The sequence below is a fragment of the Ammospiza nelsoni genome, chromosome 1 (assembly GCF_027579445.1).
Source record: "Ammospiza nelsoni isolate bAmmNel1 chromosome 1, bAmmNel1.pri, whole genome shotgun sequence".
In the NCBI taxonomy this organism is placed as follows: Eukaryota; Metazoa; Chordata; class Aves; order Passeriformes; family Passerellidae; genus Ammospiza; species Ammospiza nelsoni.
The window spans coordinates 119,028,822-119,173,000 of NC_080633.1; the positions used below are offsets into that span (position 1 = coordinate 119,028,822).

The following is a 144,179-nucleotide window of genomic DNA, read 5'->3' on the forward strand; positions in this document are numbered from 1 at the left end:
ATTTTAAGCACTGTTTTCCTAATATAATGTTGACATATGGCTATTGTGCTCTTAATGCAGTTATTTTGTGTCTGCTGTGTTGTTGCTATCTCATCTTCTGAATTTTCTTCAGGCAATTACTGTCAGAGGCATTTAATTTCTTCTGCTACATATTAAGCAGTTGCCAACATTCCCTTCTTTTTGGTGTGGATGGGATATTTGTGAGGCCAAAGAAATATTATTGCAAGGTGTCCTAGGTATGTCTGTATATTTACAAGGCCATCTAAAAATATCCTGATCACACACCAAAGAAAGGTAGAGAAGCTTTGGAGAGAATAAAGCTGTTCTTTTGGCCTTCACATGTCATGAAGCCAGAAAAAAACACACTATGCTGCTTTCATGTCTAATATGTTGAATAGTTGCCTGTGGTTAATTGCACTGCATCGTGGAAGGTGCCACAATCAGGCAGTAGGTTTAATCCAGTTGAAAGTGATGTGAGGAAACAGATGGAAAATAACTCAGGTAACCACAGAAAGCAAGTACAAGAGCTCTAGTCATAAGTAGGCAAAATACCACATTTAACCATTTTACACAGTGAAAAAAGGAAACATCCCTGCAAGAAAAAAACAGCACAAGCTAACACACATTGTGCACTACCACGTGTTGACAATATTTTGACCTTGAGCATGCAAGACCAAAGGTACACGTGATAAACTGAGAAATGAAATAGCTGGTAGGCACAGATTTAACACAGGACAGGGGAGGGGATGTCCTTCACATTAGCTCTGGCTGGTTCACCACACACTCCACATGCAGTGATGGGGAGCAGCAGCTGCCCTGCTGCAATGCTGTCCAACATCCATCAAGGCTGCATCATCCCTGACCAGCCTGCAGTATTTATTAAAGTGCATGGCTTCTGTTGGGTTCTTGTGTCTTGTTCTAATGTCCCTTAACTCTAAACTATGAAAAAACTGCCAACAGAGTATGAGATCAGGAAGTTTTTATTCTACTAATCTTCACAGGGCTAAGTCTGAATGGTCCTCTGAGGAGCTTTTCTCTCTTTCCATTACTGTAAATAATTCACCTCACAGGCACCTAAACTGAGGACCTGCTCATCATCATCATTGTGTTGCAGTGCTTTGTTCACATTCCCATGCATGACACAACTTCATTTTCCTGTGTCTCTACTTACAGAATGGGGTGGCAAGACATCCTTCACCAGCTGCAAGTGTTCCAGAATGTTATCAGGTGATCAGCTTTGCCTTTACAGGCATGGCTCATGGTCATAATGTTTGCTTTCACAGAACAAATTGCAGATCTCTAGAAAATCAGCATCTAAATTTGTTGCAAAAACTCATTTTGAATGCAAGCTAAGTCCTATGTTTTCAGATTGTACCCCACAAATACTAAAATAAGCACTTCCTGGGGGCTGGAAAATAAACCTTGAAAAAAATATACCCTTGATTTCTCAGAGAATCAAGAGTAGATATTTGAAGAAAAAGAATGAAAGATATGTGATCTATTCCTATACTTTGTAGTTCTCCAGATTCTGTACTGAAATTCAACTAACCATTAAGTCGTAGGATAACATGCACTATTTACAACAACCTAAATATAACACTTGGTTTTACTCACAAATGCTCATACTTTTCTTTAGTGATTTCTAAAGAAATTTTATCATTTGACCATAGGTTTCACAAATGCCAGTTAGACAGACATGACAAGGGTACTGATAATGTCATAAAAGCTGCAGTTACACTTTACTTGAGCACTTAGAATAAATTGTATCTGTAGCAGCTAATCAGACAACTGGTTAGCAATTTAGAAACCAGTTTATTCATAAAATTAAATGTAGCATCAAAAACAATGCGGCAATATGACTAAGCTGTGATCATATAGGTTGAAGCATATTGGACGAGAGACCTGTTTGCAAAGTTCATGAGAATTTGTCTGTACTGCAATGTTCTATCAGCCATCATCATTATCTTGTACAGGTACCTGGTGGACAAAATAATAATCTGAACTACAGACAAACTGTTAAAATTCACAGTTGAGTGAAATGCTGATTACAGCAGCAGCCCTCTTTTCTTCTTCCTGTCACTCCCACCCTTTTGTTCTCTTCCACTTTGCTTTTCTCCTCGGAGCAGCAGAGAGTGAACAATGGCGTGGGTAACATGTGGTATATTGGCCGCATTGGCACTCATTTGCACCGAGCTGCACTCCTCCCAAACCCACTCTGCTCAGCATCCCTACTGCCACAGCACACACCTGCCTGCACAAGGCATGAGGACACCTTCTCCTCTCATGGGCTGTCGTCTTGTCTGCCCCAGCAAAGAGGAGCTGCTTTCTGCCCAGTTTGTGCGTTTGAATGACTCATTGTTTAATCAAATTGCAAGCTTACATTCCAGCCAATCTCTTTATCCCCTGAAACCAAGTTTGAATGGATCATACAGTATTCACCATAAATATTACTCTGTTCCATGACTGTATTTTTGTCTCTTAATTGAAATATTCCTTATTTTCCTTTCCTATTGAACTATTTTAAGGAATAGTTGAATGCGATTGTATTGGAAGACACATAGAGTACTGGTCAAAACAGATTTTTTTCTTCAGAATGCAAAATATACCAGCTCCAAAATAGGTTTACCTGACATGAACCTAGATTGTTGAAAATTGGCCTTTCCACCAGCTTTCATAGCCAAGTCATTATGAAAGCAGAACTCATTAAAAGTTATCCAAAGAACACTTATATGTCATGGCTGGATATAATCCTTGTGTGAGGACTACCACTACATAGACTACAAAAATGCCCACCCATCTAAAGCATCCTTTTGAGTGCCACAATGTCACTGTTGCTTGCTGAAGGAGAGGTCTCATTTATAAGGGACGTTGTCAGATCCCTTAAACCCCAGCAAACAAAACTTTGCCCAATATTTTTACTTCAAAATGTAAAGAATTACTTTAATTTTTTCACAGTTGTCTTAAAATAGGAAGCTCTGGGAGAAGAAAATAATTTCAGACAACAGCCCAGCACCTGAATGGATTACCTGATGCCATCCCCAAAACCTGGTTCACAAAATATCTGGCTCATTGGTCAGGGAAATAGGAAGTCTGTGCAGTACCTGATCTATTATTCTGAGCTGCTAAATTTTTCTTCTTATCTTTCCATCCCTGATGCATTTAAGCCAGCACAATCAGTGTGATTAAGATGTTCTAAGACAGTGCAAGTCACCTGTGAGACAACAGATACATAAAAGCAAGGGTCAGGAAAAGGAGCTGCTTTGGGGCCTGGATGGAATTGCCCCTCCATCATGCAGCAGAGTGAAAAAGCAGGTGTCTGCTTTAGGACAAGGGAAACATTAAGAAAAAGAAAAAGAAAAAAAGGAAAAAATTCAACTGGTGGGTTTCCATCTTCCTTTTGCTTTCCTGCCCCGTCACCACCAACAGAGAGATAATAAATTGAAGGACTTGGTGTTGTCAGTGAATCAGGGTCCAGCCTCCATCGGTGTCTAGAATCCAATTTGAAACCATCATGCCATTTTCCAGGTAATAGATATAAAAGTTCTGTAGGAGACAAAGCACCTGAAGTTGGATCACATCATCAGTTTTGTACTGATGAGACATTGGATGGGTTTTCTATTACATATCCAAAGAGTGAACATCTGTCTTACCAGAAAGCTTATTCAGGCTCAGCCAAAAGCTTTCATATTCAGGGATACATGTCATAATTCGAGCCTAGTGAACTGGAGATATTCTAGGGGAAGAAACATGCCAGCACAGAATATTTTAACACAGCTGAGATTGATCTAACATGGAAAGGACACTCAAAAAAAACCCAGGATTTTTGAGTTTTCTATTCCTGTTTAATTTTGAGAAATTTTTTCCCTGTAATTCTAGTCTGCTACATACACACTGGCACTTAACAGGAGATAAAGGCACTCTCAAAAAAAAAGGAACATTAAACAAAAGAACAGTAAATTTCAAAAGTATTGGCTCTCTAAAATAAAGTACGTGAGGTTTTTTTACAATGACATAACAGAAAAATTCTAACAAGATAAAGCAGACCTTCCAAGACTCAGTAAGCCTCCAGAAAATGTTTCCTTCTGGCCATCAAGGAGATCAGGCTTCAGGGAAATTTTGCTTTAAAGTACACGGGGAAAAGCAAGCTTTGATGGTGCATGCTCTGGTTTGCCTCCTGAGGGTGACCTCCTGCCTGTGCAGTGACCAACCTTCACACCACACACCTTCCCAGAACACCTAAAGTCACCTGGGGTCAATATTGCCCAATGTGACCATAAAATAGGAGCTTCCTGGAGTCACACCATGCTATAAATCAAACAACTGTTAGAAAATTTATCTTCCCAAGAAGACTTTTAGAAGACAATCCATTTTGGATGCTTAAGTATTCAGATACAAAACAAGAGGGTCCAACCTAGAAACCACTTCACACAGGCAGCACCATCAACTTTAATGCAACTATTTGCATGAGTAAGTATTTTGCAGACTCATGACTTTATTTCTTAAGTACCTTTTGTAGAAATGGCATCCTAAAGCCCCTTATAGAATTAAATAATGCTGTCCACTGTCTTGTATCTGATATAAATTATAGAAAACAGCATCATAAAGATATTGCACGGTGAATAAATTAAACCATTCAGTCGTAAGGCCAATGACCAAAGGAAAGAAAAATTAAGAGATGTAGGCAAAGGAGGAAAGATATGTTTAAAGCTCGGGTTTGAAAAGACATGGAGTTGATGAAGCAGAGAGACATATTCACACAATGGGAATGAGTACCAAGAAAAGCTTTCAGATGTCCTGATAGCCAGACAAACCAGCCACGGACAAGCTTGACTAGACACGTGGTACATGGAGGCTGTCACACATCTTCCTACACAAACAGCACTTCTCACACCTCACAAATTAATTATAGGGAGAAGCCTGGTGCTTGACTGGTCTATAACTTGTTATGTGTCTAGTTTTTCAGTTCACTGCCCTATAAAAGGCATTTATGTTAGCACAAATCCAGCAAGGCACTAGGACCACAGCTTCAACCCATAAACCAGAGACATACGGAGTGTTTCCTCAGAGAAAGAACAACATTTGTGAAGGTACTCCAAAGCCTTGTGTGCTTATGTGCAGCCATCTTGGGGTGCAGCAATCCAAGGTGCTAAACAGGTGGACAAGATTACTGCAGTCACAGCAGAAACTCCAGTCAGGTGGCATTTGCTTTGATTTTCACTTCTATCAAACTCATGGGCCATACCCACATTTGTGTTTGGGCGTCCTGTGCCACTAATTTCAGTGGACCCAAATACCTCCATGAGAACAGGTTTTATGCTTGCTCTTCAGCAAGTCATTAAAGGATTGTGAAACTCAAACCCTTCCCTATCAAGCTGGGATGTTAGCACTTGGAAACAATCAATTAGGCCAGTGAAAAGTTCCTGTAATAATACTCAGCTCTAGAGCAGTAATATCTGCCTAACATTTCCTGTGTCACATCAACCAAGAAACAAACAACCCAGTGCCAAAATTAGAAACAGTTGCCAGATAGGGCTTACTGCCCCTACAGCAGGGCAAGACACTGTCAGACCCAGAAAGAGATTCTGAAAGTTCCTTTAGAACCTGCCTGAATGTCAGTTTCACCAGAGCTGATGGAGTAAAGCTTTGTTTTTCACAGGAAGACAAAGACAAATGATTCCTTCCATCAGATGCAGAGATAAAAGGTGTATGCCCTTTTCCTGCTGTCATACTGGCTGTTTTCTCTCAAGGGGGGAGGAATCAGATTGTAAAAGACTCCTTGCACTACCTGCATCTTCACTCCAGGTCCTCTTGCCCCTGTTCCCACATGCACCTTCTCCCCATCAGTATGATGATCAATGTCCCAGAATTTCTATCCATACCACCTCCACCCAGAAGACTCCCAACCCCATCTGAATCATCTAATTATTGTTTTTTCCCTAGAAAACTTATCCTCTGAAGTTTCCACTCATGACAAACAGCTTAGGTGTGACCTGAAGAGCAGTGCTGCAGAAAAGGCCCTGGGAGTCCTGGTCAATGCCAAGCTGAATGTGAGTCAGCAGTGCCCTGACACCAGGAGGTCTTGGGGGGCATCAGGGACAGCATCACCAGTTTGGCAAGGCAGGGGATTGTCTCACTCTGTGTCACTCTGGTGTGGCCTCACCTTGAGTGCTGTGTGCAGTTTTGGGTGCCACAAGATAAAAAGACATTAAGCTATGAACGAGTGTCCAAAGGAAGGCAGTGAAGATGGTGAAGGGCCTGGAGAGGAAACCCTATGAGGAACAGCTGAGGTCACTTGGTTTGCTCAGTGTGGAGAAGAGGAGACTGAGGGGAGTCCTCACTGTGGTTTTCAGCCTCCTGAGGGAAGCAGAGGGGCAGGATGAGGCTGGTCTAGCAGACTGCCAGGTAATAACCTGGCTGCCCATGGCAGCAGGGGTGGAATTAGATGATCACTGAAGTCCCTTCCAACTCAAGCCATTCTATGATTTAAACTGGGAAACCAGTCATACTGTTAAGCTGCTTCTAAAACATCATGCTAACTTTTAATACTCTATGGAGATGACTGCTGATGAATAATATGGTCTATCCTGCTAAACAGAAAAAAAAGAAAAAAAGAGAGTTGTCTTGTTTTTGTTTGAAGACAAGAGGAAAATGTAATCTTATAGGTCCATCAGTAGAAAAGGTAGTAAGCATTTAAGTTCTCAGCTTTGGCAGACTTTTCACCTTTCCCAAGCTGAGTCATGCTGGCCTGTGTTTTCCATGGTACCTTTTTTTACATTATGAGACACCGTAGACTTTGACTCACTGAGAACTCCCAGATTCATAGAATCATAGAACTGTAGAATAATCAAGGTTGGAAGAGACCTTTAAGTTCAGCAAGTCCAACCATCAACCCAGCATTGCCTCTGTAATCACACTATTTTATCTGGAGGTACAGCCAAATCGTGAGCACTGGTTGTGAGGAGAGTCAAGTAGAGCAAAGAACTCATGAAAATGCACCTCTGCTTTTGAAAACTTGGATATTAACAACCCTTCCTCTCAGTTTTCTCCCCAGTGCAGAAATGTTGTACCTGGTCAACACACCAGGGCATAATGGAATCAAGCTTAGAAATAATATAAGACTCTTGGAAGGAGCTGCCTCAGAGGAATGATTGCTTAGCAAATTCCTCCAAGGAAAGGGAAGGGAGACATGTGATGTCTTATTGAGCTTGGCTGTTGAAGTGAGACCCCAAAGATTGCATGGTACATGGCCAAGATTGTATGGTACACAGATGTTTGCAAAACAGACACATTCTTAATATGCTCTTTAAGTCACATGGACACTCACTAATTCTTCATTAGGCTGATAATCCCTCTGCATGAAAGGACAAGGACTACAGATTTTTCCATGTAGCCTGGGAGCCATGAGGTCAGCTTTACTGAATGAATTTATCAATAGAGTTAGAGTTTCAATTTATCTAATATGTTTTTCCTAATAAGGCAGTTCCTGTTGTAATTGCTGCCGTGGAGATAAGAGGTTAATCTTTTAAGCAATGGCCCTGGACTCACCTGCTGAGAGATGATCTGGAGCTCTCCAATAAAACATTCATGGCTTCATGCCTCCTCTGCTGCACTTAAATCTATGTTAACAGTTTCCAAAAGCTGAAAAGTCAGGTCTATGCTCTGCAGTGATCAGTGGCACCACAGTTAGATATCATTGCATTCGGCTCAGTCGGATGAAAGTTCAGTCTTTGGTAGATTTAGAAGTGGGTGGAAATGACAGATGGAATTTAAGTCTTTTGTTCAAAAGCTTTGTTCTCCTCCTGCATTAGTGCAAAGAAGGTTTCTGTGATGTTTTGCTTGCTATCCAAGAGACCTGAAGCACCAACTATTTTGCTTTGTTCGCCATGGAAAATAAAATAAAAATTTTAAATAAAATAAAAATTTACTGAGTAGGTTGTGAGGAGACAAAGGGCAAAAAGGGACACATATCACTCTTTCCCTACTGAGGTGACCCTGAGAAGATTACATAGGGTAATTGCAGGATTTAGAAAACAAAGAGCTAGAAGTAACTGATAAGAATGGCAGAATTTAACAGGAATGACTCTGCCATGTAATAAAAGTTACAGTGTGTTTGAGTAGAACTTACAAACTAGTTACACCATACTATTAAATCTGGGGGACAGAGGTTGCTTTCATCTGTTAATGACAGAGTTAAGAAAAACTATGATTATCAAGGGAAAAATGGTATTCAAGTGTGAGTCATCAAGCTCCCAAAACTATTGTTTTCTTTCTGAAAAATAAAAAGCATCTCCTCCACAATGGTGATGTTACTAGTGCAGGTCAAGTACAGAATATGATTTATTGGTATCCTCTTTATTATTATTAGATGGATGTTACACTTTCAAATTGTTTTTTATAAAAGTGAGATAGTTAACAAAGATACAATGGACATAATTTTAAACTTGTGACCCAGTTAAGGTTATAGATACCTTCAATCTCGGCAAACACCAGTCTGCTGTGGGGAATCAGTAGATTGTCACCAGGTCACCACGGAATTCAGCTGAAGAAGACTCAAAAGAAGAAAAGCAAAAAATATAACAGCTGAAGGTTAAAGTCTAGTTAGCAGTGGCAAAGCCAAATACAGTCCTGGGCAATAATTTCCTCAGAAGTTGAAACAAATACCTCTTAAAAGGCCTTTTTCAAGCCACATTCAGAATAGGTTTTTTGATGTGCTTCTTCCTGAAGAAGATAGACAGGTATGGAGAAAGAATCTTGAGAACAAACAATTCAGCAGTAGACTAAAACATAAGGATTAAGATAAAGTTATCAATATTTCAATCCCTAATAGGAAAGCCTTTTGTTTCATCAATAATTTTTTCTGTGAACAAAATGGAACTTGAAAAATCCTTGAAAAATCCTACTAAAAAAAGGCACACAAGGGTTAGCATAATTTGGAAGATGCAGCATAAGTGGAGCCATACTGAATATGAAGATGAGACACATTTAGTTTAAACCTCAGAAAGGGATTTTCTCAAAGGAGGATGAAACATAATGTTTGCTATGTGCAAAACATAAAGATTGCATCACCATCCTTTTAGATACAGCATATGAACATATCTGCTGAAAGTCAAAAGTGAAAGACTCTAGGAAGCTGCCAGACCTAGGGAAAATGAATATTCTGCAAATATATTTATTTTACATGTAAAGCAAAGCAAAGAAAAATGTTGTTAAATATTTACTCATCACCCAGTAGCTTATTAATCTTTGTTGCAGCAAATACAGCTGACTATAGAGTGTGGGCAGAGATGGTCCTTACCAGTAAATAAAGCAGAAGATGCACCACCACAGCCCGGGTAAGCACAAGCCCCAGCAGGGGCAGTGACTCAGCTGCACAGGCAAACCTGGCCACTGCTCTTACATCCTCTTGCATTTGTTTTTGCTCTGTGGCTTCCTTCATCTGTCCCCCAGAGCTGTCCTGCTCTAGCAGACATCTCACAGCTATTGCTGCAGCCCCACCTCAGAATCGCTGGAGCCCATGATGACATGGACTGTATTCTGATAACCTTCAGACCCTTAATATTGAGGGCTGCAAAACCTGAAAATCAAATGCCTCGTCCTAGCCTGATGACTCAGGAGCAAAGGCTCCTCAACTGGTCTGTGGGGAATCTCTTTCAGTGATTCAGGTCACTAAATGTCTTTTTCTCCCCTTGGTCCTCTAGGTTTCCCAAACATGGAACTTTCTGCCTCCACCTGGTAGGAAACACTGGCTCCTAGCAGGTCTGCACTGGAGCTTGGTGCAGTTTCATGCCACTGCTGCTGAGAGAAGACTCAGAAGTTCAGGCACTCTTCTGATGGAGAGCAGCCACGGTGATTCCCTGCCTTTGCACAACAAAGATCCCCAAACCCAGGAAGAGGAGACTTAAAGTCTGAATTTTGCCTCAGACTGAGGGCATCAACCCCATCAAAATCCCATTTCCCTGGAATTAACTTAATTCTTAATTCTTAAAACTGTGTCCTTTTTTGTTCCCCTACACACTTCAGTGCAGGACTCACAGCACCAGAGAGCAGACAGGGAACCTGCCTGCACCATCCAGAAGAAGTCAGAGAGTTCTGATTCATGGTTGCTGTCATTCAGAGGAATTGTCATCAATTCATAAGAAAAATACCAAACCTCCTGGAGCAGGAAGCAGATGACCTTGAGAGAGTCTCCTCCTCATGGATGGCATAGAGGCATAGAAGAAAGTCCTTGATTAGCTTTTGATTTTAAAAAAAAGTAAAAAAAAAAACCACATCGCACATAGAAAAGACCACAAAATAGTTAACAGAAAGCTTCATTGGAAAATGTGCTAAGAGTTGCAGTGGGCTCTGGCAATAAAATCATGATTGGCTGTTTTCCTTGGGGATACACTGGTCTTCAAGTGTGAGTTATTCAGCAAAAGTCCAAAGGTCTATGTTATGCAAGAAGGCAGATTAGATGGTCATAGCAGCCCCTTCTGGTCTTTTGCAATTAATCTATGACATGATGTCAGAAGGTTGGTTCATCACAGCCAAAAAAAAAAGCAATTTGCTTGCTGATAAATGAAAAAGTAAATCAATTTTTAGTCCTGAGGATGGGATTCCACTGGTCCCTAGGGGCTGTTTCCCTGCTCAGGCCCTGAGCAAATGAGCAAGGGACTGTTGGACCAAACAGCATGTGCTCTTTCCAGCACCTGGATTTACTCTCTCTGTTTCCAGCAAAATCACAGCCACAAAAGGTGAATTCTGGCTTCTGAAGACGCTGATGAGTTTAGATGGGATCTTGGCTTCCAAAAGAGTACAGAATGCTCAATGATACTCAGCTAAACAAATGATGGAAATCAGGGAAGGAAAAAATGGGCTGATATTTATGCTGCAGGATCACAACCTCACTGGTCTACATTTTTCCCACTAATTTTGGGTTTTTTCCCCACTAACTTATGTTCTCCAAGTCAAGAATGGTCACTGAAAGACAGTTTTCAGAAAATTTCACTACAAAATTGTGCAGGTATTGAATAACTGACTCTCAAATACTTGCATGACACCAGGGGCAATGCTCTTCTTACCTCCAGTTCCCCAGGGAGGGAAGTAAAATGTGAGAGGATGTGGCCAAGAGACAAAAGCCAAATAAATAAAAGAGAAGGAATTGAAAGTGGAATAAACAATTCCCCCAGTCCCATACTCCTACCACCAAGTTTCACAACCCCTCAAAGGCAATTCCTTCCATTTCCAAGACTCATATAACAAATCTCCATGTAAGTTTAAATCTCCATTTAGATAGCACTGTTTTCTCTGCCCTATACTGGGATCTCACAAAGTGAGAAAACAACAGTGGTTAGAGCCTGTTCCTTTTTCAGCTGAGGAATGCCTGTAATACAAAATGGCAGAAGGAAACCAAACCACAAAATGAGTTATGCACCATCATCCTCAAAAACTGAGATTGGGTGGATTACACTGCCACTACATTCTTAATGACACCACTGCCAAGAGGATTCCTCTACAGCAAATGTAAACGTAAATTTTTCATTAATGCAGTTGCAGAAATTCTATAATTTGTTACATTTTTCAAATTTCTCATTGGTTATATTTAAGTGTATAACAGAATCATTGATGTGCACATTTGCAAAGGACAGATGCAGAGGAACTGCTCAAAAATAATGTGAAGTGGAGCCACAGTGCCTTTATTTTGTATTTGAGGCATCTTCCCAGTCAATGAACCTCTGTGGAAGATTAATGTCATTTGAACATTTATTGTGGAATATCATTCGTGCACTGTCACACTTCGCACAAATGGTGCTTCAGTCACAGTTGGGTAACACTCCAGCATATTATTTCCCAGGCATTTGAGAGTTCAGAGAATTATTGAAGGGCAAACTGTACTCATTTGGTAATAAGGCAGAGTGCAGTTGCAGTCTCCATATGAATTCAACAAATGGAATCAATGTTAATTTCATTGAACGTAGCAAAATAGTTGTGATAATAACCCCAGTGAAATCTTTCACTAGAGAAAAGAGATGAAGGATAGTGTCACAGTGTTTTGTATTATCTACACAAAGGATTCTAAAAAATATACAGAAAAAAATGGGTGTGAAAAAAAACCTTAATAATTTCTGAAAAAATATACTCACTTGGAAAATCAAAACTGTTATTTCTCCCAGTCCTTATGCTTTGATTTTAAGAATGTGCTGCAGAAGAAAGATTTAAAAAAAACCAACTGAGATTCACTTCCTATTTTTACCAACCACATCCAGCTTTGAGGAACTCTAGATGTTTCAATTTGGCATTACTGTTTGTGCAAATACGTTATAGTGATCCTGAAAGTAAACATTTCCCAAAGCCATGATTTGTTAGCACTGTCTTCACATATTACAGTCAATTAGTCAATAATTAGTCAAATAATTAAAAATATAATTATGCAATGATGTTGCCTTATTTTTAAATTAAGGACTCATTCACAAGCTGATTCCTTTTTCTGATTATATATTTCTTTGCTGCTAAGCACAAAAGTTTAAGCATGTAAGCCTCGGTTGCTTTTTTTCCCTCTTAGATTTATAACAGGATTCTGTTAATAAACAGACAAGTGCTTATTCATATGCTGTCACCAGCAAAGACACAAATGTGCAACTAAATACTTATGCATCTCCCACAGATGCAAATATATCTGTAAGAACCATCACTGATGTGTTAGAGACCTCTAGAGCTGCAGCTCTTCTCATGAAACTACAGTTGCTGATACTACCAATTATTTTATTAGAGCTATGGTTCAGGCATGCAATATCAAGCTTTAATTTAAAAAACAGAACAAACAAACAAAAAACCCTACAATAAAACAAACAAACTCAGTAACTAAAAATGAGAGGTCCCTTGCACAATTATCAAAATATCTCCAATAAACAATCATAAAATGAACAACACTCCAGCAACCACCATGGCTTCAGTATCTTTAGAAACTTGCTTGAAACAGAGGGATGTGAGCCTTTACATGTAACTTCTACATAAACATCACAGCCATGAGACAACCAAAATCAGGACTTTAGTGTATCTTTAACCATCCATTCACTTTTCTGGTTCCCATCTATCTATATCAAGGCTAAAGGACTTCCATCTTGCAAGGTCTGAAGGAGAGACTAGGATAGCTTGGAGTGAAGCAAGACACACACTCCACTCACCCTGTGTTTCTAACTTAGGAACAGAAATGTATTGCTCCATTGCTCTCCGGTGTCTATATTCACCCTCTTATCTAGCTAACTTTTGTAGTTGTGGTAATGACACACAAATTCTGAGAATTTCTTTCATCTAGGCACTCAGTTAACAGGATTGCGTGGTGCTATGCCATGCTCCATTGCAGCCACCTCCTGCCTCTTCACCTTAGGGCTGTGAAGAGACCTTATCTCTCTGCAATCTCAACTTAAAGGTTGGTGACACAATCAAAACAAACACAGGACTATTCATTAGTTCACCTGTAGATGGAAATGGAGACTTATGCAGAAGAACAGTTAAAATTTGAACAAAACACTTGCCAATCATCTCATGTCTTTAAAAATGCTATCATTTTAGCAGATGCAAACAATTCCTACCAAAAAATCATTAAGGTCGCCTTACGTTGTTCTTAAGGTCACATAAAATCACCACTATGGGCCAAGCTGTTCTGAATAAAATATCATCAACAAAAGTATCTTAATTATTGGAAGGTTAAATACTGAATCACAGAACCACAGAATGGGTCAGATTGAAAAGGACCACAGTGGGTCATCTGGTCCAACCTCTCTGCTTGAGCTGGGTCATCCCAGAGCACATGGCACAGGGTTATGATCAGATGGTTCTTGAATATGTGCAGCAAAGGGACACTCCACAACTTTTCTGGGCAATCTATTCCAGTGTACAGTCACCCACATAGTATAGAGGTTCCCAATATTCCAGTGGAACTTTCTGTGCATCAGTTTCTGCCCATTGCCTCTTGTCCTATTTCTTGGCACCACCAAGAACCTGGATCCATCCATTCCCCATTCAGACACTTGCATACACTGATGAGGACCTCTCTTTGCTGTCTCTTCCCAAGGCTGAACAGGCGCAGCCCCCTCAGCCTTTTGTCATAAGAGAGGTGCTCTAGACCCTTATTCATCTTTGTAGCCCTTCACTGGACCTGCTCCAGAAGCTCTGTGTTTTCCTTGTCCTGAGGAGGCCAGAACTGGACACAGCGCTCCAGCTGTGCCCCACCAGGGCTGAGCAGGACCATTTCAGCCACACAGGAGAGTGGGATTCTTGTGGGAATGAGGACTGAGTAAAGAGATCAAAGCTTGACTGCAGTTATGAAGGCAAGCGTGCAATTCCAGTCACACATAACATAAACTACTAAACTAAATGCATCCAATACACTATCAAAAAGATTCATTTTTGTAATATGGATGCTTTTCCGAGAAAACTCTCAACCATAATTGGTACCAAGATGTGGGCTTGGCAGGTGTATAGAAAACTTCAATTTTTGTCTCTTAATACATGGTACTAGAGATGGGAAACATTTCTGCCTTCATACAGGACCCAGATGGCAAACCGTGAAAGCTTAATTTCAAGAGCATTCAGGCTGACAGCTCTACAAGCAGCTAGCTGAATTTAACTTATGTGATTATGACACATACACAGGACTCTTCAACCAAGTGGTCCAACACTCTACCTATTAGAGGCACAGCTATGAGATCTGTGTGTGCTGCAGGAAAGCCTTTACTGTGCAGATCAGGCCTGGATTACTACGCTAGGAACCCCATGTGCACGTGCATACAGCAGATTTCCATGGTCTAGCCTGTCAACCACAGTATTGGTTCTATTTCTGCTTTTGCAAAGGGTAGTGAAGAGTCTAAACTTAAAGAGTTTTGCTTGTGTTATGACTTACTCAGCTCCACGCTGGCACACCACCTACTGACAGCCTAGCCGTGCTTTCCGTGTTTATTAAAATCCTGTCCCTATGTGAGCCCAAGACCTCTGACCCTGTGGTGTGTGGCTGTGCAAACCACAGCGGCAGCATTTGTCAAGGCTCTAAAAAGAGAAGAGTGGCCTGAGGAGAAAGGGTCTTCAGGCCACTGGTGGTATATTGATAAAAATTAATAAGCTCAACTGTTCAGCATTTCAAGCCAAGCAGTGGGAAATGAATTGTCTCCCAACCGAATGAGAAGCAAGCAGTAGGACAGCTTATCAGCAAGCAGTTAATGAGACTCTGGTACTCTGAGGATCTCTTTCATCCAGGCACAAAGTTAGCAAAAGGAGTAAAAATTGTATGGTTATATCCCATCCTGCATTTCAGGCATCTCCTCATCTCCCAGGTGCAAAATCAGTTAGGAATTCTTTTGATTCCACATTATTTTAAGGTGTTTGTGTATTTTAATGGTTGCAGATATGCAGCTGGATTGTGGTGCATTGAACATAAATGCATTAAAGCACCACCTTTTGTCCTTTCTGACATTTCTTTGTATACCACTACTGCACAGCTCCAGGAGACTGAACTTCCTGTCCCTATTTTTGGCAATATTTGACTTTTTTCAACGTATTTACTTTGATGCTCTCTAAGTAGCACACTTGAACCTCACAGGCTTTTCTAAGTAAGAGGAAACCATGACAAAACAGTTGATCCTGATAGTGAAATTAGGCATGTCTAGAGAATTCACAGCAACTAGTGAGCTCCTCTTTCTCCAGGTTGCAGCTGACAGTACATTAAGTTAACCAAGCATTCCTGAACTTAGTAATGCTGGGATTTGACAGATACTTCACATCATCCTGTCATCTTTAACACTATTTAAGGCATCCTGATCCACCAACTTTGCCTCCTTCAGCAACCCACTGGTAGCTACTCATCTCCTTGACTTCTCATGACACCTTGGTTTGGTCTGGATCTCCAGATATCAGCCCCTCTCTTTTACCTTAACTCACAAAAATATCAGAAAAGCATTATTTCTGGAATTTTCGGTGTGAGGAAGACATGAGTGATAAAAAAAGAGGGAGACACTGTCACATATCTGACTGAAGAGCTGTGTGATCATCCTCCTTTTCCTCTGCTCACAACATGAAGGGTACACAGTCACACCCACGGAATTCCTGCTCCTCAGTGCCAAGATCATCATGTGCTTGTCCCTGTTAGACACTGAATAGCCATTTAGGATAATAAAGGGAGGAATATTTCCTATGGAGGTTGCTAGTGTTGCAGTCTCTTAAAAAGATTAGTCTCTAGAAGTATCTAGTGTGTCTAATCATCTCAAGGATCAATTGGAAAGAAGATTAGGAGTCGCCTGATCCAATTAGCAAGGATTTGAGGAAGAAACAAAAAAAGTTGTAGATTAACCTTTAATAAACCCTCAGGCACAAGTCTGAGGAATGGATATTGAGGTTCTGCACAGCTGTGCAAGCATGTGCTCATTTTGGTATGTGTGGCCTTAATGGAATCACTGCTGCAAGGGGCGTTGCCCTCCACCTCTTTGGTGTGTGTACCTCAGCTGAGATGGCACAGGGCATCCAACTCCCTCTGCAGCTACATCCAGCCTGGAACGCTGTCATTAACCCCCCAGGGGGAAAACCTGATGCCTTCACTTGCCCTGCTTAGAGCTACAGGGTGAAACATTGGATGACTCCCCTAAGTCACACAGGTACAGCAGGGAGCTGGGATCATCAAACAAAAATTACTGTCCACAGCAAAGAGCTTTTCTACCTGGAGACAGAAGAAGCAATAAGAGTTAACCCTAAAGCAGTATCATAAAGACCATCAGGAAATGGGCACAAGTTTCTATTGCACAAAGGTATTTGTAGAAAAATCACCCTCTTTACTTCAGTTTTATGTGTTGCCACTAAAATTCCATGAAATCTAACTGTAACAATTAAACTTATGAAGATCCAGCAGATGTTGGATCTGTGATATTTTATAGCATTATTTTAATTGGGGAAAGAATCCAGTTTTGCTAAAATATTAATGAAAGCATGCTCATTTTGCTTCTGGATTCACAAAATGCCTCTTTTCAAAAGCTTGTTCCTGTTTCCAGTTCCCACTGTTGCTTCTTCATCTCACTAGCAAGACAGCAAGAGGCAAAAACAAAGAACTAATAGTCTTTGTGCACTGAACTGTTGAATGTTTGCTGTGAAGAGGACAACACAGAGGCTGACATGGGCATATTTTTTCCTCTATGAGTGCACCTTGGAAACATGTCCAATTGAAGCCCAATTGAATTCAGACTCCCCAAATTTCCTTTTGATTATGTCCATACTGTATGAACAAAAGTCACAGGAGACTTTCCAAGTCTGGAGCTTCGAACTGCAAACCTCATTATGGACAAAATATCCCAGAGTAAACTGGGAGGTTTTCATTTAACAACGATGTTTGACTTGCTATGAAAAGGTAAAAAAACCTCAAGTTTTGCACTCAGCCTAAGTCACAGGATCACAACCAGCTAGGCTTGCCATGGGGCCTTGCCATTTGGAACATTTCTAAAGGCCTAGAGTGAATTCTCATTTCTGGCTGACTGTCAGGAAAAGTTCTCTTTTCTGTCCCCAGAACAGAAACCTCAAATTCTGTCATTTCCATAACAAGCAATCCTGTGCCTTTTTTTTCCTGAATCACTCTGCTATATGTGCCTCTCTCCTGTTATACATCTGTTGTGGCACAAGCTCATTTCCCCACTGTCATTCTCTGAGTCAGTATTTGTACTTCTGTCTCATATTATGAAGAAAACATCTCTAGTGGCACTACATTTTAATTGGTATGAAAATATTTGGTAGCATAGTCAGTAACACCCACAACTTTCATTTATTGCTTCTCTCTCTCTATGGAATACTGATATCATCATCCACTTTTAAATGGCATTATTCAATCCCTATTTTTTATTTCACTGATGGGACTCCAAGTTTTAAGCAGTCCATTTTACTAATATGTCAGACTCTTTTCAAGGAAATAGCCTAGAGACCTGAGAAGGGAATGTAATCATGACACAAACATCAGTGAACTTTACACCAACATCTTCAGCTGCACTTACAACCAGAGCCTGACACAAGGTCAGACAGGACCATAACACAAAGCTATTCCTGAAATTTCTGTGGGCAGGTCTTCTTGGCCAGCAGCTGTGGCCACAGACCAAGCTGACTTCTCTTGGAAAGGTCCCATGAGGGAAATGACCATGTGCCCTGTTTATTTCACTGCTAGAATATCAAAGCCTCTGCACCTGCAGCAATTTTATGAAGTTGTACTTATATTTAATGTAGGGTATGATAATGAATAGGCACTGTGGGGGGCAGGAGGAAGTCTATAAACAGACTGTTGTCTATTCAGAAACATTCAGGTAACAAAAAGAGCCTTTTCAATGAGTACACACAACATTTCTCTCTCCTACACATACATGTATCCATACCCACCAAGTCAACTGATCTTCCAGAAATACATTTTAAAAGGCCCTACAACAGAAAAAAATATTTGTGTCTGCTTTCTGTCCTTTGGGATAAAAGTGCCTACATGGCATTGTGAAAAAGATCTTCTAGGTTCTAAATTAAAATTCCTTTTTGTTTCCTTCTGTACTGATTGTCTCCATAACAGTGACACTAATTTCCTGTAATTTCACAGTTAGTTCCTCTATTTTTCAGAAGCTAAACGAAACAGAGTGGAAGGGCATCGCTTTCTAAAGAAGAAACTTGGAGCTCGAATTTTGGCTGCATTAACCTGGGGTTAACTTTACGTATCCCAGCATAGCTAAAGGGTGCACACCTCTCCTTTGCCTCACTCAACCTCCCACACAGCCATGGAAGGGTGTGAACCCACAACCCCACAGGCACAGCAGCCAGGAGGCTCTCGTGGTGCCAGCACCATCCTTGCAGGGCAATCAGCTCTCCCTAGGAAAGGAGGAGCCAGGCTGCCATCCCTGCTCCCAATGAGCACAACACAGTCCAAAAGAAAAATAAACACACACAGACAAAACCTTAGCCACTTCCAGGAAACAATTTTTGTGCATCTCACTAATTCTTCATTTAGATTATTTAGATGGACGTTCTTCTAACAAGTATCACCATGAGAAACACCAAAACAGCTGAAGAAGAGAGGCACTGCTCACATTCCTGTATTTTAAAGTCAGCAAGAAGTGACAACAGTGATGGGGCGTTGGGTGAAAACCAGTTACAGCAGCCTCTGCCATGTGCTGGGCAGGTCTGAGAGCTGACCACTGCTCCTGCAAACTAAACCTACAAAGCTACAAACTCCTTGGCCATTCCTGGGGCCTGGCTCAAGCATGGGTCTGGAGGCTGAACCAAAAGGAGTGTCCCTTGCTTTGGAATCAAAGCATGGACCTAGAAGGGGGAATTTGTTTGCAAAGAACTTGGGCTGAATCCTGATTTGTGTTACATTTGGGATGAAACTAGGATTAAGTTATCCTGTACTTGCACTGCTGTCAGGTAGATCAGCTCAGGACTTCTGTCAGTCAAGCAGGTGGCACACAGAGCATAAATCTGCAGATATTTACACACAGACACACAAAACCCACTATCCATTCCATTTCATGGGTCATTAAGATCGTCTGTAGCGCTTTATATGCAGTTATGAATAAATTAATTGTAAAAAATAAACAGGTCTTTATTTAGAGACAAAACTAATTTCCAGGGTTTTTTTTAAAAAAAAAAACCCAAACAAACCCCAACAAAATAAAAAATTGAAGAAACATAACTGTGAGATCCATATGAGAACAAAGAAAGTGTAGTGCTCCATCTATGAAAACCACACGAAGTTCGGCAGAAAAGTGAAAGAATGCATTAAAACAAACAAACAAACAAATAAAAAATCCAGAGGAGTCAAAGACGGTCATACATGTTCAGCCTCGCACCCCAGCGGGGAAGGAGCCGGGGGCGCTGTGCCAGCATCCCCGGGCGGGCTGCCCGCTCTCTCGCTCCCTGTCTCCTTCCCTTCCTCCCTCCCTCGTTCCCCGTTCCCGTTCCCGCTCCCTGCCGCCTCCCGGCCATCGGCACGTCCATGCTGCCATCTAGTGCTGCCGCCCCGCTGCGCACCCGGCACCGCCCGGCACCGCCCCGGCAGAACCGCCCGGCACCGCCCCGGCACAGCCCCGTACTGCCCCGTACTGCCCCGGCATAGCCCGGTACTGCCCCGGCATAGCCCGGCACTGCCCCGGCCGAACCTCCCGGCACTGCCCAGCATAGCCCGGCACCGCCCGGTACTGCCCCGGCACCGCCCGGTACTGCCCCGTACTGCCCCGGCATAGCCCGGTACTGCCCCGGCAGAACCGCCCAGCACCGCCCCGGCATAGCCCGGCACCGCCCGGTACTGCCCCGGCATAGCCCGGTACTGCCCCGTACTGCCCCGGCATAGCCCGGTACTGCCCCGTACTGCCCCGGCAGAACCGCCCAGCACCGTCCCGGCACCGCCCCGGCACAGCCCGGCAGAACCGCAACAGGTGCGCGACCGCCGGAACCCGCAGCTCGGGTGGGAGGGACACGGGGGCGGGAGCGGGGCCGGAGAGGAGAAACGGAGCTGGTGAAGGGTCTGGAGGGGCTGAGGAAGCTGGGAGTATTTAGCCTGGGAAAAAGGAGGCACAAGGGTGACCTTATTGCTTTCTCCAGCTCCCCGAAAGAAAGTTATAGCCAGCGGAGGGGTTCAGCCTCTTGTTGCAGGCAGGCAGAGAGCATGAGAGGTCACAGTCGTAAGCTGCACTAGGGGAGCTTCTGGTTAAACATTAGGAAGAAATTCTTCAGAAAGAGAATGATTAGATATTGGAATGGGCTGCCCAGGGAGGTGCTGGAGTCACCGTTCCTGGAGGTGTTTAAGGACAGACTGGATGTGGCACTTGGCCATGGTCTGGTTGACAAGGTGGTGTTTGGTCACAGGTTAGACTCTGATCTCAGAGGATCAGAGGAGGAGCTGGGGAGGGTTTTCCCCTGACATCAGAACTTCCCTTTAAGTGCCTCTTCAGAATTTTCATAACATTTACACAGTCATCAATCACTAAGTAGCAGCTTGGGGAGTAAGGACAGAGCACCAGCTACCAAGAGCTGGTGGTAGTAGAATCCATGAGTCCTTCCTGCCTGCACTAGTGGGTTGCACAGGCAGCCACCCACACTCATGGCAGGAGGAGAGACTAATACTTCAAATGGAGAATAAAGGAGTTTCCTGATATCCCACATTTTCATTTATACAAGAATCATATAGGAGGCGAGGTGATACAGCTTCTCTTCATAATCTTCACATCCCAGAGAGAATTTTTGTGATTTTATAATATGTGTGGGGTGAGATTTACTGACAGCCCCATTGTATCTTGGCCCAGTGCTGCTCAGTCAAATCTCTCTGACTTGTTTCAAGTATTTCACTTTACCAAATCCCAAAGGAGCAGAAATTCTCAGTCCTGTTATCCTGCTTTACCTGGTTGAAAAGTGCGATGCAAAGTTATGGCAATCAAAACAGGCAAAAGAAAACAAAGCAAAACACAAACAATCCAAAAGACTCCTCTGAACGTTTCAAAACCACCAAGCCAGGAAAGCAGGAATAGGTTGCATGAAACAGCAGGATGAAGCTGAGGCCAGTGAGGAATTAGCAAAGTAAGGGTGAAAAACTTTCAACTTTCTGTTTTGTTTTTTTGATGCAAAGCCCCAATTTGTAAGGAAAGGAATTTCACAAAATCTCAATTTTCATTTAAAACAAGCATCCCTAATCCTCACAGCTGCAGAAATGATGGGGAAAAAGAACAGAACTGCACTCTAGCATACCCAAACAAGAAACAAAATGATTTGGTTTGAATCCTAGGGGAATTTCAATCCAGTTTCTGGTGGGAACTAAATTTCCATATTTAGTATTATAAGGACTGAAAGGATGAAAGACTACAATGATGACGACAACAAAAGTATTGTAATCAGAGCAAAAACAAGGAACAAAGTGTGCACTAAAAGAAGGAGGTTTGTACAAAATTAAAATACTTACTTGCTTAAGGATCTCACACTCTGTGCTGATAGACACTGCACCAAGAATGGAACTCCCAACATCCGATTTACTTTTTTCTATGAAGGGAACTGTTAATTTTAAGTGTCTGGAGTCAAAGTCCTGAAGAGCTAGAAGCTCAGGTCACAGAACCCAAACCAATTTCCCTGTTTCATGCTAGTCAAGCCAGCATTTTGCAGGATGGCCCAGCAAAGAGCACTGCACAATTTTGGTGGGTGTCCAGTTTGTTAAACAGCTCTCCCCTTGGCAGGAGACAAATTTGGTTCTTGTTTTGCCTTCTCATGTCTCACACAGAAACTTTCTTTGTGTAAACAGATACCCTCATCCACTTTTTATTATTTTATAATATTCATATTTCATAATTCTTGGGTTTAGAGAGTGGAGGCCCTTGGTTATGCTGGAATTCAGTTGCCTTGTAGGACAGTCCTAGTAGTATACTGCCCTCTGCTATGGAAAAAAGGAAAAACTCCTTTATGGAGGCCAGTTCTGGTTATGTCATAAAAGCTGGTACAAGGAGCAATCACCAGTAACTTTCTTCAGATTTTTAACTTTTGCCTGCCAGATTTAAGGGCCAGCCTCAGAAAAGTATGAAGGAAATATGTTCTTGCCAAGACACTATTATTAGAGAAAACTATTCATGGAACAGCCATTGCTTTGGGTATTACAGTGGCACTGCAAACTGCTACTGATAATTAATAAGTGGCTTATAAGAGCTTTGTCTTAGCAAAGTGAGAACACATCTCCCATGGATGAAATAAAAACATTATTACATTATTTATTCCTATCAAAGAAAGTTTCCCACTAATAGCAGTGGAAGATGTTGATCAGCTCACAGACTTCTTTAAAATCAGCTTAAGGACAACATTGCGATCACAACAGCATTATGTGGGGGCATTTTTGTCAGCATTGACAATTTTTATCCTGTACAAATGGTGGTGTTTAACAAAGACATATGTTTACACAGATGGAGGAGGGAGGTTGTAGTAATGGTGTGATTGAAAGTAAATTGGATTGGTTGAGTAACTGATGCCAGCTGCCATTTCAGCCTAGGAGTAGGTGGGTACTCGAGATGGGATGTAGTCACTGGGAACACATATTAGAAGTTTGCTGGGTACCTCTTACAATTCATTTGGGTGATCCTAAACCCGTCACTCAGCAGCCGAGAGCTGGCTCAGGGTTCAGGATTCAGAGAGGCATTTTGGGTTTGGATGTCCCTATCCTGAAGGAAGGAATGGCATTTAAGTACACGTCTCTTTAGAGGCGGGCACACAGCACATAGATGAAGGCTAAACTTAAGTATCCTTACAGCTCCCCAAAAGGAGATTTATTTAAAGACCACCCTTTCTCTCTTCTCTGATGGTGGCAGACTGTCCCACAAGCCAGAAATACAGACAACTATACTGTTGTTTAGCCAAAATAGCATGGCATTGACCTTGCAGAAGAAACACTGGCCCTAGAGCACTGATATTTTGTCTGGTCAAAAAGGGGTTTCTAAAGATAGAAGCTCAGTTTCATAATTTGGGTCTTTATGAGCTACCACTACTGGAATATTGAAGTATCTCAGAGCTAATGGGAATGACAACTACTTCCACTCATTGCCAGTCTCACGTGCGCAGAGGGTCTGCTCCTCCCCCCATCTCTGTTTACAGACCCTGCTGCAGTGTAGTGGTGTTGGGATGAGGGACAGAGAAGGACCAGGAAGGGCTGGGCTACATTCAAGCTTTTTCTTCATTTTGTGGCATTAGGGTTTTTTTTTCTCTTCCTCCTACTCAATTAATTTAAATGATGCAGGAAACTCTTACACATTCAGGGTCTTCACAAATAATAGTCAGGTGTAGCTCTCACTGTAGTTAACCAGATATCCATCCATTCTACAGACAGGTCTGCATCATGCTTCCCTATGTATATTATGAACAGTGCCTCAAAAAAGCATGTTTTAAATTTCTAAAGTTATTTTTTGTGCTTTACCCTAATAATAATAATTATAATTTCATAATAAAATCGTAAACCCTTGATACATTGAATTGCAACTGACTATTTAGCTTTACCTACATCAGGTTCATTATACTGGGGGTGATGTGTATAGAAGGCTGAAGAAAAAGGAAAACAGCACAATATGACATTCTTCACGTCTTTAGCCAGTACCACAAATATTAATTACAAACATAATATTAGAGAGGGCATGACCTCTGAGACATTCCAGGTAAAGAACTAGCCACTGCCAGCTTTTATTTACAGATTCCTACCTTTGAAGAGGGTAACACACACCTATTTGATAATCATCACTGTAAAATTATGTATCAAGAAGCTGTTTTCACAGTGAAGGCTTATATCCAAAAATCTATTTACTTTTTTTTTAGAACAAAATTTTGCAGAATGGCAGAGAATTTTTATTGTTGAAGCTATATTTATTGTTGAAGCTATAGTGAAAAAGGTTTCAAAAACCAGTCATTATTTATTTTATATTTGTTTAGCCTGTTGTAAGGTTCAGATATAACTTCATTTAAAGAGCAAGAGTGTCCTTTGTAATTTACTGTTACAAACACCAATGCATTTTATACACCAGAACATCTACACATATGGAGAAACAAAAGCAGCTACATTGACTACAACAATAAGATTGCTTCAGCAGCCTAAATGACAGAGTTAATGCTCACCTCTGTTAAATGGCTGCTATTTCCCTATTATAGTGGGTGATATATCTTCATTGTTTCAGTAATGTAGCCAACAATTGAGAGCTAAGTAGTAGCCACTCTTCACCTTCAGTAAGCTTTACAGGTATTTTATATGCAAAGGAATAGACTCCTTAAAATATGCCATTTACTACATCCCACTGAATTACAGTGTATAAACAATAATGGTTATTTGCTAAAACATTACAGCACATATTTGTTGTAGCAAAGGAGGTAAAGCCGTGAAATCCAAGGACAACATAAAAGCTTCTAGTTTTATACCAAGATGATGAACCTCAATGGCATTGTCAATATTGAATGTGGGACTTCCATACGAATAATATAGGGATTTACAATCAAAAATCCATTATGGCAGTTTAAGTTTTTATTCAGAAAAAAAATTAATCTTGCAGTAATGCATATTAAATCCTCACCTTTACACAGACTCATGTAAAGCTAAACTGGTGCTGTTCCTCTGGCCAGGAGGAGCAGCCATTTGCAGATGCAAAGTCTCTGCCCGTGAATTGCCTTCCAGCTTCCTTCCACTCCCTCCCAGCCTTCCCAAAACCAGGACTGCCTGTGCTGGATCATCTGCCTACCCTTTAAAGTTAAATACAAAACAATACACCATGGATACTTGCCCAGTGAAGGAAGCACAGGCAAAAGGTCACACCACAAAAGGGACAATGGTGTGCTGTCATTTTCTACCTGTGCTATACACAGGGGCAGGAAGGGAGTTGAACCAAAACATGCTCTTGAGAAATAATTAAAAAGAAACACCGCATTTGTATAAGATATATAATACTGTGTATATGGGGAGTCTAACATTTCTCCTTAGAGAAATGTTAAAGAATAAAACCAATTAATAACATTAATTGCTGAAAAGAGCACAAATACCATGGTCAGGGTGGTGTTTAACTCTGCTGAAATAGATCATGTTGTGCAAAGCTTTTGAAATACAATATATGCGAAGACAGCTCATTTTTAAAAAAGTTTAAAAAGGTATTTGTTACCAAAAGTTCTTTGCTACCTAGAACTTCAACGAATCAGTAAGAAATATGTTGAGATGAAAATTGGCTTTTGACCATGCCTGTCAACATCCTGATGCAGCAAATGTGTAACTCAATAAGGAGAGTTGCTTGTGACAGGTTTGACTTTCCTACTCCAGCCCAGAGAAGTTGACAGTGCAAAGGTCTCTCTTAAAAAGGGAAGTGTTTCAGTTTATTTATGAAGTGAAGCATGAACTCAGAATCCGAGACAGCTCACAAAATTTTGCACTTCCCAGGATTCCTGAGCAATTTGGGTAAACAGATTCTGTTGTGCAGTCTGTAAAATGAGGTCAGTAGAAAAACCCTTTTTTAAAGACCTTGTGTTATGTATGTTCTCATGTCTGTGGGATCTTAGGTGCAAACAGTGTGCCACTTGCTCCCTGCTAGCTCACCATGGGCTCAGGAGGGATCTCACCCTCCCTTCACTAGCAAACATCCAGAGGGGCAGCTCCCACGGAGAAGCTGACACAGCAATTCCCTGCACCGGTGGGTTAGCATGCCATGAGCCTGAAGGATCTCAGAGAGAAGAGATGTGAAACAGCAAACTGTTACCTCAAACAGTACCCCCTTATTTTCTGTATTTAAACTTAACTCAGTGTTCTGATAGGACATGAAAACAACACTCCTGTCATATGGTGGGCTTGTGGCATTCAGATTTCTCCAACAGCTACTTAAAAGACCTTTGTTATGCCAGTCAGACACAGTGCCATGCACTGCTGGCACAGAAGTGCTTTTGACGTAAGAAGTTTGGTTTCGCTTGTGATTTTATTCAGCTCCTTAGAAACAATAGAGTAGCACAAGCAGCACTGGCTGATCAATCTGAACTGTAGCCACTGGGCAAGTATTAAACACTGCAGAAATAATTTAGCTACCAAGTTCTGTATCTTGGTAGCCACAAAGAGAGAGAGCTGCTGGGAACTTGATCCACATAGCAGCCTTCGGATCCTAACATAATAAACAACTTCTACCATGACAACTGGTACAAAAATCTGTTAACAGTATGCATCTCCTCTGAGATGTGTTTGTATCTTGAGACTTTAACTGCTTTAAAGGATCTTAATTTATTCCACAGAGGAAGCTCTAACTCTTGCCATCACTTGCATAGTGCAGCATGCACATAAATGAACAGTAACTTGAAGAAACTTAATATAATTCTGATGTGGCACATGTGTCAGCTCACAGAGGTAGACTGGCTCTCCATGCGCTCTCTATATACATGCAAAGTACAGCAAATTTAAATGAGCTTTTTTCAACCCTATTTAAAATCTGCAATGCAGGCTAAACAAAGACCACTGCCTGCCTTCTGTAAACTACAAATAGAACAATTTCTTTTTCTAATAGCTTTATACTAAGCTTTAGAGCAGTCTCAACAGGCAGTCACCCCTGGGGCTAATTAGATGCTGTACCTCACTGAAGAAGTCTCCAGTTACCCCTCCACTCACTCCCTTTTGCCAAATCATGTGCTTTCAACTTTTCCTGAAGAATTACAATCAGTATCAGAGATGGGTTGAGACCTTATTCTCATCTCTATCTGTTTTCAACCCTTAATTTTACCAGACAGAGGTTGCTAACATTTTAGGAACTCTGAATAATTAGGTACAGACAAAAAACCAGGAAAGACTGTATGATCCAGGATTCCACCAAAGGGATATGGGAAGGAGTGGTGCTGCTAATTTTTATTAGGTGTGTTTTTAAACTCTGCTAGTTGACAGCTAGAACGTTGTCAGAGGCAAAAAAGCGCACCCACATTTTATTTTACATAGCAGGCAGTTACAGGAGTACTTCACGCCTGCCACTTTGCATCTGCCTAGGTAGTCAATGTTTTCTTCCAAATTAGCCCCACACAGGACCCCCCTCACCAGCATACACGGCCTGTGGCTAAACTCAGCCACATCAGCTATTTTTGTACAGAGTAAGCCATAGGTGATTTGGAGTGGGAAAGCCAGAGTATAATTTATTTCACTGTACTGCAGAATGCTTACAGTGCTTTGACAGCTGCACACAGAGGCACAGCTATGAGCCTCTATTTTGCCTCTACCTATCCCATCAGCATTTACTCTTATTATGAGGAAACATGGTAGTGATTATTCCATTATGCTGTACAGAGATAACCCTAGGACAATTCAGGAACTTCCACCATGATGTAAGCAGTAACTTCCTTGGCAACTGAGTACTTTGCAACTTGGCAATGCGATACCAATGCCACATCTCCCAGTTCAGCTTGTTTTTAGAAGCCTCTAATTTTGCAGTAATTTTTTTTTGTCATATCCCTAGGTCAGAGCAAAAGGGTTTTCTTATTCTTCATCTGACCTCTGGAAAAGTAAAAGCATAAAATTAATGAGCCTGCGTTATGACTTTCCCCCCTCCCCCCAGTTTTATCAAAGCAACTTCTCCAGAAGTGTTGATTTTTCTTAATTTCCCTAATGAAATATGACCTACATAGCATCAGTTATTAAAAAAAGCTAATGTCCAAAAAAGGCCCCTAAGAATCAATTTGAAATAATATTGTCAAGAATCATCTGCTTACCCACTTTTTACAGAAAACTTTGAAATGTAAGCATGTTCTACACACATACAAAAGACCTGCTGTGACATACAGCAAAGGAGTCACTAAAACTGGACATTTGCATTCCTCACTGTCAAACTGAAGATTAATACACTTCTAAAACCACAAGCAGCTTAAAAGAATGGCAGAACATTTAAGAAGGCACCAGATTTTCTTTAGACATTTAAAAAGGCACCAGTCACACTTTTAGTTATATTATCCTTTATTATTTTACAATGTATTTCAAAAACTTTTACAGATGCCTTAAACTGTTCTACAAGAGCTGCAATACTGTCATAAAAGCACACCTACAGACCGAATGCACAAACAAACTGTAATACCTACTGGTATTGAACCATTAATATCCAAAGGGTGTAGTCTTTTAGTAAATAGATGTGCAGTAATGCAAATGCAAACAGATGTTAATGCAGAAAAACAAAACTCTGCATTCATGGCTATAGAACAGAGGACTTTTCAAACACATTTGGTACTGTAACATTCTAGACAGCAATATGAAGAGCATTACATATTTAAAGCAATACATGCCCTGAAAAGCCTGTATTTTCAATCTGTGCGTGTAAACCTGAATCAAAAATAAACTAGATATATTAAAAAACATGAGACATCTAGTCTGCCAACAAGATTTTGGGTTTCTTTTTTTTCCTTAGAATGACAATTAACCTGGGTGGGTGACCTCTGACCTGCATTATTATCATTATTATTATTATTTTACATTATCATATCCTCAGCATTTCTGTAGTACTATGACAGCCTGTGGTTTTTTTTTATTTATTCCTTGTGCATAGGCACAGCAGAATAACTTTGATGCATTAAATTTCTTTTCTGAGTCTCCAAGTGGTAAATATGATTCATATTATAGCAAATACATTACCACAAAAAAGCACTATATAACAACATTTATAACATGTTTCAAAGTTCTCAGCTGTATTTCTCTGGTGCAACAAAGCAGGGGCACTGCAGCTTTCAAGCACTGTGTATTGAATCCTCTCAGGCACAGTGTTTACTAACAGCTCAGATATATGTTATTCTCTACCTACAGAAGTTTTGCTTTTATTATCACTTCTGCTCACAGGAATTGCTAAGACATCTTTAGACTTATACTGTCTTAAGTTACAGGGCAAAGCCAATTGTTTGCATATGTTTTTAAAGCCAAGCTGATGTATTTTCAAGGGAGTCTCATGAAAGACATTAGGAGGAAACAGCAATTGCATATCAAGATTGTTAGGGGGAAACAAACAAAAAAAAAAAGAGTCAAAATTTACGAGTGTGGCACTGTGGCAAAAGAGGCATTCTGTCCTGCTTTATACTTCAAGTTTAAAGTTTTAGTTACCATTAAATATTTCCTAACAGTAAACACCATTTCTTAATCAAATATAGTCTACATTCCTCTATTTTCTGCAGGCAGAGCTGCAAGGGGTCATCACTACGTTAGACCACAGCTTTTTCTGCTAGTCTTCCCAGCTAGCCTAAACAGCAGTCAGTGGTATTTATTAGTTATATATATGTATATATATAAGTCAGTCACACCCATCATTACAAATATGTTCTAGTTTATTTACTGTACAATGTATGTATACATATTTGTGTTTTTTCAGTCCCTTTTTTCTTATCTTAAGCACTCCAATAGTTAAGGGCAGGCTGGGAAAAAAAAATCAATATACATAAAAGGGTTACACATTTCAAGTCTGTAGTGATTCTAGTTTTAACAGCAAAAGGGGATCCTCACGCTCATGCTGTGAACACAGCTGGCAAAAACAAAGGCCAAAAAAAGAGGCAGGCTGTATTTTTCTCTGGAGTCAAAATCTAGAAAATTGAACAAAACAATGTTAGTCCAAAGGGATGTAGAAATGAAAAGGGAGTTTCATTCAATGTAGAACTGGAGCTATTAAGATTTTCTTTCACAGAGGCCCTGAGACAAGTTGAATGGATTCTCTCTACCATGTGTTTCATGTGAAGTCAAACTTAACTTAAAGCTCTAAAGGTATAGCGCAAAGATTTGGTATATAAGAGTGGACCCATTTTTAAAAAGTGAAGCAATAAAATCTACATGAAAAACTAATGAAGGAACAATTTGATTGGAGGCCTCTGTCCTTTGACCCCTGCCCTGTCAGGCTTAACGTCCAATAAAATGTAAAATGCAGCATACGTTTGCTTAATCTAAAATTTTCGCGATGATTTATTGCAAATTGCACTTGGCAGTTCACCACACCAATGGAAAACTGGCCCCCTTGTTGGTTCATTCACACAGTCTTTCAACACCAAACACAAGTCACCAGTAGAAAGATCTTGATAGAAAGTTTGCTGCTGTGCTGAGCCAACTTGCTGCACCTTCTGGGTGTGACCCAACACGAGACACTGCTTTGTCCTGCTCCTTAGTAGGGCTCTCATCTTCTGGCAAATACTCAGGTAGATCTGTGTTCTGCTCTACTTCCACTGGAGTATCTTGGAAGGGAACTAGCATCTGGTAAAACACAACAGATTAAAATGGTGTCAGATGTTGTAAAAGAATGAATCAAAGTTATAATATACATGTTTATAATACACATAATACATATGTTCAGGAGGACAGGCAAGCACATCGTGAGACTCCTCCCCATTGCCCTATAGAGCAAGAACATAAATGGAACCAACTATGCTTCGAAGACACACAAGAAGAGGTTCGGCTTACAAGGGAAGAGAAAGCATCAAGGAAATACAGACTACCTTTTAGTGTAGTAGTTGTGAAACAACAGCACATCAGCAAAACCAACCAGGAAAGCCCACCACTTTCACTGTGACCCTTTTCATATCATTATAGAGATAATCAGTTACAGTACTTCCATCCTTCTTCTGAACAATAATTTCCATGTAACTGTTCTGTGGATTCTTATCCTGACACAGGATATCCTTGAGTCCTCTTGTACTGGATGTGTAACACTCATGCTTAAAAAATTTTGCCTACGACCAGATGTTATGGGCACAGAGGAGCTGATATTGAAGATACAGCTGAGCTGTAACAATTGGTATTTAGAAAGACAGAGATCCTACCTCCTCACCACTTTCACTTTTCACAACTTGCTGTGCCTTCATAACTTTGGTTGATGCTATCGCCGTTGCCAGCGCCTACAAACACAGAGAAAAAAGCAAGAGCTCAGTGCAACAGAATGCAATAATGTGGGAATCTGGAGGGTTACAAAGCACTTACCTCTGCTTTTAAATCTGAGCGAATTCGGACCACACACCTTTGAACAGCCATTTGAAAGGTAAAACTAATAACACCTTTAATCTTCAACAAGGCTTCTTCACAAAGATTCCTTCGAGACTGAAAAACAAAGTCCCACAACTAAAAAACATACCACGTGACAATGCTCACAATTAATTGTGTTCCTGTATGTCTCAAAGCACATGGTTACAAAAGTGTGCTTGAGTAACAGAAAAACTAACACTTACATTTTAGTGCACAAATATTAGACTCTCTTACCACAAAAGAAAATTTGCTTACACTTTAGAAGTCAAAGAAGGATGGAATCAACTGTAAATAATTAGAGAAAAGTGCTGAAAAGCAAAGAATGTTTTTCTCTGTGTGATCAGCTAAACAGTCCCCTCTGGTTAAGGTCTGATTGACTGAAGTGCTCATTGATGAGTAGTTAGTGTTTAAGTTGCTATTTATCAGACACCTTGGCTCCATACTGACTGAATGCATCAAAGCAGCTGTTGTACCTTTCAGCTGCTTCATCTGTGGCAGCTCACAGACATCATGGCACAGCACACAATTGTTATTTTAAAGGGAAAATACTTGGTTGATAACCCACAGAGTGTTATGTTTAAAGCAAGTGACATCACCTACTGTGCTGTAACATTACATTGACCCGTGCTAGTTGCATCTGCTACATTACCTTAGAATGTTCCATTTTTTTCCCTTTTAATATTTGCACAACATGGTCGCAACAAAAAGAATTAAAGTATACTTGGAGAGACTGCTAGCACAGAAGGGCATAAAAAAGGATGGACTGTATCAGAAATAAACTGACAGCCTTTAAAACAGGTTTAAAATAATTACTCACTTTTTTTTTCCCTGCAAGGTTTTAAATAATTAGTTAATTCAAAGTATATTTGCATTAGTTACCAAATAATCCCTAGTGAGTATTCACATGCACAACAAGCAAATTAAATTCTTTTAATCTTGGAAGAATGAACTGAAGCAGTCTGGGGGGGTTTTTTTAGCAGTTTAGCATATATATTGAAACAATTCATTTGTGTAAGTTTATGTATTGAAACAGGTAACATTTTTGAGTTTCCCAAAAAATACCTTTGTCAGATAGGCTACCTTTACTATAGAAAGGAAATATTTGATGCAAAGATGATAGGCTGCCTTACACAAGTGAAAGTTGAAACCTACATCTGGACACAGTAAGCAACACTTTCATAGCTACTTAGCCTGAAAAAATAGATTTATACATGGGTGTGTAGCAATTCTGTGACAGCTTTTTACTCTTAAGATCCCAGGTGAATCACAGGCACCTCAGTTTAATTCGAAATGAGGCTTTCCATGATCAGAAAACTGGTGAATAATTTCTTAAAAGAAAAAACTTATTAAGGTCCACACAAACTCTGTAAAAAGCTGGCAGCTTGGCAGCCACCAGCTTTCCTGCACAGACATACTTTGCAAAACGCATTTCGCAGGCAGGTAGCCACAAACCCAGCAATAACAACCCACAAACACAACTAAACATACTTGGTATGGTTTACTACCATACTCTGCATGGTACTCCTGAAGCATGGGCACAGGCAAAATTTAGGTTATTTCCTTACACATCAAACCCTGATTACCATGCCTCTCACAAACACTACTATAATGTACAGACTAGAAAACTGACTGAGGGGCATGCCACAAACTCCTCAGCTACTGCCTTATTTTTTACCTTTATCACCAAATTTAATAACTAGATCTTAAAACACCACATTAAAGAACAAATGACTTTTCCCCTCTCTTCCTGAAACAATCAATTATCTACTATTTGAGGTTTCGAAATCCACAAGCATTTGCAGGACCTGCAACCACTCCTTGACAGTAGTTTCCATTTACAAATGTAAATGACTGAGAACACCGTGTCTAAAGCTCTGTGTTTACTCACTATGCCTCTTCAAACTCATACATGCAACCTAATATTCTCTGCTACTTATATCAGGAATAAACTATTGAAGGAAACTAAATGGCTTTTGTTGCTCACAAGCTTTAACACCCTCCCAGTCCCAACTTACCATAACACTTAAAACAGCATTACAGGGATGTTTAACTTCTGGTGAGCATCTTTTAACATTTCTTTAATCATCTGATGAAATACAGAGCTACATACACCAGCTATCTCAGTCTGTGCACAGGCAGACCTTCCTTTAACAACAAGCTAGGAAAACATGCTGGTGTGATCTACCTGCAGTGTTGCTCTCTAAAGATGAATATCTAAATACCCTATACTTTTTCACAATACCTTTACCTCAGCATTACAGAGACAAAACTTCACAAATATTGCTAAGTTCCATTTGTTGAAGAAAAACACATGCTTTTAAGATAGAACTGGACTACAAGCAAAATATCTAAACTCACGAAGTAGAAGTGGATGAAATTTCTTGCTTGGAGATACCTGTAAACAAACAAATCAACTACAAGCTTAAAAACAACAACCTATGGGACTGAATTTAAAAAATTTCACAGAGTAGCAAAGCCAATGGTGTTGACAAAGCACTGCCTTTCTAGCTAGAGCAAGTGCTGGAAGGCCAAAACGCTAAAAAATATTTGTATAAAGTGAGCTAGAGCAGCATGTTATTTCTAAAGGAATTAACGATGGTCTTGTGAAAACAGAACAGTGGGTATGCTGTTGGTAAACTGGGCCTGTGGACATGCTTACTTGGCAGAATGTAAAGCAACAAAGCAAAGGATCAGGTTTGATCATTTAAAATGGGTACAAAACTGAAAGATACAGAGTCCGGAGGGCACTTGTGGATAACGTGCTTAAACAGCCTACATGCTGTTTGGCAGCCGTAAAAAGGCAAACATGGCCCTGGGGTGTTATCTACAGGGGTATGGTAGATAAATCTGTAGAAGTTATTCTGACATTACATAAAGACTCAGTGAGACCTCATTAATTCAAATGCCATTCTGGTCACTACAGTAGAAAAGATCTCACAGACAATGAAAAGATGCAGCAAAACCAGCTCAAAGAAAATACAGCATTTCTAGATTAAGAATAATAACAAACCTCCCAGTGTCTGAAATCTCTCTTAACTAAAAGGAAACTTTTTTTAGGTAAACACACTTGTACAACCACAAGAGATCCTTAAGTGAAAAATCCTGAAGGCACTTTGTTCACTCTATTCTTTCTCAAAAAACCATCAAGAAAACTGCCTTGAAGCTTCTTTAGGTGTTCTGAGTAAGCTCAATTTATGCAATATTTTATACATATCTCACGCTTCAAAATACAATTCACAGAAATTGCTGACAATTAATGATATCACACAGGGAGCCTCACTGGGTTTCTGGGGTTAAAATAACTCTCAGTACAGCATGCCTTATTTACACAAACTCGGAAGGTTTCCTTACCGAATCATCAAGGCCATCTATATGCAAAACCACTGTCTTGGCACGCTTATTTGTGCTGCCAAGGAAAAACTGTGCTTTCCGACGACGATAATTCATCTCATTCACACTGTCCATGTCTGACATGTTGGAAGACTGAAGGATATCATAGACTTCAGAAGCCAGGAGTTTAGTCTCTCCTGGTGTAGTGGTCCTGAAAGAAAAAAAGGGACTAAGATTTCCACGTATTTGCTTTCACATTAGTACTGCAAAAAGCTATTGATTACATCCTTGCAACTGGAATATTCCACGTGGTACAGTCAAGACGTGGCAAAAATGTTAAGTGGGGAGAGCAGAAATTGGGTAAAACTATTTTCTTTTCCTGATTCTAATTTTTATGTCAATTTTTTGATTCTATGCTCATTATAAACACATCTGTTCTCAAACAACATGAACACAGTTTACATCGGTTTGACAACTACAAGCCAAACATGGCAGTGCATGGTCAGCGTTCCAGGGTTACTTTGTGTTGAGCTTTATATTTTTATAACAGAACTTCTCCAATCGCCTTGTGACATGTTTTGTTTCCCATTTTCCTTGCTACATAATAAAAATAATTTCTCTGTAGAACTGGCATCTTTCCCGAAGTTTTCTTCTCCAAATTTACTGAGCATCAGTAGCACAGCAGAAAAGCAGAAACACAAATTTTCTTGAAGAATCCAAAGGTTATTCTGGATTAGACTAAAATTTATGGTATAAATTATATGATAGCATTTTTTTAGATAGAAAAAAGTAGATAATAGACTCAACAGATATTGAATTGTTAAGATTTAATTTAAACTAATTTTAATCAGGTACTAATATAAATCTGTTGCCCAAATTCAGCCCTGTTTTAATTATGCTAGTGACTTTAAGGTTTGTGTAGAAACAAAATTACTGCATCAACTTGCAATTAATTTTAAAATGATGAATGACAGCTTTGCTGCTTTGTTTAGCAAACACTAAGTAAGTAACAAGTACCTTTAGATTTTTTTTTTCCATTTGACTTCCTTAATTACCAGCCATTAAACACATTTTCCATCCTACCATATGGACAAGAGAGAATACTAAAGCAAGCATGTTAGGAGTTCTCGGCTTGTGGGGGTCTCAGCTAGCCTTTTTTTTTACTTCTCTGCACCTTGTTTTGAACAGCACCCATTTGGAAAGGAAAATGTCAGTTCTTGAGATAATTCAGTGGATTAACAACATTCAGAGGGGGGAAAAAAAAGAAAGATAAATAAGCAGTAATAAGCAAATAACCAAGACCTAGAAAGGGAAAGCATTCCAACATATGTTCAGTTTTAAATACATGCTCATGTTCTGCTTTCCTATACTGAGAAATCGCTTATGTTAATTCACAGAAAAAAGTGCTGGGAACTCACAAAGATTTCAACTTCATCCTTCCATCATTTATTAGTTAAAGTAATAGAACTGATAATAAAGCCATGCCACGGGATGTCCTGAGGTAGTAATAAAACAGCTTTTGCTAAAGTGATAGCTTATCAAGAGATTAAGGAATTAACCCACCTATTAGTTTTCCCAATTTCTTTCAACAACAATCCTGTCAATATCAAGCGATTTACAACAGACAAGTTTTATTTTTGGTAAATTTAAATACAGCTCACTAAGCAAACTACTGAAAATGTCACTATTCCACCTACAGCACCCACTATGCAGTTGGTAAGGGGTTTTGCTTCAAAACAATTGTACTATTGCATCAGAGAGTTAAAAAAAGTCAGAAATAAAGGCATCCTTAATACTTGCCTTAATATATGTGTGTGTGTATATATATGCAAAAATATACTAACCTATGCAAAATAAAGAGAATTTAAAGCTGTCACTATGTCAGCAAATATAAAATATTCAAATGCCTGAAACAAAAAAGTCAACAGTGATTTTCATATATGTTTTATTCTCCCAACGTTATAGTTGGCACAGTTCTTGAAAACTAATGATCTGCTATTAACTGCACAACTGAAACAACCTGTTGACTTTAAAACACAAAAGTAAATTGGGTCTTATTTGACACAGTCATTCCAAGATCTTCCTAAAACAAGTCTATACTGATAAAATTTATGAGCATACACACACACACTCTCAAACAACATACTCAGATAATTTCCTGTATTTTTCCAAACAGAGGATTACCACTATCTACCACTAAGTTACCCCTATTACCTTAAAAAAAAACCAAACAAATGCAAGACTTTAATCTTATTTAAAGAGAATCAGCAATATGCAACTGACTGTGTAATAAAAAGCAGCAAGAAACTCAGACACTACACTATAGGACCAAGGACAATGGCTGCCACTTAGAAATAACAGACTGCAAAACAATCCCAAGTGAAGGTGTACACCAGTTTTACACTGCAGAAACAAAATACTATACTTCCAGCAACTCAGTTAAACAAAGATGCCCAAAATGCCTGACAAAAACTTCTACAATTTAAAATATACTAGTAAAATGAGTGAATACAAGTTTTCAGCCACCTGTTATTCTGTCATTAAAGCAATTTCTGCAACAGCTGTAAAATAACAGAAACATTTATATCTTAATATCAGATTAGATAAAAGGAAAATTTTTGTGACGAACGTGGTGAAACACTGGCACAGATTGCCCACAGAAACAGAAGATGCCCTATCTCAGGAACCGTTCAACATCAAATTGGAAAATTCAGTTGCAAATATCTCCTCTCATTGCAGGGGGTTTGGACTAGAGGATCTTTAAAGGTCCTTTCCAACCCAAACTACTCTAAGATTCTGTGATCTTTAAGGGGAAAAAATACCTATCTGGAAGCAAGTATAATAAAGCCTCTTGGTTGCAAAACCAAGGTGATGTTCAGTGGTGAGTCTGTTTCCTTACATACTATATTCCTAATAAAAACAAATACAATGAAACTGCACATAAAATGAAACCACAAAACAGTGGAAGTTTTGTTTTTTTCTAAAACTACTCTAACTCATGGGCTGTGGTTTTGTTGCCTAAAATGAGAAAATGTTGAGGGCACTGACACCAGTCCTCCCAGCACCAGTGTGTCAGCAGTTTCAGCTAACACTGCCCACAGCTGTGTGAGCCAACCTCTTGCCACCATCAGAGCAACACAAGGGAACTCTTGCTCTCTCCCACTCCAGTATGGCACTTTAGTCACCACTGAAGGTGCAGGTGCATACTATAAATTCACTGTGCAGCTAGAGCTTCTTTGAGAACACTCCATCAGTGAAAATCTCACCAAGGGACACAGTACCACCCCCATTACTGGAGGTTTTCAAGATACAGTTGGACAGGACATGAGATAGTCTCATCTAGGTCCCCTTTCCCAGGAAAGGTAGGACCAGATCATCTTCTGAGGGGCCTTCCAAGCTGGGCTGTCCTGTGATTCTATGACTAGTGTTCTCCTACCCTGCTAGGGAAATGGCAGCATCTACTTAGAGCAGAATAACACTTGGCAATAGCTGGTTACCATCTCCTTCAGAGGCGGTAGCATCTTACATTACTTCAGCAAGACTCAGAAGATGCCTGTCAGAAACTCAAGCCTTTAATTTTCACTGTCTTCCAGAATTCCTGTCATCCTAGATTGCTGCCTGTCCTTCCATCATGTTTACCCAAGGCTGGCTGTGTAAGAAGTATGAACACAGAATCCAAGTGACACGTGCTGTATCTGTCATAAGAGGATACAAGAAATAGTTCTCATTTTCTGCACTATTATTAGAAATAACTTTTTAAACATGGTCCAAGTACTGCAGAGGTTTTATTAGCATGGCAAGACATTTTTTAAAGTTTCTGCTAACCTTAAAGGACATGAAAACTAATGGCTACAACTCCAAAGGTGTGTGTGATGTGGGCAGAGTATGAATACTAGGAAAGAATGTGTAAGCAGTGTACAGCATTATGGCTGTGACTGAAGTAAACACACAACATCATAAATTATAACAGAAGGGCATGACAACCTTCCTACCACAGCTTCATCTGATGCAAAGGTAACAGAGACTTAAGTCTCCTCCTTTAGAAGAAGCACAAAGACTGAGAAAGACTAATATAGTGATTTTCCCCTTTCAGAGAAGGGCAAGACATAAATAAGTTTATAAATACATACATGAGGGCGTGAAACTGTAAAAGATAATCTTATCCTTTTTTAAGCTGTAATATTTTATGCATATTTTTTAAAATAAACGTGTGTACCTACTTGTAAATTACATACTAACTGCTGCACCAGAGGAAACATGCAACTGTAACTCTGCTCAGAGTAGAGCAGGCCCTGTGCACAAGCACAGGAACTATTACATGCCTTTCCTTAATGGCATCCATTGTGCTCTAAAGACACATTAGCCAAACATGTAACACACTACAACAGCATTTCATTACTGTGTTTCTACTGAGCTTATAACCTGGACACAGGAGGTTTCCAAATAAAAGAGGGAATTTTTCTTTACCCAAGACTCAATTACATCCCAGACTCCATTGAAAGGGGATTTATGTCATTTAATTCCAGAAGTTTCACTTCTGTAGTAATTCTGCTTTTGGATGTACTTGGTCAGTCTGCCCACTACCCACAATAAAGATGGCAAAGTTAATTGTCCATTTATAAAATTTCAAGGCTCTGATAATATCTGAACCCCTGGGAAGGTGACAGAAAAAATCTGAAGGTGGTAAGAAAGGGTGAACCCAGATTCACAAAGACAAAGTCATGCCTGAGCACCCCAGGAACCTTCTACAATGAAACAACTGGCTTCACTAGGATGGGAGAGCAAATGGCTACTGTCTGTTGACACTGGTCCTTACACAATCCCCACAGAGAAGCTGATGCAGGATGGATTGGCTGACCAGACTGAGATGGGGACTGAAAACTGGCTAGATAGCCAGGCCCAGAAGGTGGTGATCAAGGCCATGAAACCCAGCTGGAGGTCAGTATCTAGCAGTGTACAGCAGGGATCAACACCAGGTCCCATGTTCTGTTCAGTATCTTCATTAACTATCTGGGTCACAATGGACCCTTAACAAGATGTGCAGATGACACAAAACAGGAAGGAGTGACAGATACATCAGACAGCTGTGCCAGACAGACCTCAAGAGGCTGGAAAAATGGGCTGACAGGCATCTCATCACGTTCAACAAGGGAAAGTGCAAAGACCTGCATCTGGGGAAGAACAGCCCCAGGCACCACTCAGATCAGGCACAATCTCTGAGCGAGCAGCTGGAAAGGAGCTTTGCAAAGAACCTGTTCAACACAAAGATAATCATCAGCCAGCAAAGTGCCCCTGCAGCCAAGGTTACTGGTTATCCTGGGCTGCATTGGCAGGAGTGCTACCAGCAGATAAAGGGAGGTCATCCTGCCTCTTTCATCAGCAGTGCTGAGGCCTCACCTGCAGTGCTGTGGCCAGGTCTGGGTTCCCAGTACACAAGATGTATGAACACGCTGCAGAGTCCAGAAAAGGGTCAGGAAGATGATTACAGGGCTGATGAAAGAAGGGAGAGAGATCTGGGATGGTTGAGCCTAGAGAAGGCTTGGGGAGAGCTTAGCAATGCACATAAATACCCAAAAGGGTTGCAAAGACGACAAAGCCAGGACCAGAAGCAAAGGGCACAATCTGAAAAATGAGGAAACACTTTTCCACTGTGAGGGTGACTGAGCACTGGCAGAAGCTGTCCAGACAGGCTGTAGAGTCTCCATCCCTGGAGATACTCAAAAGCTTCCTGGACATGGTTCTGGGCAATGTGGTTTAGGTGCCTATGTCTGAGTAGAAGGGAGCTGGACCCATGACCTGCAGAGGTCCCTTCCAAACTCAATCACCCTGTGAGTCTGTGAACACATATCAAGAAGTCACTAAGTAAATTCAAACAGCAATATACATGGAACATACCTATTTTTTTACCTACTTGTGGATCTCTAATCTTTCAGGGTAAGAATATTTTAGCAGATAGGCTTTTTTGTAAGTAAAGCAAAAATTTATTTAATTTCCTGCCAACTATTTTCCTTACACACTGTCTTTCAAAGTGTTCTGCATGACAGCTTACATAATTCTAATGCATTTGAAAATTACAAAGACTGATTTCAGAAACTTCCTGCTCTCATATTTAGACTTAGAGTTCACTGCTCAGTCCTAAATTGTTCTATGTTAAAGCATCATGAACTAAAGGCAAGACTAAATGTAAAAAGGAAGGCATCATTCTCAAAGTCATTAGAACTTGTCATTGAGTACTGCTGATGTTTTCATCTTCCTAGAATCATCCTTGAATGCTTAAGGCTGGAAGAGGACCCTGAAGACCAACTAGTTCCAACTCTCCTGCCATGGGCAGCAACACCTTCAACTAGACCAGGGTTACTCAGAGCTGCATCCATCGTGGCCTTGAACACCTTCAGGAATGGTGCATCCACAGCTTCCCTAGGCAACCTGTTCCACCTTAAGTTATAGCAAGATCTTATTACACACAGTCATCACAGAGAAACTATGCCTTATAATAACAATTTAGAAACTTCTAATACAAAACTTAAAAATCCAATAGTTCACTGGTTCAAACATGACACTGACTTCAGGAGAACACTGCTCCCAGGTTTCTCACTCCAAATACGTAATTTCTTTGTAATTCTACTTATGCACTAACTGTGTTTAGTAAATAAGAGTATAAAGCCAAAGATGAGCTCACACAGGCAAACTAAATAAATATTTTAATCTCAAGTAACTTCATAACATAGATCAAAAAGTCAGTACATATCAGCTCACTCAGTTTACACTGTTACTCTCTGAATCTGATGTAGTTCAAGAGTATTCAATTTGTAATTTATGGACCAATCTGAGCCTGGTACTGATGGGCCTGTTTTCTCCAGGGCTGCTCATGAGCAAGAGAAATGAAGACAGACACAGAGACCATTCTCAGCTTTAAGTCTAGAATTGGGCATCACTTGCATGTCAAGGCTGACCTGTGAGGCTGTCCTGTGCAGAACCAGGAGCTGAACTCGATGGTCCTCGTGGACCCCCTCCAACTGAGGATGTTTTATGATTCTCAGGATACACAGAGAAGAACTACAGCTCATTCCCCTCCTCATGGAGAAGAGCTACAGCTCATTTGTCTAAACTGAGAAACCTCTATGAGAAAATGGCAACCAGAGGTAGCCTCTATGATAGAACTCATGGCCCAGAACTCTGTTAAGATCCAAGCAAGGAAACTGATACAGGAGAATGGTACATTTGCAGTACACCACTTACAGAACAACACTTTTCACATAGAGACTGTGTGTACTATATATATTTTCAGTTAGCATGGCTCCATAAGAAGGGAGCACGACATATAGCCTTACAAATCATGGACAAAGGCTGTGACACAGCCAAACAGAAAAGGTGGACATGCACTGGATGGCTCATCACTGAGCTCTTGCTCACTAATACTTGGGAAACCAAACAAAGGAAAGAGCAGCTCTGTAAAAACAAAAAGAAAAGTAGCTAACAGTGGTGAAGGAAAGATAAACTCTAAACACAAAATAAGGAAACAGATCTAGACATTTTAAAGTTAACTCAAGAAAAATTTCCTGTATTGACATCTCAAGAATTTTACATAGTAACGGACAGTAGAACCTTAAAATGCAGATCTGTAAAAAGAATCCACAACACAATTCAAGTGTAACGAATATGAAGAGTTTGAAGATGAAAAATATCTTCATTATCCAAGTTAAGGCTCTAATATTAGACAAGACCTTGGCAAATGCCATCCTAAATAACTTACTCATAAATTAAAAGTATCAACAACTCTCTGACATAACTTACAGAAGAATCCCAAATCACTGAACATAACAAAGAACTGAATGTAATTTTTCCTTCTAAAACATTAGTTTGAGAGACCTCATCTACAGAGTGATGCAAGTACCTTTCCAAAAAGTTAGAGAAAACCCATAATCACATAAAAGCAGATATTTTCATTTGATCCCAATCCTCCTCATACATGCAAGCACTGTCCCTATATTCTTCCCTAAGATCCTGAGTAGTGATATTTTCAACCATCATTTTATTTCCATAAACAAACTTAATTCATTACAATGCATATAGTAGCCCATATGACACAAAAAGCACAAGTAAGAATTTCATGGATTGACACAAATTCTATCACTGTTTCATCACTGTTGGGCAAGTGCATGCATGTCAGAACATTTAAAGTACATACACAGTAGAGATTTATCATTTAGTCATGGGTAACAAATGGCTAGCCAACATATACTCAGATCACTATGCTTTAAGACCACTCGTATTTGTTTCCAGGGAACAATTTCTTTTGCAATACTTTCTTCCTATACTTAAAGACAGAAGTTGTTTCCAGCAACTAAAGGGAGCAGTAAGCTGCAGAGTTGTTACATTCTGTAAGAGGGGGCTGGGAAATCACTAATCTTTGATTTTAGAAGTGAGACACAGTGATTGACATGGTTTTGATGAAAACTTTGAGCATGAATGACAACCCTAAAGAAAGAGCATGGTATTAGAGAAAAAGCAATCTGTTTCAAGACAGTTATCTGATCTAGCTGCTTTTCTGCCTGTTCTGCTCCAGTGCCAGGGCAAGATTCTTTCTTATTTCCATGAATGCTGCTCTTTCTTGTAAGCTTTTAGTGCATCCTGTGATGAGTGGGCTCACTCATAAGCAGGTGACTGCTCTCCTGACTCCTTCCAGGCAGCAGGCACGTTATTTGAAAACAACTTGAAGAGCAGCATTACTTCAGCACACACCTTCTCAGAATCCCGGTATGGCGCTACTACCATGCTACACCTCAGTTCCCTCTAGCCCCAAAAACACAGCAAAGACCAGATAATATCACAGAGCGGCTGATAAAATTATTACCACCTGCTTTCTGAAAAGAAAAAAGTCAAAATCCTGAAGAATACAGACAGCAGGATCCTTATGTTGGTCAATAACAGTATAGAAAGAATAGTAATGGATCAACAACAGGAAAAACAATTTGAAAGTGTAGAATGGGAAAAAAAAAGAGAACCTGCAGGACTGGGCAAGCTTTAAGTGACAGAATAAGCAGCAGCACCATGGATCTTCAAACCCCAAAACCAAGCAGGTGGACTGCTCAGTGAACCTAAGCCCAGCCTGAGTACAGCAGGGTTATGTGCCTACACTCCAGGGGCATCAACCACATGCTCCAAGGTGGCTGCACCACAGCAACAAGGCAAGGTCACATTTTCCTAGAATGCTCCCTAGAACTACAAGATCCCTGTCACTTGGCCAGCCTTTGCTCCCTAGAACTGCAAGATCCCTGTCACTTGGCCAGCCTTCCACACACTACTCGTGTCATAGCTGTGACAATTTGACCAGGAGACACTAAACTAAAAAACTTGTAATGAACAAGGAAATCTGATGTCTTAAGACTGATTTTGTACTTAACAAGACATACCCCACTGAAATTAGGAGTAAGGATTGGATTTCACAATGCCACTTCCAGCTCAGTTTACATCATATACCTACTGAACCTGAAGATGCACAAAAACCCCATGAAATTGCTGGAATGTCCTGAAGACTGTTGAAAACAAGCAAACAAAACAACCTAAATATTAAAAAAGTTCTAAGTAAGAGTAAAATCACAGTACAATCCCACTAACTGCTGTAAAATCAGCAACTGTGATATAATTTAAACATATAGCAATTGATTAATTACCCATACTTAACACATTTTCCTGATTCATTCTATTGTCCTCTGATCACAAGAAGTGAATGAACTTCCAAGAACGGGATAACGGATTTGAACATATGCCATATGCTTAACCCAGCTATTCATCCAATTTTGTTTAACTCTCGCTATTTATACGCTAAATGGAAAATCAACTTCTGATCTCCCACAGCTTGGTATCTACCATATGGACATACTCTACATAAAAAAAAAAAGATGCAGGGCCTGTTAACTCAACTAAACTCAAAAGGATTCATAGCAGCATTTGCTAGACAAGAGTCCACATAAAAGACAAACTCCATGTTGAAATTCACAGTAGCTGATTCCAACATCTTGCCTGCTAATGAACAGTAATAATTTCATGGATGGCAAAAATCATGTTTATTATAGGGTTCCAACAAATTGCATCAGGGCTAAAAAGAAAAAAAAAAACATCTTAAGGGCAACAACTGTCTCTGGTCCTTTACAATTAAAGATGTAAAATGTTTGCATTAAAAAGCCAGGTCTTCCTGGAGATGATGCTGTGGTGACCAGGTAGAGGCACTGGTAGTGCTGAAATCAGTCTCAGCACAGAAGCACTTTAGAAACATCTTGGAGGAAGCCAACCACTTTCTTGTATTATCAGCATGCTAACAGCACTAAGTATGTAATATAATAATAGTTGATTATAGTCTATAAGGATTTGGAAAATTCATTTCTATCTTAAAATCTCTACTGTTTATTTTAGTTTTTAAAAGTGAGGTTAATCTGATTATTTCTCTGAAATTTACAGGAGAAAAGTTTAAAAAAAAAAAAGAAAACAAAGGGTTTGAAAGCTCTAAGATTCAGGCTTCCCTGAACAAAGCCTGTATAAATAATACAAATTAAACTGCAGCAGCAACCTGTCCCAGAGGAAAAAAATGCAGGTTTAATCTGTGTAGGCATATCTATGTCTAAGCTTTGTATTTGATTAATTTGCTAATATAGTTAATATTAATTCAGTAGAGACTCAAAGTAGGTAACTATTGAAACATCTTGTTTTCCTACTCTTACACTACTTAATTATTAGCAAGGAACTGACTGTTTTATTTTTAAGTAAGCCAGTATTAACAGCTTCATTTCTAACCAAAGGGACTGTAGTCCCCATGCAAAATAGGCTGAAGCATACAACAAGGTTTAAAAGAAGTGTTGTAGGAACTTGATGATGTACTGTATAAATACAGCATGTGCTATCAATTTAAATTTGTTTCAAGTTATTAGAGAGGGCTTTCTACTGCAAAATCCAATGGAAATCCTGCCAAAAAATATCGTAGCAGGTACTGCAAAACAACAAAGTATCAGAGCATATTCCTGGATAGAAATACATCCAACTGAGAATCACATAAAATTCACTTCCTTCTGAAATAACAGCTCCATCCAGAAACTACTTATGAAGGCTGTATCATCATTAGTAAGTTCCTCTGTAGCATTTATTGCCTGTAATACCCAACTGAAACCATCTAAGTTCTAATCACACACCAGCACCTTATTATGTTTATTGATCAAGCAGCCCTCATGAAAAAAAAAAAAAAAAGACTAAAAAAAGGGTAATCCACTTATGGTTTCCTAGAAAAAAATCTCCAATTTTTTGGGATGCTTACTATGAAGGTCATCGACGAGGGACAAATACCATCTGTGGACAAGGTCACTGTAAACCAAATGTAGACATTTGACACTGGTAAGAGAAGGTGAGAAACTTCACAGTGTTAAGAATGTATCAATGCCCTTTTTGTAAGTAAATTACTGCAGCCTACAATACTGTCAATCCACACCTGCATTGGTATTAAATACTTCACCACACAATTTGTTACTTTAATTTCAAAGCACCTTAAGCCTTCTTAGCTCTTAATTTTAGTAAACATCAGTAAAAGTCAGCATACTAAAGAATCTACCTCAGCAGTTTTTCTTGTAAACTCAACAGTAACCAGAGAAGGTCACTGTATTCCTGAAATGCTTTCACCACCAGCTGATGACAAGGGTTATCGAGCATTAGAAGTGTCTGTTACCATTGGAGGCATTGCCATTACTAATCCTGACTATTCTGCCAATCCACTTAAATCTCTACCCCTCAACACAGGTACAGAACTGCCCCACAAAAAGCAAAGGAGCTGCCTTTGGCACAGCATGTCAGGCAGATCTTGAGGCACCAAGTTCAGCATTAGTATTTGTTTCCAATCCTGCACTCAGCAGTTATTTAAATATCAACTCAGATTCTATCTTTTTTAACATATAATATTGTGTCTCACTCTGTAAACCACTTCTTTTTTTAATAATCAACATTTCTGAGTTCTCTGTTTAAATATAAATTCTGCAAAAATATAAGAAGTAAATAATCTTAAATGATTTTCTAAAATATTTAACTCTCTGTTTCAGCCAATTTCTAAATAAAGAAACTGGATAAGACAGTTGAGCACAAAAGGCTTTTAAAAAGACATGGTTTTAATAAAGTTATTTTATTCTGAATAACTTTTTCTCAGTGTCTCAAAGTTCTCTATTTTTTAAATTCTGCAATACTCATCACAGTATTTTTTGCCTACACTGAAAAACAACTAGCTCATTTTTAACTGCCCAACTAATTTTTTCCCCATTTAAACAGAAAGCACTCAATTATGATTGTGGCACTCCCTCCATCAGAAAAGCAACAATAATGCCTATTTACTCAGTAGCAGGTACTGAAAATTCTCTCCCAGATTTAGGAACCCACAATTTGGTAATTGTACATAAATCACCACTGTACAACTTAGGCACCTCAATGGATAGGTAACTACTTTCATTGCTTATATTCTTAAGCCAATCATTGTAAACCAGCCAAAGGCCATGATTTTGAAGAACTTGCAGGTACTCATTATAAAAACACTGTATTAACAACTACTTACTTTGTTACCTCACTATTTGTCCATTAGTTAACATGAAATACTCAAAATGCCAAGAAAACGGAACATTTCTATCAAAGAAAAGAAGCAAAAGAAACTGATGAAATGCAAGCAAGCACTGTTGTGTCAGAGAAAGTTTTGCATCAACTGCAAGTGCTGCACAGAAACCAGCAACAGAAGTTCTGCTGTTTCACGGAGTGTGCAAATGTTTTGACGTAGCAGAGTAAAAGCTGCTCCATTGAACCAGTATGTACTGAACTGGTACTCTGAAAAGTCCATGGAAGCACAGTACCTGGATCACAGTGAGACAGACATCAGGCAGTGTAAAGCTGCCCAACCAACACTCCTGATAGAAGTGCCAGACAAGTGGAACATTGTGAGGTAAAAGCAATAGCTTGGAGAACAAAGAGCAGAACAACGCGGTATTTCTGATCGCAGTCAGAAATACTGTAATAGGAATTACACCCACATGACAGAATGAAAGAAATAGAAAACACTAAATCCCAAACTAGAGATTTACAAACACCTAAACTGTTGAGTACAAAAACAGTACTGATTGTGTAGAGCTCACTAAGCAAGTTGCATGCAAGTAGAAATGATGACTGTGCAATGTCTCTGACTGCAGAGAGGTCCTGAGACAAACAAAAAATTTTAAAAATCCCCCACTAACATGAAAAGTACATCTTGTAAGGGCACACAAGACACCCCTCTATTAGGTCATGCTTTTGTATTTTTTTGTGATCAATCTATACACGAACAGGGAGCTTATCCTAAGTTGTACCTCTCAAAACAAACCTTTAGAACAGTTATTTACATGACTGCTAATTTCTATTAACCCATGCAAATATAAACTAACAGTAGTGTTTCAACACCTAAATTGCTAGTTACATTTGAATTGCTGATGATCCAGTCTTCCACTAGTCTTACAAATTACATCCATCTTTACAAGACTTAAAACCTTATTTCCTTACCTCACAGCAGCTGTAAAATTCTCCCAGAAAGCCTATTACATCATGACTAAAGTCTAGGTTAACACCAATATTGTAACAGTAGGATTTTAACTAATGCTTTTTGTGTTTTATTTGTCATCATTTGTTCCTGTGCCAGCATCTCTACATTGAGGTCATAACCTTCTATATGGTTATTAACACTGAAATTCACTAGAGGAAACAAAGACTGCTGAACCAAAGTTATTAGGGTTTTTTTTGTTTGTTAGTTCACCACAAACAAAAACAGCAGAACTTGTACTGAGAACACTCCTAACTAACTGAGGTAGCTCACTACATTAAACCGTCTCCCCTAGATACAATCTCCTTCAAATACCAGGAAAATTTGAGAGACAAAAGGAGCCTTCAGTTATTTAGAACAAATAACATGGTATTTTTAAAGAGGACATACTGATGTCTCCCACATTTTGTAATATTTCACTGCTTTGTTTTGTTTGGGGGAAAGGGGGCAGAGAATGCTTTTTCCAAAGTAACTTCAAGAAACAATCTATTTCTAAAACTTCCACCATTCAGAAAATATACCAATAAAGACATTCTTTAAAGAAACTCAGGGTATCTAGGGGAGAGGGGAATATTAAGCTACTTTGCTTAACAATGTGAACAGAACAGCCTGCAGGCATCTTCCTGCTGTGACCTTCTATTATTAACAAACACATTGCTCCAGCAATAAAGTCACTGGAGCCCCACAGCCCAGAGATGCACCAGCAACCAAGGCTGTCACTGTATTGGGAAAAAGAACTGGAAAGGAAGGCCCAGGAAAGTTAACATGGAACAGACAGATGTGTATATTATTCTTCCTTCAGGTGATACAGCACAATTTGGAAACAGTAGCTAAACTTAAAGTTTTTGGAACCTACTGCTCACACGAAAATCCAAGGCCTAGGATAATCATATTTTTCTCCAAAAACACAACTTCTCAGTGCCGAATCACAAGTACTGCATAGTGCAAAAATAATCATGCAACAGAATCATGCTTCCCATTAGCCAATCTCAACTGTTTCTCAACTTTGACGTGTTAAAGAAACCCCACATGCCAAGGATTACAAAAACAGCATTACTAAGTGATTCAGGCAGAGAAAAATAAAATCTCCACAGTCTATAAAAAGCTGTTTCCTTCTCCTTTGCAGATCAGAATTTAAGCATTCCACTTAATAACATCAATACATTAAATATTTAGAGGTTTTTAACTGTAATTTCTCACAAAGTATTACCTTGAAGCTATATGGCAACTTCCCTTTAATCATCAGATATCCCTTTAAATACATACTTTCTACCTCCTAATTAATATATGGCCTTTGCCCTGTCTTTCTCCAACCACTCATCCTCTCACAAAAAAGAAAAAATAGTATGCCACACAACAAAAAAATTAAAAAACTGTTGTGATGCAACATCCCTACCATTTTAATTTCAACAAATACTATCTGAAATACTTGGCTTTTGCCTTTTTTCTTTGTCATATATCATAAATTTAAACTTTGCTGGTTTCAATGAATAATTAAGTTTTCAAAAAGTGCAGGTAATTAAGACTACCAAAAATTAAAATTGAGTAAGAAGTCAGCAATTATAGACTGCATGTATTTTACCAGATCTGCAAGGGACTCTAATTAAACACATATTAATTGCCCTAATCTTCTTAGGCAAGTAATAAATTGGAAGAGCTGATTAATGCACTGGATTTAGTTCAGCTTGTTAAATCTGACAACCTGGCAAAGGAAGACTATCTTGAAAAGCTCTTTTAGCTAAGTAATTGGAATTTTACTCTCAGTAATTTGCCATTCCATAATAAGAGCTATTTAGTGCATTGACTCTTCATCAGTGTTTTTTTTTTTTTAAATACATACTAGTTATACTGAAACTGTACCATTAGCTGCTCATAAAGATTATGAAAAATTATGAACTTTGACCTTTATTGTCCATCAAAAGACACTTTCACTCTGAACACAAATTAGTGTATTTCCTTGCAGGCAATAAATCCTAATTAATTTTAATTCTAGAAGCTGCTAATAACATTTTAGAAAGTCCATATGGACACATTAAGTCCTCTACACAATTCATAAAGCCAGCAACTAAACCAGTTTTCAATATTAAATTACTGCTGATGACTGCTGGAATACAGTGAAATACCAGTATTCAAAGAGCTTCAATCTCTTCTCTCTTTTTTTACCTATTTACCCAAGCACTTCTGCATGGACACATAACAAGGGAGTGTAACATTTTTGTAATATCAGCCATAAAAAAAATAAGAGAAATTTGGAAACCTCCAGGTAGATATTTTAAAGGTCTGCTATGTCTCAAATTTCACTTAAAAATAAGCAGATGTAGGTGAACAAAAGAAAAAATTCTCCCTTGCTAAAGAAAAAAGCAGCAAGTAAAGAACAGGGAACCATAAATTTTTATACTTGAAAAATGTTTTGAAGTATTCCATGAAAGCTGAAACAGCTCTTCATATGTCCTAGAAAATATGAAAGCATATAAAGTCTTTCACATGAAGAAGCTTAGAAAGTCATGCGTTCCAAATAAAGTTCAGTCAGAAAACAAATCTTAAACATAAAAATATCTAGCTGCCATCAAATTTTCATTCTGTACTCCTCAGAGCTGACATTCTCCTGTAGCTTCCAGGATCTACACTTAAATTTTGTTACTCTTCGGTTAGCAAAATCTAGTGTTCATATGCCTTGAAAATCAGTCACAGTGAACCTGAAACCTATTCTTTGTTCCTTAAGTGTACTATAACTAAAGAGTCAGCCAGACATCAGTTTTGAGCAGCAACATGATTTTCACAGCTAAGCTTTAACACTTAAAATGAGCAAAACAGCAAAAAGTTGATAATACCAGAGGACTGAGAAGTCACGGAAGAAGACATGAAGGTACTTCAAAGAACTGTCAAACTCAGATGTCCCAAATATTTCCTACTCATTGTTCACGATGCAGTGCAATTTACCACTTACCACTGAGGTCCCCAGCACAGGAGAAATTCTTCACTGTGAGGATGGTGAGGCATTGGCACAGGCTGCCCAGAGAAGCTGTGGATGCCCCATCCCTAGAAGTGCTCAAGGGCAGCTTGGATGCAGCTCTGAGCAACCTGGGTGAGTGGAAGGTGTCCCTGCCCAAGGCAGGAGGTCAGAACTGCATGATCTTTAAGGTCCCTTCCAACCCTGATCATTCTGATTCTATGGTTGGATAAACAGGTGGCACTCAATTTCAGCTCTCATCCTCAGTAGTGTTCATGAAACAAATAGTATTTTGGCATTGTGATATTGAGTTTAATTAAGTGGCACAGCCTTTTTCCATTGGTTGTGTATTACTTCAATAGAAGGGTTAGGGCTGGTGCCTAAGGCTCCCATGTACTACTAAAAGATGCCAACAGTAGAAAACCAATTCCAACCACTTTCCAGTTGATGGTATTGACCATCTAAAGATCTGTTAGACTTGTTAGCTGCACTTAGGCTATGAGAAAAAATTCCATATCTGAACTTCAGGTCTCTAACACAGAAACCTTCAAGGCTTATAAAAAGACACATGACGAGAAAAGCCCTCAAATTTCAGGATCTGCATAAATGAAAGCAAAAGAGAACTGGAATGCTAAAACACCTCCACTTCCTAGCACAGCATCAGTTCAGCACTGCTGAACATAAACTTAAGTTTGAAATATGACAATTATTCAGTTTGTGATTTGCCTGCACTCCATTTCATTGCTTGAGAAGACACACCACAGCTTTATCAGTGGCAGAATACAGTTTGTCATAAATCAGCACTGAACAGGGAAAGCCACTGAATATTATTAACTGAGAAAATGGACAGTGAGAGCTGAAAAATCCTTGTTGAAAAGGAACTATTCAGATGACAGGATGTGCGTCATCTGTCAGGAGCTAAAAGCAGGGACTACAACTTCTGGTCCAAAAGATGCTGGGTTCTGTCTCACTTGAAAGAAAGAAACAAAAACAGGAAAAGCAGAATTCTGACAGAAGTTCCTATCTTTTTTGTATCATTTATTTGCATTTTTGTACCACATTACAAAAAAAATTGAATCCCAAATTAAATTCTGAAAATAATAAAAAATATTTTAGATAGAACAATGAGTTAAATACACAGATTTTGGAAAGTACATGGGAACAGAAGAGCATGAAGTAATTTTGACCAAAGCATCCATTAATGTCTAGTTTCAGTTCAACAGACTACATCATCTTCTGGTAAACTGAAATCAATTAAAAGCTAGAACCTGCAATTTGTAAAACAAATCAAAGACAGCAGAGACCTTGATTTCTGCCCTACACACTTTCTAACAAAAAACCCCAAAACCTTATTGTGATAAAAAGAAGTCTACATTTATCTTCTCATCATTTTTCTTCCATCTTTCCCCATATTTATGCAGGCAGTACAAAACTCAACTTCAGCATTTCCTGTCAACATTAAAACCTAAAATCCTGACAAGCACATGACAAAGTCTTGTGGTTGAAGATGCTATGTATTTAAATTTTCATGATATCACACTTTCCAAATGTTACAAGCACACAAATCCAACGTATGTTCTTACTGTTGCCAAAGAGCTTTCTAGAAAAAAAAAAAAACACCTACAAGATTTCCAGTTTTCATTGACCTATCTCTCATTTTCTGCACATATCTGAACTTTGCTCTTTTGGCCCCTGAAACTGAAACCTAGAAAAAATGTTGTTAAAGAATTTTATGGTAATCTCTCAATGTTTCCCAAGTAATATTTGCAAGCTATAGAGACTGATAATGAACTGCCATTCCCCTCTCAACTTTTACAGAATGTCTCTGCACTCCAAATAGACACGTAATTCATACTAAAAGTAAGTTCTTTTTAAACACATGCTTCTGTCATTACCTAAATGTTTCAGGTCTTATTGTTATTATAAAAGTAGCAAAGACTTCTGTATAGTTCACTTAATTATGCTTGTCCTTAGAAAAGGTGAATATCTTAAGACTTAATTCCATTTTTCTCTCCATACATCATATTGGAACACCTATCATTTCAAAAGTTATAATTTTCACATTATTTTTTAAAAACTGACACATCTCTTCTAAATTTTAGTAACTTCGTTCATTTTTCTTTTTAAGACACGTTTTAAATCCTTCTGTTTTGCATAAGTGGTGAATCACAAGGTGATACTCAGGCATAATGCTGAATTCCATGCCAATAGCCTATTATCTTCAGCTTTAGCACAATTATTGAAGTACTTAAAGATAAACAGTAGTAATATTTCCTAGATCACACAGAACTTGAGTACAAATCATAATTTCTCCTCCTTCAGGTTCACACATCTAGACAAGGAGTGTCAGACAGAGGGAAATACAACAATAATCCTGTAATATCCAATAATAATCCCGAATCCTGGGCAGCATCAAAAGCAGTGTGGCCAGCAGGTTGAAGGAGGTGATTCTCCCCCTCTACTCTGCTTTCATGAGACCCCACCCAAACTGCTGAGCACAGTTCCAGTGTCCTCAACATAAGGACACAAAAATGTTGGAGCAAATCCAGAGGAGAGCCACGAAGTTGGCAAGAGGACTGGAGCACCTCCCTTACAAAGACAGGCTGAGGAAGTTGGGGCTGTGGGTAGAAACCTCATTGTAACCTTACAGTTTTTGACAGGGCCTACTGGGAAGCCAGAGAGGGACTCTTCATCAGGAACTGCAGCAATAGGACACGGTGCAATAGGTACACATTGAAAGAGGTTAGATATTAGGGAGACACTATTTACAGTGAGGGTGGTTAGGCACTGGAACAGGCTGCCCAGGGAGGCTGTGGGTGCCCCAACCCTGGCAGTGTTCAAATCCAGGCTGGATGAGGCCTTGAGCAACTTGGTCTAGTGGGGAGGGACTAGATGATCCTTAAGGTCCATTCCAACCCCCTAACAATCTATGATAATAGGACACACTGCCAAAACTGGCAGGGCTGTGAGATGAAAGAACTAGCAAAGTCAAGCCCTGTGTTTTTCCTAAAAGAAACTCATACATCTACTAGTGACAGAGATTCAACTAACATATTAAAATACTCAAAACTTTTCTACCTAAATATTTAATATACAATTCCACTTGTGTTTTACCCTATTCAAAATAATTGTTTTAAACAACATCTGAGGCATCTCAATGCAGCAACATGACTTTTCTCCACCCCCATGGAACAGCTCCTCACATCTCCAAAGTCTAGAGCTCCAACAGAGCACTACCAAACTGTGTAAAATAATCACTTTCAGATAGTTTGATGGAAAGTTAATTTCTGCTATGACAGAATCATCTTTGAAGGAGGCTGTTGGGGTTTCTTTTGAATAGTGATTCACCTCAATTAATCACATAAATTTCTGATGATTAAGTGCATCATCTCCAGTGTGCATGTACACAGAGATCTTCCAGTACTCAAGACTCAGCAGTTAGAAACCTTGAGAAAATACAACAATCACAAATTTTAAGAGACACAACCCATCTGACACCTCATACAAAGATATCAGACCACTATAAACCTCATTAATTTCTAGTCCACCTGCAAGATGTTCTCTCAACACAGAACTGCAGATACTTACTTCCAGAAATACACTGAAACAAATTCCCTACCCAAGGGTGGGGTTCAAAGAATAAATGTGGCAGATGCCAAGCAATTTCTTTAACTGCACTACTGCAAGGCAATCTTATACAATGATAGGAAGGATTTCAAGAGAACCTGAAGGAAAGGGACAAAATTTGTTATCTTGTAACAAGGCAAAGAAACTTTGTTGTTCGGCAAATGACCTGCAAATAAGTATTTCAAAATATTCAAAATAACATAAAATAAAAATCTTTAATTGCAGCCACATAATTCCAAGAAGGCAATATTAGAAACTTAGTATGCAAATTCAGGCCAAGTTGCACTTTGTACCACAACTATATGTTTACACTGTTTGGATCCAACATTCCATTGTAAACTTACTTACTTTTGTATTACATTCTGTAAGCTGAGCATCATACCCAATTCACTTTTCATCTTTTCTCTGTTGACACGGCACTCGGCCAAATAGCGGAGAGCCTGAAAGAAAGAGGAGCACAGCAGATCAGCAACACATCCAGCACATCACCAGTCCTTTCTGTTAGTGCACATCTGCAAACAGTCACAGAGGCAGGTCTAGTAGGGAGAGAAAGAATTATCACCACTATGAACATTAAAAAATATTTTATTTTTATAAATACAGAGAAAGCACAGAGTATCTAATCTATGAGAATTCGAGAGACTAGGGTTTGCTAATACCAGCTGACAGCCTAAGGGACAATTTAACAGCTCTCTACAGCTATGCAAGAAGCCTTTACAAAGATGGTCGAGCCCAACTTTCCTCTACAGCAGCAGACAAGGGGGAACAGCCACAAATTGTAGCTTGGGAAGCTCAAATCAGGTATAATAAAATGCTTTTTTTCCTCTGAAGGTAGCACAACACCGGAACAGATGACCTAGTGGAACTGCAGAATGAACGAGACAAAGCTACAACTGACCTGATTGAGTGCTGGTGACAGTCCCAAATCAAACAGGAAACTGAAGTGAATGACTTCCAGAAGTCCCTTCCAGTAAACATTTATGTGACCTGAGATCTAAAGTAATTTTTATACATGATGTTTCCAGTATAATTTCCATCAATTTTGTGGGCTACCCCAGTACTAGAAATAGAAACCTCACCACTACCAAGTTCCTACTGCCCAGAAAAGGAGTTCTAAAAGATGTATAAGCTTTTGAAGACTTTTTTGCAACTTCATCATTCCATACAGGAATAAGAACACCAGCAGCAGCAAGCTTCTTACTTACTGTGACCTAAACTGGGAAATTACACTTATTCATTGCTCAAGGTTTTGTTTACTGGACTTTCAAGGTAGGCTCTTTGCACAATTTTACACTGTTGACCTCAGTTGGTAACTGCATATTCATATGATCCTCCTAACATAACACTCTTCCAATTAAAATGTCAGTCCTTCTTTTCATGAGACATCTCTCTATTGCTTGTGCTGAGAAAGTTTTCTTAGAAGGAGCCTCCAAAGGTGTTTTACTGATGTAGGTACAAGAACTGCACTTGAAAAATCCTGCAATACACAAATACAGTGATTTATAAAATGGGGTTTGTGACACAAAGTTTAGAAGCACACCAACTCTTTATATATAGCCATGTAGTAGCTACACTGCACAGTAACAGCTTTAAAAATAACAAGCTCCTTAATCCCCTCAGAAATAGAGGACTTATCAAAAGGGCTTGCTTTTTCCAAGTCATCCTCTGCACATATCAGGTAAAATTCTCAAGATTGTTTTACTGCCTTTCAAGAAACTCTGGTTGCTGTCTGGCATGGTAAGAACCTGAGATGTGATTTTTGTTATTTCCTGATGAGGACCAGTATCAATAGTTGCAGCTTATAAATGCTGTATATCCATTTATTATTGTACTTTTCAACTATGGGGAAATACCTAAATGATATCTCTCAAGTAACTTGCATGCTATGAAACCTATCCTTGCCAGTGTAACAAGTTTCTTATTTTTATTCTGGCAATTTAATAAGGGTGCAACTCAGCTGGACAAAGAAAAACCTATTCTCTTAACTGCTAACTTTTTGAGTCACAGCTCAAATAAATCATGAGTCCAACTTAACTGACCCAACTTTTCAACACTAGGAAGTTCCCATCCCTCCTGCCTTCCACAGGAGATACAAAGGTATCCCTTCAAAGAAGTGAGATCATTTACACTTATTAAATCCAGTATACTGAAAGCATAGGGGAAGCTATTGATATGAACTTTGGCTCAGCTTCTGTTCAGCTAAACACTTACCTGGGTTAGCTTTAAGGCTCACATAGGTGAGGTCATCAACTAAGTTCAACATAATGAACAGGACTACCTGCATAGTTTAACATAAAATACACTGCTGCCAGTCTTGATAAAAAGGCATCTTTGATGGTTTTGATGTGAAATTTTAAAGTAGTTCCTTAACTTCAGGGTCCTATTTCAAAAAATTTTAGTCCAAATTTCAGAGGGGAAAAAATAGCATTATCTGTGTTACTTCTGATTTTTTAAATTTATATAATTCAAAAATTCTAACATTTGAAGTATATCATAAAGAATTTCTGAAATCAAGACTAGAGAAAACCAGAAATAGAAATATACAGAACATACATATCAATTCTTCATACAAAAAACCCGCCCTCCCTGAACAGTTCTACAACACATCAAAAAAGTTAAATATGGAACTATTATGATTCATACAGATTACAGATTATTACAATTTCAAGTACAGGAATTTCTGAGCAGTACAAGAAGAAATTTAAACTCAGCGCTGCACATCCTTTTATTAGGTACACATTTAATGGAAGAGAATTACTTTTAACTACTCCCATTCAAATGGAAGCACTTTTTGACCAACAGGATGACTACAAAAACAAAAAGACTTTTCAGAATGGAAGAATATAAAACATGAAGGCTAAAAAGTTGTCAGCAAAGACATCTAAACCTTCAGATACTAAGCAGTTCAAGAACTCATTAACACAAGGAGTCTGAATAGCAGACCAGAACATGTATCCACAGTAAACTGATCATTTCTCATGGCAGCCACATCCTGGTCTCTAAATTCTGATTGTCAATCCACTCTAACTGTGGGTTATCACTCCATGGGACAACCCATCTGCCTCCCATCCTCACCCAAGGAGATTTCCCTTCAACAAAACTTGAATACTGTCAGGGGCTGTGGAACCACACTGCAAACTGGGTTAGTGCTCATCACTCTTGACAAAACCAGTTCTTTTATGCAGAACTAGTTTTTGTAACATGATCAAGAGACTGCAAATCCCAAGCAGGCAGGGAGAATACACAGCCCAACATAACAAAGGAAGGAAAAAGACAGTGGGACAGTTCTTCCAAACAAGAACTCCTTTTAAGACCACAGCCTAAGGAAACTACACTGGGAAGAAAATCAATGCAACACGTTTCCAAGGACAGTAAACTCAAATCTACGTCCTCCTACTGAAGAAAACTACAGTGTGCCAAATGCTATGGCAAGGCTAGCCTAAAAAACAATTAGCAGGACACAAGTTTCCTTATGGGACCCCCCCCCCCCCATACACAAAAGAATCAGTCACTAAAGTAATTTCAAGAAGTCCACTAATATCCACTATGAGAGCAACACAAATGAAAACCAAAGAATTATGGCACAGATAGGTCCCAGTGATACAAAGAATAATGTACACCTGCCATGTACACATGTAAAAGCCAGAGCTCTTTGCTCTTTCATATTCTTTACAATTAAATAATGACATAATTGAAAAAAAAAGGAGCACCACATAAACTTCAGTAACTTAAAATCTTAGAATTCCAATCCAACTCTTAAAATTATTAAATTCTGACTTTTGTTTCTTCCATTTCTAAGCAAGAAATACATTTTTAAGCTAATATTACAATTCAGGATAAGAAATCAGGACTTCAGCATTTATGATTTAGAATTTGAAGAAACAGGCAAAAGCTGGAACCAATTGTATTAGATACTGATAGGTTTTGGGTTGGTTTGTTTGTTTTTAATACCATGAGGCTGTTCAAATGCTGGAAGAGTGTACCAGAGAAGTTATAGAATCTTCATCCTTCAAGGTGTTGAAGACCAAGTGAACACAACCATGAGTTGTGATCTGAGTGCACCTAATTTGGGCATGGGATTGGACTACGTTGCCTTGGCAGGTTGTTTCTAACCTAAGTTATCCTATGACTGGATTTTGATTTTTATAAAGTCAATATCAAGTCACTGTCCATATTTACCAAACTCTATGGCTTCATCTTAAAAAAGAGATTTAAGGGTCCTTACCTCCCTCCATACAAAAAGTGAAATAGCTGTATTAGGGAAAAAATGCAAAGTAAATTATTATCTTTTAAAAAAATTCCCTGGAACAATGTGTCATGTTTGAAATACATGCTTAAAAAAAAAAAAACAACACATGTAATGAATATCAACATAATATAAAACCAGGCATTATTTTTCACATTTTCACTTGTTTAAACAGTTTCATTTGTAAATTGCTTGTTTAAACGACTTACTGAACGAAGTTTAAAAATTCCCTACCAACATGGAAATTTATCTTCAGAATACTTACTAGTAAAGCTGAATGAACAACCTGAGGGTTGGGATGGTCCAAAAAGAGAATGAGACCTGGCAGGCATCCTTGATCCTGAACAATGGCCCGTCTGTTCAACGGATCAGCTGCTAGATCTCGGAGCTGATTAACCACAGACAGTGCATCAGGCTCCTCACTCATAGCAGAATTCATCTTTTCTGCACCATTCATACAAAATACCTGCTGGGAAAAAAAATTATTACTACTATCACAACATTTATCATCAATTAAAACAGAGGCAAAAAAAGCACAAAGGCAATGATTTGCTCTAAAGAAAAAGGTAAAAAAAGCCAAGGACCAGAATTCATGGAAGGTGGATGGAATTGATAAGGATCTGGGTCCTGAAATTTATAAACTGGAAATCTAAACTTCCTATGCAGAGAACAGATATATTTGGATAACAAGGTTTTTATTTGTTTCCTGTATGTCATTTCAGACTAGTCAATCTTTATGGGAGTATGATGTGTTAGTTTTTTTCTCCTTACATTAGTGAAAAATGTTTTCAATAAATCCAGTTTTCTCACAAGCCACCCTAGAAGTCCATAAACATACTTCTGTGCAAGGGTGCAAAACCAAAGTATTTTCAGAGCAGCTTTGGCAATCAAAGAATTTTACAAAAAATGAACCGCAAAAGTCAACAAAATATTAACAGTGCATCAAGAACAGCGAACATTAAACTTTATTCTTCATCCATGTATCAAATAACTAATGCAATGCCATACATTCAAAGGCAGAAAGGGCTTTGGAGGCTGGGTTTGAGCTGTTTTTTCTCCTTTTCACAAGAATCCCTCGATAAAAAGACAGCAAGCAGGTCACGCCTTGCTGCAGTCGAAGTCCAAACCACCAGATCAATTTCAAAGGAGACACGTGTTAGTGTGAGAGTATCAGATTGCAAAGTTGTTTAATAATAGCTACTTAACAGGCAACAAAAGCATAAGTTTGCTCAAAGAAAATGCTAAAATCTTGGTGCAAAAAAAAAAGTTTCTTTGTGCCTCAGAAACTCCTAAATGCTATCTGTAGTCCTGGTTATTGCCACTACCACCTCAGCCAAGTAACTTAAGGCATAAAAGTGGGAGTGAATGCATATTGTTAATTTGTTAAATCACTCACTGTCCCCCAGAATAAAGAACAAATACAATTTTTAAGCCATCACATTCTTTTAACATTATTTGCCAACATTAAATAGTTTTTCTTCACTGAAGGTTGGCCCCTGAGGAACATAAATTTATCACACTCATCAAAAACAATGCACCTAAACATACATTTAGATTATGATAATTTCTGAAATTTTCACAGGGAAAAATGCTGTTAACCTCGAAGTCAATGTTTCTCACTTCAGGAGAGTGCTAGAGTGAAAAGTACAGGCCAATGATTAGTCTCCAGACTATTTCTCTGGACTACCAGAAATAAAAAAGATATCAACTGGGAGATACAGTAGCTCAACCAATAAAAGTTTGTGTTTCCAAAGGAAAAAATTCTAATATAAAAAAACAAAACAAAACAAAACCACCAAACAAAGCCAAAGCAGCTCTGTTGAGTATTATTAACTATTTTCCATAGTACACAAAGGAACTTATTATTCAAGACTTAGAAATCAAGTCAGGAGCGGAGCTGATGCTAATCAAAGTCTCTGACTTCCAAGTCTGTGTCCCAAGCACCATATCATTCGTATTCCTGATCACCTTTTGCCTTTTTCCTTCTAACCCTCTGAAAAACCCACCCACAAAACCAGGTTTTACCCCCACCTATTCCATTAGGCTACACTCATCTGAAGGGAGCTACAAGAAAGATGGAGAGGGACATTTTACAAAGGCATATAGTGATGGGACAAGGGGCAATATCTTTAGCTGAAAGGGGGCAGGTTGGGATTAAATATTGGAATAAATTGCTGTAAGGGTGGTGAGGCACTGCAACAGGCTGCCCAGAGAAGTTGTGGTTGTCCCATCCCTGGAAGTGCTCACGGCCAGCTTGGATGGAGCTCTGAGCAAGCTCCTTGAGTGGAAGATGCCCTTGCTCAGGGTAGGGGGTTAGAACCAGATGCTCTTCCAGGGCTCTTCCAACCCAAACTATTACGTGATTCTGTTATCCTCAGACCCTTCTCCATCTCTCCTAAGCCCCAACTCCGGAGACAACTCTGAAATCCTCAGCCTTCTCCATGACCTGCAACAATCAATTCCACCAAAACTCACGCCGTCGCCCACTTCCCGGAGTTTTTTAATTAAAAAAATAGGCGGTCTTAAAAGTTATAATAAGGTATCTATAATTCAGGAGCGTGGCAGAGCAGTGAGCCAGATGCCTGCTCCTGTCTCCTCTCGTAGCTTTGAGACCAAAGCCTGACCCAGGCACCACAGCCCTGTCTGTCTGTCGCTCTCCCCCCGCTTTGTGCTCTCGCCGGGGCGGCCCTGGCCAGGAACCCGCACAGCTCCGCCGCCAGCCCTCCGCAGGCGCCCGAGGCCTCAGCCCGCCGGGGACCAGGCCCCGGGACTCCGCTCGCAGGCCCCGCGGTCGGCGGAGCCCCAGCCCCGCAGGCACCGGGCAGCGGGAGCTCCGGGATGGATCCGGCAGCAGGGGGGATCTCGGCCGCACACGCCGCCCCCTCACGGCCCTTCCCGGCGCGGCCTGTCCCCCTCCCCGGCAGGGCCGTACCGTCGCAGAAGCCGTCCCCGGGCGGACTCGCAGCTCAGCTCCGCGCCCCCATGTCCCTCGGGGCGGGGCGGCCTGCGGCGAGCGGAGCACGGGAAGAGGCTCGGGAGGAACCGCGGGCTGAGCACCGGAACGAGAGCGCCAGAACCACCCACCGGAGCCCGCTCTGACCCCGCACCGCGCCACACCGCGCGGCGCGATTGGCGCCTACCGAGGGCGGGCCCCCGCCAATCGAGGAGCTCTTTGTTCCTGGGCGGGGCGCGGGGCAGGCCGGGAGGTGTAGTCCGAGGCTTTGTCCATTTGTTTTAGATTTTTTTTTTGCAGGCCATTGTTTTTGGATTTTTTTTTTGTGAAACACGCTCCTCGCGCACGGTTACCACGAGAAGCTGGATTTACTGCTCAAATAAAGTGTACCGTGTATTGTAAAACAATGTAGTGTGAACCACACCTGATGCTGTAGGGACAGAGGATGCCCATCTCCTGCTTTGAAACCCGAAATGGGTATTCCCCATACCACGAGATACCGAAATTAGATTTAGTTTCATATCGAATCAAGGCATGGTTAAGGCTGACAAAACCTCTAAAAGCACCAGGTGCTGCATATTGATCCTTTATGATGGCTTGGGTCCACATAAAGGCAAAGCTCTTCTGTTTCCTCGTTCCTCCACATGACCCTCACACCTTATTTTAAAGTGCTTGAGGTAAAGTTCTCAGTAGTTTCTAAAGCTGAAAACACCCGCTAAGTAATGCTTAAACCAATTCAGCCCGAAGAAACTCTGAGCTCCCCTTTATCACGCCTCTGCCCCACAGCGATCCCGACTTTCCGCCCGATTCCACAGGGGTCCCGGCCCTCCTTTCCACAAGGTTTTATGGGACACAGCCAGCCCAGGAGCCACCGGCGGTGCCGCAGCCGACAGCCGCACCTCAGGGAGCCGCAGGCCGCCGGCAGCCGCGGCCGAGGGTGCGGAGCAGCCACAGCAGCCCCGCAGGCCCCACACGAGGCAAACACGGTAGCGCTGCCCCGGCGGTGACAGGGCAGGGCCGCTGCCCTTCCCCATCGCCTCAGAATGAGGGAATCAGCGAGGCTGGAAAGGACCTGTGAGGCCATCGAGTCCGACCTGTGGCCGAGCACCACCCTGTCACCTGGACCGGGGCACTGAGTGCCACATCCAGCCTTTCTTCAACACCTCTGGGCACGGTGACTCCACTGCCTCCAAGGGCAGCCCATAGCACCATTTAATAACCCGTTTTGTGAACAAATTCCTCCTGACGTCCAATCTGAACCTCCCCCGGCACAGCCTGAAGCCGTGTCCTTTATCCCGTTCGCTAATTGCGTGAGGGATGAGACCTACCCACATAGGGCAGCCTGAGCCTCGCCCGGCACAGCCTGAAGCCATGTCCTTTATCCCGTTCGCTAATTGCCAGGGGACGAGATCAACCCCCACAGGGCAGCCTGAACCTCCCCCGGCACAGCCTGAAGCCGTGTCTTCTACCCTGTTCACTGGCTGCCGGGGGGACGAGACCAGCCCCCACGAGGCAGCGGGACCAAGAGCATCCGGCCTGGCTGAGCTCCCGGTGTCCCGCCCCTATTGGCGGGTCCCGCTCACGTGACCGCGCAGGGGGCGGGGCGGGGCGGCTCCCCCTCCCGCTGCCGGCTCGGCGCCTGCCGGGTAGCGCCTCACCCCCGCTGCGCGCGCCACGTCCCGCCTCCCGCGCCCGCCGCCGGGCCCGAGATTGGCCGGGGCGGCGCCGAGCCGGCCGCCGATTGGCTGCCGGGGCAGGGTCGCGAGCGGCCGCGCGAGCAGCGGGTGAGGCAGCGCGTCGGCCGCGGCGGCGGGTGAGGCGAGGGGGGGCGGCGGCGGCAGCGGTAGTGGCGGCAGCCGCGGCTGCGGCCGGGATTTTCCTCTTCCCTTTGGGCAGCCCCTTCCTCCCTCCCTCCTGAGCAGCCCCTTCCTTCCCCCCGGGCAGCCCGTCTTGGCGTGGCCGATCCCGGGCGAGGGGCGGTGCGTGAGGGGAAGCTCGCCTGGAAACCACGTACAGGCCGCTCGGGGCGGCCCCGCCGTCCCCGGGCAGGGCAGGTGCCGGCAGGAGCGTGGAAGCGCCTCGGGGTGCTGGGCCGAAGCTTTTGTTCGTGCAGGTGAACTGCTGTGATGAGAAGGTGACAGGTCACGGGGAATAATGTAAATACAAGATCATGTGGAGATAATATGGGGAGTTCTTTAAGGACGTTTTAAAATAGAGAGTTGGCGTATAAGAGGAAAAATGAACCCTAAGGGGCATGGTGGTTTAATTTCTCTTTTCTGTAAACTTACACTGCTTGCTGTGTGCACCTTTAGTGATACTGCTGCCGTGCTCATGTTCTTCAGTAGTGGTCATAAATAAGTAACTTGCTGGGTGCGTGTTTTCCTTTTGTTTAACGAGCTGTTGAAATTCCAAATATTGAGGCTGAGTAGAGTTTGAATGCTGAAATCAATCGTAGTGCATTGATCTCTGCCTGACAGCGTCAGCAGTACTTCATTAATATTAACGTGCTGTCCTCAGAGTGCTCTGCAGCTCTTGTGAAGGCAAGACTTAAAAAGATTAAATTAATAGGAATTATGTCTTCTAATCCCCACTGGCTTTTACCTGGGTGATTAAAATGAGTCAGTCGAATCATGTGCACATCAGGTCTAAAAGTTCTGGTTACTTGTTGCTGAATGCAAATATGTGCTTTGTAGGGGTCACTAGGTAGAACATGGTTGCTGTGTGTAGGAGCTCAGCATTGTTACACAGAGAGATATCTGGGGAGAATATTGGACATTTTAAATGCTTTTTTTCAGACAAGCACCCCCTTTTGTTTCTAAGACTTACCTGCTGCTGTCTCTCAAAGCTGTAGCAGAAAGACTGACATTCTCAGCAGCTGGTGGGGAGGTCTGTCTGTCTGTCTCTCTGTCCGGCAGGGAAGTGCAGGTGTTTGGTAGTCTCTGTCACATTATACCTTGTGGTCTGTAGGTGTTGAAGGTTTCACTTACCTCTCAATGGTATCACAGTGCACTGTGCAGGTATAATCATTGCTGAGCAAAGGCTTTTGATTAAACTAGTGCTGAAACTTGGATTTTTTTTCTCTGTCCTAAGTTGACAAGATGGGATAGCATGAATGAAATCTGATTAATAGGGTTTTGCACGATCAGGTAAATATGACAAGGCTATATTTTTAACAAAGCTTTAGCAACTTCTGTTGCAAGTATGTATGATTTTCAATTCCTGCTTTAAATTTCATACCAGTACTAGCTTAGATTGTCCCTGTAGTGTTTACTGACTTTTATCTCTCCATATCTTTCCAAACAGGTGTTTCTTTTAGTACTGGGCTGCTCCATTACTTGTAGCTTCCACACCAAAAAACAGACTCCTGTTTCTGGCTTATGACCTCTGCCAAATGCATATTTACTTTGCCTGAAGCTGGTCTGTGTCAGTTTGGGCCAGAGTCTGGTCCTTTATCCAGAGATTCTTCTGCCCATTTGGCTGTTGTGATAATGGGGTGTTTCTGCTTTATCTTCCTTTATTACTTTTTAAAAAATGTTTCCTTATTAGATGGACTTGAGTCTTAGCCTAAAAGACTGGGGAGATATGCTTGCCCTAGTTCTTGCTTAAATAAGGAGGAGCCTGGTCTTTTTGCATTTTGTTTTTTATGTGGCTGGTATTCCTTTGAACCTATGCTTCTTTAAAAATTTTAAACTTCTTAAAGTTATGCCTTTTGAATTTAGAGACTACACCTTTCATTTTTCAGATTTCATACCTTTGTTTATTCTCTGTTGAGGCTAATCTGCTCCATCAATCCCATTAAGTCATTCTCTTTTATGTTTGTATGGACCTTAAGTGAATGAGAGAAATCTTCAGTAAAAAGAATATGAATATTATATTTCTTTTAAAGAGCAGGAACTCATGCTCCGAAGGGCACCTGAATAAATACAACATTGCAAAAACTCATAGAAGAATTTCAATTTGAAAGCAGTTGCATCTGATTTTCTTTTAATCTTTCATTTGTAGGACTCACTAAAAAGTCTGTCAAAGGGCTTCTGTTCATATTTACTGGATATTATACCTTATGTGTAGAGATTCCAGAGCTTTGATATTTATTTAATGAGCTTTTTGTCATTTATCAGGGGTATTATCTCTCAGCTTTGTTGACTTGCTATTTGATATGAGAGTAGGGAACAGAGCCTGCAAAAGTGGTTGGGATAAGGTGGGACAGACAAGCTTCAGGGGCTCATTTCTAAACCAAGGAATTCCTCCATAATTCCATATCAGTAAGGAAGTTCTTCAGCATTGCTAATTTCTGGGTTTCATTAAATGAACCCATGAAATTCCAACCCCTTCATGCTTTATGCAGTGAAATGTAATTCTTTGTGTTACAGCTCCATGGTAATCTTGTCTGTGAGTGCTGCTCATCCTTGTAATGGTTTGCTGAGGCAGAGCAGAAGGACCATTTTTATGGCAATATTACTATCCCTCAGGGCTCTTCATTGTAGTAATTGAGTTATGGAAATTTTTGGGGAATTAAACTGTTTTTACTGTAGGTAGCAGCAAGAAGAGAGAAGATAAATAAAGGTCAATATTTTAAAAGAGGTATTACTCTTTTTACTAAAAGCCATAAAGATTTAACTTCTGCCTCTGAAAATGGCATGTATACAGGGCATGAGAGGTGAATTTGCTAATGATTTCATTCTTGCTGTCCAGCAGTTTCTTTTGGAATGAACCCTGTCTGTTCTTGGCACACAAACCAATTGTGAAATAGTTGAGTTTTGTGAAGAAAGGTATAGTGCAACATAGTCTGAAAGAAATAAGTATGAAGTTTGCCTAGAGGTAATTCTGTGAATTCATAATCTGATAAAAATACACTGAGAAGCATTTTTCATTTAGATAGCAGATTAACTGGGGGTTGTCCAAACCTGGTGGTTTTTCTTAGAGCCACAAACTAAGGAAGCCAGTCCAGGAACTGGGTACTGCTCTGTGCTCTTACAGATTGATTTCAGTCACTTTCTTCTGCAAGAACACACAGGTCATTGGAAAGAGCAAGATGTTGATGACCCCAGTCTCAAATACTTGAAGTATTTAGGCTACAGAGGAAACAATAACTTACAAAGTGAACTATAAATACTCGTTTTACTGAAGTAGTTGTTCTGTTGAATGAATGCCCTTTGTGTTCAGTCATTAAAGCCTTGGAAGCTGGAATTATAAAGGGTCACCTTAATGTTTTAGGGCAGGATAAGTGTTTTGGACTATTTCCAATGCTTTGTGTCATCATGCTTCTTCTTTTATTCCTGGGATTTTGAATCCCATTGACCAAGTTTCTGAAATTAATTATCAGTATTTCAAGAATTGCTTTGACAAGTTTCTGAACTTTGCGAGGTGAAATTCACCAGATACTGTTGGCCTGGATGCTTATAACTTCTCAGCTCTGTCTGTATTCTGTGCTAGCACCTGTCTGTCTTACCTGCCCCTGTCAGGTGAAAACACTGAATACATTCTGACTGTCCAAATCACACACTGCTCTCTTTCCTGCTGCATCAGGGTTGTCTCTCTTGCCTCTTACTGCTAATACATGTAGGACTGTTTTATGCCTGTGAGATGGAACCCATTGTGTAGCTTGCCTCTTTTAGCTTACTACTTCATATTTACACTATTCTGTCATCCTCATGTTGTGCTACTTTTTTTCTACATCTGGTTTTGTGCTTTTAATTGGTTATCTTGTCAGTTTTTGTTGTTCTTTTACCTGTTTGCCTTTAGGTTTCTAAATTCTTGGAAACTTTCTAGACCTGCTCTGATTTCTTTGGAGGAAGTTTTAACACTCACTTTTCACCTCTGTCCAGATTGTCTTTATTGTTAGACTTGGACCTCTCATTTAATCAGGAATAAAAACATAGTTTTCTTCTCTGCCTGGAAGAAAACACGACTCTCACTTCTTTTAAACCTTTAAACCTAGGAGCTGGCTGAGAGACCAGTGTATCAGGATACAGTCATTCCTTTTAGTCCTATCACTTGCCTTTGTCAGCCAGCCCTGTCTTTGCAGTTGCTCAGCAAAACTATTACAAGTTTTGTGCTTTTTTGTACCCTAACTTTTTCTTTTGTTTGAATTTGTCTTGATGCAGCTTTCTTTTTTTCCTCCTTTGATTTCCACACTGCTTGTTGAACAAGTCTGGACTTTGGAATGAGGTGGAGTAGATCACATGTAATCACACCTTTGGAACAGGTTTCCCCCTTTAAAGGAGCATTCCTCTCTTTTGTGTCACTGCATGCTACAGTGGCAGATAGGATGCCAAATCCAGTGTGGGGCATTGTATTCTTCCTGTTCTAAGTGCACTGCAGGTGCAGTGAGATCCAGGGTCCATACAGTGGGCTGTGTAAGGGAGGAATAACAGATGCCTAAAGGAATAACAGATCAAGTAGATGGTGATGCTGCTCTAATAGACTTCTCAAGCATTCTATAAAGAAGTCTATGACTTATTTATTTACTGTGAATGAGTGTAACTTGTATTCATGGCTGTTTGGTAGCTAGCCCATTATTCTTCCCTATTGTTTTTCCTATAACAGTTGTCATTTTCATTCTAATCTCCTGGTGTAAATTAATAGTTTCTTCTAAGCTTAGTCACAAACAAAAGAAAATCCTATGATGATGAGAAGCTAATATCAACTGTCTTTTAAGGCTGTCTAAAAAAAGATAACTGTAAGATTGTACTTTTTCTGCCAAGTTTCCACAAGAGGTACATTATTACTAAGGAACTGTAAACTGTTGAAAACAATTAGTAATGGAAACAATGATGGTTTAACTGTAGGGCTTGTTTGGCTTCTCCAAACAGCAGAGCTTTTCCATCTCCTGACTTTCCATCTTCCCAAGTGCCAGTTCCTTGCTGCTGCATTGCTTTAGTCATCCCTGTCTGTATATAGAGTGGCTGCAGCAACACCATTGTTCATAGTACAAATACGTTGCTCGGGGTGGATCAACGGAGTGTTGTTTCCAGCCTGCTGCACAAAAGAAATGTAAACCCAAATCTGTGGCTTCCTTTCCTGGTTTTGGTGGCATACACTTCTCAGTGGTGTCCAGATTATGGCTGGTGTAGAATGCAGTCAAAGAAAAGGTACACTATTTTTGCTAGAGGAGCAATAAAACCATCTTGAGTCAGGTGAATGGAAGTGTATATAAACAAAATTTGAAATCTGCCTAATCTTATAAACTGCTTGAATATTTTCATGTCCTACATCTACAGTATTTAATGTAATTTTCCTGCATTAGTCATTTTTCCATCTTTCCTTTCTCTCCTTAGTTGTAGGAAAAAGGAAGGAACAACAAAGCTGTCAGAGAATGTGAGTCAGGAGAGGTGATCAGCTTTCTGCAGTCTGTTCCTGCATAGAAATGAGTTTAGATATGAGTGTGGCACTTCAGTCTCAGTGCTAATCCCCATCTGCAGGCGTTCCATAGGGCTCGATGCTCACTTAGAGTTGTTGAACGCCATCATCTGTCCAAGCTCAAGTGAGCAGTCGTTTCCCCAACTTTTTAATTGTTAACTTTACAACAGCTTAGATTTCTTTCCAGTACCTGAAGGGGACTACAAGAGAGCCAGAGAGGGACTTTTTGCAAGGGCACGTAGTGAAAGGACAGGGGCAGTAGCTTTAAAGTGAGAGAGGATAGGTTTGGGTTAGATATTATAGATACCACCATGAGGGTGCTGATGCACAGAAACAGGTTGTTGAAAAAAATTGTGGATGCCCCATTCCTGGAAGTTTTCCTGGCCAGGTTGGATGAGGCCCTGTGCAAACCTGATAGTGGAAGGTGCTCCTGCAGATGGCAGGAGGGTTGGAACTGGGTGACTTTTGAGCTCCCTTCCAACTCAGACAATTCTATGAGTCTATAAAAATAACACTACTAAAAAGTCATTGTTGCCTGTATTAAGTAGATGCCTTCTGAACACCTTTGTTTTACAGTACAAGGTATTGGTGTCATCTAATATGTCCTTTATCTAAAAATTGTTTTTTTAGGAATCTAGCAGTTTACTTCTGTACGTGTTCTACAACATGCATCTAAAATTCTTATGTGTCTCATTTCAGAACTACTATGGAACCTTGGCAGCCTTGTAGGTTTGGAAGGCTTAAATCCAAGTTCAGAAAGGCCTTTTCCAGTCCTGATGATTTGCTGGCTGAAGCGCTTAATTAGGATGGCTTTTGAACAAATTGGATTGAACATGGAATCAGTAAGTGTTTCAAACTTCCTTTATGTTTTCAGAAAATAAGGTATAGAAAGCACTATTTTGTGCTTATCTAGAAGAACTAGTGCTTATCTAGATAAGCACTAGTTTGTGCTTATCTAGAAGAACGCTTTAGGTACACTCAATACTGGGATGATTCTGCATTCCTGAGAAGTCATCAAGTTTATGACTTGAGCACTGAAATAGTGAGTAATAAATGTGTTAAAAGTACTACGCAGTTCCTTGTGGTTCCAATAAACTGTTTACTTTTTAAACATTGCTGTTCATGCTGCACTTCCGTGTGTGTTTTGAAGCTGAAGGAGAATTCCATCTTATTTCTAACAGTGATTAAAAAAATAACCTTATTGCTTGTTCTTACCTTGGAGATACAAAAGCCCCATGAAACTGAGGTGATTATACTTGTGCTACATTTTCCTCTTCTGTGCTATAGTTACCTCTTGTGGAGGTGTAACAGTACATGAGAGCAGCACAGCTGTGTTCTTTGCTGGGTAAACAGAGGAACAGGCCAGCATAGCTCTCCTCTCGGAGAATTCTATATAGAGAGTTTTCTTTGAATGCTTAGCAGAGAGAGACAGAGAACTGCTGCACATCAGCTGCTCTGTCACTGACCTTTAGGAAGCTATTTTGAGTACAAATGTTGACCTCAGTGTAGTAATCCCTGTAAGTTTTTGAAATATTTTAATGGGGAAATCCTTAACAGCTATGTGCAGTACTAAGTCAGTATTATTGTGTCTCTATTTATCAGTCTTGGGAATCTATGGAGAGCAAATTGTTTATACAGTGTTAATGAAGATTGACATCAAATATTTTAGGATTTTATTTGAATTTTGATCTGAGATTTCATGTAACTTTGAAAATTCAAAGATTGAGAATGTATTGCATTATAACAGTAGCAATTCAGCAATTTCAGCCTAAACAGGGAGAAGTTTTTAGTCTTTTTCTCCCCATTCTCTGCTTGTATGAAGCTTGTGACAGTGCAGTTACATTTCCAAATGTCACAGTGAAGCACTGATGCAATAGCAGTGTATGACTAAGTAGCATTTTGCAGACTTGCTCAGCCAGTGCTTCAAGTCAACAACAAGTTGTGTGAACTTGGTTGGAGCAGTGCTGAGACCTCAGCTCAGCTGAGCAGGGAACTGATTTTACTTGAATCCCTTGTGGCAGAGTTTGCCTGCAGTGTCATGACAATAATGTCCTGGCGTATCTTGTGGTACCAAAACTGAGTCACTCAGCATTTTGGTGCAGCAAACCACAGTTGTTGAAGAGCCCCAAGGGCATTTGGAAACCAAATATTTTTGACTGCTCGTCAGCAGCTTGGCTGTGGTCTGAGCAATATCCAAACAAGTTTTGCTGCTTTTTTAAAAGGCATTGCATTGTGTTGGTAATCGAGCATGTAGTCTAGACTGTCTTGCTGTTGTGGAAGTACTTCTGCAACTTATTAAGCCTTCCTTTGACTGGCATTATTTGTTCCAGTGCCCCATCACTTTGAGTCTTTTGCCAATGGTTCTGCTTTGATCAGAATTAGTTGTGAATAATGAGACTGTATTACTGTGGTGCTGTTTGTCAGTGACTTGTTCTTGAAGGCCACTGATCTACCTGCTGTTTGCTCAGACATGTAAACAAGCAGGTGATAGGCACAAATGTGAGGTCTTGGTTGAGGCAACCAAAATGCAGCATCAATAGACTACTCTGCATTGAAAAATTTGTGTTCAGCTTAGCAGTGTATTAAGCAAGAGAATGGGTTTTTTTTTTATAGAATGGAAAAAAATAGATCTGAGTGGATTCGTGGCGAAGTTGCAGCTCTGTTGTGAGGATGTAGCATATGTGCAGTGCATGTTTATTTTGTCAAAATTTTTACATTCCAGTAAAGCCAGAGGAAGGAAGGATAGAAGTTAGAAATAGGCATGTTTGTGTGAAGTTTGTGAAATAATCTGGGGATCAATACCATGGAACATAAACTTTCCTTTTTAATAGAACCTTCAACATCTACAAGTAGTGAAGTGATCTTTGCTTAGTGTATTAAAATATTCAGCTGTGTGTTATGCAACTCCCACAGCACCACTACAGTCATCATACAAACAATATTGGCATTGCCAATCAAAATAGCCTGGATTTTTCCTATTTTCTTTCTATTACCAGGATGTCAAGTTTGCTTGAAGCTATGATATTTGAAAAACTAAAGTCTGACTAGTAAATTCATATTTACAGCCATAATTAAACACTGGCCAAGTTTTTAAAATTACCATCCAATGTTCTAATTGTTTACTAACAATGTACCCTGTGTTAGAGTCTTCTCATTATTTTTTTTCTCTTTTGCATTGTTTTTGTTGCCTTTGCCTGTGCTGAAATCTTTCCTACTTCTCTCCAGGGTGTTTGCTTCTGTTCTGGCTCATTTTGTAGTATTCTCCTAGGATTAAACTCCCATTTTATTTCCTTTGTAAAGCTGTTGTAAATACTAAATACAACAAAAATAAGCAAATTAAATCCCTGTTGAAACAACATAGAAAAAACATAAATTGAAATAGAAACAGTTATGATGAAGCCTGGTGTGTTGAGCTGCTGTGGGCAGTTTTCTCAGAAAGTTCCTTTCTTACAACAATTTTGTCTTATTTTCTGCATTTTACTTTCCTTTGCTCCTTAATTTCACAGTTACATTTTCATATTTATTGTAGCTGATACTTACTTTCACTAAGAAGGGTAGACACTATTCCTGTTAGAAGAGCTCTTAATTAAAAAAGAAAAAAAATATTTTGAGAAATGAAGAACTGTGTGACTTCAAGGATTTTTAATGATGGAATGGCTTTTCTTGAAACCCTATAAAAAGAGGTGTCTCTGAATGTAAGTTCTTTATTGTCTCAGAAATTTGAATATTGTGTTTTTGAAGGTACTTTCAGCTCCTGAAGTCTTCTGCATTACCTGATTTACTGTTTTGGCTTTAGGCTTAATCCAGAGGCTGTCTCAACCTTAAGCAGCCCTGGCTGTACTGTGCTGATGATGTGCCAGTTTGGAGATAGAATGTAAGGAGTTCACTGGGACAGAATTCAGTGTATAAACATTATATCCTACTCCAGCATGACAGAAATTACTAAATATGTTTAGCAAAAGCATGGTATAGAAGAATTAGGGAGAGCTATTACAATATGATGCAAAACTCAATTCCCTTAACAACTGGCTTCTCTATTTTTCCCATGCAGGTGCTTTGGTCAAGCAAGCCTTATGGTTCATCTCGAAGTATTGTAAGAAAAATTGGTACTAACCTCTCTCTTATACAGTGTCCAAGAGTTCACTTTCAGGTAGGTGTTCTCAGCAATTTACAATCTGTTTCTCACTATGCTGATAAAGGGATTTGCTCATTACTAGAAGGTTTGTAAAAGTAGAATATGATAAACTAGATATAGGAGAATTACTTAACTTCTCTCTGCTTCCAGTTCAGATTTTTTTTCAAATAAGAAAGTTGAAAAAAAATTCATAAAAGAGAAAAATGATTGAAACTTATTTATATAAACAGTACTTATAAGTTAGGGTTAAGAGGCATGTAAAGATGAACAGTATTAAAAATACTTGGGAAAATAAACAGCTTTATCAGAAATCAAAAAATTAGTTACAAGAGAACACGAGTACCCTGTTTTCTTTTGTTTAAAATAGAAGGCTAGCACTGTGTAGGTGAAAGGGTGGGGTAAAGAGCAAGTGTAAAAGCTTAAGGAAGAGAAAAGCCATGCTTTCTATAATGAGTCTTTCAGGAACAGATGGGAAAGTGGAAGCTGTTACACAGAATCTCTTCAACTCTGGTGTTAGGGGTAGGGGGTGGGTATAGAATTGGAGAAATTTAGTGTTTGAAATTCAAGCTGAGAGAGGAATGTTCCGTGGGCTGAGCACGGGTGGGGAGTGTAAAGATGAATGGAGGGAATCAGCTGCTACACTTAACATATAGTAATTTCCACAGTGCTAAATTTTTCAATGTTTAAATTAATTTCTGTATCATAAATGAAATGTATGAACAATATTTAGACTTGAAATTACAGTAGATAGTTCAGATTACCATAGAAGCCTTATTGGTGTCATAGTAAAAGCCATACTATCATTTTGCCTCTCTTAAAAAATTGCATTGAGAAATGGGACAGCCATCTCACATTTCTAGTGGCTTGATGAAAAAAAAAAGGAATGTGGAGTTTTGTGCAGGTGAGGACAACAAATGGCATGCTGGATTAAACTTTTGAATGTATAATTAGTGGGTGTTTTGCCAGCAAGAAGGCTCCCTGTGCCTCAGATTTAAAAGGTAGTGAAGTCCTCCTCTGTGTCTGATTTTCTGTGCTGTAAAGGCCATACAGGGGAAGATGATGCTCATTTGCACATAGTTAGCCTAATACTGACTTCTCTTAATATATTGTACATAAAAGAAGACATTTCTGGTTTATATTCTTGAAAGGGATGGTAAGATATATTTGGGGAATCTGTTCCTGATTATTTTTAGTACTTAAGCAAATAAATAAATAAATACATAAATATGTTTTTGTCTGAATTCTGTTAAAATAAATATAATATTTGACTTTTTAGTCCTCTTAAAGAGACATTCATTCAGTTTTGTGTGTACACTAAGTATAAGCATTCACTGTCTATGAGATGAAAGGAAAGGATCCTGAAAACAGAAGTACAGTTGTAAGGTTTGATTTAATTAAAAATAGGAATTCCAAAATTTGAGCCTTGAAACACATTAAAATATATATGGTTTGTGTGGACTCTACTTTAATATATGAAGTGCTGAACATGTTAAATGTGATGCTAACATCTGCTCTTTGTGTCTTTATCTCAGCATTAAGATTCTATGGTGAGGTTCAATACTGATCTCGATCGTTTTCGTGCTGTTGCAACTGACACTTTCCTATAGCTGTCTCTTCCTCTTTCTTTCTTGCCAGCTTTAGCTCTATTATGAAAGGACCATGAGCTGAACCTTGCTGTAAGTCATTCTGTTTAAACAAACAAATCAAATCTTACTTGCATCATCTGAGGGTGCATGTATGGAATCAATGTTTCTAACCCCAGAGCATCAGGCTTTTCACAGGTCTGCATTTTCCTTATGATAAATGGATGAGACTCATTGAAAGAGTATCTCTAATGTCCATACTTACCTTCTAGCATGCTTTTGTTCAGCTAGTCTGAAAAAAAATAGTAGCCAAACATTTTGATGTTTGAAGTCTACTGACTGTGGATCTTGCCATAGTCAACATTTAAATTAACTGCTAAATACTAAAATGTAGCTTACATATTCAGTAAGAACTGGGAGAGCTTATGTACCTTATGCACTCTATATGGTACAAACCAATGAAAATAGTTCACATGGATCTTTTGTGTGTCAAATTTTTTAGATTTATATGTAGTATTTAGGAGAAAATAAAATTATACTTGCCAGTATAGCCTAGGTAGATTCAACCAAACCTACAGTAGTGTCTCTCAAGATAGCATCCTTTAACTACAGCATTTGTGTTTTAGTCTTATGCTTCTCCTGTTTGATGGATACCTGATAACTCAGTGGAAGTCTGCTAATAAATTGGTGTGCATGTTACAAACATCTGAATTTACTGGGCTAATTTGAAAAATCACAGCAAGTTTGTCTTACCTGAAGTGTTTCCAAATGTTTAATACATACTTGTATTAGTAATTGGGAAGAAGAGGTTTTTATTCTGTTGTGTATAAAAGTGTATTAACATGTCTGTTGTGCTTGGCACTTTGTGGAGTGAGCAGCGAGCAGGGAGCGTGCCCCAGGGCGCAGCTGGGCAGCGTTTCCGTAGTGTAGTGGTTATCACGTTCGCCTAACACGCGAAAGGTCCCCGGTTCGAAACCGGGCGGAAACACTGGCGAGGCTGACTCTCCTTGGGAGTTGGACTCGATGGTTCTTTATGTGTCCCTTGCCCCTCGAGGTGCTAGAGCAGTACAGTGTGTGTCTGCGTGCAGCACGCATGCACACTAAGATAGGCAGAAAGCCTGGGAAAGAACAAGAGGGGAAAGCAACTACACAGTTTCCAGAGAAAGAAAGTGGATCTCTGTTTTCAGTACTCTGTTCTCTATTTTAGGTGCTGGCAGAGCAGTTGTTCAGGTTTTTTCTGCTGGAATTGACTGGAGGAATAGGGTAGTCACAGAGGTGTTCATAGGCAGGTGAAGGTTTTGAGAGATGGGTGTTGGCTTTTCACCTTCAAATTACACTAAAAATCTTGCATTAACTTGAAATTCAAATTCCACTGCTGGGGAGGGCTTTGTTGTTTTTAGGGATAGAGAAAAGAAACATCTGTATATGGGGTAACAAGCAGATTCTGTTTACATACAAATATGAATTAAAATTAAGAAGAAACTTGTATCACAATATAACAGAAGGCTTACTACTAAATCTTGGATTAGAAGTTATTTATCTATGCAGGAATTCTGGCAGTGATAGATATATTCTTTACTGTTGATTTAGAAAATTATTTTTGATTCAAGTATGTGTAGTATCTTTATTTAAAAGTGGCTTCAATCTTCTAATGGTAATATTACTGCCAGAAAAATCTGTATCACCTACAAAAAGTGGCTCGTGTATTATGGATCTTTTAAAATTGCCATTAGCATTAATACAAATGCTGTGGTCTTGAAAATTTCTATTCATTTTTAAAAAGAAAAATGCCAAGGAAACCTCAAACAGCAAAAATCCTAACATGCAATATAGTATTCTCTAGACTGCTTTAAAGAGAGGCAGACTGTAATGGTATTAGGCACAACTGTTAATGTGATAAACATATTACCATCTGTGCTGATGCTACCTGGAAAAACCCTGTTGTTTCCAAATGATCTGATGGTGCCAATATGCACTCCTGGGAGCTGTGATAAAGACTCTCATACAAGTGAGAGTGTGAGGTGAAGGCAACTAATCTCAATTTCTAAGGCTGTTTGCAGCAACTCCCAGGGAAAAAAAACAGCCCCAAGCCCACAACTTCTCTCTTCCTGAGACTTCTGTATCAGAGGCTGCTACTAAAATATGTGTGGATGTTCTTCTGAAGTGGTTTCAGCTCATCCAGGCTGCAGTCCTACTGTGATAGGTCTGCTACAATTTCAGATTGATGCTAACATTTCATAGTAGTTGGCTCTTACAGAGTGGGGTTGCCTTGAAAACTCATCTCAGTGGTGATGGTCTGGGTGCAGGCTGCCCTTGCAGACTGGCACCTACTGCCACCATCTTTGTCAGTGTTCAGCTCCTTGGCCACTGCTGGCACAGGCAGCGCTTGATCAGCTGCAACAACTCGTGCAGATTTGGCTGTGGGCTTGTTTGTAGTGTTGGGTTAACAGCTGGACTCAATGGTTTTAGAGGGCTTTTCCCACCTTAAGGAGTCTGTGATTCTGTGGAATACAAGCAAAGCTGGGGCATATATGCATTGGAAATATGGAACTCAAGGGGAAAGACTGAGCAGAACAAATTACTGAAAGTTGTTTCAGTAGTTTTTATCTGCTGAGATACTGATCCCAAGCTGCTCAGGAGTCCAGTGACTCTGAAAACGTGCCCTCATCTGACCTGAGGAAACAGCCAGTATTTCAAAATAGATTTGAAACCATTTTGTTGAGTTGTGACTGTGGAGTGAGTATTGATGGTCAAAACAATTTTTCAAATCACCATTCAGGTCACTTAACTGGAAATTGAAGAAAGGTTCCAGACTCTGAAACCTTGCTCACCTTTGGCTTCAGACAGTTGTAAAGCTAATGGCCAGAACCATGCTGGAAAATGGTCCATTTGTTTGGCATGTTGTAAATGAGATTGTTAGCACGTAATGTATAATGTTATGATTGCATCCTACCTCTCACTCACAGACTTTGTGATTACTGAGCTGGTAGAATTGGCTTTTTGCCTGGTTTTGGGGTTGCTCTGCTTGTTTGCTTTTTCCCCTGTGCAATGTACATACTTCTTGTACAGAAGTTGTAGGGAAAGGGAAACTTTGGCAGAATTTCACTTTAAAAGTAATACTCAATTAGAGCAAAATACTTAAGAAGTATTGGCAGCCTTGATGTCTTTTTTAACTACTGGTCATTAATATAATTTAAAAACATACTATTTGAGTTAGTATAGAAAACTGTGAGAATGTTGATGTTTGTTTGTCTTAAAGGTAATAATTTGCATTGGATTTTTAGTATTCATTAGCATCATGTGATGTGTATGTAGTTAGCCATGAACTTCTGTGAAGTGTTCAGCAGAATAGATTGAATAGTTTGAAGTCAATGAAATTATTCTGGACTGAGCACAGGACAGAAATAAGTGTTTCAAGTCTACAGATGTGTTTTGTGCATGTATGTGTTAATAGTTACATGTAGCCTCAGTAGAAGTATTGGGTAACATAAATGTGACTTGGGCTGAAAGTATTGACTCTAAAACCTTCAATCTTGCCTTCAAAATCCAGCTCATTTCGCAAGTCGCAGAAGGAAACACTCCTGCTCACCTCAGAGAAGATGCAGTGGCCTCTTTTGCTGATGTGGGATGGATTGCTGAAGAAGAAGGTGAAGTCTCTACAAGGCTCAGGTATGTTTCCAGAATCTTTTCTCTGGACTTCTTAACTGAGAGAAAGAAACTTCTGTCTACTGAGACTCTACTGTGCATTACAAATTAACAGAGAGCACTTGAATGCTGGGAGAAGAGACAGAGGTAGGGTCTGGAAAAGAAGTAGTAGAGGTTAGACTAATAGGATTACGAAACCAAGACTTGTTGGAAGACATACAGGAGATTGACATTATACAAGGAAGACTCTGGATTTTATTTATTGATGTATTGCAAAGAATTGCACACAATAGCTTCAAGCAATGAAAATGTCTGCTGTGCTATGGCAAAATTGCTAACGGTGATTCTCCAGTTCTCCTGAGATTGTCATTACCATGGGGCAGTAAACTGTACAGCTTCTCATTAGCAGCAATGGTCATTCTGGCAATCCAGTAATTGGCATGTTGTTTTTCACCTTTCTGCAGGCTCTGCAGTCTCTGCAGTCTGCTGAGTACAATGATAAAATTGTGGTTTGTGTTTCACATCTTTAATCTTCATAACAAAAACTGGCAGGGAAGGATGTAAGCACCTGTGTCCAGAATGTGGGTAGGTACTGCTGTGTTGGACCAAGGATTCTACACAGCTCTGTCACTACATGAAACAGTTTGGCTGAAGGGATGAAGTTCTTTATTCCATCCTACTCAGGTTGCTGTTCAGACTGTGCAGAAACAAAAGTACAGTACTGTAGTGCAAAGGAGATTTTTCTTCTAAACAAACTAATCTGTCAGAGAAGGGCACAGATTGGCTTCAGAGATTACAGGAGGATACTGTTCTTAATTTGAAAGCAGAGGTTTGAAAATAGGTTAGTAATGACCTAGATGCCCTCCAACATGACTTGTTACAGTGAAGCTTTGCATAACAAACATTCTGGCACCGCCACATTAATTTCACAAACCCAGAGGGGAGTCACAGAAATCAGCACTTGCTTGGGAAATGCTGTTCCTGAGTTCAAGTACAGGCTTGAACTGTAAAGCTCTTACATTTAATGGAGACAACAGGGAGAATGGTCTTTGGTGCTTCAAAGAACCTATTGTGAAAGACGTAGGACTGCATTTTTGCTAAAACATCTGCATGGGAAGGGGGAGCAGGGACAGATGGATGTGGGATGGGACTAAAATAATCCTGCAGATACATAGTGACCTTAAGGCAAACAGCTTATGATGGAGCACAGGAAGTGAATTACTTAGCAAATATGACTGTTTCAGTGTGCACAGTTTATTACGTCTGTGCACAGTATTAGTGGAGCTGGTATGCATTAGGTGTTTTCCCGGCATTTGAAATTCTCTGTTTCAACAGGATCACATAGGTGTTACTGTTCAATATTTATCCACTGTAAAATTTAGTAAACAGTCTTGCAGACATTTTTTTTTTTTTTTTCTGCAAATACAGTTTTATACAGGAAGCAACTAAATGACAAATAATTTTTCGTCTACCCCTAATCAGAGTAATAGTGACAACTCAGGCATAATATTTTTCCATAGTGTTAGATTCCAGTCAAGACATCTCTATTACTGCTCTGAGCAGAAAATACCCTTTGTTGTTTAGCTATTCCTCTCCTTTAAAGAATTTCTGGCAGGCAGGTTTTAAGGAGTGAAATGACCACTGGCTCCTCTCACCTTACTTTGGGCGAGCAGGGAGGTGGCTGCTATAGGAGGTATCCTGTTCTCAGCTTGAATTGCTCTCTGTTTGTGTCTAGATAACACCACCTAAATTTCAGCATCCATGATAATATTCAATTCTTCTTGATCAAATTTTGGCAAGTTGTGCTGATGTTTTTTGTCAGTGTCATAGAGGACTTAAATGTGTATCTAATCTTGGTTTGATGTGGTCAGAGCACAGGGCTTCTTCTAGCCTTAAATCTTGGCTCTTGCATAAGGTCTAGCACAGCTGGCATTTCTAACCTGATGAGCACCCACAGCAGCTCAATCCACTCATCCAGAGTGATGGGGCACTTGGGCTGGGTTAGCCTGGAGCCATTCTACCCATTTCAGAAAGTCCTTTTACCAGGCCCTATTCTCACTCTCCTGTTTATTTAAACAATGGAATCCTGGCATGCCTGAGAAGTTTGGGGATTGACATCAAGGAGGATTGAGGAGTTAAGTATGTGGCCGCATCTTGTGTTTTAGAGTTTATGATGATTTGTTGTCATCAATCCTTATCAGTTCTACTTACAGAATCATAGAACAGCTTGCATTGGAAGGGGCCTTTAAAAGCCATCTAGTCCAAGCCCCCTGCAGTGAGCAGGGACATCTTTAACTGGATCAGGTTCCTCGGATTCTTGAGATAAACAGTTTTAAAGTGCTGGTGTATTTGTAAGGGCTTATTGCACTTGTTTGAGCAGATGCTCAATAATGCCTCAGTGTTTAACATGGCTTGAGCTTTGGTGGGTATTAAGGGAAGGCAAGAGAATTACATTTTCTTGTGAGAAGCAGAGGGAAGGTCATGGACTCTTTAAAAAACTTTATGGAAATTTTCTTCTCTATTTCTAATTATTGTGTTAGAAAACTTGATATGAGACCCTCTCCCATCAACTGGCAAGCAGTCTCTGCATCGCTAAGGTGTTTTGTGCCCTCCGTATTTCCCAGTGCTGCTAAAATTGGATTTTTTTTTTTTTAATTTTTTAAAAATTCAGAAATCCAAACAGTACAAAAAAATGTCCTGTGGAACCAAGAAACTCTTCTTTCTTCAAAGGAATCAACTGCAAATGGCTATTTGCTGCCCATGGGGAAAAATGGTAGCATTTAAGGGAAGAAAAATCTTAATTCAAATGAGATATACAATAGGTTTGAGGCAGAGCAATAGTTTGGGATAAGAAGAAATGTATTCCTTTTTTCTTGCTGAAATATGAAATATGCAATATATGTATGAAATATACAATATATGAAATATACAATAGGTTTGAGGCTGAGAAACAGAGTGGGATAAGAAGAAATGTATTCCTTTTTTCTTGCTGAAACCAAGGATTCTACAAAATGCTGTCTGGGAGAAGAGAAGCAGCACAGCTCATGATGCAAAGAGAAAGGATGTAAAGCTCTTATTTACCTTAAACTATTTAAGGTTTTGATGGAAGTGTTTGTACAAAAACAATTCTGAAGTCAGGTCTTCAACTTGTACCCCTGATTTATAAGTAAAGTTGTTATAGTCTTTGTCTGTTTCAAAGCCCTTAAAACATGTTGTGATCTGTTTGTTACAGGTCAGAAGTTTGGTTAAAAACAACCCAGCCTCCCCCGGGCGAGGCACACCATTCCAGGAAGCCCCTAGTCAGACAAACGTCCTTGCAGAGCCCGGCGGGAGAGGAGCCGGTGCCCAGGATTGCAGTGATGGCAAACGAAGAAGCAATGCAGAAGATCAGTGCCCTAGAAAATGAACTGGCCTCTTTAAGAGCACAGATAGCCAAAATTGTAACCTTGCAAGAACAGCAGAACTTGACAACAGGTATTAAATTTGCTGCACTCTTAGTAAAAATTACTTCATGATGTGTTCCTTTTATAATTACTACTGTGTTAATTCTTTTTTGTGAGATACTGCAACACCAAACACTTCTCCATATTGTTTTGGTTAGTTTGGCACAATAACCAAGGGGTACAGAGTAGGTCCTGAAGACAAGTGACTTGCCAGATTTTCTGTATTTTTTTAGTATTCCTAAAGTCATCGTGTTTGTCTGTAAATCTGCCAGAGCTCTGAATCTGTGAATGAGTAAAGAAGTATTAAACAGCTTTCAGAGCAAAGCTCATGATAAACATGATGGCTTAAACCAAACTAAAAGAATGTAACTTAATTACTGACACTGAAGTCTTTCCATTCAATGAGGAAATAGGCTCTCTGATATCATTAAGTATTCATACAAGATGCTAATTATGCTTTTGGAATATATAATATACATCTCAAGTAACAGAAAAGGCAATTAATTGTTTACTGCAATCATCTCTGGGACCAGACACATTGTCCATATGGAACCAAAAGTGGTGCACTGTTTCTGGTAGTAAACAGAATCATTCTTTTCCTGGGTTTCTTTCTCCTGTTTCCATCAACTCTGACTCCTTTCAGTTTAAGTCTTCAGAGATTAGCAGGAGAGGGCCCTTGTCTGCTGCAGATGACAGGCATTTGGTTGTCACTCTTTCCTAAGGTCACTTAACAAGTACAGCTTTGCCTGTGTTTGTGTATGAAATCATATTGTGATTTTTCAGATGCTCCTTTAGCTGTTAACTGATAGGAGTTACTTCATTGTTCCTGAACTGCTAATATTCAAAACTATGAAATAGTTTTAAGGATCACCTGGTTTCACTCTTGAATTTTAATTTATAGGGGGGAGGGTGGGGGCATTTGAAATAAGTATAAACTTTTTTGGTTTTCCCCTTTACCTCTATTTATCAGGAAAATTAAATTTTTATTTTATCATCTTTATCTCCCTCTTGTGGTAGAATGTGATAATGATGCTGTGTGTTTTCCTACAGATCTTCTGTTTTATTTCTATAAATATCTTTACACACTTTATACTCCAAGCCTCAAAACTCTGGTTTGATCTGATTTTTCTTATTTTTTTAAGGTGCAATTAAACAGAGGTTTCTTCATTTATTTGTCAGGTTATTACTGTTACTGTATTTATAACACAAATTTTTGCCTAAAGTATACATGGAACTCAAAATCAAGATTATTGTGAGAATCTCTATGAGTAGAGACAGATGAGTAGCTGGCCTAAAAATCCTCAGCCTCGGACAGCTGGAATAAGCTTCAGTTTAAGCACTGTTTGAGCTGTGAAATTCACGTTGAAAAATCTTGTATGGTAATTTCTTACTTGTGATGATAAGCAGGGACAAACACTGCTCCTGTGTCAGATGGTGACTGCCAGCTCAGTAGCTCCCTCTGAGAAGAAAGGGAAGTACTGGTAACATTAGGGGCAGAACATAACCAGAAGATGCCATGGCATCTGTGCCACTGTGGTAAGGACACAGATGCACCTGGAATTGGGACTGGAATGTCAAAGGACACTTCTGACTTTTCAAGAAGGATTTTTTAGCTGAACCTATTTACGTGGTTTAGGAATGAAGAAATTACAATCTAAAGGTGATAGAGGGGGCTCAATTAAAGATATTACAGTGATTTTCTTACCTGAGCATTTGTGACAGATGAAGGGCAGTCACAAGTAAACTGACTTGTATTGCATGTTTTATTTGTAGTTGGGTCAAGTCCACTTGCTTCAGCTGCTGTCCCTGTTGCACCTCCATCACTGCCACCACCTCCTCCTCCTCCTCTGCCTCCACCCCCTCCCTCAAGTCTGGGTCAGAGTAAGTCTGCAATTGATCTCATTAAAGAGAGGAAAAACCAAAAAATGAACACTGGCCAGGATGTGGTGGAAAACGGGCCAAAGAAGCCTGAAGTACCAAACATGCTAGAAATCCTCAAAGACATGAACAGTGTGAAACTGCGCTCGGTGAAAAGGTAACAAATCTCCATGTACCAAGACTGGCATTCATGATTTGGTTTTGTGACTCAAAACTATTTCAGGGTGAGACAGATACTGATACCATTTTTTTTCCTAGATCCTTAGAAGTTACAAAACCTAAAGTGTCTCAGCCTGCAGATCCCGCAACATTAATAGCAGAAGCTCTCAAAAAGAAATTTGCATATCGATACCAAAATGAAAGCCAAGGTGAAACAGAAAAAGTGATTCCAAAGGCTGAAACAAAGACACAGACTGAGGTAGTGCTGGTGAGTATTTTGATTCTGAACACATCCTTGAAGTAAATTATAGCTGTGCAAACCAACCTACATTTTTCTGCTAACGTGTGTAGGTGTTACACAAGTTAGCATCTCATTTGTTAGGTCCACAAAACCCTGTGAAGTACTGCTGATATGCCAGGACTTTTGGCAGTCAAATGTTTTTAGTGGCAAGTCTTATGATTGTGTACTGTCTTGGCCCTAGCTTTAAAAAGTCTTGTTACAATTTTGTAATTTTTTAAAACACAAATGTTTTCTCTTGCCACAGCATCTGATATTCAGAAAACCATTGCTAAGGGCTCACATGGAATCCAGTCTGAACTGAGTTGCCTGTTACTACCAACCTTAACCATTCAGCTGGTGCAGGTGAAACTTTGAAGCAAGATCCTGAAACATATCAGACATTCCTAGGAATTTGGAAAATTAATTGTTCCAAATGTCTGCTGGATCTTGGTTCTTGGGTATAGGGAGCTTCTTCTAATAATTGGAAATGCTGAGCATATGAAAGCAGTTTCTTTATAGTGTGAGAATGTTAAAATGAAACTGTATTTGAAGTCCACCTCCTGGCACAAGTTATTAATGGCTTCTAGTTTATTACAGATGGATTTGAATTTGGTTTTTAAGCAGTGAACATTCAAAATACAAGTCTCTATCAATGTACATGTAAAAACCAGCCTGGTATAGATCAGTTTTGTGTCAGCAATCCTTGAAGCCTTATGCTGTGGAACCAGAGAAGAAGAGTAAAGAGGGTTTTTTTTTTCATTTGTACAATCAAAAAAATGCACATGAAAGTCCAAAAGCTGGTTCTGCTCTGAATTAAGTTTTAAGGAAAATAACATTTTATTGCCACAAATCTCAGGACTTTTGAGTACTACAGCTAATTTATGTTGACTTACTTGCCTTTTGGCCTGTACTGGTTTATTTCTGTAATGTTCAGGCTGTTCTTATCAAATAAAAGGCTAGATGTTTCCCAAGAATTAATCACATTTCCTCAGCATCTCTGGTGTGTTAAGGAGAACACAAGTTGGCAATATTTATCCAGACAGGTTTTTTTCGTGATTTTCTGTTTTTGAAATTTACAATCCATCTTTTGATATAAAGGACCATCAAGTCCTCAAGAGCTAAGGAAACAAGATTTTTATTAAATGATAGAATGTTGCTCCATAACGAGCTAATAAACTCTGTCCATCAGTTACTTACCAGTATCTAACTTTGTTAGATCAGACTTGTATGACAGTTTTGAAAGGGACTTGCACAGAAACACAGGGTAGAGTAGGAGCAGAAGCACTGTTAAACTGCTGCTGGAGCTCTTGGTTGTCAAGGTGTAGGGACAGCTGTGTCCATCTCATTTTACTGTGCTGGAGCAAACTGCCTCCAGCCCTGCTCCAGCAGGTCGTTGCCTCCCTCCTCTGAGTAATTTCAGTTGTTGCTAACACAAGTTTCCCCTTGCTTTGTGACATCCACATGCAGAGAAGCAGGTGATAAAGGAAATTATTTCTGTCCAGGTTCTGCTTTTACTACTTGGATGGATAGTTCAACAAGGGGTCTGTTGAAAGCAATCTGAACATGTTTCTGGTTTTCTTTCCAGTTTGGACCACACATGCTGAAGTCTACAGGAAAGATGAAGACTTTAATTGAAAAATCTTAGTGTTAAAGATTATTCTGCAAAAGACTGTTAAGCTGCTTTGTATAAAATATTTTATGTTGCAAATAGCACTAGTACTGAGAGGTCTCTTTTCTTACAGCCCAGAAAGATCTAATGTGAAGTGCAGAAACAAGGCACTAAACATGTTTGTATGTAGGTGATTTATCAAGGGAATAAATTGGACCATTATACTCAGGTATTAATTTTGTATTCAGGCTTGGCTTTCCACTCAGATTTAGGTGATGGATTTAATTCATTAACACTAAGTTATACATACAACATTTTTTGTGCATAACTGACCAGCTTAAAAATTTGTGTACATGTTAATAATGACGGTGATGCATCCTTAAGTTAATACCAGTTTTATGTGAGCTGTACCTATAATTTGCACTACAGTGTGTAATTTTGTACTGAAATCTTCATGTTGAAGTCTTTCTTTTAAACTTAACTGTAGCAAATTTTTAGCCCAAAGAAAACCTGAAGGCACTCTGATTTTTACTGACACAAAGTGAAAACTTGAACCTGCTGCAGAGGTCCTAAATTAAAAAAAATTCCTGAATTATACATAGTAGTACATTTTTGTGCAGGGTTTTTTGTTTGTTTCACCTCAGCTTGCAAGGGTAAGGGAGTAAAACCTGCTTGCATCATCCTGTGGCCATTATAAAGAGAAAAATCATGCTGTGGGAGCCTCTGTCAGAAGGTAGTCAAGGGAATTTGAAATAGGCAGTAAATAGCAGCAGATTAAAATAACAAAGAGTAGATGTTAGTTGGCATAAAGTGCTGTAGGTAAGAAAACAAAGGTACAAAGTACTGTGGGGTGCAAGTTGCCAAAAGCAGCTCATCTGTGCTGCTCTAGGAGATGCTCATGGACACCTTCTGCCCAGCTTGGCTCCTTGGGTACGTTTCTGGCAGATGGGGCCTGCACAAACCCTCGTAGCCCCATTTGCAGGGAAGAGATGGGATAAGCTGTTGCCCATGGCCAGTTTTCCAGGGGAAGCCCTTCTGATGCAGCAGCTGCTTCCTGCCACACCTGTACCAACCACCTGAGCTCATGCTCTCCACAGGTGTAGAGTAAGTACAAGTCAGGGTGAAAAAGCTGTTCAGGAACCAAGAGCTGCAGCTGAGGTGCACCCTGAAGCACAGCCATGGTTTGCTCTGACCATGGATGAGCATTGAAAACGCTGAGCTTGGCTATTTTTGGTGCTCTAAGCTGATCCCAGCTATTGGGACAAATACAACTGCCTCTGGGAGCTTCTGTTTGCCAGGAAAAGACAAAAGCAGCACTTTTTAAATAAAGACAGCTGAATGGCTCTGACAAGGTTACTGAAGATGGGCAGGCTTTGCTGCTTATAACTGGAATGTAGGGTGTACATGGAGGAGCTTTGTTTTCTGGTGTGGAACTTGAAATGGTGTTAATACATACGCAATGTAACTTCCTTCCAAAGTGCTCTGCCGTCAGTCCTACTGATTGGCCACTCAATCCTTCAGTTCTTTTAAGTGCCTTTAAAATACCTTTGTGAAAGTTAACTTTGGTTTTAAGTTTTGTATTATATGCTCTATTGCCACTATATAAAATTAAAAGCAGATAAAATAAAGATGCCATATTTGATTTGTGGTACTCTACAAATGATAGCAGCCACAAAAATGGAAGTTTCCATTCTGTTACAGTGACTATAAATCAGTGTAGTGACAATCTCCTTGTAGTGCTCCTCCAGGGCTGGTTTGCTTACCTTGCTGTGCAGCAGGAGTAACAGGAGGGGTGGCTGTGAAACAGCCTTGCACTGTTAATTCAGCTGCATGCTGGTTAAATAAACAAACAAACAGTGGTTCTCAGGAGCCAGTGGGGCGTTTATGCCTCACCACAAGGATAGCAGGAAGGGACTTGCTGAACAGCCTCTCCATCCCCTGGTACACTCAGCTCCTCTGGCAGCCCAGTTAAATCATTAACCTGTAAAATTCAAGATGACACTTGCCTTGTTAAACCAGGGCAAAGCATGAGGATCATCCACACCAGACACTGCTCACTTCAACTGGGGTATCCAGCACCAGAAATGAGGTGAGCTTTAGCAGTGATGTAAAATTACTGCAAAAGAAATGTCATCTGTGCCAGAAACACTAATGTGCCATCAAATAACTTATCTTCCACTGTACCTCAATATGTATCTTTTTCCTTGAAATTGCACACAGTGCCACTGCCCATAGAAAAACACTTCGAGTGCTCAAACTAAGGCTGCCCATGGAGGCTGGGCCCCCTTGGCCATGACCTGAGGCCCGTTTGTGTCTGTCTGTGTACAGAACGGTGCTGGGAGCAGATCTGTGAGCAGCTGGGGGGCCTGGCCCCTTCCCCAGCAGGGCTCTGGGCTCCAGGGGCTCTGGGACCCTCTCTCCTGTGCCTGGTGTGTGTGGGCTCTCGGCTCTCACATGAAATGCTGAAGCTGCAGGAATGTTAAAAGTTCAGTGTGGATTTGTAGAGGGCACTCCCAGCCAGCATGGAAAAAGCATTTTTCTTATTTCAAGTCCAATGAGAGGCACTTCCACATGCATGAAGAGGTGGGATTAGAAGCAGTCTTTTCTACCAGTCTGGTAGAGAGACCCCTTTCCAGGAAGGGTGGCTTAGAATAAAACTACTCCTCCTCCTATTTTACATTTTGACAAGCTCTTCTGGGTCCTGTCAGAGCAAAGGATGGCAAGTTTGCACAATGTTAAAAATCACAGGCTCTTTATAAATACTATGTTGAAATACTCCATATACCTATTTGTTATACTATTACTAATTTTCATTAAAATTACATATTAACATATGCCTGTAACAAGTCACAAAACTTAAAATGCAGTTGATGCTCTTTAAACCAAGTTCATTTTTTACAAATGTGTCACAGAAGGCATCATCAGACTGATTTTAGTTGTCATTTTGAAAACAGCTGCAAGTTTGGCACATTTCATTCGGAAAGGTCCAAGAGGAATCACTACTTTCCCACATTTAACCCAGTTAAGTCTGGCTCTGTGCTAAGTTTCTCTCAGTTTCTCTGTGCTACATTACATACATTTCTTACCTCTGTGTTCTCCTAGCTTTATGCACCCTTTCAAAGGCAGCCTGTCAAAAATGGCTCTTCTCTCCTGAAAATTCCAACCAGAGCTCCTTGTCCCATCTGGTCCTTCTGTGTTGGAGTCAACATCAAGAACTTGCACTGACAGCGAAGGAAGGAAGTTCACGCAGGCTCAAAAGAATGGTTTCATTAGAAATTTATTTCTTTAAACATGGCCACTTTGAGATTAATGATACTACTTCAGGGAACATGAAAGAATAATAAACAGTTTTAGAAGGGAAACAATCAGGTAAGTCAGGATTTGCTTTTCAAACAGTAAAAGGCCAAGCTCCAAGAGGCAATAAATTTTGGCATATGAGGACTAGTATTTTCAAATCCAAAGTTGGCTTAGTTTTACAGTGGAAGCTGACTGCAACCTTAGCTACCTTTCCACAACGCTGGACTCAGTCATAACTTAAATGTACAGGAGCATAATGTGAAAAGATTTTGTTTTATTAATTAAAAGTTAACAGCAACAGGCACATATTAAAATGAATATGGCAAAGCCTTTACAAATGGCTTTACGCTGAAGCTCTCTTCCAAAAATGGCTGTTGCAACAAACTGTAAACAGAATTAATAAACAGTCTTTTACAATAATAACAGGGAAATACAAATGAACTAAAAGAAAGCACCAGTTTCTCAAACTAGATTACAGTTGTGCTTACTGTACTTAAAACAATGTAAAACAAATTACAAAAATGGAATGTTTTAAGTTTAAAATTAGTCCTTTAATTTTGTCCTAAAAAACATTTTCTCCTTTTCCCATCAAAAACCCATCAGTGGGTAATGTTTCAGTAGAGGGAGGAATACGTAAACAATGCACTTTTTTTTATTATTTTTTTTTCAAATCAAAAACAAATTTGGTCACTTAGCTTTGTGCATAGTTTAAGGCATCTGTAGCAATTTGTTACAGTTTCCTCCCCAGTGTGGCTGTTCATGAAATTGTCACATTCTAAAAGAATAAATTAAAAAAAAAAAAAAAAGAAAAAGAAAAAATGTTGCCGTTCAAACCCTTCCCCGAGCCCTCCCGCCCTCCCCCGTCCCAAACGTACTCACACACCCACACATACACACACGCTGCAGCGAAAGGGGCATTTGTACCCTTGTTCTGAAGGACACGCTTCCCATCCCACTTTATTTCAGATTGGCAAATACCCTGAGCTGATTATGGTGTTTAGACATTCCACCTTTTTCTTGCATGTGCAGTTCAAGTGTACAATAGTAAGAACAACATGCGATGTTCCCACTGCAGAATCGCAATGCAGTTCGGACACTTCCCCCCCACCCCTTCCCTTCCCAGATTCAGAAGTGTTTTTTCGCTGTTAAAAAATTGCATTCCCATACAGCACTGGAGTAAAGCTTGGCTGTGCTCTATGATGAATGCTCAGTTCCCAGTGCACAAACAAAATTATGGCAAATGGGAGGCTTTTCTGGCATCCAAAGAAACAAGAGCTGCAGTCTCAAATTTGATCTTTTTCTTTTAAAAAAGCAAAAAACCCAAGTTAGTGGTTCCTTCACAGCCATGCGCAAAGGTTAAGTCTAGAACCGACAGTTTCAGAGTACATTTGTAAACATCGAGTCTTGCCAGAGGCAGCAGAGGATGGGCACTTCACATTTCCGTATTAAAACAGGGACTGAGTGGAAGGTATGCTTTGAACACATTTATGCAAGTCTTGCTAAATTCCAAGGGAGTGGAACAATCCATGTCAAGTCTTAGATTTGAAGACCGTATTCCAAATATCATGAGAAAACCCAAGCCAGGGGGCACGGCGACGCTTCCGTCCCTTTGCTCCGAGGCGCGGTCGCTGCTGTGCTTTGCATATTCGAGGTTCAGAACGACAACCAACTGAGGCGGGTGCATATTGCTCTATGTTCAGGTCTGGCGGCTTAAAAAAATTCTGGGTCAAATGGTCTGTGTCAAAGGAAAACTTGGAAATAAATAATGCTGGCATCATTTTACCATTCTACCAAAACCTTGGGCTGGCATGTGTCTCCTTGAATCCAACCGTGCGGATACCGAGGGAAGAGGCAGTTTTGTCTTGGAGATTGAGGTCAGGACAATCGAGGTTCCTGAGGTAAAATGTCTGAGTCCATTTCCTCAAAAGTGGGGTCAACATCGTCACCGCTGCCCGACTGTTCCCTCTGCACTCCCTTCCAGCTTGCCTTGTTCAGTCCCAGGTGGCCAAGCATTGTCTGAGACAGCCTCGTGTTGGAAAACCGGGCCCATTCCCCAAACAGTGGTTCCACTAAGTAAGTCATAAAGCCTTCAGAAACAAGCAAAGAGAGGCAGATTAAATAAAAAAACAATACAGAGAAAAAGTAAAATACTCAAGCTAAATACTTTAAATAGCATTTAGTAGTCAATGTGCATTTAAATACTCATTTAAATATTTTGGGCATCTTTAAAAAAAAAATCTCTCAAAATGTAAAAGATTTTACTAATCAGTCAGAAGAACACGAATACACTACATTAAAAATTACCCTCTTTCTTTCACAGCAATGACCAAATGAAGACAAATACTGGACGATATGGAAGGGGAGAGAAATCTAAACATTAGCAACTAAGTCAGACAATTTAGAAAACCTGAAGTTCAAAAAGATTTTATAATTAATTGCCCTTCAGTGTGCCTGAATTATACTACACAGGGGAAAAAAATAATATATTGTTTTCACAATACTAGGGTGACTAAAAATACTTTAAAATACAAATTTTAGAAACTTTTTAAATAAGGCCACAAAACAATGCATTGATGTACTTCGTGTGTATGCACATGTTCATTTATTTGTAATGTTTATTTACATGAAGCAAAAAAATCAATGGTAAGATAGCCAAAACTGAGTCTTTTAATTAAAAAAGATATGAATTCCTAGCATTCTAAATTAAACAGTGCAGTTGATTGAATATATCAGCTTTTGTGTCAATCTAAAGCATTAATTCATTCTGTGCTTGTTGTTAAATTTGTTTTTTTCTTTTACTATGTTTTTAACTGAGTCCCACTTCACCTCCATAATCAACTTTTATTAAAATTTACTATAAAAAGACATTTTACTATTTAAATCCAAGTCAGGTTAGCAAAAACTATTAATATAATGGCTATCCACCATTCTCCATCACATCTCTGCCCACCACCCTCCTTAAAGGCTGTATTTAAAGGGAATGCTGACATTCCAAAAAGCTAAACCCATCATGCCCAGTTGTGACAAGCTCATTGCAGAAGGCACCCAAGGCCATATGGCAAGGGGAAGGGACCCTCCTCTTCCCAAAACACCCTTCAGATGAGGAAAGTTCTGGGCAGCAGTGTGGAGAAGTCAGACAGCTGAACCTGCTCTGTGAGGAAACAGAGGGGCTCCAGGACTGTCAGGGCAGCACCGTTCATAAACAATTCAAGAGAGGTTTATGTAACAAATAAAAATAGAATTGCTCTTTATAATAAAGTGCTGCCGCACACAGAGTATGTTCAGCCTCTAGGGAACGTATCCATAAGGTGCTTTTTTTTCAAATTGCATGCTGAAAGAAATCTACTAGAATGAAGTGAATTGCAGTTACCAATCTGGATGTTGGCAATAGTTTCTGTCTGTCGGTCACAAAGTGGACTCACACCCAAGTGATATTTTTTTTCGATATCACCTGAAGAAACAAAAGTATAATGCGACCATTAAATCATCAAGTCCCAACCAAATCAAACACTAACAAAAGTGAGCTGTGAGTGTTGGCTTACAAGGATACTACCCTGCAGCTGGTGGAATGCATTTAGTTCTCTTCCCAACTCCCAAAAACCCAAGCAGATCTGTCAGACTAACAACTTACAACTACTGTATTTAAATACTTGGTATTTTTCATCAAACAGTAATTACAGAAACCCCATAGAACCACAAGTTTCCTGAAGGATTAGCATCCTCTTTCCTGCAAAACCTACACTGTCATAGAAATGACAAATGAATCCCCCCTCAGCAATATGGAAGAGGATAGCTTAGCTTTCAGAAATTTCTCGCTAAAGGCAATTTGTGTTTCTGCTTCCCCATCACCTTTATCTAAGATTATGTCTCACATGATTAGCACCAAATAAAGCAGTCTGTTCCCCATTTACCATATTCACGTGCAAATTAGCAGGTCTCAAGTCCATCAAACTACCCTTAATTTTATTATAAAACAATTTAATAAAAATGGAGTAAATCCACTCCATTTGCCAATGAAAGGCTTTATTAACTGCTTACAGAAGTAGTCTAAACTGCACAGTAACTAAAAATCTCCCTGGCTCTTACCTGCTTACCAACAGGCCTCACAGCTGAAGCTTAAATATTGAACATGATCAACATATTCCATAATTTGCTGAAACCACTAGAGCAATTTAAAGTGGCCATAATTATTAATCTGCAGCACCTTTCAGCTGAAGGATGTATTGCATCAGCCATTCTAGGTTCAGATTCTAAGCAGATTCTCTGCTGAGTTTTACTAACTCTGACCTTTTGCAGGAGACACAACCCATGGAAGTAAAAAACTCCTATACTGTACGTCTCTGTTAGTGCAAAATATAAATGGACTAGGGCTCATGGACACTCTCTCCACACTGGATACATGATATACTAACAGATACTTCTACTCTTACTTGCCTTGATGGAAGAACTCCTCCGTTACTTTCTCACTCCACTGCTTGCTCAGCTCCCATGTCCGACAGGGGTTACAAATATCTGCACACTTCAAAGCCATCTAACAAGTTAACACACAGTGTTAGATCATCTTGTCTTCAACTCAAGTGCCTGTAATTACTTAACTCTTGAGAGCAGATTATTTTAGGTTTTGTGAATAACAAACCTACCTACCACTTCTGCTCCAAAGTTATGTTCTGTAATATTTAAAAAACACTCAGGGAATTGTGAGATCTCATGATCATCCCTGAGTAATATGGAAATTCAGTCAACTCAAAGTATTTCAGGACCACTATATTTAGTACACTCACTGGTACAGGAACCAAAAATAACTTCAGAAAAAGAAGCATCAAAGCAAACAAGCCGTGGTTTCCATTTCTGGCTCTCATGCTTGTATTTTTAGCAATAGTTTGCACAAGACAGAACTTCTCATCTGTTTGTCCACTTTCTCTTATGGCCCACAATATGAACCTAGTAAGAAAATGCCTACAAACCTAAGAAGATTCTCAAGGCTTTTGTTTTTCAAGTTTGCTAAAGCTCACTAGCACAACTGCAAACTGATTCACAACAGCAGTGTTTTCCTTCCCCAAAATATGTTCTGACAAAGCATTTCACAGTTCTGAGGCTGCAATGGAGTTGTTAGAAGAGCTAAACCTTGTCTTGGAAATACCTCGATTCAGCAGCTCCAAGTTACCAGACTTACCAACACACAGCAGCACTTGGGAGAAGTGCTGGCTGTGGGAACTGAAGTGGAGGAACAACCTCTTTGTAATGGAACAGAAAGTCTAAAAGACAGTTCTGCTCTGTTTTGAAAGGAGGAGAAGGCCTGGCAGAAGCACTTAAAGTAAATTAGTTTTCCCACTAAAATGCTCTTTTCAAAAGTACGAGCAGCAAGATCACCTGTAAGATGAAGTGACGATGGTTTGCGTTCTCCAAACATAGATCTCCTCTATCCAAATGGGATCGGAACATGGACAGGTACTCGTTTTGTTGGCTGATGTCTGTGGCGAGAATGAGATCACCTATCTGGCTCTCCATCAGCTGCCTGAAATAACAAACATTCAAAAGCATATCATTTAAGAACAACAGTCATCACTAGATCTACATGACATTTTATCATATTTATTATTGTAGAAATACAAGCTTTATAATAAGCATTTTCAGTGAACTGTTTGTTTTCTTTTCCTGCAACATTCACAGAAATATCAGAATATTTCATTGGCAGTTTTCAGAAAGACTAAAACAGTTTTTAGCTTTTTTTCTCCCCCTCCTTTTTTTTTTTTTTCCTTAAAAATGCACGAACTGATTGTCTCAAGATTATTTCTTGTCAAGAGTAGGTGAAGATGTTCTATTTTAAACTACAGTTGTGGTGGCAGAACGAGAAAAGACTGCCAAGTTTAGTCTGAACAGGTGCTTGACTACATGAATACACTCCTTCAATGTGCTTGCAATACATGTTATTTTCTGAGTATCACGTTGCACCATGAACTGCTCTACTCTACCAGCACAGTATCCAGGAATTCTTAAAATAGATCTCTATATTTTGTACTCAAAACTGCTGTGCAATAACTTATCTTGTTTTGCAGGGCTCTCTTAGCTGACAGATTGCTTCTATCTGAAACTAATCTATACTATGTGGTATAAACATACCTGTTTTCTAATGACATATGTGCAAATAAACCAGATTCTCTCAGCAACCCCACTGCCGATCTCCAGTGATGGTTCTCTAATACTGAGGTATTCTGTGAATTAAAATGGAATAACACACATCAGTAAATGCCCTTTTCTTAGGCTGAAGAGCTATATACAATTTGGCTGTGTTTTGGGGTTCGTGTTTTATTTTCTTCTCTTCTTTTTTGTTTTTGCCAGAGATTAAAACCCACAAATCCTGAATACTTACTTAATTTGCACAATTTTTTATCCCAGTGACATGGAAACACTGTCTGCATTCCATCCTACCACTAGCTAAACACATCACAATTTATACTCCTTTTCTATACTCCTTTCCAAACCTGTTTTTAACAAAACAACTGATTTTATCCTTACCTTATATAAAGCCGCTAAATAATGATTTGTTTTAATTAGGAAAGGTTGGTTAACGCCTGGGTGATCCAAATCATGTGTGGCAGCTGCTATTAAACTAAGCAGGACATCCCATGGAGTTAAAGACTCAGAAAGCTGCAAGGCAAACCCAACAAATGTTAGTAATGCAATAAGGCCTTAGAAAAAGTGCATGAATGTTTTCAGTAATTAACAGCCAACAGAAATTTGGAGAAAATCTTGAAGATGTAAAACTAAGATTCCACTGACTTTTCACAGTATTTCCCCCGCAAAAGCTACAAAATTTCAGCAATGGTTTAAGCATTATTCTTTCTGAATGGCAAAGTCCACTCATAAAAAATGCCAGCATCCAAAATTCTTTGTGTCTGGTAATGAAGCTTGATTCCTAACCAGACCCCATAAAAGCAGCAAATTCTTAAAATTAGCTCTCCCTCTCATTCACCAAGTCCATTTGTGTTTATTCTGCTTTAAATTCATACTAAATTTTAAAAAGCATGAAAGCTTTTCCTCCTAAGAAGAAGAAACTAATGCTCTGGAAGACTTGGAACTATTTAGAATGTATTTCTACTCTTATGCAAAATTGTATTTCAAGGTCTACCAGGACCAGAACCAAAGGAGGAAAATCTGCCACAAATAAATATTTTCAAAGACCATGTCAATTAACTCAGCATGCATCTACATGGACTTACTGTCACTACCACTGTTCCTTCTTGTGGTAGAGAGGTTTGAAAGTTTAAACTCAGTAACAAAGTCTAGTTTGCACTAAAACAGAGAGGACAGTTCTGCCCATACAGTACACTGAACTGTAGCTGCACATGTTACTAAAAATACCAAGCCTATTCTTGTATCTGAAGCTTTACAAAACTTCCATCACGAGTATTAAATAAAAAATGCTCAGAGCTTCCAAACTGAATGCCATAAAAAAGCTCATCCTGTACCAGCTCTGATCAGGCTCACTGCACCAATTGGTCTGAGAGCAGCACTGAGAAACTGAGTGGGAGGAGTAGGCAAAGAGCCTCTGAAAAAGGTTTTATGGAGCCAAAATTTACTTGTTTTTACCTCAGAAGCAGGACAAGGAGCTATTCAAGGGAATACCAGATTGGTGATAATCTGCATCAAGGTAGATAACTTTTCATCTAGCTACAGAGCACTACAGCTTTCAATTTAATACAGAAGGACAGGACTTTGCCCTGAAATTGTCCAAGACATCACTTGAAGCAGCCTGATAGCAGTCTAAGTAGTAGAGGAACAACCACTAAATTAGTTTAGCTTCTTAAGGTCTGCCACTCTTCCCTTTCTTAAAAAGAAAGCCAAAGAGAACTCCTAATGTATTGCTATAACTGCATCTTGTAGAAGTAACAGCAAAGATGAGCAAAGCAAGGGTAATGATAATTTATGGAAGAAGAAAACCACCCCAGATGACAAGTACACAGGTTTATTGTTGCCAGCTCTGACTCAGGCTGCAATTCTATATGAATGTCTTGGGGCACAGCACTATATTAAATAGCTGCAACTTTAATTCCCTGCTCTAGTTCAGCAGGAAGTCACACAAAAGACAATGTCAGCTCAGAGGGGGAGAAAAAGAAAAGCACACTAAGTGTGAATCCCCAGCCTCAGCAACAGGGAAGGCAAGGGAGAGTTCAGAAGTGTTTCTTGTTAGGTTCTTAGATTTCTTTACTTTTGATAAAACCTGCATGTGCATATACACATAGATATATGCATGTAGGTTTATGTAAGATCCATGACCTTACTGCTCTCTACAATTGCCTGAAAAGAGGCTGTAGCCAGGGGGCTTGGCTGCTTCTCCCAGGTAACCAGTGACAGCATAGAGAACAGTCTAAAGTTGTGCCAGGGGAGGTTTAGGTTGGACCTTAGGAACAATTCCTTCACTGAAAGGGTGATTAGAGATTGGTATGGGCTGTCCACAGTGCTGGAGTCACCGTCCCTGGAGGTGTTTAGGTGGATGTGGCACTCAGTGCCATGGTCTAGTAGACAAGGTGGTGTTTGGTCACAGGTTGGACTCTATCTCACAAGTCTTTTCCAACCTAAATGATTCTGTGATATGTGCACACAATCCATTCATATGCATATACACACAAACACATATTTCTGTGTGTATGAGTGATGTAAAAGAGAGAATGCTCCTTACCTTGGGCTCTTTTAAGTAACAGTGCATGGCCTGAGTCACATCAGCAGCATGAACTGCATTATGATAAGGATTTTGACTGTGATAATCTTCTTGAACCATAACTGCCGGAAAAAAACAAATATCCAAATTTAAATAAAATTGCAATTTTTTCAAAGACCATTTTATATGCCCCTATTAGGCACAGAAATATGCGGTATCACAAGTTACATACAATAAAAGCATCAGAGTCAATAAATTGTCAGCTGAAGCACGATGCAGCTGTAAGATTTTTATGCAAAGAAACAGTTTTTGCTAAAGGAAATCAACTACATGTAAAGTCACCTCAGAGCAAAAAATTAAACAACTTGAAATCAATATATAATCTGAGATACTCTGACTTTGAGAACTTCCCAAGGAAGGCTGTCTTTGACAATCTGTCTGAATGGTGAGGCAACACTGAATAAAAATAAAAATTACGCTTTTTACCAAACCATTAGGATGAACTTCATATCATGACCTGAAAACAAACAGGACTTCAGAGGAATTAAGCATTGCTTTCCCATCATATGAAGGGTTTTTCTTTCCCATTCAGGAAAGTGGTCATGGAAGACCACTTCTATATGTATTCTAGGCATTTGCTCATACTTGGTACTCAGACAAATGTAAGCCCATATGCAATTTAGAAAAGAATCTCATTTAGATGCTGGTCTGACTAACTACACCTAGATTCAATATTCCCTATTTAACTTCTTTCCTCCATCTTCCTGACAGTCCTGGAAGATTACAGGCAAAATTCTTTGAAGGGCATCAACATTCGCTCAAGTACAGGGAATGAAAATTATAATGTTAAAAAGGATTGAAGGGAAGAAGCACAGCAATCAAACTATATTCTAAAGTCTTGCCTACTACCTCTAAAGTCTTGAGGTTTGCTTGGAAGAACTACAAATTAGTTCTTCCAAGCAAACCTCAAAAGAACATTTTCCTGTCTGACTACAGTCTGTCAGTCCCACCAAACAAACATGCCCACAAGCTCCTTTTCTACTCAATTTACAAGGCCAGAGAATCCATGTAATTGTGAATGTAATGTTACAGCATTACTGACATGGTGTTTGTGAAAGCTGAGGTTCATGACAAGTCAAAATACTGTCACCACTATGTCATCTCAATAGTACTCAATGGATAGGTGACAGCTCATATGAAAAGTAATGAAAATCAATATAAATGGCTTTGGGCTTCATTAACCTGCAGTAGAACCCTCTCCCACCTATTCCTCACATCAAGTGCATGAATGCATATATCTCTGGCTTTCTTTTTAATTTTATTATGGCTTCATAGGCTGATGCAGCTACCTGAACTTTACAATTTTCCTAACTTACTTATTTTATTAAAGCAGACCTAGGTCAACATTTTGATCATAGTTTGCCAGAATCAGAGTAGCACAGCCACCCTGTTTTCAGGAATGCAGCACTTTGCATTTTCTCTCCCTGGTTTAAGTCTGGAATAAGAATCTGTAAAGACGCAGTAAGAAGATGCAGATCCTCCAAGCACATGATGGAAATCACTGAAAGACTCTGTGTGTGTGTGTGTGTGTGTGTGTGTATGTACATATATATATATATATATATATATACACATACACAAAAAAAGAGTTAAGATCCCATAGGGAACTAAAATCAAGATTTCTCTACTTAAAAAGATTTCAGTAGATTCTCATATAATGTGAATTTTGTGTAGCACTGGACCATTTGAGCTATCCTAGTCTTCTGGAATTTGATCTTCAGATTGCTATGGATTAAAGGAAAACGGAAAAGGGAAGAATTGTGCTCATGGTAAGAAACTGTATTTGGAAGAAAGTCCATTACAAAATCAAAGAACCTAAGACAAAAATTTTTACTGATATTAAGTAGAAGGCATTATCAAAAAGGGAAAGGTGTTGAATTTCAAATTTAGAATAAATTTTGTCTTCTTCAAAGTCTAATCTCATTCTAGTGGATTGTGACCTTGAATAGTCACATCTAGTTAGAATTCTCATCTTCTGATAAACAGTTAACTAAGCCAGTAATTTCTATCTCATCTTTCAAGTATTATCATCTGCATAATGTCAACTAACCAGATGAGAAAGAAAAAACACATTCAGTTAGAACTTGAAAAGCCTAAAACCAGATTTTTATAATAATTTTCCTCCACTCCAAGATACCAGGTATTAAGGTCAGTTTATTAACATTCCTGAAACTGGAGAAAATTTAGTCTACTTTAAAACAACATGAACTGCAAAACAGAACTGATTTTTTTTAATTGAACAGAACTAAATTGTGAAAACAAAAACATTCTCTTACTTGAAAGGGGAGGAAAGACTTCCAAATGTGATTGCTCCCCTGTTAAGTGACAAACTTTGTAACCACAGAATTGTTTTCTCTGAAACTGTGAAAAACTGCTGAAGGGGACCAGAAACTTGTTTCTCCTGGTCAGTTTAAAAAAAATCATCCCATTTCACAAAATAAAAGATACTGTCACAAAAGAACCAAAGAAAGGAGGTCTCATACCAGCACCCGTCTATGTACTGGGATGCAGACAGCTCTGTCAAGTGAATGTAGCACTTGGTTTGAATATACTACATTGCATTTACAATTATTTTCAAAGAAGCATTCCAGTGACACAGGCCCAGACATTAAATTAAAATTGTCCTGTACTCTGTCTAGGGAGAAACTATGTCCACAGTGCAATGCTTACTCGTAGGAGAATTTGAGCAAGCAGGGGTAACACCAAACTGGCACCAAAACATATTTCTGACATATTCCATACAGTTAGGAAACTGTATCATAAAAGAAATTAAAGATCATTAAAGAACTAAAAATCAGAACAAAGAAAGGAGCTGTCTAGCCCTTCCCAGTGCAAATGTCATACAATGGCACATAGATACTAAACAGATTTAATAAATAGAATACAGCATCAGCTATGAAACTACTACACTTCTTAATACTTATTCGGATTTAACACAGAAAATTCTATACTCATAAAAACTTTGAGAGATCATCGCAATTAATATAATTTAAATCACTGCACAATGTGGATTGCATCAGTACCCTTCAAACCTTTTTTCTAAACTACAACCAGGACTTCAGTTAAGGTATAAAAATGCAGAAAAACATCAATATTTATCAAAACAAAAAGCTGTATTTACCCAAAAATCTACGAAGTTTCATCGTATCTAATTGGAAGTGTTCAATTAGTCCATGTAGATTAAACAGATGAAAGGTTAAGCTGACTAGACTGTTTCCTAAAAATAAGATGAAAATATTAATTCATTGGAAGCCATAAAATCAGTGACTCTTCTAAAGAAATGTATTATTTCAAACAAATTAGTCACAAAAATTATACAAGCGAACTTCTTTACACCAAGTCATGATATTCTACACCAATTCATAAGTATTTAAATTTTACTACATGACAAGTTTCCATTAGCTGTCTCTAGTAACATTTAAATCTTACTACAGACAAATTTTCATTAGCTGTCTCTAGTAACCAGTGGTTTTGCTTAATCCTAATGCATTCACCAACTGTCCAATGGCAACTGATAGGAAGAAAATGTTACTGAACATTAAAATCCTGTTTCAACATGCAAATCTATTATAATTATATTCCATTTTATAATTATATTTATGCAACATATCACAAACACATATACAAAATACAAATGCAATCAGGCAAAAAGAAAAGCTAGACAACTATTGATTAGAGGACATTGCAAATATGCTCTCTCTCATTTTCATAATATATTTTGCTGAACTTCTTTCACTTGGAACTCTACAAAAAATGTACACTTTTAACAAGCTTATAATATATGTTATCTACTCATAGCTTTATTATAATCTTTTGCAGTGATAAAATAAGTAAAACCTTAAGAGCCACAGTCCACAATGTTTATTTTTTAATAGCTTGTCCATTATTTGCTCTGCAAATGATGTCATGGCTGAGAGACTTCATTTAGCATTACACAACCTAGCACAGACAGAAAATGAGGTACAAGAAGACAAAAACTTCTTCTAAATCAAGTTTATTACTAGATTAGAATTAATGTATTCTCATGTCACATCCTCACAATGAAATAAATACTCAATTCTTGGAACAACATTTACTGGGGAAATTCCTCCACAGAGGTTCATCCAGGGCAGCTCATCCAGCAGAGTTTTATGTACAGCATTCTGCCCTTACAAACTTTCAAGAACAAGGCTGCCTGATCAAAATTATTTAATTAGGATGCAAAATGGATGGTGGTATTGTAAGGCTTCCACAATACAAGCTCTATAGAAGCTCTTCTGGTAGTGCTTTAAATGTATTTGAAAAAAGCACATCTAAAAGGTAGAGCGGGCTCTTATGAGAAGGATGACTTCAGACTTCGCCCATTTGATAAACTAATCCAAAGAAGCTATGCTTACAAGTTAACTTGTACACAGAGCTTTTTTTTATTCAGTTATATAAAGTTTATCATTATCTATATAAGCATTCTATTTTTACAAGTCCTTGCTATTTTCATTTTTTTCTATCCAACTTCTGTATTAAATATAACTGTGAGGTTACTACTTTTTCACTGGGTTAAGCCAAGCACCCCTTCAATGAAACAGAAGAGAAAAAGATCTTTTGGTGCCACATTCTCCTTTTTGAACTTAATTTCTTGTTCTGGCAACTTAAATTGCAACTTTGCTACCTACTCCACATGACTGCTGCAAAATCTGCAAGAGCTGCCCTCCATTCTCTTCCGACACTGGCACAAATGTCACTGTGATATTGGACTTGCTCATCTCCTCCTTCCATTCTGTCCAAAACCTAGCTGCCATTGCTGAGATTATAATGCAAAACTTCACCCTGCCCAGTGCAGCAGCCCTCCCTCCTTCCCAGCACATTTACAGATCTCTTTTCTGCCTACAAATGAACAATACTTGGGTTTAGGTTTTTTTAACCAACTATTCGTGCAGTTCCTACTGCTATTTGTAATGGGCACACAAAAGTCACCAAAATGTTCTCTTCCTTTTTCTATGTTGTGCAAATGATGTGTACAGCAGCCTCCCTCTGCTCAACTCCCAATTCTCCAGGTATTCTATGTCATAATTGTAATGGATTAACACCAACATGCCTCTTACAGCACTATAAAGTAATAGAACTATTCTATTTAACACTACATTTATCAGAAAAATACTTGGTCAATATAATGACCTTTTGGACAGAACCATAAAAATCACCAGCACCTCATAATTGAAAAAAGAAGTCAAAGATCGTAAAATTATTTGTCAATTTGTATTCAAATTACTACTTCAAATTACTAAGAGAACAGCAACCTATAAAGTACATCAAGGGCCTCTTCTAAAAATCAATTATTAGTATCAACATTGACAGTATCATTATTTTAATGGAGTGATCAGGCAAACTAGGACTCAGATTAAAAACTATTAAATCAATAAGTAGCACCTGAAGAAATTTGCACTTTTTAGCAAACAAACAATCACAAACAACACTGCAACATAAGTGCCATAGTTAAGTTATGCTAGAAGATAAAGCACAAATGAAATACCAAATGTAAACTCACCATTTGTCAGTCTATCAAAAAGAAAAATATCAAAATTCCAATTTCCAACCTTCTCCAGCATACACTGAAAAGAAACACAAAAGCTGTCATTTTTTAATCAGTATATGTCTATCTTCCTGTAGCTTGGAGGAGTATTTAAGATTTCAGAGACAGATCAAGTCTTTAGAATTTCTACATAAAAAATAGTAGTAAAAGAATAATTAAATTTGTCTGATAACTGAACAACATCACACATTTACAAATAAAAAGACTGGAGGGAAAAAACCAAACGATGAGTGCCTTGGCAGAACTGGTTGGAGATGCTCCTTTCAACCTTCCAGCAGTTTCTCAAAAGACAATTAAAAACAATTAGGTTCAAATCAGAAATAGTATGTCAGAATGACTCTGCATTCAGACTAGCAAATTAATCTCTGTGTAGTTGTTTACCTTTTCCTTTTTTCCCCTGCTTACAGAACAGTATCTTCATGATTCACTAGATATTTGAGCCATTGTATAAGCATTTTAATTTAAGAACCTGGCTTTTGACTTTTCACCCCACTCAACTAGCACATCTTTATCACAGCTGTTCCACATAAACTGCTCCTCCCACAACAGGAACGACCAAGAACAGCAAACAGTGCAAGAGGCCTCACCAGAGCTCAGCAGTCCCAATCTTTGCCTCCCTTACCTGTATCAGAAATACCTGTCCAGTACATTTTACAACAGTCCTGCCTTCTCCTATTCTCATTAGCTTGGTAGAGCTGTTTTGTGATCTTATTATTGGTTCTAGCTTTTCTCTACCAGCTGCTAAAACTCTGCTATCAGAAGAAACAAAAGCATTAACAGTATGTGTTTATTATTAAATTGCATGTACATTTTTAAGATCCATTCTCCAGGTTCTCCAATATCTTTGTACACCACAGCCTGATGATATTCAGCATGGATACATCCATTGTATTGTAAGTATATTGTTTTTCTGTGTCAGATGACAAAAAAGCACTGCATGCAGTGACACAGCCTTTGGGATATTGAATAACCTGAATAACCTTTGCCTGTTCAATCCCCTTCAGCACTTTCCATCCTCTGTGGCAAATACAGCAGCCTTTCTATCCAGGTAGCTGCTCCCTTAGCATCAACTCTCTTCCCAGTATCTGCTTTCCCTGCTTTAGTGCTGAACAAGTGTATTCCAGCTATCACCTTTCTTCTCTAGAAATGCCTACCAAAGAGAAAGTCAGTTTGACATAAGCATGTCCTGAGAAATCTATTTACTGCACTTTATTGAATTTAGGCAGTCACTCTTCCAGTTGTTCACTAGTGAGGTCAGACTAAAAATGAAAGGGAACAGTTGTCTAAATTGCTCCATTACATTTCTTAAATACAGATACATTTTCTTCTCTTCATTTTTTTCTTTAATTATTCAAGGGTATCCTTAATTCATCAGTAATTTAAAAAAAAGGCAACAAAATAAAAAACTATCAATAACAAAAACACTAGCAACACAAAAATGATCTGAGTAAACTTGTGGGCAGTAGAGGAGTTTGCTACAGACCATGAAATTTTGTCTGGATTTCATTACAATATATACATATATATATATATAAACAGATAAAAATACATACACAAAAAATAAGCTTAAAATTGGTGCTTGGTTGCCCTTTTAGTATGTGATATAGTTATATATACTAGTAAGCATTTAGAAAAACATACTTTAAAAAAATAAAAAAATCAAGCAACCAACCTTTGCTTGTCCATTATAATCATCATCTAAAATGTTTGAAGAATTTGGAACAGTGATACCACGGAAAAAACGGGAAGATCTCAGGTATCGCTGGAAACTAAGCAACCTTCTCACATTTCTTGCAGACACAGAGACTTCGATTTCAGAATTTGCTACAAAAAACAAGAAAATAAACACTCTCTCTAAAAAACCTTTATCAAAAAGACAAGTGCTCAGGGAAGTTTGGTATAAAGATAATGTCCATTTTTGAGTATCAAACATTTCAGCACAAATGCAGATATTTTTATTAATACTAAATACAGAGCCACGGATTCAAAAAAAATATGTTCTGTGTAAGCATCCTGTGAAGAAAAACAAATACTTAAATCATAGCTGCAACTCATCTTTTTAAGGAACTCTGTTATTAAAAGTACAAAAATATTACAGATATTGTTTAAAAACACACACAGTACTGCAAACAAATTATTTTTGGAAAATAGGTGTCATGGATACACATCCAACCCATGTCCCTACCAAATCACCTAAGATGACATATACACCAGCAAGAAAGTATCAGAAACTGAGTGTTGATACAGGAGATACAAGTAGGCTTTGAGCAAGTACAAATTACTTTTACACAGTTTAGAGCTCAGAAAATCTCTTAACTCTACTATGCTGAAGTTTTAAACACATTCAAGTAATTTTGGTGCTTTTGCAAATAACTACACTCTTCTGCCAAACAATTATGACATTTATGTTCACAGCATATCTAATTCTGTTTCCCAGTATGGTGAAAACACAACAGAAAATTATTTCAGCCTCTTTCCAAAGATGAATCCAAATATTTTCCTTTACTTTTATTAGGTTCACTGAATTACACAAATGACCAATACTAGTTTATGTCCAGTTCCATTTGATATACCTGGAGTGTTTAAAAAACCCCAGCATCAAACTACACAGAGCTACAGTTCCTTTGTAGCAAGCCAGATATTCTCATTTTGAATTACATTAGGCCAAACTCAGCCTTGACTTTCTTTTCAACAGTGTCCCCCAATAGCAGTTTTATATAACCAACAGGAAGCCAATAATCTTATCTTGATATTCACTCAACCTGCCTGAAATGACTCATGTTAAATAGTAAAATTTTAAAAAGAGGTATTAAATAAGGAAGTCAACGCCAACATGCGATTTTTTAAAAATGCAGATAATAAAAAAACCATTATCACAAGTCTGTAGCACAGACCTGTTGTCCTTCCAAAAATGAGACATATTAGAAGTTGGTGAAGTAAGGAGTTACAACTTTTATTCTTAAAGTCAGTCTAAAATGTACACAGGAAGGTGTGGCCTTATTGACAATCTAAACTAAAAGTTCTCAGTGATTCCTAGTGACAGCTGCTTAATTCTGCATAACATAAATCTTTATCCATTTTCATGCTTCTTCCTGCAGAAGTTCCAATTTGCTTACTGTTCTATGCCAGCTCATAGCAATTACATTAATATATTAATTCCCAAAATACACTAATAAAACACCTCTAAATAGAGCTGACAGTGGCATGATCATAGAGCACCTAATCAAACACAGCAGCATTCCCTACCAATGGTCTGTGTTTACAGAAATTCAACTGACACAACTGAATGTTCTTTCAGACATGCCTGAAACACTTCATCAGGACACTGAAGTTCAGGGCTAACACAGATATCTCCACATGAAGTATCCTTCTTCAAGCTATCATTCTCAAGGCCAAGGGCTCTTCTCTGAACACACTGGTACCTATAATATATCCCAGGGGGTTTTTTATTAAGTAAACAGATGTACTACATATGATAAAGGTTGCTTATAAAGCAACATTCATGTGTACAGCAGGAAAATAAATATTCTGTCATGCTACATTACTCCACCAATATTTCTAAGCACATTTGTGACCATGAGGTTACAGTCTGAGCACTACCAGCCTGCATAATAGAGAAGCAGGGAGCAATACAGCTGCTGCTGCTAATACAGTGTATGCTACAGGTAAGAAGTGTCTCTCCCTCGCTCTTGATCCAATTTGGCTTCCTTCAGAGCCAAATTTCACAACAGAAATTATTGAGTTGAAAATAAAATAATACAAAATGGCTATATTTAGGTTATAAAATGATCTAAAATATCCACAAATTGACATACAAAAGCCATAAACTTCACAAAATCACAATAAAACAACATATTTGAAGCAGGAAAAATGAGCACTTTTCTGGAAGCAGAGATAATTTTCTTGTTCTCAAGTGGTCTTCTACAAACTTGTTTTTGTTGTCATGCTACAAAGTGAGTTTCCCCACACAGGTACCACCCGTTAATCTTGGAGGGAATAGTACACTGTAGGTACTACAAGGAAAAGCAGCTTCTGGCAGCAAAGTACACAACAGAACACAGAAGTGCAATAATTTGGCAGTACAGGCCTGTGTTCCACTTGTACTTGTATTCAAAGTCATTTAGGAGGGGTTACACATCTTCTTGCTTCAGGACTGTTTCTGATGATGATAGAGGTAGAGAGGCAAACGAGTTACTTGGTTTTCTGTGAAGCTGAAGCATCATTCTCTTCACAATAAGCTATTGACACTTATTCATCTTACAAATACGTTTAAACTCTAAATTATCACCAAATTGGCCTAGCTCTTAAACCACTACTACTACACATTAATCATAGGTTTTCTACCCCTCATTAAAGAAAAAAAGCAAAGCCTACATTATTCCAGCTTTCCTAGCAGCAGCGCTGCTTATTACAGAATCACAGCACTAGTGAGGTAGGAAAGCACCAGATGAGGTTCATCTGGTCAAACTCCTCTGCTCAAGCTGAGTCACCTAGACCAGAACCATCTCCCAGAGGTTTTAGTGTATTTCCAAGGATGCAGACTCCACAACCTCTCTGGTTGTGTCAACACTTGGTCACCCACCCTCACAGCAAAAAAGTGTTTCCTGATGTGCATCAGTTTGTGCCCATTGCCTCTGGTCCTCACACTGGGCACCACTGAAAAGAGCCTGGCTCTGTCTCCTTTGCACTTTCCCTTCAGGTATTTGCATACATTGAGAAGTTTGCCCTTGAGCCTTCTGTAGGCTGAACAGTTCCAGCTTTCTCAGCCTTTTCTCATCAGCCCTTTAATTCTTCCTCACCCTTTGCTGGACTCTCTCTGGTATGTCCATGTCTCTCTTTTCCTGGGGAGCCCAGACTGGGACTCCAGGTGAGGCCTCTCAGCGCTGCACATAGGAGAGGGATCACTCCCCTCAACCTGCAGGCAATATTCCTCCTATTGCAGCCTGGATACCACCTGCTTTCTCTGCAGCAAGGGGATATGGCTGGCTCATGTTTAACTTGGTGCCCACCAGGATATCCAGTTCCTTTCTGCCAAGTCACTTGACAGCTGCCCCTGCTTGTGCTGGGGCTGTTCCTCCCCATGGCTTTGAGCTTCCCTTTGAGCTATTAGTTATTGCACATGGATAGCCCAAGGTAGGTAATAACACCTTAACTAAATAAATGTCTTATCCTTTAGATCTGAAATGATCAGAGTAACTTCCAAATGAGAGAAGAGATTTTGAGCCTTGCCATCCCTCTGCATCTCCAGAGCACCTGATTTGTGGGACTACACTAAGCCAAAAACTAAATTTCTCTCTTTAACATTAAACACTTACCCCCAGGACAATTCACAATAAACAAGTCAGATGCAGAGGTTCGACAGGTTATTAATTTAAAGGGGAGGCTGAAAGAGAAAATAGCTGGCTTTCAAGGAACGGGGTGAGGGGAAGATACGTTCTCCAGCTGCAGGAACACTGATAGCTACTGTGCCTGCTTTTTTTCTTTCCCTCACAGATAAATTATTATTAAGGATACAAAAACCAAGTGCTTTGTGGTTTTGGCAGATCAGCTAAGGCCACTTAATGGAAAAGACTGGTGAAATGAATGATACAGTTGTGCAATGGAAACTTGGCATTTCTCTCCTGGCACATTCATTCTCTTTAGATGCATGATTAATATGAGAATGACAACCTCCCCGCTTCTATCACGAGTCATGAAAAGAGATGCTAATTTCAGAGACACTACCAAACCAAGGCTCAGTAATGTACAGATCATGGAAAGAAGACAGTGAAGAATGAAGAGCGCACTGCATTTGCTCATGAACAAGCATGCTGCAAAAACATCTCCCAGCCCAAATATCTTTTCTTCCATTTGGAGCCTTCAGTGTGCTAAATGCCCTTCTAATATCCAATATTGACTATTTGCTCACAAGGACAGTTTAAGGACAAATTAGAATAATAAAATAAATTTGACATTTACAGCCTTTTGAACTGAAAGAGAATGAAAGCAAAGCTGGGATGATGAACACGTTTAAAAGGACACTACAGCATTGGGAAGTGCTTTTGATGCAAGGAACCAGAAGGTGAACTGCAGGCTTTAGTGCCTGCACAACACCAGCTGTCCTATGACTTCCTCTTGCCATTCCTTTGTAAATTAGAGTTGTTATCCAAAGCATCAATCACAGGTATTGGGGCGTTTCGTTTGTTTGATTAAAATGGTTATATTCTTGTTTCTAAGCATCTTAAGTGAGATGCTGGTATAATAAAAAATTCCTTTCTCTAAAATAAAGAAAAAGAAGTAATTCTGGTTATTAATATCAGTTATTTTGCTAGTGTGATGCGTATATAGCAATAAAATAACACAAGTCGCCTTCATGCAACAGATTTCATCTGTATTCTGAGACGCTAATTTTAATCTCTTCCCACTCCCAATCTTTTAACTTCATGAAACCCTAAAATAAAATGTTTTAGCACATTTCACAGGGGTATTAAATATTTATTTTTCTCATGCCAATATAAAAAACCAAAGTAAAGACAAGTGACAATCACTTAAAAGATCAAAATATACTGATAGATTTAGTCTTAAAATTATATATTGTATATTAAGGACAGTCCACAAAAGGAAGAATAACAATTATTATTTAGTTTGACTACTAATGGAACCTTAAATCCTAGCAATATACTCAATTTTCTTATAATGCAAAGACAGACTTACACCCTCCAACAGCAATCTGGTTAAAACAAGGCTATCCAGCTTCAAGAACTTTATCTCCATTTCTTCCTTGCTACAGCCTAAAAGGCAGATAGAAAACTATCCATTATAAAAAGCACTGAGTTTTGCTACACACCAACAGAAAGAGCTTAACTGAGGATCATGAGTGTCACTGCCAAAAAAAAAAATTAAGGAAATGAAGGGGAAAAAAAGTATTTGATTATTTGATCCTTCCTATGTTTGGATGTAAAAACTGAAAGTTGAGGTGAGCACTGGCCCACCAGAGGAGGCTTTTCCCCCAAAATATGAAGGAATTATCTTCTTTTAACTGATCTCCCATTAATTTTCCGTATTAACCCAACTGCACATTTAGCAGTTTGACATAGCAGATACTATCATTAAACCTGACACATCATCTGAAATTTTCCACTACCTGTCCATATCTGTTGGAAAGAAATATTCCATTTTACATGCCAATTAAAACCATCTAAGGATGCGCCTTTCTAAAGATCCATCTTTCCATGATACAAATAATTTTCAATTGATGAATAAAGTATGATCTAGCATTTCACACCACTAGAGGGACTCATAAGCATTCTAATTTCACATCTATTCCCATCAAACTATTAAGAAATGCACTATATTAGATCCATGAATGTTTGTGGGGATTTTTTTAAATTAAGAGTTGCTATTTTACCACTCATGGTTTGAATTTTAAAATATTTTTACAACATTCAGTATTCAAGTATTATATAAAACTATTACTTCATTTCGGAAAATATAATTTTAGTAAGGATTTTCAAGTTACATAAAAAGACTAATTTAGATTATTCAGGTCTAAATTATCTCACTATAGTTCCTGTCTTTCTTAAAACCACTTAGAAGACTAGCATCATTTTAAGACACTACACTTCTTCTGCTTAAAAAAATATTAAGCTATACTGTTTTGGTTTTAATGTACAATATGTAACTACATACATATTCATAAATATTTTTTTATTTTCCAAATATTTTCCATTATTTTCCAAATAATAACGACTGCTGGAAAATATGCTGTGGGTTAAGGATTAATGAAACAAACATGGCTTTGCAAGTGTCTTCTAAATGGAATGAGAAAAATAAATTAGGTTTCAAGAAAGTCTAGAATTACCACGACTCTCTTAAAAACTCTAGTGGTTTTCATCAGACGCTACCTGATGGAGGGGAAGTGCTAGGCATCACCACCACCTAAAATAACTTTTCCTGAAGGATCTTACAGAGCAAAAGGATCTCATTGCCTTAGCAAAGCACAGAACCATAGAATAATTTAGGTGGGAAGGGACAGAAGAGACTTCTGAACGTCCTTTAGTCCAATCCTCTGCTCCAAGCAGCGCTAATTTGAGGGAATTTGCTCAAAGTGAAGGGATTAGACTACTTCAGTATGAAATAAATGCCAAATCTCCAATGGCACTATAAGTCATTGCACAGTAGTAGAAGTGTAAAAAAAAACATCATGAAAAGGTATCTACAGGACTTTACTAATTTACCTCTTTTGAATTTTGGCTCATCTTAGAATTTCTGTAAACACCTCAGGAAAGATACAAAATTAAGTGGATTAAACACTGCCATTTCTGTGCTCAAATGAATAACACTTTGCAATAATCTCAGGACTAGGAAACTACATGCAAGGCAGTCTTTCCATACCAGTTTACCAGTTTTCATAAGCCCAGCAATCCTGAAGTTGTGTTTTTGGGGATTTTTTTAACCCTAATCCACTCACTGGGCATGGCAAATCTGCAATTCACAACAGCATACTGTAAACTAAGAAACCTCGCTGAAGCTAATTATTTAGAGGAATATCATCAGAACACAAATATACAAAATATATACAAACACAGTCTTTTACAAAATGGGTTATGCCATGTTAATCAAGATACTAATCTTCCTGAAGAACTCGACATATAATGGTTCCAAACTCTTTTCCCAAAAGGATAATATAATATATTTCAGATCGTTGCCAAATCATTTTCTTGCTGTCTTCCCAGAAAAACCCACCTCTCTTTGGTGTCCTAGAAATCTTCAGTTCTACAGTAAATGAATGACAGAACTCACAACTCATCTTTTTTTGTCTATTTTTCATCACCAGAAAAAAAAAAAGAATCGAAAAACAACCCATCATGGTTAACAAAAAATTAATTTCCTTTACCATCCTTTACTTTACTTTATGATGGTCAGTACAGAAAGTCAAACTGGGAGCGCAGATGAAAACAAAAGAATTTTCAGGTATTTTCTACCAAACTGTCCGGCATACAAAAAAAAAGCCTTTCTAAATAAGGTATTAGGAGAAAGAATACATTGGAGAGGCTCAAAAGAAATGGGGAAAAAACCAGAATATATCACTGTCTTCTTCTATGGTCAAACTTAAGCCAGCAATGAAATACAGAGTGGCCTGTACCTGTGCAAGACTCCAGAGCACACAGACTGTTCCACAGTACCTTGGAAAGAAGAAACATCTAGAATAACAAAGGAAAAAAACAAACCTGCTCTATATTCTCAATTAAAACTTTTTATCTCCACATCTTCCTTAACCAAGTTCACTTCAAGCTCACTCTTTTCATTTGGCAAATACAACTGTATCTGGAGCATTTTCTGATTTTCCCTTGTGTAACTGCATTCTCCAACCTAAATCAAAGTCAAAATTTCTCTCATATTACAGAACACAATTTAATGGAATAATCTGGATTGTGAATAATTAGAAGACAAATTCAGTATTGCATCATTCACAGAAAGGCAGCTTTTGAAGTAATCTCTCAAGTGCAAGCTTTTTACTCCTCGGTGATGGTATTTTCAAAAGGCAACGAATACTTCAAGCTGTGATCACATAAATCTTCCTGCATTACTTTACTCATTGTGAAACTCACCCTTCTTCACAGAGGACTGCTGAACAAGACAGATAATGCCTGTTAAACATAACCAAATAGGTAATTCCTCTATTTTCTGAAACAAAAAAAGGGCATTGAAATTAATCTGGACTCTGCTTAGTTTATCTCAATCTTTAGATGGCATCACCAAACGCATCATTAGCTGCTGCTACACAAAGATTTTTCAAATTGTTTCAGGCAATCAATTTGGATTTGCACTTGTCTCTTCTTTGAATTCTGGAATCTCAGCCAAGGGAAGTCTAAACTCACTGTTCAAGGTAAACATTTTCAAATGGTTCATGAGCTAAGAACCAGAAAGTTAAAAACATCCTTGAAACAGCACATGCTGACATTTTTGCCAGACCTCAGAAGAGCTTATAATACAATCCACAAATGGCAATTTCCAAGTAATGAGTCTGAAGGTTGTATAAAAAAAGGTAAACTCTGGAATTTCATCATGTATTTGCACTCTCAAGGAAGAGAATTAGATTTATCCATCACCTATAAAATATCTCTTCCTTTCTTTCTTTCCATTTCCCCGTTAAAAGGCTCCATACACAGCTAAGGAGAATCATCTAAGTCTCAATGAAGTCTTATACTGTACCATTATTCTGTATGCAAGTGATTATTTTCTTCAAAATTGAGCATTCCTGAATGTTACCAAACACATACTGACTAATTCAAAATCCCTTCTTCTTTCTAAGATATTTTAACTCACAGATGTGACAGATTTGGTTATCTATAAAACACAAAACAGAGCCCCATGTAGTGGCAACATCATCATCCCCCCATAGAAGCATGCTCAGATAAGACTGGCACAAGAGAATTCTAAAAACCTTTTTGACAAGATCTTACTTATTCTAGGCCAAGCACAACAGGAAAAACAATAAGAAAACCAGGTTTCTTCTCTGCAAAATCAAAATATTAATTTTTCTATGTGGTTCCTCCAGACTATATCCAACAACCCTTTCCTAAAAGGAAGCTTAAAAGCCTTAATTTCAGCTGTATCTGCATATGACATTTCTCAATAGTTTTTTTGTTACCTTAATTATTCATTTGATCTTCATTCATTTTGGCTTCACTTCCTTACTATAACATAATGTACATATCACTGTGTACACTCACTCTTTGGGGTTTTTTTTCAGGAGAAACAGAGAGTGATTAGGGCACATTATATATGTCTTTCTTTGTGCATGCTAGGAACACCTCCAACAACCAAAATTTCTTACGGGTAGTGTGTATACATACATACATATATAAAAAAATAGACACTACTGACAACCTCTCAATAGCAAGAAAAAGTCTACAACTTTATTGCTGGTTTACTCTTTCTGAAAAAAAGGAATATTTTTATCTTGTCACCAATTCTTCTATCAAAGATTTTGTTTCACATTAGCTTTTATCAACATATTCTGACAACACTGAAGACTGAATTACTGGATATGATGTCTCAAGCAATGTAAATAAAATTTTGAAGTATTCATGTAAACTGTAGCCTATTGGTAAACCAGAAGACAGTAAGAGTGATTATAACCACTGCAAACACTTCTTCAATAGCTTCTCTGAAAACCAAACAGTACATGCTGCATTCTCACAGCAAACTGCAACACTCCCTTCTTGTTTCTCATGGAGTGAAAAGTAGATCCAATGTTTTACAGTCACTACAATAAAACATTACAGTGTATGCATTTTACTGTGCAACAGTGAATTCAGAGGAAGAAAGTTGAGGAAGAAATTCAGAGGAATAAAGTTGGCTGCTCTCTCCTTTCCAGAAATGGTGGATTTAAGATGCCATCTTGATGTTATGCCCATGGTCCCACACAAGCATAACCAACAGAACACAGTAACAGAAAACCTGATAACTGATAACATTAACCAGCTGCCAACCAACAAGAAGAATATAATCCTCACTTTGCCCATTCACCAGGAAGCAGTGTTGTTAAAACAAAAATGTATTAAGCTATTCTTCTTGGTAGTTCCTGCAATTACCTATAAAAAGGAGACTGCTGGAATAACAGATAATGTATTAGGAAAACTACCATCGAACAAAGTTAGCTTAATCATCAGTGAAATCCTGCATTTAATAAAGCTCAGATATTACTCCCATTCCACTGTCCTAACAACAACAATATTTTTCCAACCATCTTCCTAAAATCAAACTTTCTAAAAGTTACTGTTGAGAATACTCCTAGACAGGTTAGAAACTTGAATATTCATGTATCAGTTACAGAATTTTGGGATGAACATAGAGATGCTGAGCTTATAATGCCTAAGAAGATATAGAAGTGATCTTCAGAAATAAGTGCTGACAACACTTCAGCAACACTCGTTGAGCTGTGAGTTCAAATAGTGTTATGAAGCAAAGCAATGCACTTAAAATTCACTACTCTTCCAACCTATCAGTAAAATACTGGGTTAAGAGCCTATCAATAAATATTAGAGAAGAGACTGGTCAGCATATTATTAGCTACCCCTTCTGAAAGATATTCAAACTCTTCTCAAAACATCATTGACAGAAAAAGAAAACAATGCTGAACAACCAAAGTTAGCTAAGCAAAACACAGAACAGCATTAATGCTGTCAGTCACAGTCAGCACTGTGACTGACAGCAACTACATAAATCCTCTGCAAAACACATAAGCAATGACCATTGCAAACAATTTAGAACCACAGAATATTGATAGTGGATAGTACAAGGAAGTTACAGTGAAACTACACAAACACAAATGGAGGAAGCATGTCCATGCATTACTGATGTTCAGGATCAGCTGTGGTGGGGAGGAAAAAAAAAAGCAACATTCAGATGGTTTAGTCTGCTTCAGCTAAAGAGACCCTTTCCAGTTCAGTATTTGCCCCAAGGAAAGAAGAGCTGGCTGACTCCTCTCACAAGTTATCGCTCAAATGGGTATTTTTCAGTCATGTACCTCTGTGTGGCAGAATCAACTCCTTCTGAAGTAACCAGGAGAGGGCAGGGGAACGGGCAGGAAGAATATCCTAAAAATTAGGTCAAGTCTGATTCCTGCAACTTCTCTCTGCTGGCAGTCTCATAGTGCATTACTAAATCTCTTTGACTTAAAACAATTAAGGAAACACTGATCAGGAATAAATTAGCATTGCAGAGAGGGGGAAAAAAAACATTTTAGGGATAAAAAAGAATCCCACATTTATGCAAATTACTAGATAACCTACTTATATGGGGAGAGATTGTGTGGAATTCTTGACTTTGAAAGAAACTCCACAATGTGGCAGGAGCCCGGAAGTCAGAGCACCTTTTCAACAAACTACAGTCCTGAAGTGCAAAAAAATCTGACTATAATATGACAACTCTGAAAACTAACAGACGAACTGACCTGCATGGGAAGGTAAAGCCAAAGAACTTTTTGGCCCTCCTAGCAATATTTTTTGCTGTCATTAAACACCACAGGTGATGTTGCTAAAAGCTGGTGGCTGTGTCTCAACAAGTAGGGGCAAGGAGAAAGGGGGTGAAAGTTCTTTTACTGACTAGTCATGATCTGCCTGATGCACAATCATGAGGATGGAAAGAAACAGTGTGATGAGGACCATAAAAACCAGTTAATCTGACAACAGCAATAATATCATATGACTGCCTTTTAACAGGCAGTTATTTTAATACTTGTTAGCATTTCCTATATCAGCATGAAATGCCACATATATATATATACACAAAAAGAATTACAATTACAACACTTCATAAATTGCATGCTATTTCTGCAGAGAATTTATTATACTCAATCAGGACTTGAGATGAAACTCTTATCATCTGTATTGAAAAAAATCTACATAGCACACTCTTCAAACTTTGTTTTCTCACCTATTTTTATGAAACTTTTGAACAAAACTAAGAGTTTAAGAGTTTTAGAAATTATCTACTTTTAAAAATTATAACTTCAGTTAAGATCAGAGTATAAGACCAGTTTCTGCCACTCATTTTTATTCATAAAGTAATTACAACAACCACACTTACTACCATGAAATCGGCTTTACTGAATCTCTCCATTGCATTCAGAATACTTGGAATTGTGCTGATACAATGCTGGTATAGATCCTTTATGACACTTAGTACCTTAATTATTGGCATAATTTAATTAAGACTCAGATCCCCTGCACTTTTGCTGCATATTGGTTTGGTGGTGTCAAAACTTTATATTACAACAACTACTGACAAATTTAGTTGTAATAATATGGAAGGATAATTTAACTTTTTTCTCTACAAAAATATTCTTCTTGTAACACTTCTGAAAAAATAAAAGATTCCTCAAACACATAATCAAAAAAAATTAGGCTGCCACTTTCTCCTAAAACTTCAATTTTTATTTAAGATCTGTCTCTGTACAAAAATTTAAGGCCTAGCTACACACCTGAGTAGATGTAAATGTGCATTCATTATGATGAGGTCAAGAATATTGATATTACTGTAATCCTGTTCAAGCGTCATCCTGGACAGGGCCTTTCTAGTGCTTTACAAAAACAGAAAAGTATTCTCCTCAACAGACTGTGTCTGCCAAGTAAGCACACAGCACACACATCAGTAGCTGTTTAGAAGATACATCTTCATTTCCATATGGATTCAGGTCTAAATTCAATGAGTTTAAAATTATAATTTTTTTTAAAAATATTTAGTAGTGAAGATATTCCTCTTCTATTTTTGGTAATGAGCTAGAATGAAAGATTTTCCTAAGAAGTATTTAAAAAATCGTCTTGCTGTAAGAGCTGCTAACTTTACTTTAGAGGCTCAGTTGTTAAAATTGATGGAGGCCTTTGTTTATTTGTCATTTATCTGCTTTTAAATACTTACAGTGAAAAATACGGAAATCAATGTATGGATGAGAACCTCTTCTCTCTGTTTCAAATCCTGCCCGACTTCTTACTCGCACATCTCCTAGAAACAGGGTCAAGAGTGAAATAAAAGTGTGGAAGAGTGGCAGAGATAAAATGCAAATGAACATAGCCTGGAGGGGTAAAGATTCATGTTCTTAATGGAGGAGAGTAATTCAAACAATAGGCCTACTTCAATGCTGTTTGTTTTAAAGGTGAAATTCAAAACAAAGTTTGAAGACTTGTTAAACATGCAATCACATGCTTTCTTGCCAAAATCTCTCCTGCCTAAGCATACGTTGCCAGAAGCATGTGATAAGCATTCAGATGAAATTAGGAAGAGCTTGCTACACCAGTATGGTAAAAATGCACCTTAATATGACAGAAAACAAGAACATTTAAAGTTGATTTGTTCCTCAGTAACACACATACAACAATAACATTTTGTAGAATACAAAAAAGATTCAACTTCTAGAAATGGTAGCTTTTAGCAAAGAAGCTAGTTACAATATGGTTTTATATTATAAAATATTTTCCCACTAGCATTTACTTACTTGCGCTCAGCTGTTTGAATATTACACAAGAGCCTATTAAAATACCAAAACTCAGTATTAAAATTTGATCAAACTATTTTGCACTGTAATTAGCTTCAACCTCAATCTTTTAGCATGCTACTTGATTTCTACTTATGCATTTTACCAACTGAAAGCTGATCAGTATTCTTTTGTTAGATAGTTGTATGTATTAATATAAGCAGTTCACCTGCATTAAAAACTTTCACTTAAAATCCTTTTGTAATTACAAATTTGGAGAAATCTTCGAGAATCAAATGCAATACTGTTTCCCTCCTCAAACTCTAACAAAGATAAATTTAAGATGTGCAAATGTTGTGGTTTCTAATTATAAGAATCTATCAAGTGTCGTATTTGCCTCACTTCAAACACAGCACTTCCCACATGAAACCAAAATAAATAATTAACAAAAAAGCACTATGATTTAGTTTATAAGAACTAAATAAAAATACAGCTATTTGTTTTTCATCAAGTCATAGGCATCTTGAGAGCATTTTTTTCCATTTTTTCTTTTCTAACCTGCAATGTGTAACGCTGAAGCAGTCAACTTATCAGAAAATAGCTAAAGGTACTGACTTACACTTCAGTAAATATGCTTTTAAATACCTAACAGGTATCTTTCTAGAGATACATATCTATAAACACTGACACATCTCCAGTGATGCACTTTACATGAATGTTATCTTGTGAGGCATGCTGGAAGGACCACAAAATGGTAAGCAGGCCCAGGGCTCCCCTACAGTTTACACATCAGTAAAAATATAGTAAATACATGTGCCCTTCAGTTATTAATCCTTTTTTATTTTAACTGAAAACCATAACTGAGCTGCAAGGGAAAGCAACCCAAATACTATCTCCAAGTATTAATTTTCTGACCACTTACAATATATTACTTATAAAGGCTTCAAGCATTCATTTGAGCAGAGTGCAAGAGACTTGTTTCCTTCCAGGCAATACAGAGGCAGCAAATTGTAGAACTCTTCTGTTAGGCACAAGCAACTGGTGAATTTTATTTACAAAATAAATTAACAAAAATGAAAAAGAGAGGAAACTTTGGAAGAGAGGGGGCAAATGCATTAGTAGCTGTATATGAAAATAACAGTGTGCATGGAGGAAAATTCGACTTTCATTACCTTTCACTCATATTTATCTGGGTAATCAGGCATAGCTACAGCTGTGTGAATGAGTTCACCAGCTAAATTAAAAGAAAATAAAAGAGGTTTTTTAGTGAAGCTAATTTTTTACAGAAAAAGTGATACAGCTTTTGTGATTTATTTTTAGTTTTAAATGCAGTTTTTTACTTTTAAAATTTACAAACCACAGTACCAATCAGCAAATAGTTTCAGACAGTGTATGACTAGGTTGTGGCAAACAATTTAAGTGTCAAAAATAGGAAAAATTTACAGAAAAATACCTGAAGACCAATATGGAATTCTGCAAATAACAAAATGAGCAGGTTCATCTGATAAATGATGTCCAGAAAGTTTCTCTCTGCTTTGTTCTTTTTCATTTACTACCCTTGATTAACAGCATAGACTAACAACACAAATAATAGTATCCTTGGTACCCTTGAAATGCCTGCAATGTTGAGAACTTTAGGGAGGAAAGCAAGAAAAACTCTCTGCAAGTAAAATGAAGAAGTGCAACTGACTACATTACTTTAAACAGGAATGATCTGAATATTTATTTACAGGAGTATTTAGCCAAAGAAGGAATTGTATACTAAAAATGCACATGGCAAACTAAGAAAAAGGCAGCTGTAATAAGAAAAAGCTAAAATAATTGTATTTACTTGCATACATATAAAATGAGGAATTCCCAGCAAGGAAGGTAAATATTTTCATTATATAGTTATTGAACAAAATTCTCTCTCCCTAATCATGGTAGAAGAAGCGATTAAAAAAAGAAGAACAATATCTCAACAATATTTTAGAATACAACTGGATTTATTCTGGAAAAATATACCCCTTCTACAAGACTGGAATTCATTACAGCAAACAAAGCAGAAAATTCCCTTGTGCCAAAACAAAAGCAAAAGAGATGCCTCCATTATCATGGTACAGAACTGCTCCATTTTTCAAGATTTCAGACCATAAATGTACTTGAAAAATATTGGTACAAGTGGAATTTGATGATACCATACATCCATCTGAAGTTTCTAAATAAACAGAAGTAGAAAAAGGGATAACTGGCTGCACATTATGAAATAATGTGCTATTGGCACAGTGAAACTAATCTCTAGTGCATATGTATAGTTAGTTCCAAAACATCCAGAAATACTGGATCATCATTATGCATTCACTCTTCGGTTAATGTAACCTGCAGAAGATTAATGGATCCCAAATGCACCCACTTCATTGTACCTTCACACAACATAACATGTTCACATCAATTTGCTTGGGAAATCCTGCACAAGTGTTTTGCAATCCTGTGACTGTGAAGTTATGCAGAATTTAATTTTAAGAGATATGTTTATCTTCACAGAAAACTTCACAAAAAAGCAGAAGATATCTCAGATTTGAGATTACTTTTATCAATCAAAAGGACACTATTACATAATTCCTTCAAACAGCAACAGAAGTCCAACCTCAGAGCCAACCATTATTACAGTAGCCAAAAGACAATTAAAATTCAAACCTAAAACAAAAGAACTTATGAATAACATTTCTTTATTTAGACCCTTACAAACATATTGAAATGCTTACACAATCTTTTTAAGCCATCAGATCCCATAGTTTGCTTATAGGTAAATTTCCTTGGGGAGGGCAGCAAGCTGACTGACAGTTTTTATCTGAAGTATCTCTTCTTCAGCCACTTTCAGCCACACTGGAAAGATTCCTGTGTTAGCTCTATGGAACACATTCAAGTCCAGCATCTTAATGATACTGGACTTCCAGGAACAATTTTTTTCCCTCTTTGTGAGTTTTGCTGATTCCAAAGAATCAAGAGAAAGATTTTAAAAATGTGAAGCTTTCCTTTCCAACCTTTATTCTGAGCACAAAAATGATACAATATCTGATGGCTGAGTATTTAGCTACACTTTTTTCCAGAATAGTCCTGCATGATCAGGATCGCTTGCATTTTTAAGACAAAGATCATACTGGCAAAAACTTAATTGAAGACTAAATCAATCATGGAAGAAGGAATCTAAGAGGGAGGTTTGCAGCTATAACTGAAAACTGAAAAGTAATCAGGGCTGTAACAAAACTTACCTTGAAATAGATTGTTTAATTCCTGCCCCTGTCTCAGATTCCTGCTCACACCACAAGGACAGCTCTGATACTTACGAGGCAGCTGAAATGCCACAGCTGACATCCCTGGGCGTTAGGGTTACCCAGCACACACTTGGTGCTGCCCTAACACTGCAGTGTGGCACAGCAACAATGCAGCAGCTGCTTGGGGAGCTGAGGCCATCCAGAGCAGAGGCAGAAACCTCAGAGACCATGAAGGACAGCTGGGAGCAGAAATTACAACAGCCACCTCAAGGTAAAGGATTCAAGTCAAAGCCAAGAGGTTGTGAAGAGCAGGATTTTCAGACAGAATTAATAACTTCACAGATTAAAATTCCTATTAAATTTGTTGGAGAAACAGATGACAGGTCAGCTGAATGTGACAGAATTAAAGCAAACAGAAAACAAAAACAAACTACCAGAGAAAAGTGTGCACAGTACACAGTAGTTTTTCTCCAATGTTTCCTATTTGAAGTGATCAAGACCTCTAAAGGAAGATAAATGCTCCAATTGTAGCTGAGAGGTGCATGCTCACCAATACAAGCAGTCAGTGTCCCACACTTTCTACCCCATGCACAGTAGAAAAACCTTCAGTTAATATAAAGCAACAAGAAAAGGAAACCAGAAAAGCAATAGAAAAATCAGAAAACTATCAAGATTACACAGAAGCACTTACAAGATATTTTGAGAATTCCCCATAGTTGCTGAGAAAAGTGGTTGCGGTGATGCAGATGTTTTAGCCTTTCCAAGGTCTTAAAAGAAAAATTCTACAATGCTGCATCTGTATCTATATTTTAAAATAGTAAATAAGGCACATGGGAGTGGCTTAGTGTATATTTTGGGAACGGGGTATGACAGATGAGTCATTCCAGTCAACGCTGCCTGTTTATATCGACACACTGATGAAGGCAGTTAGGAGTGAGCTTTTTATTTTGCATACTCCTAAACAGGATCTTTTAAATTGAACCTGGACACACTGCCATAGCACAGGAATTCCTAATTACTTGGTGTAAATGAATTTCCATTGGATTTAACATTGGAACAGCCTGAAAACATTGAATGAAGCAACTTCATGGCCAGCGCAACTAAACAAAGGCAGAGGGAGTTATTGTAGATAGTTTTGGCCTTACATTTTTGGTCTGCTGAGATAAACACCTTATCAAGGTACATTTTATTACTAGATACATTTATTCCATTAGTATAGAATAAAACCAACCAAGTAAAAGGCAAATCTGCTCATGACTGTGCCTAACTTCCCATTAAGTTACAGCTGATGATTCCTTATAGATTATTTTGCTCAAGTGCACTAGGATAAATAGAACAAAAACAAAAATCTAATAATACTGCAGGAAAAGCAATGCTTCACATTTCTTGCAAAAAATTGTAATAGAATACATTAACCCTTGAATCTACTCTAATATGAATGTTTCTACATACTGATGAGTGCAACTGTTCAGCTTTCAGGCTGGTCTTTTTTACAGTCGATTTACAAATACAAAAAAAATATGTAAATAGTTGCTAACTTGTACAGTATAGTACAGATAAGATTTGCATAAACCAAGTTATATCTATTAAGTGAGAAAATAACACAAATTTACCAAACAATGATTCAAACATGCCATAAGCAATTTTTTGTTTGCTTGTTAGTACCCTCCTCCCCCACCTAAGTTGGAAGTCAATCCTTTAAAAGATTTACTGCTTCTGAATAGCAGAACAGCATGAATGAATTATGCCAGCAAGAATTATACTATTCAGAGCAAACATCAATCTCATTATGTAATAATTAATTTCAATGAGAGTACAAGTGAAAAATTAATTTACTTAACATCATGTTCTGAATATTTTCCAGTTCTACCTATGAGAATAGTGGAAGTTTTCCAAGATAAATTAAATTTTTCTCTCCAGTCAGATGTATGTATCAAAAACTAGAGGAAGCCATGTTTTGCTTCTCTCTAGATTTACTTGAGCATTATCACAAATCCTTCTGCAGAAATGATGGGCCTAACTACTTCATTTTAAGTTCTGAAAACAAAATAAACCTATTTACAACAACAACAACAACCCAGCAGCTTTTTCAATAAACATTTAGAACCCAGTATCTTCTGTTCTCATCTAAACAAATCCCCAAAGTAATTAAATTCTCTGATCAAAACCCCTTCATTAGACAGTCAGTGCTACAGTATTAACAGCTACACAAATGTAAAAAAATCAAAATAACCGGAAAAAAAAAGTGAAGCTTCTAAGTCAAAATTGAATTTATATGTATATATGACCATATATTCCTACATATGTAGGTTAGGACTATAAATTCTTATACACACATGCCTATAGCTTACAAGTTTAAATTCAGAGACAATGCAGTTATGAATTTCTGGGGACTTGAACATGTGCAATATAGAACTAAACTGAAAAGACTCAGGGCATAAAATGACATGTTCTGGCTGATTTAGTTGGAGATGGTTAAGAATTTGTAATGAGTAGCTGCTGGTGTTCATTGAGCTGTGTGAGACATCATGCAAGCATTCCTAGTCCATTTCAACACAGATTCATAGCTCAAGGTGGCTAAATTAAGTGGCATCACACAGCAGTGGAACAGACTTGGAGCACATACACAGTCCCCATGCCATCTGCATCACCAGCAGCCTCCAGAAGAGGTGTGGGAAATACTGAATCTGGCAGCCAGATCTGCAAGAGCCTTCCATCTTTCTCCTCTCAACAAATGACCTCAACTCCTTCTGTGCACTCACTACCACAGAGGGTCTCTGGATGCTTTCCCCTCCCAATACCATTCTTTTGTTTGAACTGGGCTTTACCCTTTATCTCCCTGCTACTCTGGAAGCACTCCTCAGTAAGTTCACTGAACTACTCAGCCCTGTCAAGTACCCTTTCCTTTCTCCAGTCACATTTAGGATTAACAACAAAAATATTGTTTAAAATCACATCATTATTCCAAGAACACCTGGCACATTTCATAGCCTCAGTACTGAAGTTTTTAAGAATGTGTGATGACTCTCCAATAAGTGTTCTCTAAGCTATAGTTTTAACTAGAAAGATACAAGGCAGAGGTGGTAAATTCCAATACAGAAAGATCAATCATGAGTCACTTAGAAAACTTTACTCCTACCAAACACATTGGGTTAATTATAAGACCTTTCCTTTTTCTTCAATATAGGAGTAAAACATCCTACACAATGTTCAACTCAGGAAAAAAGAAACTAAAAAAGGCAAACAACCAAAAAAAACCCCAAGTCAACATATAAGAACCCAAACTCTTGTAGAGATTCTAACCAAAATATTATCCAGGAGAAAGAGAATGCTAAGTTTATCAATTCAACAGAGATATAAAAAAGTTATTATTTAAATCAATCATAAATGTTGGAAGTTGCAATATAGAAAATGGTATGCTTACCTAGCATACGAATGTACAGCGCAGTCTGATCTGAGCTGTCATAGGAAATTGCTCCACGTCTCTGAAAAAAATAAGTGTATTTTAAGCAAGTTAGAAGAAAATAATTTTTAAATTGAAATGAAAATTATTAACCATTTCCATTTTAACTCTTAATATTAATTTTAGAAATTGTGTGTCTTTCATGCAAAATGCCTTTTTCAAGTATATTTATTGACTGATTTTGCTTTAAGAGGGAACAAAGGAAGGATAGGAATTGGTAGTGAAAAGATTATGAAACACGAGATCAGTGTGGCTAAAAACACCCCCATATATTCCTTTCCAATGTTCCTCAATCATTCCTCACAACAGCAAAGACACAGAATGAGATTATGCAGACACAAGAAAGTGCTCCTCATGGCCCTCTAGAACACCATATTGAAACAAATACTTGCAGTTCCTGGTTGATATATCTACCTTTACCTATGGGGTATTTCCATCTTCTAAAGGTAAGAGATGTAATAAGTGAAATTACACCATTACTGCAGCCCTAGGATGCCACATGCTACTTTCATTCCACCTTGTATTTTCTGTAGGCAAAGCAAGGTATCACTGAGGTAAGATGCATAAAGGCATTTCAGAGAAAGCCAGCAAGTAGTATTTCAAATTTGATGATAAAAGTTCAGAAGAGTCATCAAGTTATCCATGCACAAGACTGAGATACTCCCACATAAACTGTATTTTTTACCTACATGGGACACATTATGTGTCATGCATACTAAGCTACTGTGGTAGTTACAATCCAGGAAGTCCCCTATGAAGTGGTGAACTTCTCCTCTAACAGCGAAAAACTGGAGCAATGTTCTCACTGGCATCACACAGTCTGCAAAGCATGACTCCACCTAGCACCCAGCCTCACACCGTGCCTTTATTGTACTTTGACCATCTTCTGCCCCTTCCTAAGGCCTTCATTAATGTTACCTGTTAATCCTAGGATGAGAGGATCACCTTCACAAGCAGACCTCCATTTTTTCTTTACAGAAATAAGATTTTTTGTGGGAGGTGCATATTAGAAACTCCTATGACCTTTCTCTGCACACCACACTTCTTTCTTACATTGAGGACAGTGAAGTCCTTGATGCCACCAAGAGTCACCACATGCCTTTGAGAACTTCAGATAAAAGTCAGCCTGGTGGCAAACAATCATCCATTTTTCTATGTACACATCAGGAACAACACTAACTCGGGGACACACAACAGCCTAAAAATGTGCAAGTTCAAAAGATAAGAAATCAAATCATGTTAGGAAACAGGACAGAAAAAATAATGTTGCCTATTGAGAAGAATTCTGAAGGAAATGAAGGAAAGAAAAATTACATGGAAAAGCAAAAAGGTAGAACTGCTGATATGCATCTATCTACAGAACAACCTAAATGAACTCAAAGACAGACTAAAGATGAGTAACCTCAATCACCGTGATCTGTACAAGTGATGTGCTTAGACTCCAAACTCCTAAGTTACACTTATTCTTTTAAATATTTTTCATGCCAAAACAAAAATTAAAACCTTACACTTGAAGTTGTAGAAGTTTTTTCCAAAAGTAAGATTAATATGCAATTATAGAAGAGACCAAAAGACCTAGCTCCAAATGGGGTCCAATAATAATAATGGGGTCCAAGCTGTTGTAAAGACTACACGGAAGAATTCCCTGTACAGAACTTTTATGTTGTCTCAGCCTTTGTTCTACATTTTCTTGGAAGATCATAAACCATGCTAATAATTTCTCAATATATGTTTGTACAGCATTTCTCACAGCAGTATGCCTGTCCCGATGGGAAAGGTAGAAATACAGCTACTCAGCCAGAAAATGATGCTGATTTCTCACTAACATTTTCAGTGTTTTTCATTAAACTTGTCTTTGAGTTTCAGAAAATCTCAGCTAAATATATTTTCCATAGCCTGGAACATTTCATATCACCGACTAGGCACAATCAGTGATGTAATTTAGTGCTAACTTGCAATTTGCACCTGTCCATCACAGATTTCTGGACATGTCCAATACAGTTCTGTAATCTAATACAGGAGAAACCTAAGCACACATGCAGCTACAAGACCCACATACAACTGGAGCATTAGTCTGCAAGAAAGAAAACAATATACAAAAATTTACTGAAAAAGAAACCCTTTTGATATGTTGATTCTAAAATATTACTTGCTCCCTAAAATAAAATATTGTTAGATAAAGCAGTATGTATAAAGTAGTGCATCCATGTATGATATCAAATACAAAACAGATTTTTAAAAACATACAGTAGTTGCTCATATAGACAAGTGATTTTGCTCTGCAAGGACATATTTGAAACAATCAAATCTAGTAAAATTACCTTAGAAAGTTTGGTTCTCTAAGGAAAAATAGAGACAATTTATTGTATCAGTTTCACTAGCAACACTACACAAATAGCAGGACAATTTCAGCTAATTCCGCTAAAAGGACTGAGGTCTCAAAGATACTTATTCATTGAAATTTGTTAAATAAAATAGGTAAGAGGAAAACATGTATTAGCAATTTCCACCAACAGATGTTGGGGTGGGGGGGATAACGAGTGGTCAGATCTCTTATCTTTAGACCAAGCAAGTAAGTGAGGTTCAGAGAGTTGAGCACTGTGGTGGGCAGTCAGAGACAAAGGACAAAGCTAATGGTACAGAGGTTTTTTAGCAACTTGTGGTAAGCAAACAAATAATATTGCACTCATCCAGACACAGACTGCTTTGTGTCAGCTTACCCTGCAAATACGTAACAGACCATCTCCTGCAGGCTGTGGTGCATCACCTATTTTCCCACTTCAAATAACACTGACAGTGCATTTGTTATTCTACCTCCTACAGTACTCCAGAAAAATGCAAGGAAAAAGGCAGGAAGAGATAAGTAATTTAACATACCCTCTGTGGGGCTCTTTAAGATACATTCTCGATTCCAGTACTTAAACCCAGCAAGGAAAAAAAACAGATTTAATGCTTCCGTTTTCCAATATGATCGGACAGCAAATTCTTAAGAGGAAAGACAAACATGTCTTGAAGAACTAAAGTTACTGCCAAGCACCAAACTGTTCAAACAACTTAATCAGCAGGATTTTACCCTTGTTGATGACCAAAAATGCCACCCTCCTCATGGCTAATCAAAGGCCCATTCTCTGTAGCCTACTCCAAGACACCAACACCATACCTACCCTAAAAATATACCTTACTTACAAAGTTGAAACAACCATAGCATACACTGAATAACCCTACAGAGACCTTGGATCAGAAAATATTACTTGTTGTCATGTTATTGTCAATATTTATACTCATTTAGCATAAGAATTTATTTCTAAATCTCTGCACTACCTCTCTGTCTACCTGAAGATTTGTACCTGTTAACAGCATTACTGACCCTCTGCACAAAAATCAAACAAGTAAGCACCATTCCAGCAAGCAGACAGAATTACTAGTGCTCAAAGACAAGACAACCCTCATGGGTCTGTGTTTAGGCAGGTTCCATTTGCAAGCACAAGGACAACTTGGTTGGTGGGAATGTGCTGGATCCTAAGTGATTTAACAAATTCCTCAAATGATTACCTGAGGTTCTCAACTGCTCTGCTCCCTTCCAGGCACCAGAACAGCCACCTGACCTGGGTGGGCTGATTGCTTCAGCCGTGAAGATGGATGTCAGAAAGATGACTGGGAAGGGTAGTTCATACTGGACTTCCACTGTCAAAGCCTCACCTTAAACTTCAGTTTCACATTAGAGTATCATTTATTCTTTAGAAGGGTGATACAGTCAAAAAGCTTCCTTTTTTCTTCTCCTTTGAGACATATTTGTGGAAGGTGAATGGAAGAAGTTCAAACTAAATTGGAAGATCCATTAATCCTCTAACAACACTGATACAAGGACTCTGCAAAAACATGCAAAGGGAGTATCTACCAGAACTTAGATTTAAATCAGATCTCTCTGAATGTCTTTTCACAGAGTATAAAAAGTTATTAAAGGCCACTCGATGGGAACAACGTGCCAAAATAGCACACAGATACATCTTCAAAGGGAAACCGCTTCAGTGATGCTTGGGAGCACAAGCATTTGCATGTACCACTTGGAAACGGAGCACCTGCTGCTGTTTGTGTCAAACAGAAATGTTTCCATTGATGTATCAGTTTTATCCCAGACTTCCCAATCTTGCTGAGAGCAGAGCACCAGCATTACTGCTGGGCACTTCATTTCAGCAAGGGCCAGCTTGTGGACAGTCTAGCAAAACAACTCCTGTTCTCATACTCTAACGACACCTGCTAGAGCTGTTGGCCTTCAAAATTCAGTACCACCCATCAATAGAACCATCCATGCTCTTTGATGGACTACATGACCTTCATTTTGCTACTCAGTTGTTTATTCAGAAGCTGGGAAAGAAAAGACAGGACAGAAAGCAACACAGGCAAGTGTTTTTACCTACCTGACTTTCTAGTCCAAGCTCTTTGCTGAGCTATCACAGCATTTGTCTCAACTGCTCTGAAGACAAGTGTGGAGAAGTTGTTATACCAGTTGCAATGTACTGGTTATGCTACCTCAAATATACACCCTTGGAAAGCATTTAAGATCATAAGACCATTTATGAACTAGAAGTCTTGAGAATGACAAACTAATTAAGGCCTTACTTCTCCAACTATTATTAGATTTCAAAAGCAAGACTGTCACATATCTTAGACTTATTTCAAGTATTTAAAAGATCCATGCTAAGAGTCAGTTTTCCAAAAAGCACCATCAAGCTTTTAACTCACTAAAGCACAGAAAAATGCTCTTCAGAAGCACTTAAATTGACAATGAATTCAGGTAAGCCACTGCAAAATGGTCCTACTACTATTTAAAAATTTCACTGCAGTTCAAAGCATTACTCTGAAAGTTTACCAGTAGTAAGAAAACATCATTCATACTGCCTTTCTGAAATTTAATCAGCAGTAGGAACCCCACCTTTCCTTCAAATATTCAAATGTGATAATTTTAATATTTTCTTCCATATAAAGCTATTTCACATGATTGCCTCCCAAGACAGATGGCAACCATTTTTAAACTTAGCTATCATTTGACTGATAGTTATCAATGTTAGTGATACATATATCTCACAAGCATCTGTAAGCTATTTTTTCTTATATACCTCAGATATATATCATGTGGCATAAAATTTACCCAAAGCTTTACCAACATTAAAAAAATCAAGACTTGAAAATATACAAAACAAAACCTTGACAATTGATCAGAAAGAATGTACACTTAAAAAAACCCCACAAGCAATTGGTTTAAGTGAGGACAGTAATATACAGGGGTATTGCCTAAGGAAACTAAATCAGAATAGCATCAAGGCAATGGCAAAATAGGTAATTGAATGAACACAAAACCACTAATTCTTTAAAACAAACAACCACTAGCACATGCAGAAACAGAATCATAAATAGCAGGGAGTTTTATGCCTAACTGTATTATGTCAGCTGGGATTTTTCTTTTTCCCCACCTTAAAATAATCTCTGACCAAACTGGATTAGACATAACCCTTGAACAGGTTTTTATGTCAAGTTCCAAAAAGCCAGCAGTTCAACAATATACCAGCAAAATGCACATGATGTACTGGTCTAGCACACAGGCTGTAAATCTGTAGAATCTGCCTTCAGTCACAAGTGAACATCCACTGGGCATCCTGGTCTCTTTCTTGATGTGATAAAAGTTGTCACAAGTGCTAGCAACTAAGCCTGACCATTTTTGCTTTTAATAAATTTAGAAACACGTTATTGGCAATGACTGAAGAGTACAGGCATGGGTGCCTGGCAAAGCTTGTTTTCACAACAAACTCAAGTTCATGCTTCTTCAGATTCTCCTGTTAATTGTACAAAAATTTTAGAAATGTGTATCAGTAGCAATAACAAAAAAATTATCTATTAATGCAGGAACTCTGTGGGGTTTTTTTTCAGTTTCCTTAATTTTCTCCAATTATTCTGGCTCTCCTTCATAATGCAACATTTAAATTTATTCTTCCTTCTTGCAGTGAACTATGCTGAGAAGAGCCTGGTCTCATCTCCAGACACCAATCTCATCTATATTTACCAGCACAAATATTCATTATGGGGATACTTACATTCTTTGGAATGAGAGAGTAAAAACTTAATCCTAACATAAGCATGCATTTTGCAAAACACAGGGATCTCAAATAGAAAGGCTACAAAGTAAAGTAGATATTTCACATAAGCAAACAAAACTGGTATTTCCACTCCTGCAACTCTGAAATCAACAATACAAAAAGGATATCCTGTCCAGGAAGCAAAATACACTAATTTGTATTATTCTCACTATGTTTAAAATTGTTTTTCCTTATTTTCACAAAGGCTTTAAGGTGCTATAAAACTGGAAATCTGTTGGTAACACAGGCAAGCCAACTCCTGCCATTCTGAAGCCATTTCAGATTCCTTTTTTCTCCTCTCCTAACTGGCACTGCTACAAACACACTCCTTTCCACTTCAAGGCAAGCAAAAGTCAAGATCTACAAAATCATGTATGAACACTTAAGAAACACAATCTTAAATGGCAAATGATGTTTCCAAAACAGATTAGATTTAAAAAGGAAAAATAAGCGCTTGTGAAGTTCTTAATGACTTGTTTTCTCTCGGACTACTTATAAAGCCAGTTAGCCAAAACATTTTTTTTAAATGGCCTACCTTAGAAGTAATCCATTTGATGAGGATCAGAGCTAAACACCAGACCAATGCAATTCCCATTGGATCACCCCAAAGAGCTGAAGCATACTCTCCCCCGATGGCCGCCAGTGCCGAAGGCAGCAGGGCACAGCAGCGAGGCACAGGGCAGGCAGCAGCTGTCACCTGACAGCCCCTGCAATGGGCTCTGCCCCGCTCCTCCCGCTGCCAACGCCGGACTCAACAAGAAAGTTTTACAAGCAGAGGACATGGCAAGTAGTAAAACCTTACTAAACCCCACAGAAATGCCAACGGAAATGTAAAACCGTGATTACATCCTGTCATCATCTTTAAATACAGCAAAGTGTGCCACACAATAGGATCAAACTCCAGTAGTCAAAACACCCGAGCTAAGTCAGGATACTGCCTTGCCTTCAAATGCTATGAAGAGCCTGTTTCCAGCAGATTCCAGCGCTTGTGATATTCACAAGTTCCTTTTATTTCTGCCACCTGGAGAACTGCTAAGAACTGAACTTCAAAACATATTTCAAAATTGCTTTTATAGCAACGTGCTATAAATAATGTTAATGAAAGTTAATGCACGGAATATGTGCAATTGTTCAAACCAGTTGTCATTGTCTAACTTCTTTTGTCCACCAAATACCAAGCCATCCTTCATACTAGCCATTCACACTCATGCCTGAACTGGCATGGGGCTTTTATTTATTGCTCCAAGGGCTGAACCTGGCTACAGCCTCCCCAGCCCTACCCAGGGCTGGAAAGCAGTCTAACTTCCTCCAAGAACGCTGGTTGTGCAGCAAAGTAGTCCTATATGCTTGGTGCAGCCTTGAGATTCATTCTAATTTCTGTCATTTTAAGCTGACAAGTGTTTCATTTCAAAAATACAAATAAATCTCAAATACTTAGGAAAAAAGGAGCTACAGTGGGGGAGAATAAAGAACAGTGTAGGAAAATGAGGAGTTTAAAAGGATGACACTGAATAACTGAAAGCAAATTTATATGAAGAATCTGCTCTTCCTATTTATTTTTTTTTGGCAAAGAAATCAATTCCAAATTCCAATATGTGCTCAAAACACAAAAGTTAGCTCAGATCACCAAAGGAGTAGTTTTAACATTAAGAAACTAATTTCCTCCCTTCCACAAGAAAAGGGAACACACACCACAGCAGATGTTTACTAAATTAAGGAGATTTGTTAAGTGGGATAGAGCTCTTTGTCATTTTATATCATGATTCCGGATATTTATGATGTCTTTTAAGCTATAATCATGTTCTCAGCACAACCTGTGAATCCCTACGGAACCATTACACTCCAAACATTTATCTTCTGCCCTGTCCCCATGCCCCAGAAAAACAGTCAGATCAAAACCAAAGGCAAGAACATTCAGAATGGGCCTTCTGGTACCTCACTTCATGAATGCTGCACTTATCTAAAGCTCTGTAAAGTTCCACATAAAATACCAACTGTCACAGAGATAAATTTAAAAACATTACCACCTCCAAATAGTTGACAAGGTTAAAGCACCCTAACAATTAATCACCACTAGTCTGATGTTTCTTTAAAAAAACAAACCCACAATAAATGGCATCAGGCAATATTTGCATTACAATTTGGCACAACTGGAGCAGATCAACACACACCTGCTGCTCAGATCTTTACACCTATACTATATGAAGCCCAGGAGTTTTAATTTGTTTTTGAAGGCCATATTTACTCCAACTTCCTGAACAAGATCCTACCACAGGAGGTTCAAAGCTGCCAAAAAATGATCCAGTAACTGATCAAACCCCTACAACCTTATTGAGGTTTCAGGCCCATTAGGTGCACACAATGAGTGAATGATTCAGTTTCGTTTGGAAGAAGCCTGGTTAGCACATACCAAAACCACTCCAGAAAACAATCAAATGAGCACAGCAAACAGGAACAATGAGGTGATTTGCTTCTAGACTGAACTCCCCTCTGAATAAAACTCAAGCATAAATAGCCTTATACTCTTTGAAATGTCAAGCTTTCCTCTCTGTCACCACTATTAGTAATCCTCCCTGATAAATCTGGTTTTCCTGTCTCAAAACACACGAAGATGTTCTTGGAGTGTGTGCACAGTCTTGCCCCAGATGCATGGAGCAAGTCTTTCTCCCACCAATTTCAGAAATACATTATCTTAGCAAACAGAACTATACAAAGTGATCACCCTTTCCTCTTTTGTCTTCCACCATTAAGTGGTTTCATTAAGAAGACTTCTCTTACTGGAAGTTATCTTAAAACTGTCTCATGCATAAATTTAATATGAGAACACAGAAATAAAAGTATTTGACTGCTTGTTAAGCACCACTAGACCATTATTTGTTTTAATTACAGCTTGGAAATGAAAATATTGTTTTGGTAATACAATTCTGAATTGGAGACAGAGTAAGATAAGAAAGTGCACTGCTTTGTGTGAGAAGTTTAACAAATCAACACAGAAGCTAAAGTGCTTCTTTCGGATAAAGTGCTGCTTTGAATAACCCCACTAACAACAGCAAGGTGAATGTAAAAGAGATTACATTTTACAAAGAAGAAATTATTCCAAGTTATTAGTAAGTACTGTAAACCTGCAGGTACTACATAAAAATGTGGTAATACTAAATTCCCTCTGTGTTAACTACTCCCTGTTATACTGCCTCAGCTCTGGGATTGCAGGGACCATTCAACTGTGGACACCACCATCAGTCTCAGCTTCATCTTGAAACTAAGAAGCACACAAAAAAGACTAGATATCATGTATGATATCTATTCTTTTTTGTGGGCTTCTTAGTTTCAAGGTGAAGCTGAGACTGATGCCATTGTTTGGTTGTTGTTTTTTTTTTTTTTTTTTTTTAATTGGGGAAGTTGCTAATGCTGTTTTATTTTCTTTCTTCTCTTTTTCTTTACTGCTTTCTAACAGATTCTTTTTAAGTTTTTCTAAAACCCATTTTCTTGATGTCTGCAGAGACACCACCTTTGGTAAGGCAAGATTTACAGTACCTAACATTCACATACAAGTTGTTACCTATTCCTCTCCCCTTACCATCAGCTCACATGTACAATTGATGTCTCTTACCACTTCCAAAGAAACAGAAATATCCCAATGGCATCAATGTAGACTTGATGATATGCAGCAATGTAGATGCATCTAAGCAGTCAAAGGCATGTTTTGCTACAATTTTTGCATTTACTGAACAAACCTCTCTGTGCTATTTCTGATAAGACAAGCATGCATTATCAACACAGCAGAAAGCAGCTGGGGTCTTGAAACAGTTGTTACAAAGATTCCACTAAGGAATTTGCCAAAGACACCAGTTTGCTCTCATTGGGAAACAGGCATCATATGGGACCTGCCCCTACCCATTCAAAATAGCTCCCCCATTAACACACCATGATTATTTGTAAGGCTCCAATTATTTCCACATGCACTCCTAGAGATCTGCAAGGCTCCAAGTGGAAACCCATCATTTCCTATTACATACTCTGCTATTTGGAGTACCACATACAGGATCCCAATTTTACTTGTGTATTTCTAAATACCCATCTATTCCAATATTTTTCTGTATTTAGTTATTTTCCTGAGCTTCATAAGCCCTGAGGAATGGCTCAGGGTTACCTTACAAAGCTTAGTAACTACTGTTTGTGCAGAAGTGCCTTTAAATGCTCTAACCCCCCCCCCCCCCAAAAAACATTTCAGTAACACCTACAAGAAATCCAGAGCTGAAACAAAAGCACCAGATTTCAGATACACTGCTGGGTCTCAAATGATGCTCTTTTAAATACAGCAGGGCTTTGTCAATCTCCATCACCACCTGAGTTTTTATGCTCAGTTGGAGGCATAAAGTTGCTTATCACTCCTACTTGCCAGAATGACCTGATTTCATGTGCCTGCACCTGTACACCTGGCCCAGAAAAGAAATCTCCATGGAGTCTCCTATGCCCTTCAAACACCCCCTTCCAGAACAGAGGCCTGTGGCACACTGATTTCCAGGATACACTCCTGACTGACCTATTACTTGCTGTGAACCAGTCTGGGTTCTAGGCCTATCATTTTCAGATTCATCAGCACACAGTGGAAAAAAACCCACAACTCATTTCCATCTTTTCTTTGCTTTTCTCCCTGTCTCATTATATACCATGTGTAATCTCTTTCTCCAGCAGACTTCACTCAAAAAGAATAATTAAATGGTAATCTGTAAGTATTCTTGTAACAAGTGTGGGTAGCTACTGCTGCAACCCAACCCAACCACTAAACACTGCTCTCAAGGGAAAAAATTAAGAAAATGTACCATTATTTTTATACTGATATAAGATACTGAGAGCAGAACGTATAGAATCTCACAGTGTATACACAATAACCTACTTTTACAAATGCTACTTCTATTTACATCTTATTTTAAAATGTTATCTAAGCAATTTACTTCCAATTCAGCTTCTTATTTAAAAGATTTGCCATGTTAGCCCAAATTGCAACTAGGTACAAGATTCCAACTACTCCAGCTGTTTATTAACAAAATCATGGAATCATTTAGGTTGTTAAGGACCTTTAGGATCATCAAGTCCAACCACTAACCCAGCACTGCCAAGTTCACCACTAAACCATGTCCCTAAATGCCACATCTACACATCTTTTGAATAATTCCAGGGACAATGACTCATCAACAAAGCTACATATGAGCTAGCAAGCAATAAGCAAACATGAAAATCTAAGAAAGTTAGCAAAAATCACCTTCACAACCACATATTAATCACCATTCCAACTGCCTCACTTGTTGCAACTAAACTCAAAAGGCTGGTTGATCTTAAACCAAGGGCTGAGAACTCCAAAACATGAACTTTGAAAGTCAAGGACAGCTACAGATCCAGAGGGCAGAAATTACACCCTTAAGAAACACTTTTCAGTTTTAGAAATCTTTCATTTCAGCCCTCATAAGATAGAAAAGGAAAGAAATCCCCCTTAGAAAAGATACAATCCCAATGAATGAAAAAAGTCAACAACTTGCATTTTAGTACCATTTGCGAATTTTCTATTGCTACTGCAACATAGCAATAGAAAACTATTAGGATCATGCTGTGTCCTTTATTTCTAGAAGGGATGAGAGGTAGTCTATATTTTATAAAGAAATCATATAAATCTTTGTCCAAAAAAGCACATTATTAAACACTGCATTTTTCTGTTGGCTGTTTAAAACCTTTCCTCTTATTTGTTCAACATCATGATTTTGCAGGTTGACAGAAATGGACATGCAACACTGAAAAAGGCAAAACCATACCTATCATAGTTGAGGGGTGTATAAAAACACTTTTTTAACTTCCTCACATAGATTAAACACCTTTAAACAGTTTACTTCTTTTTAAAATTATTCTTTTGCAATTTGAACACTCTCACTACCTCTGTCATATCATAAACTTCAGTTTTTTAACTAGATGTGTTTTCATAAGAAAAAATGTTATATGGTATAAACTGTCTCAGTGACAAACAATCCAATTTAGATCATTTAACTATAGAAACGCTGAAATTTATTGTTTTAGGTAAAACAAATCATCACAAGATTAACTGAAGTTCTACAATACAGTATTCTTCCTCTGATTTATTCAGACACACGCTTTCAAAGGATGCTTGCTTACTGTGGCATTTTAGGACTTTGCTTAAATTCACAGAACTAAGATTTATGCTTTTCTCCAGAGAAGAGATTTTGGAAGACTTTTTTAAAAGCCTCTTTAAAGAAACAAACAAACAAACAAAAAAAAACGAACTAAAAAGGACAAAGTTGAGCACATGTATTTGTCATTTACTTTTTTGGAAATATTAATTTTTAACCCTTGGAGGTAGTGAGTCTTATCACCTTGAACAGAGAACCATATTAGCAGTTGTACAGATGCTCAATCAGGACTGGTCTACAGCAGCAAGTATCTGCCCACACCTGTTGGCAGGTACTGCCAACCTGCTCAGAGTTCAATACCAACTGTGATTTCAAAGAGTTGAAGAACTGTACCATTGTTACAAGACAAAGTTCCATCAGGGTCTCAAGACTGCAATCCACTCAGTAAAGGTAGACTTAAAACTCAAGAAGTTGAGTTTTATCTGCTCTGAGTTACTGTGTTTCATGCTAAATACACCTTCTGCCAAGACTGAATGGTATACTGGAAGAAAATCAACAGTAATTTCAATTCCCACGTACTTCACATATTGCAAGTAACCCAGCAATGTGAGAACAGTTGAACATTATCGTGTGACAAGAAAAGCTACCAATGTTTTAGACTTTGGAATAAAAAAATTATGTTATATTTCTAAAGCATATCCTTTGAATGGTGAAAGATCATCTTACTGTGCTATATTTAAATTGGAATCTAAATAAAAAACATTGAGTTTATAATCTCACAGAAAGACACAGCAAAACTGTCAACACATCACAACAACCAGAAAAGAAAATTACAGAACTTAAAGTCACACAAGTTGTATTTTATAATTCTTTACAAACTACCAATACAAGACACAAAGGACACAACACGTCTTCTAAAACCCCCAAGGTTTAAGCTTTTTGCCTGGAAGAGAAGCTTTCCCAATAACTTTTACACTTATGTGAACACCACGAGCTCACCCGTGATTCTTCAGAGCCTCCAGAAGGGTGTGTGGGGAGGGGGAGCACAGCAAGCACTCAGGGCCTCCCCACACAGCAGCTCGTGGATGAATTTCTACAGATGTGTCTGTCCAGCTCATGAATTCAGAGGAGAGAGCAATGCAGTGCAATAAGTGAAGGCTAAAAGGCACAGGGGCAGGCTACAATGTGAGATGATCCTTTTCCCTTGCTCCCTGGGCTTCTTCCTCATTCACACGTGAAAAGGAAAGAAATAAAATTTATTGTAACAACCAAAAGCCTCTATTTGACTAAGTGATGGGTACTCCCATAGCTATGAGGGCTCACCTCTCTCTAAGCCTAGAGGAAGATCTTCCTGCCTGGTTCTTGTCTAGCAAGTTTTTCCTAATCCAGCACTGCTAAAAGCTCCCTTTAACCCCTTCACGCACACTTCCATTCACTTTGAAGGAAGCATTTAAAGAACAGTTTACACAAAATGAAAATATTCATGCTTACTAAGACTCCCCAAGCAACACAGCTACCAATTACTTTAAGCAAGGATTTTCAATTTTCAAATCTCATTTTTAAAAAATTAACAATTCCCACAGGGAAAAAACAAACAAAACAAAACCTAACACATTTCAGCAGTTCCCCAGGCACACTGGCATATGCTAAAGCTCCAACAGTTTATATTAAACATTAGAAAGACAGTAATAAAATGACCTTTGTTTCTGTTTCCTTGCTAGACATCACATAAAAATATTAGGTTGTCAAAAAAGATTGTATTTCAAGGGGAAAGCTGGAAGATTCACTTTCACAAATTAAGCAGAGAGCACAGAATATCCGAAATAAATAAAGTCTGGATTTCATTATCTTACTTTGTGATTATTTCCATTAAAGTAAATGAAGAACTACAGAGGACAAACACAAACTGGTTACACCATTTGCTGTCAAATTCACAAATCAATACTGTATTTAATTCATGATAGCAAATGAAAATAATTATTAACTTAAAGTCATCACAGAGTTAATGAAGAATAAAGGGTGTCAAAGAAAGATCACCAAAGGCAAAGCACAAAACTAAGAAGCCACACATGGTATCATAGCACAGTACATGAAATACAGAAAAGGCTGACCAACTACATGCAACTTCTTTCACCTCAACAAAAACCCTAACATTTCAAGCTTAAAGGAAACCCAAACAAATGAAACTAACAAAAAGCCCCAAAATTAACAAAAACCAAACAGCAGAAACCCCCCACACACACGTTATACAAATCCAAACCATAGCAGTTAGTTTCTGTTACAGTGTTCTTCCCAGATGAAATTCATCTAGAGATGCATCTGCACTAAACACTTATTGCAGAATTTGCTTGCCCACCGTACCCAAAAATGCTTTTAGTCTTCCAATTAAGGATAGACTGACCAATTTCAATTGAATTGGATAGGCAGATCAATTTCAGCTGAACCCCCTAAACTTGAAGAAGCTCTAATGAGACAGTAAGCTGCAAACCCAACACTTCCCCATGGCACACACACCTGCCATTTCAACACCTTCCCCTGCTTTCCAGGCCACAATATATTATTGCCAGCTTCCCACCTTTCATTTTATTGAGCTACCAACACAACCCTTTCTTACTTCTCAATTCTCATTCTCTGACCTGTAGCAAATGCAGATTTCTTATAGCAAATGCTCTAAAAATTTGATAATGAAGTTTAATAAAGGGATTTTCATACAAAACCTTATGTTTCATAGACATCTACACAGCTTTAAACATGTAATTACTGCCTTGCATTAATATTCTGTCAGTATGTAGGTGCCAGCAATCCATGCATCCAAACACTTTTCATCAAAACCCAAATCTACTTATTTCAGCTTCTCACCCACTGCAGATAAAGCTGACCCTGAAACAGAGAGAGCTTTTCAGTAGTGTTGTGCCTCATGTCTGCAGGTGTTGAACTGAAAAAGACTACTGTGTTTGAGACTGAAATACACTGAAAAGGCTCAGCTTTCCATTACAGAGATGTCAGTGTAAGAAATATTTTCCTGGAAATAAAAAAAAAGTATACTTGTTTTTGTTTAGTTTGGCTTTTTTTCTAATAGGTCAATACTAAGAAATAAGCAGCTGACAAAGGAACAGAAGAATTATAAGCTCAAAACTAATATTAAAAAAATTCCAAGGCAAAAAACAATGTATGATTGCAATCCTGTTAGGGGAGGCATGGAAGGAGGTATGGAAATAAGCATACAAAGGAAGTGTTCTATTAATAGATTAATACATTTTTGATACACTTCACTGCTGACACATTAACATAAGAAAAAAAGGTGGATGCTACCACTAGCATCTTTCTGCAGTCTTCTCTCAAGAACTATATCCTTGTACAAACTCCTCATTATTCAACCTGAGTGTGCACTTTATCACATCTACAACATTTAAGACCTCCTACAATTAAAAACCACTTTCAAGTAATTTTTCTTACAGCGATTTCACAGCAGTACACCTCTGAATTTAATATGCCATTTTTGAAGGTAACAAGATGCTGCTTTCATTGTCAGGATTTCAACACTAAACAGAAATTGAATTAAGCATAGAAAAGACGTTATTTCAATAGGATTTAGAAGATCTACATTTGTAAAATTACGTGCCATTACCATTTTACTTAGTTATCCTGCAGGGATGCTGAAAACAGCCCTATAATTATTACATTGTTTCTTAAAGAAGCAAGAATTGTAGCACTACCAACAAGAATGTTTATCTCTGAAGCTCCTGGCCACCCACTGGACAGCTGTCAGTCTTGGCACTGGCCTTTATGTGCCCATGTAAAGAAGATTTTGCATGGCATAGCCCTCTCTTGACCAAATTAGGCTAACCTCATCTGCATTGACATCAGTGCCTACAATTTTGGAATCTCATCGACAGAAATAGCTTTATCACAGGGCCCAGCATACAAATTAAGCATCTGTATAGGGCAGGCTGAACTTGTGGAAGTGATAAAAAGCTGTAGTGGAAAAATCTTAGCATATACTTTGAAGCTGTATCTAATTAAGGCAACAGTTAGCTACTCTGGGTGAACTTGCTATTTGAAGTCTGGGGTTTAGTCCGCTTGCTGTATTCTCTGTTTGCACACAAGCTAATGATAAAATCTTATATTGTAACCAAGAATCATGACCAGTAGCTCTGTATGTATTTCAGGAATGTGGTAATCACACACATTTTTGATATCAGATTCCAGTTTTGTTTTCAAATTTGGCATCACTAATCATCCCATTATTCTGCAAGAAGCCATTTCAGCTTGCTACAGGATTATCTCCAGGACTAAACTTCCGCTGCCTGCATGACAAACTAAAAATATCAAGACACAATTAATTTCATTAATTTCATATTATTTAGACAGAAAAGGGGAAATCTGGTATGTTGGATCATAATCATCTTATTAATGTAGTGAACTAATTTTACAGAGGAACTTTTGAAAAGGAGCAGAAGGACAAAGCAAGCTAGATAAGCAACTCCCAAAACACAGTTGGAAAAGGAGGTAAGAAAAGGAGAAGAGTAGCTTGTATGACTGTAGCAAAATTCCAGGCTTCTCATCCTTATGTCAGAGCTGGGAGTTCACAGATCAAAAGGCACACAGCATCAGTCACCCTGTTTTCCAGGGGAAAGGAGGATCTGCTGTCAGTTACTGCACCAAATATGATGGAAGACAGACACAAGACCTCAATATAATTAAAGCCTTTCTCATTTTGACACAATTTGAAGACTGGTGGAAATACAGATGATCATGCAGAACAAAAGAACAGTAGAAAACATTAAAAACAGTTTTTGCTTTAGAATAAGTTACTGAATATGGATGTTATTGCTCCTAAAGGGAACAATACTGAAAGTGCAAAGACTACTCCCAAACACATAGCTAAGAAATATACAAAGAAGTGCAACCCCGCCTGTAGTTCAAGATCCCTGGGTTTTTGGAGGTTCCACGGGGAGCCAGCCTGTGACACACACAACAGAACCTTGCTTCCCATGCTGAAAATCAGCCTACCCCCACCAAAATTGCCTTAATGTCTTTCGTATTGCTTTCTATACAAAATTACAAATTGCCCTCATGCAATCAAAAATTTCTGAAAAACTCTCTCTCATTCTCATGTCCCTTCTTTTGTATCATATTCCACCAAACAGTGTAGGGAACAGGAAAAGAAAGGTAGCACATGCTGTGGCTAACCAGTTTGCCTGGGTGAAGCCCTTCAGCATATCACACCAGAGAACTCCTTGAAATGACCAGTGAAAAGCCCAACTCTTGGTCTTTCATTTACTTTCCAAACTATGAAGAGCAAAAACGTCTCAAATCCTAGAAATAATAAATTCATTTTTAACACTGAACTTTTTATTCTGCTTTGAGATACACAAAGCAAGTATATCTATTAAGTATTTAATAGAAATAGTATTTCTAATAAAGTATTAAAAGAAAGCATTAAGTACTTTCTATTAAGTACACATAAGTATTTCTCTTAAGTAGTTTTTATGTCTTTCAAGGAAGATGCAGACATGTCCTTCTAAACAAGCAATACAACATTTTGGAAAATACCCTGCATTGAAGGTATATTTGGCAACAAATCATTAGCCAAAACATTATTATTTTTTATTATAATCCATATTTATGAGGCCCTTAATTTTAAACTCACCTCAAAAAAATATATATTAAAAAAACAAAGATTACTAGCAATTCTCCTACAGCATATACTCGCTGTTGTTGAATAGACAAAGAGTAAGATTACATTTTTATTTTTCAGAGTTCCCAAGTCAATTTATGCATTATTATAAATTATATTATTATAATAATATAAATTATTATAAATTATATTATTATAAATCATAATTCTTTACTTAAAAAGTGGAAGGTCTGAAATGGTAATAGCCTTCACATACTGCAAAGGGCTCAAACTCCAAAGGAAGAATTAATTTTTTCAGTGGTTCCTCTAGAGCATTCATCAAAACTATCAGAGCATTTCACAAGTTGATGCCCAGAGAAGTTGTGGATGCCTGGATACCTGGTCTACTGGAAAGTGTCCCTGCCCCTGGCAGAGGGGATGGAATTAGATGATCTTTAAGGTCACTTCCATCCCAAACCACACTATGATTCTACGGTAAGTATTCATCCTCAAACTCCAGCCCAGCATCAAGATCAGAGCCCAGATATCAGCTCTTCTGGGCACACAACTTAAGATTGCTAGAACTGTATTCTTCAATTTTTTTTTAATCACATGCAGCCTACACATAAGCATGGCTCCCGAGCCTCAGCATCTCCCTCTTTAGAGGGGGTGGAGGAGAGGAAGAGGGCAGGAAAGGCAAATCAGGCTGCAAAATCTCACATCAAACATTCAACAAATAAAAAGCATACAGTCGTGATCTAGGAAAAGCTTGATGTCCACATAATAAGCAAT

At 38.7% G+C, this 144,179-nt stretch overlaps 3 protein-coding genes and 1 non-coding gene across 9 annotated transcripts; 2 read left to right on the plus strand and 2 right to left on the minus strand.

Annotated features, from left to right (window-relative positions):
* Positions 1-28,417: 28,417 nt before the first annotated feature.
* ARMC1 (armadillo repeat containing 1) lies at positions 28,418-63,648 on the minus strand. 3 transcript variants are annotated; one of them, XM_059473303.1, is made up of 7 exons: positions 63,479-63,648; positions 59,463-59,663; positions 55,300-55,391; positions 34,811-35,000; positions 31,418-31,534; positions 31,261-31,335; positions 28,418-30,694 (listed from the first exon to the last, which is right to left on the minus strand). In XM_059473303.1, the coding sequence occupies exons 1-7, from the start codon at positions 63,521-63,523 to the stop codon at positions 30,503-30,505; spliced, it is 912 nt and encodes a 303-aa protein (XP_059329286.1). In that variant the 5' UTR covers positions 63,524-63,648; the 3' UTR covers positions 28,418-30,502. The 3 variants fall into 3 exon arrangements, with proteins under 3 accessions (XP_059329286.1, XP_059329275.1, XP_059329294.1); XM_059473292.1 differs by having other exon boundaries at positions 59,463-59,666; positions 63,479-63,624; XM_059473311.1 differs by lacking the exon at positions 63,479-63,648 and adding an exon at positions 62,130-62,328.
* A 257-nt stretch (positions 63,649-63,905) lies between these two features.
* On the plus strand, positions 63,906-87,871 carry MTFR1 (mitochondrial fission regulator 1). 4 transcript variants are annotated; one of them, XM_059467737.1, is made up of 8 exons: positions 63,906-63,963; positions 70,209-70,351; positions 73,561-73,659; positions 78,778-78,896; positions 82,105-82,346; positions 84,089-84,350; positions 84,452-84,620; positions 86,218-87,871. In XM_059467737.1, the coding sequence occupies exons 2-8, from the start codon at positions 70,286-70,288 to the stop codon at positions 86,275-86,277; spliced, it is 1,017 nt and encodes a 338-aa protein (XP_059323720.1). In that variant the 5' UTR covers positions 63,906-63,963; positions 70,209-70,285; the 3' UTR covers positions 86,278-87,871. The 4 variants fall into 4 exon arrangements, with proteins under 4 accessions (XP_059323720.1, XP_059323736.1, XP_059323712.1 ...); XM_059467753.1 differs by lacking the exon at positions 63,906-63,963 and adding an exon at positions 64,019-64,263; XM_059467729.1 differs by lacking the exon at positions 63,906-63,963 and adding an exon at positions 64,056-64,284.
* TRNAV-AAC (transfer RNA valine (anticodon AAC)) lies at positions 76,143-76,215 on the plus strand. The gene has a single exon. It is a non-coding gene; the product is annotated as a tRNA-Val (tRNA).
* Positions 87,872-91,383: 3,512 nt separating the features above from the next.
* PDE7A (phosphodiesterase 7A) lies at positions 91,384-132,225 on the minus strand. The gene is made up of 13 exons (XM_059467716.1): positions 132,166-132,225; positions 125,461-125,521; positions 118,230-118,313; positions 105,496-105,647; positions 103,779-103,842; positions 101,379-101,474; positions 98,219-98,319; positions 96,055-96,186; positions 95,659-95,750; positions 94,909-95,053; positions 93,973-94,069; positions 92,909-92,989; positions 91,384-91,625 (listed from the first exon to the last, which is right to left on the minus strand). Exons 1-13 carry the CDS (start codon positions 132,223-132,225, stop codon positions 91,414-91,416), a joined length of 1,377 nt encoding a protein of 458 aa, XP_059323699.1. The 3' UTR covers positions 91,384-91,413.
* Between the last annotated feature and the right edge of the window lie 11,954 nt (positions 132,226-144,179).

Coding starts and splice junctions, on each gene's coding strand:
- MTFR1 (XM_059467737.1), top strand. CDS start 70,286: ATGATTTGCTGGCTGAAGCGCTTAATTAGGATGGCTTTTGAACAAATT. Junction 70,352..73,560: donor TTGGATTGAACATGGAATCA/GTAAGTGTTTCA, acceptor TTTCCCATGCAG/GTGCTTTGGTCAAGCAAGCC. Junction 73,660..78,777: donor GTCCAAGAGTTCACTTTCAG/GTAGGTGTTCTC, acceptor TTCAAAATCCAG/CTCATTTCGCAAGTCGCAGA.
- ARMC1 (XM_059473292.1), bottom strand. CDS start 63,523: ATGGCTTCAGGCTGTGCCGGGCGAGGCTCAGGCTGCCCTATGTGG. Junction 59,667..63,478: donor GCTCAGGCTGCCCTATGTGG/GTAGGTCTCATC, acceptor TTTTTTTCCCAG/CAGGTATTTTGTATGAATGG. Junction 55,392..59,462: donor TTGTTCATTCAGCTTTACTA/GTAAGTATTCTG, acceptor TCTTTCTTTCAG/GCTCTCCGCTATTTGGCCGA.
- PDE7A (XM_059467716.1), bottom strand. CDS start 132,225: ATGGGAATTGCATTGGTCTGGTGTTTAGCTCTGATCCTCATCAAATGG. Junction 125,522..132,165: donor TCAAATGGATTACTTCTAAG/GTAGGCCATTTA, acceptor TATTTTTTTCAG/AGACGTGGAGCAATTTCCTA. Junction 118,314..125,460: donor GCTGTACATTCGTATGCTAG/GTAAGCATACCA, acceptor CCCTGTTTCTAG/GAGATGTGCGAGTAAGAAGT.